General features: G+C 32.4%; 11 protein-coding genes across 19 annotated transcripts; 7 read left to right on the top strand and 4 right to left on the bottom strand.

Moving 5' to 3' along the window:
• The first annotated feature begins 33033 nt into the window (after positions 1-33033).
• LOC143914785 (unconventional myosin-IXa-like) lies at positions 33034-60616 on the top strand. Of its 3 annotated transcripts, none has more exons than XM_077435129.1 (30): positions 33054-33218; positions 36150-36376; positions 36448-36591; positions 36873-36985; positions 37060-37645; positions 37718-38048; positions 38124-38301; positions 38379-38518; positions 38605-38851; positions 50233-50368; positions 50437-50585; positions 50660-50770; positions 52140-52391; positions 53258-53494; positions 53568-53815; positions 53895-54066; positions 54149-54403; positions 54482-54571; positions 54641-54763; positions 54879-55089; positions 55180-55636; positions 55715-55877; positions 55954-56157; positions 56236-56641; positions 57321-57602; positions 57704-57865; positions 57945-58142; positions 58209-58391; positions 58466-58723; positions 58796-60616. In XM_077435129.1, exons 2-30 carry the CDS (start codon positions 36341-36343, stop codon positions 59216-59218), a joined length of 6495 nt encoding a protein of 2164 aa, XP_077291255.1. In that variant the 5' UTR covers positions 33054-33218; positions 36150-36340; the 3' UTR covers positions 59219-60616. The 3 variants fall into 3 exon arrangements, with proteins under 3 accessions (XP_077291257.1, XP_077291255.1, XP_077291256.1); XM_077435130.1 differs by having other exon boundaries at positions 33055-33218; positions 54879-55071; XM_077435131.1 differs by lacking the exon at positions 52140-52391 and having other exon boundaries at positions 33034-33218.
• Positions 60617-64091: 3475 nt separating this feature from the next.
• Positions 64092-67368, bottom strand: LOC143914347 (uncharacterized). The gene is made up of 2 exons (XM_077434535.1): positions 66228-67368; positions 64092-66157 (listed from the first exon to the last, which is right to left on the bottom strand). Exons 1-2 carry the CDS (start codon positions 67295-67297, stop codon positions 65611-65613), a joined length of 1617 nt encoding a protein of 538 aa, XP_077290661.1. The 5' UTR covers positions 67298-67368; the 3' UTR covers positions 64092-65610.
• A 1490-nt stretch (positions 67369-68858) lies between these two features.
• Positions 68859-77301, top strand: Impbeta11 (importin beta11). 7 transcript variants are annotated; one of them, XM_077434990.1, is made up of 16 exons: positions 68859-69130; positions 70404-70557; positions 70625-70845; positions 70925-71084; positions 71581-71827; positions 71900-72181; positions 72255-72433; positions 72503-72688; positions 73660-73759; positions 73839-74071; positions 74140-74509; positions 74629-74878; positions 74952-75169; positions 75244-75373; positions 76650-76809; positions 76887-77301. In XM_077434990.1, the coding sequence occupies exons 2-16, from the start codon at positions 70420-70422 to the stop codon at positions 76989-76991; spliced, it is 2979 nt and encodes a 992-aa protein (XP_077291116.1). In that variant the 5' UTR covers positions 68859-69130; positions 70404-70419; the 3' UTR covers positions 76992-77301. The 7 variants fall into 7 exon arrangements, with proteins under 7 accessions (XP_077291116.1, XP_077291113.1, XP_077291114.1 ...); XM_077434987.1 differs by having other exon boundaries at positions 72252-72433; XM_077434988.1 differs by having other exon boundaries at positions 74626-74878; positions 76887-77236.
• A 92-nt stretch (positions 77302-77393) lies between these two features.
• Positions 77394-78948, bottom strand: LOC143914048 (uncharacterized). The gene is made up of 6 exons (XM_077434138.1): positions 78926-78948; positions 78763-78859; positions 78567-78695; positions 78428-78501; positions 77611-77718; positions 77394-77529 (listed from the first exon to the last, which is right to left on the bottom strand). Exons 1-6 carry the CDS (start codon positions 78946-78948, stop codon positions 77394-77396), a joined length of 567 nt encoding a protein of 188 aa, XP_077290264.1.
• A 2840-nt stretch (positions 78949-81788) lies between these two features.
• On the bottom strand, positions 81789-82751 carry LOC143914046 (uncharacterized). The gene is made up of 5 exons (XM_077434137.1): positions 82668-82751; positions 82474-82596; positions 82286-82392; positions 82032-82139; positions 81789-81933 (listed from the first exon to the last, which is right to left on the bottom strand). Exons 1-5 carry the CDS (start codon positions 82749-82751, stop codon positions 81789-81791), a joined length of 567 nt encoding a protein of 188 aa, XP_077290263.1.
• An 11220-nt stretch (positions 82752-93971) lies between these two features.
• LOC143914045 (uncharacterized) lies at positions 93972-97555 on the top strand. The gene is made up of 4 exons (XM_077434136.1): positions 93972-94064; positions 96687-97120; positions 97198-97308; positions 97387-97555. Exons 1-4 carry the CDS (start codon positions 93972-93974, stop codon positions 97553-97555), a joined length of 807 nt encoding a protein of 268 aa, XP_077290262.1.
• Positions 97556-111382: 13827 nt separating this feature from the next.
• On the top strand, positions 111383-115807 carry LOC143914044 (HDC15381). Its single transcript, XM_077434135.1, has 5 exons — positions 111383-111480; positions 113264-113414; positions 115173-115399; positions 115472-115579; positions 115660-115807. The coding sequence occupies exons 1-5, from the start codon at positions 111473-111475 to the stop codon at positions 115805-115807; spliced, it is 642 nt and encodes a 213-aa protein (XP_077290261.1). The 5' UTR covers positions 111383-111472.
• A 963-nt stretch (positions 115808-116770) lies between these two features.
• Positions 116771-118157, bottom strand: LOC143914043 (uncharacterized). Its single transcript, XM_077434134.1, has 4 exons — positions 118119-118157; positions 117146-117306; positions 116962-117069; positions 116771-116888 (listed from the first exon to the last, which is right to left on the bottom strand). Exons 1-4 carry the CDS (start codon positions 118155-118157, stop codon positions 116771-116773), a joined length of 426 nt encoding a protein of 141 aa, XP_077290260.1.
• Positions 118158-120841: 2684 nt separating this feature from the next.
• LOC143914042 (uncharacterized) lies at positions 120842-124995 on the top strand. The gene is made up of 4 exons (XM_077434133.1): positions 120842-120923; positions 121008-121227; positions 124677-124796; positions 124881-124995. Exons 1-4 carry the CDS (start codon positions 120842-120844, stop codon positions 124993-124995), a joined length of 537 nt encoding a protein of 178 aa, XP_077290259.1.
• A 1668-nt stretch (positions 124996-126663) lies between these two features.
• LOC143914041 (uncharacterized) lies at positions 126664-130893 on the top strand. The gene is made up of 4 exons (XM_077434132.1): positions 126664-126924; positions 127026-127213; positions 127291-127401; positions 130755-130893. The coding sequence occupies exons 1-4, from the start codon at positions 126664-126666 to the stop codon at positions 130888-130890; spliced, it is 696 nt and encodes a 231-aa protein (XP_077290258.1). The 3' UTR covers positions 130891-130893.
• Positions 130894-138392: 7499 nt separating this feature from the next.
• LOC143914040 (uncharacterized) lies at positions 138393-139441 on the top strand. The gene is made up of 4 exons (XM_077434131.1): positions 138393-138554; positions 138724-138929; positions 139016-139126; positions 139258-139441. Exons 1-4 carry the CDS (start codon positions 138393-138395, stop codon positions 139439-139441), a joined length of 663 nt encoding a protein of 220 aa, XP_077290257.1.
• The last annotated feature ends 4738 nt before the right edge of the window (positions 139442-144179 follow it).

Raw genomic sequence — 144179 nt, 5'->3', positions numbered from 1 at the left:
TAAGACACGGACAACTTATTAGAAGACATAATTCAAAGGGGATTGGTGTAAATCGTGCATACAAGAGGCGCCAGTGGACCACACGTTCGCCGCATAATTGATGTTGTACTTCGCGCCCCATAAATCACAGAGTGTGATCAGTTTCTAGAGAAGGTGTCGAGATCACACCAAGGTCGACAGACACCTAAAAAAGTGCACGCAATAAACCTTTTGCCGCCGCATCATCACTATTATCAATAAATTATATTATATGTATGTGTATATCAGTCTGGAAGCGAGAGGAGAGGGACCCCGAGTGTCTCTTGGCCACCGTCCGAAATTATTATAAGACTTTTAACGAAAATTATAATAAAAATGAAAGCTGTCATACGAGCACAAGTTGAACGTATATCAGACAGACTAGACTCTGGCAAAAGCGTCTCGTCGCGATCAAAGAAGTCGGCACTTTTAACTCATTGTACTATATTTGTTGTGGTGGGGAATTTTCGATATCATCGCAGACGAGAATTCGGTTTAAAAGTCTCGATCGGTTCAAAATTGGCAACTCCCATTGAATTGGAAATAAAGCGAATTATTAAACAACATTGATATATGAACATGTCTACATATGTATGTTTACGGTTGACTGTGTATTTACCTGTTGGGCAAACACATCTGTGTTCTAAATTATACTTCTTTTTATAAAAAAAGACTAGCTGAACCTGGCATGCGTTGCATTGCCACAATAACGCGTTCAATTCCCGTTCCCGAACACATTCGAGTGAGAGGTAGGCGCGGCGCAATTATTGTCACTCTCGCGGCGTGATGCGTTTTTAAATGCTTTTTATTATTACTAAATTATGTTCACAATACATCTTATATCTATTTTAATAGCTACTGATCTACTGATCATTTTCTATTTTACAATTTTAATTAAATTTTGTTAGTAATCATAGTATTATATTATTCTAATGTTAATATACTGCATAATAGGAAAAAGTGCTCAAAAACCAATTTACAATTCTTATAAATGCTCATGATACATCTAATACATAATATAAATTAAAGACTTTCTAAAGTCGATGACCTAAAGAAGATTGTGTTTAGGTAATCTGCGTGATGCGTTGAAGGCAGGAGGATAGCTTTACTTTCGCGTCTACGCACGCAATTCAGCACACATACAATTAACCCTTTTAAACGAAAACAAAAAATAGTGTGGCCAGAACACTATCCCAATAAATATCTTTCAATAGAAAATACTCAATATAAAATAGTATTAACAGTGGGAAAAAATCCCAAGTGAAAATACTTACTTTTGACTTTTGATTTGAACCGGACGACTACTTATAGAGATTTGAAAGCTAAAAAGTACTAAAAATGAAAGATAAAATACCCGACTATTAATTCCAATATTCATTTTGAACAGGAAATTGACAGATTTTGAACATCAACCTAACAACACTGAGATATAGAAAAATCGCACGATCTAAAAAACACATATATCTCCGAATCTCAAGCCAATCAACATTTTTATTACCAGATTCGTGTTTACTGGGCATATAGATCTATAAGAAAAGTCATATCTCTTCTCTTAACCATTTTTTGTGTCGAACAGTGAAATCTTTCAAATTTTGATGCAAAAAATTCAAGTCTATTCAAGTCTGATTATATATGTAGGTATTTAAACTTAAAGCTTTGACTTCATAAACTTTCGTTTTAATGGATATACATACACATTAAATAATCATAAAAAACTCATGTTCATTCTACCTACAGATCGAAAGATCATATTCTATGAAACTTTCTCCAAGAGACTTATACTTATTGAAAAACCAAAATATGTGAAGTTTTCAATAAAATGAGAACCATGCTAATTTTCATCATATATTATTGCAGCTAAAACATAACAGAAAGCCGGGTAAAAGTTGAAAGAAAAAAAACTGGACTTTATCATAAAATTTTGTAAATTTTTTTTTGTATGTACATACATACATACATACATAGACCAGACTTTATCTTCTAATTTTGTAGATTTTGCAGAAAGCGATTTTGAATAAGAAATTATACATGACCTTCATAACGTACGAGTAATCAACCATTTTCATCAAAATAGTAGATATATGTATAATATAAGCATTTTTTCATTTAACTGCTTACTATAAAACAATTGATTGCTGCACGTATTTTCATTTGTTGATACACATTTCTTTGATTTTAAAATCTATATAACCTAAATTATATAGATAATTGCAATCGTTCTTAAATTAAAACTCCATGCTACTAAATGAAATTGTATCTAATCCGTAGTAATCTTTCAGATGATTATTTTCTCGTTGTGTGTGTATCACTTTAGATTATTTAAAAGACGACACACTCGGCATTCCGGGATCAAGTCGCCAATTCAAAGAACGGCCATAACTCTCGTCTTCGTCCTTTGCCAACAAATTAATGCGTCCTTAATCAGTCGAATGCCAAGTGAAATTAACGATTTGCTAATGGCGACAATTTGCGCTCGTTCGTTTCGCCACATTTTCGCAATTGAGCGAAACGTCCGACGACACCTCCTACTACAAAAAAAAAAACACGTAGTGGATTTAAAATTTACGCGAATTTCACCTAAGCATTAAATACGTTGAAAAATGCTTCAAAGACGACCGAGAGAATGCGAGGCGTTTGTCAATTTGTCACAGTGGCAGAGCCAATTAGCCGGAACATCTTTTAAAATTCCTCCTCACAACTGTTGCAATTTGTTCTTTTGCGATCAAAGCGCACGCTTGAAATATTTGAAATCCTTTCATTCATGAATTTTTACTATGTTTTGTGAGGAAGGTTGATTAAACGCAAGCTTTTTATCAACATCTTAACTTGCAAAGCTTATGTTGTAACATAAGACACGTAACAGACCACTTCATCTTATAACTGATGCCTGTTTTATGAAACACCCACGTTGTTTTCGATTGCATTAATACAGAAAAATCTTATTGTGTTGTTTAGGAAAATTATGTTAAGTATTGTCTGCACTTTGTACATATTATGAGCAGCGCGCAACACAATTTGAATATCGCTTATTTTGAAACCAATTACTTTCTGGCAATCTGCTCGTCGACATATTTACAGTGCAACAATGTAGTCATTTCATACAGCTTGCCAAAATGTGGGCTGCTCGTACTGATTGAACCCCACTTGCCATGACAAATTTTCGACAGATGATCTAATTTTATTTCGCATTACGTTAATCGTTACGTGTGTGTAACTTTTCAAATTCAAATAAAGACCCACGAAATCGTCCGTCGACCGGAGAAATATCCAAAGCGGAATAGAGACTGAATAAACTCGATTTCGTGAGCGAATTCTTAAAATATCAATTTGTAAAACGCATTAGGTATATCTTGTTATGAAATCATCTCGGATCTAAATTAAACTTCAAAGGAAATCTTCTGAAAACTAGCGTGCAATCAGCTTTGTACGGGCGAAACTGATGTTGTGAGTGTTTGTTGGGCTGCGCGAGTTGAAAATAATGCACTACTGAATGAAATCCATTGATGATGATAATAATTGAAGAGGTCGTTGCTTAAAAAATTCAACCGGAAATTTGTAGTATTTTTTTCGGCTCGAAGTTTGACTCTATCCAGTTGGAAGTTCGACGTGTAAATAACGAACAGCAGAGTTGTAACTCATGTAAATAGTCAATATAAAAAATACCCTTTTCTTTGGTTTGAACAGTAACAGATTAATGTACTGAACGATGAAGAAGGTCGGGAACTGACGTATTACTTTGAATTCATATTACTTAGATCAGTGTTTCTTAATAGATAAATAACTACGTACATACATATTATACATCTGTATATCTATGCATGAGAAATACATATATTATGAGTTCCATTTGAAGGTCTTCGACCTTTTTTTACAAACGCACAAATGTTTATACATTTAAGTAGATAATATGTATTTATTATTAAAATAATTAGGCAAATTTTAAATCTAATTTCCTTATGCTGTTATTATTAAGTTTGGACCATTGTGGCATTACAGGAATTTCTAATGTGCCAACATTAATTCAATATATATGTAACAAAGAAAAACTATATAATTATACAGAAAAAAAAATTTCAATAACAATGTCTCCTTCGTTCATGAGCATCCTAGTTTGTTCATACGCGAACCAATCTGGCTAGTTAGAGTGTACACAAAAGAACAAATTGACAAAAGAACTAGTTTGTTCATGCACAAACTATTAGGCGCAAGTTTTAGTATTATTAATCGTTTGTCGCATCTTCTGCGTATACATATATGTACGTATGCTAACCAAAGATGCATTTTTTTTTTAAATATATGGAGAATTATAGAAACGTTCTAATGTTGTTCCATAGGATTTCCCTTTTAAACCGTAATGTTGTTCCATAGGCGTTTTGACATCTCAAAAATTTTGACAGCTCAAAAGTTGCGTTAGCTAATAGTTTCATGCAACATTTGGTCTATTTAAAGTCTATTTGAAGATTTTGACTGTTAGCACTTAAACTAAAACCAATATTTTGTATATACATAAATAAACTAGTATGTTCACGAACGAACCGGAGTAAGCACTTGGACTGTAACGTGTCATACACTGCTTTTTAAATCTAGCATAAAATATTCATATTTCAATTAGACCTATAGCTTTCTCAATCATAACACTTACAAATTTTGAACTATTTTAAATAAAAATTAATTTCTATTAATATATAAATATAACAAAGTTCATGCAAAACCATTTTTATGGTTTTTTTTTTCAATTCAAATACATTTGTATATTTTTTTAAAGATCCAATTCTAGTTGCTAAAAACTCGACAAAACACTTTCATTTTTATCACACTTTAATGGATGTGGCATGAAATTTAGTCACGTTGATTCGTTCGAATATTTAGAAATCCATTAGTTAATTAATTCCACTTTATCAATAAATCGTTGTTTCTTATTTTATGCAATATGTTAGGTAACAACCAGAACCATAGTTTTTCATATAAGTGCATATGTACCTATATACATACATACATATATATACATATGTTTATGTACATACATGTTTAGGTATTCGTAATAAACTGTTGTGTTCCAACGAATTGAATGATTTCCAATCTCAGAGTTAAGTATTAGGATTAATTTTAACCATCAGAATGATCTGAATATTAAATAAAATATTTTTAACTTTATTTTTACATATGAGCTGTTATATAATATTATATAATTGAATGTGATGTATGCGTGGAATTTTGATCTTCTCTCTTTCATTTGGCCTCGTAGGGATGTTTTGTCATATATATGTAATTAATAGTATAAATTTTATTTTATTATTTTCCTTGTGTTCATTTTTATGTACTATTTTTGTTTTTTCATCGTATTTTTTTTTGCTTTTTCCTTTTGTTTCTTTTTATTACAAGCCTCATAATCAGCTTGCTTTCGCTTTTTCGTCTGACAAAATTTGGGTTTGATATCCACACTCTTCCGATCATTTTCAAACTTTGCCATTTTTTTATTTTATCTTTTATTATTATTATTTGTTTCTCTCTTGTTTTTATGTAGGCGATTGTGGTGCATTAGGTTCTTCCTGTAATGCCACAATGGTCCAAAACTATAAATAAATAAATATTTGAAAGTGGCAAAAGTCGACTTTTCTTCATTTCGAGAAATATTTCGCAAAATATTAAATATAATGTTTTGCGTTTAAGAATATTACAAAATACAAGTGGCCTATAATACGTTAATTTTGCTTTTCCGAGATTCTGGACATACCGAATTAAAATAAGTGATAGAAATTTGTGAATTAAGTCAAATAGAAAGTGTTTTTGGAACTGAAAATCGGATTTCTGCCACTTTCAAAAGGCTCTTATATATGTATGTATATTTCATTTTAATTATTGTATAATTACATACATAGATGTTTCTGAACTGGTCTGTGCAAACTGATGAGATTTTATTAAAAATAAAATACTAAACTCAAAAGGCTTCAAGATGCTTTGGTTTTAGCTACAGCTTAATAAAAAGATTTCACGGAAACTATGGAAACCGTTGTATAAATCAAACTTCAGTTTATTCCGGGTGGGCATGATTGACGAAAAACCGTTATATACTAATATGGAAATCGAAAAAAATATCTAAAATTTGTCTACTTCTGGCAAACCTTTCGAATTCGGAGAACCGAACAGCAAAAGTTGAGCGTTCTTTTAATTTGAATTCACACATGAAATTGGCACGTTTTGAAGTGCCGGCCCGGACAGAAGGGCCGTCGGCAACCAAACCCAGTATTTACACGTCACTTTAACATCAATTTGCACACCGCTTAACTCACCTCTTCTCAGTGTTTTTGCTTTTATTTTGGCACTTTTTGTTCTCTCATACATGCATATATTGTATCTGCGACTGGATCGGCGCGTTTCGTGCCAAGACCACCACCTCGTCTGAGCCCTTATCCAGAACCTCAACAAAGGTCAACATATGGACCCATCACTTCCGCAGCTACACTGCAGACTGTATAATATATGTATGTATATGTACATGCTAAAGCAAAAACAATGCGATTATTAGCAACCTGAAAATTAAAACCTTAATTTGAAGCTGAATAAAAGGAATCAACGTATATGTATATATAGTTATGTATGGAGGATAATGCCATGCCACTTTATTTGATATTTATTAGATATTACAAAGTGAGCTCAGCACGATGTGTAATACTGTTCATCACTTTCCTTAGCATAATCCCTGAAATTCCAGTAATTTTCACTCGAATATTAAGGTGCAAACACACAGAGTGGAACGCAGCACACTTTTTTTATACATGCAAAAAAAACGTTAAACTTCACTTAATCGTCACAAGCCTCGTCAAATATATACTTCACTTAATAGTCACAAGCCTCGCTTCCTGGAGTGTTTACGGTGATATTGTATTCTTGTATTGACAGTGATCGATAACGGTGAGTCCTATATTTTAAGAAATGTAAGGAGAACTTGTCAAAACAATAATATGCTTATCACGAAGACACGCCTATCATAGCTGGAGTCTACCAAGGCGTGTAGACTCCAGACTCCAAAAACACTTAAAGGAATGGTACGACATGTCTTCGTAGCTTCCAGTAAAAGAAAGGCGTTCCCAGTTCATTGTTAATTCGTATGATCTTATATATTTCGACAAGTTTCTCCTACATTTCTCAAAATATGGAATTCACCTTTACCGATCGCTGTCAAGCCTATGTCAACACAAGTACAAAATATCACCGAAAATACTCCGGAGGTGATTTTTGGGAATGCGTGCCTCAGGTATGGCTAGGTGTACTTGGGCTTTTTTTTTTGCATGTTCAAAAATATCTAAAAAAAAAAAACACGCACCACGTGGCCCTCGGTGTGTTTTCGCTCTTATTCTTCAATTCCTGGATATTTCAAAGCCAGTAAGCATACACTTTCGGTTTCAAACAGCCTAACAAGAATAAATCCAAGGAATAGACATACGAACCGCTATATTTGAAATTGGCGGTTCAATAGATTTTAAAGCCCAATTTTGAGTTCCAACAACACTATTTCAGTTTTATTTAATTCATAAATTGTTATCACTACTTTTAATTTGATATGTCCAGAATCTTGGAAAGGAAGAATACATTTATTACAAGCCACCAGTATTTTTAAATATTTTAAAACGCAAAACATTATTTTTAATGTTCTACGAGCTATATCTCGAAATGAAGGAAATTGGACTTACGCCCTTACAAATATAACTGCTCATATATTTCATTTCACACCTGTATATACATATGTACATACATACATGGTAAGAAGAAAAACAAGATAAGATGTTCTTACCAATAAGAATCGCATATTTTGAGGTTTATAATAAAAGTTTTCGAACAATAGAAATAGAAACTTTAAAAAAAAATTGACTACTGCAAATACTACTGAAATTTAATATATCAACGTCTCTAAAACAAGACGTAACAGTTGCTAAATCATTTTTCGGAGACTGGAATGGGATTTTGTGTATTTTAAATCAAGCCAGTTGGGTCTCATCCTAATGGAATCAAATCGTTTCAGAATTTTAGATGTTTCAAAAAAATATAGAGTTTATGCTGAGGAAAATGATGACTTATGTCTGGCTTATTTCCTAAATGTCCAGTAGAGCTCAACTGAATGGTATTATTTTCAAGAAATGAGTTGCTTTCGTCCCACTCTGTATAGGTATATGGCATTATATTATTATACTTCTAAGAGTCGGGTATGCGAAATATAGATATCTGTCGTGGAAAAATTAAGTCACCCAGCTATTCGGTACAAGGGCGTTCGAGTCGATCGATCAATTAGTCGGCGAACACTTGTTGCAGCTTGCGAATGCAGTTTGCCCTGCTGAATTTTCATGCCGGACACGCACTTGCACCTCGGATCCTGTCTACCAGCATTAATCTGGAGTTTACAATCGGAATAGTGAAGAATGGTGCATTCCTGGTCACGTATTGGCGACGCGTGTCCTCTCTGGGTGTTATATGTGTGTCGCTGAAAACAAAAACGAACATCTTCACTGGAATGACTCGTTCAACGACACTTTCTTTCTTAGGAATTTATTCCATCAGTCGACATTTTGGTCATTCAAATCTTGAACTCCTCAATCGAATACGTGCATTGATTGATTATTCTATCATACCAAATAAGTCGTTCAAAAATATTGAGCATTTTCAAAGTATAGTTTACTAGCTGTATTACCCAGCTTCGCTCGATATTTGTAATATAAACCGCTTAAGAATGACTAATCTAATAGTAAACATTTTATTAAATTTATTTGAATAGTTTTATTTTATATAAATTTATTTGAATACTCATTTGTTTTTATTATTAAATTGACTGTCACAAACAAACAGACATGTATAGTAAGAATCTTATAAAAAATTATATGTATACCATAATCCGGCGCCTGCGCTCCCTAGGGCTTCGCCCCCAGCATCTGCGTCCCTAGGGCTTCGTCCTCGGTGCCGACACCCCCGGGAACTTTGAATCCTTTGAATCGGAAAAAAGCGAATTATTTATTCGATGATGTCACGGATTTCTACGACCCAACGAACGAAGCATATGTACATACATACATATGTACATACAAAGTCTCTTTCCAAATTATATATTAAATATCTATACAAAGTACTTTTTTATAAACCTCATTATTGATAAACCAGATTCAAAGGCAAATACGGTGAAATGACTTTTTACGTTCATTTGAGGGGCTCACAGATGGAGCAATAATCTTCCCGGTTTATCGATCGTAATGGTCTCTATTTACGATGTTTGTATCGTTCTAAAAATATATATTTTCAGTCAAAACAATATTTTTCTAAAATTAAGAGAAAAACAGGACTAGAGTTGATAAAAGATTTTAAACTGACTAAAAAACTGTTTTGGAAATATTATAACGAAGCAATGATCTCTTTTTACAATATTTTTATCGTTCTAGCGATTTTAATGTGACAAATCGGTCAACTTTGGTAGTGTAAAGAATTTTGCAGAATATTTTGCTAGTCAAAAAATTGTTTTGCCAAAGTTGAAATCAACTTGGTCAAAGTTAATAAACGATTTTAAATTGACTAACAATCTATTTGGGCAATATTACAGCGATGGAATCCTTATTTATGATATTTGTATCATTTTAGCGATCTTACTGCGATAAATCGCCGAATTTTAGTTGTACAATTAATTGCGGAGATTAAAGTATTGGTCAAACAGCTAAACTAGAGTTAATAAACGATTTAATTTTACTAACAAAGCTTTTAGGAAATATTACAACATGGAATCTTTATTTACGATATTTGTAACATTTTAGCAATTTCACTGCGACAAATCGACAAATTTTAGCTGTGCAAATAATTGAAGAGAATCAATTGTCGGTTGAAAATTGAAAACAGCTAGACTATACAAAACGATTTAAATCAAGCAATAAACCGTTTAGGAAATATTACAACAATGGAATGATCTTTAATAACAATATTTGTATAATTATAGAGATTTTACTGCGACAAATTTCCGAACTTTTCGAATCATTTTTTTTTTCAAAAATTGAAAACAACTTCATAGATTAGGTTGATAAAAGATTTGAAATTCACTAGCATACAAAATTAACTAACAAATTGGTAAAATCGATCAGTTTTCTTTTGGGTTTCAATCATGTCATAAAGCTAGAGGTTTTATCATTAAAATCACATGAAATCTTTCATTTATTCAATCATGAAAAAATAATCGATTTATTGAATTAAACTGGAGTGTTTAATTCAATAAATTTGAATTAAACACTCCAGTTTATCAATTTGAAAAATTCTAAAAACTTACCATCAATCATAAATGTATACAGATATCTAAACATTAAAATCAAATATAACAAAACGTTACGCAAATAAGTTTGATCATCTTTTTTTTTATTTTTGAACAAAGGGCGAAGACCATTCTATAATTGAATCACACGCCACCGCTTCGGTAATGCGCTCTAATACTACCATTAACAAAAAATCAATTCGTAAGACAAACAATTGCCAACGTAAGCAAGACATCAAAACATTTAAATACACGTTTGGCTATCGAATTTATGATCTTTTCATATGCAAACGTATATATACACCTACATACCTTTCGTTACGTTCGTAAGCGAACACTTTTAATTAAAAGCTCGAACGCGTTCGCGGATAAATATTCCTGATTTTCGCATAAAATCGTCATAAATCTTCGCGGGTTAATACACGGTGCGTTTAAACGCCGCATTACAATCCCATAACGTGTCTTTTCATTCGCACTAAATTCATACATATTGTGACAGGTCATCGCGGGGAAAAATTCACAATCGATTTAACAACACGATTTCCAACACAGTTACTTCGAATGGGAAAAGCCGCATTCGACATATTCGATATATTCGATTAATTTGACGTCGTTAATTCACGTGTCGCAACCTAAACGGTTAACTTCTTCAACGCTAATAGGCACCGTGTATCGATTCGACGTTGTTAGCACCTTTAATTGAATAACACCTATTTTGCATAACGACTAGGAGTTTCCACAGAATAATTGATACAATTAATAACGTATTTACGAGTTGTTTGCTCTCGGACACGAAAAAAATTCGTGCCTAATCATACCTTTTAGCGAAATCGTTCATCGTCCGAGTTCGACGAGTTGAATAAATTGGTTTCTGTGTACCTAATAGTCTATTGGTTAAGCAGCTTTCATATTTTTTGAAAGTTCTTTAGTACTTTAATAGATTTTCTACGTGGAAGACAATGCTTAATTAAATGGAGTTGAGATTGATGGCCCGATTAGTATTACATGTATTAATTACAATATTACATACATATTATACATATCTCGTCGTACGGAGCGCGTGCTTTGACCATGTAAACCACTGATTCTAAAAGTTTACAGTACGTCAAAATAATATTGTTAAAATTTTAAATATTTGAAAATTTTGATTGATAACATTTAAAAAAGAAATACAAAATTCACTTCAAAACAATTTTTTTAAAGGGTTGTATATTATCCCAAAGCCTGTATTTATTTAATCAGCAACTTAGTTTGATTTGGTCAGTGAATAGATAATCAGTATATTATATTATCTGTCACTGACCGCTGACTATAGTCAAAAAATAACCAATTTACTGACTTTTAATTAAGGATTAATTTTTGTCTGTGTATATAGTACACTATTATTATTTTATTTAATTGTCTGACCATTTATTTAAAAAAAACCTCTAAATACACAGACGCACATACAGACACACACACAGACTCACACAGAGAAACGCACCAGTCACACACAGACACACACACATTTTTGATCAGTGATCACATGAAAAGGTAATCAATGATCTATTCTGAGTTCGAATCAGTCAAAATCTCGAGTTAGAATTTTCGAATGATCACAAAACTTCATCTATTACGTACATACATACATACATACATACATATGTAGATAAAGTAAAAAAAATGACCGTTTATTGTTGTTAATTGTTGTCTTTTTTTCGTATTCTTTCTTCTTATTTTTTAAATTAAATTTGATTCATTGAAAAGTAAAAATTTTTTAGTCTTAAAATGTGTATTTATAGAAGAAAGGCAATTGCTATTTCATGTTTTTTTTATAAAATATACAAGCGGGTATTGTAGTTAAATTTCATTGATTTTGATTTTTAAATGCTTCTTATTGTTCATGTTATCTTCACATATGAACATTAATTCTATTCAATATAATAGCTAATGATCAAGCTAATAGCCAATGATCCGGTGATCGTTATCTATTTTACACATTATTTTTTTTAGGATGTATACATAATAATCTTGTTTTAATAATTCTTACAAATATTCATATATAAATTTTATACATATGTACATACATATAAATTATTTTTAACAAAAGACTTTTAAAGTCGAAGATGGAGAGAAAATTGTGCTTAGGTCATCTGTATATAAAATTTTATGAGTTTTTTATACTGCACTAAAAAGACGAATTGATTACATGAAGGTTATATCGATATATTAAATGTCCAATATCTCAAAATTTACAAATCTATACGACTTCCAAGTTCCTTGGCCGCAAAAAAACGGTATAATGTGGGAAAACCGTCGAAATTTCCATTTAATCGCAATATTATATTACTATATATTTAAATATATGTACATCTCATTTAATATTTTTGACAGATTTGTACATTGATTCCTGGCCGAATTTCTAAGATTTACTCCATATTCTTGAACCATTTTTAACATAAAATAGCGTCACAACATTAAAAGCTTTATAATTTTCACTTTATTTAAAAAAAAGCCTTATCTAAGACACTTGCCTTGTATAAGACAAGCTATGAATTTATTCCGTATAATGAATTAACCATATTACGGTTCGAACTCGCTACTGATAATAAAAATAATAAAATAAAAGTTTGAGAATCTCAACACTTAACCTCAGCCTTCGAAGGAGCTTATTGATTATAACAATTAACATTAACATTATCGAGAGCGTAATTGTTGATACTCCATACGAGATTATATGGAATTAATTGTAAAATTATTCATTAGGGTTGTACGGATACTAAGCCAATTAATAAAATTTATATCGACGAAAAGGTTAACGTTGACTTTTGCTTGAATCCATTAAGATAATGTAATCGACACATAAATATAATGACAAAAACTCTTGTAAATATCCACACATATGTAGATATATTCAATTAGGTGAAAAAATTACATGCATATTGTACGTGCATGAACATACAGTCGAAAATTGTAACGTAACTGGGTTAGTGTCCGGAAAATTGACGACGGTGTTTTCCCGGCGTCCCAGACAGTGTTCGACCTTCCCGTGAAAATAACCCAATTTTCCTAGAAATACCGTCGTTACACCCAGAAAGTAACACAGAATGTGGGCACGCGAATTACGATCACACTCCAAAATACACAAAAGAATACCCCTATCCGACGACATATTTACACCGCTATCGGGGGAAAATAATCGCACGAAGTTCAATGAGAAAAAATTCGAGATTAAATCGGCCAGTTTGAACGGACGAAAAGGTGACAGATATACGACGACGCGTCCGCATCGTTTCAATGTAAGTAAAGGTGGCCATTGACGAGGCGATTTTTCGGCAAACTTTGTTTTGTCACTAGCTATGACTAGTCGCCGGAGCCTGAGGGGGCCGTGTATTGTTCAAAGGTTGTAAATGCATTGTTAAAGGTTTGCCGAACAATGGATAGCACTGTGACTATCCTACCTCTAGCTATGACACTTGTCGTAACTAGAACCGCTACGACAAACATATCGGGAAACGATCTCAACTTGGCGTCAGATTATTTTGTGAAATGCAATTTTGAGATCATATTGGCAAAAATTCTGAACTTCATCGTTACATATGTATGATCAACTTTTTATTTTTTATAATTTCACAATAGTGACATTACAGATTAGCTCCAGGTCGTCACTATGGCTAATTTATTATAAGACATTGAAAACTCATAATTAACGAGACATCAATAAATATTACATACACATACAAATCGAAACAATACCTGACATCTATGGTCAGATATTACAAACATCGTATAAATACGATTAATAACATTTTTCATGTTCGATAAACAACCACAGATACATCTATGGTGAAAAATCTGGCGAAACCTGAGATATAACAATAACTCAAGGTTTGCAACAGAAAATTGGGAAGGAAAAGCCAATTTTACAGAAACTGTTTCAATGAAAATCAGAAAAATTGGCAAATTCTGATAAGAAACGATCGACCTCGACAAACCAAGGTCTGGCCAACAATGAGACTCTTAGTGGGAATCGAACCCGTGACATCAAACACGAAAGAATTCAATACTCACCAACAAGATTATCCCAGTTAAATTGAGCAAATTTTTTTTTCGAAAAAGCTCACTGCTAATAAATAGTGTTTTTGTTATACATATTTCAAAAGTTTATACTAAGAAGTTTAGATTTATATTATTGCGATATTGGAAGTTAAACTAATTTAATTGCACAAAGTTTAACATTAAATAAAATGGAAAAATAAATCAATTAATATGTTAATATTCAAAATACTCGATAATTTAGGCTAATGCTCAGTTTTAATGAACGATTTTTAAACAATATAAAAAAACATATCAATACATTTATTTTTTCGAGGTATTTTATATTTTCCCAAACTTTTAATTCCGTGGACTAAATTTGGTTCATTGAAAAGTAAATGAATTTGAAAAAATATTCAGATAATTATGATTATGTATATTATACTGTCGGATGACATTGGATCATGTACCGTTAATAAATTATTGGTCGTCTATACTTTTCATCTTAATACTTTAGATGTCACTTTTGGAAATATCATTATGTAGTTATCATTGCAATTAGCTGATAAGACATATTTTATAAATAAAAGCAATATTTTGAAAGACAAGCACAACTAGAATCACCCAATGTATTGTTATAAACAAAAGCCTTATATTTTAGCAGACAAGTAGGTTTTCTCCGATCAAGCATTACAGCAGATAAGCTACGTAGGTATAATTCTCGAGACCAATCTACCAATTTGTCTCTAGCAAGTTTCCGCGTGAATGGCCGCCTTTACGTACGAGTGGCGAGATAAATCAAAATGTTTTACAGTCGATAGCCGCTAAGTCAACACGCCACTGAAAAACGCGACAATAAATCTGATGGCACTCGGTGATGACTCGTTAACACCGGCGACCGAATAAAAAGAGTGTATAATCGAAGAAAAAATATTTTATACGTATAATATAATATAATGGAGGCGGTCGAAAACACATGTTTGAAAGCGGCGTCAATTTATGGCCGCCATCAAAACTTTGATCTGCGCGCTCGTATTTTATTAAAATACGCTTATTAACCCCTTCGGTTCGGTGCTGTAATTGGATTTTTATAGCCGTTTTAATATATTGTCGGCAAACAGATCCATTTTTTAGTTGCCATTGTTACTGACGTGTTTATTCGATGCGGCTTAACGCGCCACCTTGTTCAAACTCTCTCCGGTTAAAGTGTTTAATTACGTTTATAAAATATGTATTTTATACTATTAAAATTTAATTACTACCACTTAGTGACAATAAAACAGTAAGCCGTTCAAAGCAAAGGGAAACTCGGGTGATTATATATTTTAATAATGGAATTATATGGCTTAGTTATAAAAGAGTATAACAATCTAAGTACATATGTATATAGTATAACCCATTTACTTTTAATATGACACTATGACAATGATTTATGTAAGCTTCTTCTCGTTTATGAGATACTAGTGGTTTTACTTCGCTCGGTATTTGTAATATAAACTGCTTAAACATGACTAATCTAACAATAAATATTTTATTAAATTTATTTGAATAGTTTTATTTTATATAAATTTATTTGAATACTCATTAGTTTTTTTATTAAATTGACCGTCACGAACAAACAAACATATATACTAAGTCTCTTTCGAAATTATATGTATACCAGAATCCGGTGCCCCCCCCCCTGGCGCGAAGGCGCCTTCACTCCCGGGGACTTCGAATCCTTTGAATCGAAAAAAATCGAATCGGCGCCTATGAATCGAAAAAAAAAATCGAATGTGTTGTCTACGAACCAGCCAACGAAGGTTACATACATATATACAAAGTCTCTTTCGAAATTATATATTACATATAGATAAGCGTTTAAAAAATGCACAATTTTTAGAGATTTTTGGCTTTTCCAGTCTTTAACTCGAAATCTATTATTAGTTTGCCAAATGTAAATATTATAATCTATAGTCAGATGTTTTTTCTATTGGTTGTGTTTTTTATTTGGACTGCAAAAGCTAAAAATCTATTAAAAAAAAGTACTTTTTTTATACGCTTACATCTCATAAACCGAGATGAAGCCAATAAAAATCAAAAAGCCAACACTAGATCCATCATAGGAAATCCATAATTTTGAATTTTTGTTTCGGGCAATTTTATGCAATTTTTATCAATTTTATCGAAAACATACGGCAGCTAAAATCTCGCTATTATCATACAGATCAAAAAAATAGACGCTAATTATGTATACATATGTACATATGTACATATAGGGTTTCTGGATTTGACTCGACCCGGCCGGGTAATGACTTATGTAAAATCCGGGTTCGGGATCCGGGCTTCAAAACCCTCCGGATCCGGATCATTCAAAATGATTTTCAATCGATACATTGCAAATATCCAAATATGTTTGTGTTATTTATAGATTCTGCGTGTATATGATTCATATATGGCCTTTTGTTTGATATGTACATAGATTTAGAGTAGGTTTTTAAGAATCTATATTAATCGAAAATAATGACAATGGAGGAGGAATTAAATTTAATTCTAAAAAACGCATAAAATCCTAATACAAATAAAATTTATCATTTCGGAAATTTAAATCAAGGGTTTTCTCGTTTTAAAAACACACAAAAGCGTACCGTCAATCTTGATAAACTTTATAATGCTTTTTGCACCGTCAAACCTACATCTACGGATAACGAGAGAACATTTTCGGTATCGAAAATTTTTTGCACTGAACTGAGATCAGCATTGGGGGGACAAGTCTCTCAATGCTTTAGTGTTTCTAATGTATTATTATATTATATTAAAATTAGGAAAAGAAAATAAAAATTTTAATTTATTGTAATTTTGCCTATATTTTTGCATTATGATATACTGTATTATATTTTTATTTGTATTTGTTTATTATATGTTTTTTATTATCTTCCATAATACTTTTTTAGAATTGTATAATGAAAAAAAATAAAAAATAAATAAAATTTGAATTTAAAATATGGAATTTCTTGATTTTGATTTTGGACCCGGATCCGTCGGGTTTTCAAAATATTGGACTCGGATCCGTCGGGTTTTGAAAACCCGGGTTTTCAGAAACCCTAGATGTATACAACAGATGAGATCAACATTACTCTAATATGGGTTTTAATATCAATAACACGATATATATGAATAACCCACTCTAATATGAATAGCACGATCTCATATTTCATGAGCCTGCTTAAATTTAATATCTATGTAAGTTATGTTTTCAAGCAACGTTTTATGCGGTAACATTCCACAAAGGAAAATTAACTTTTTAATTTACAACCTACATTGATGTTATATATTATTCGACCAGAAAAGATTTACATCTCAGACGAATTTCCCGTGACATTGAGATCATCGCCAAGGTCACAATTTTCATCGGATATTGGATTTTTATATGTAACCAAGGGTAATTTTATTTAACGGCTATGGCGTGATCAAAGCTCACAGTTTTCCAAGCCGGAAAATGTAACAGGCGAATCAGAGAAACTTTTCCGAAAAGGCCATAATAAAAAATATACAACGCGATTATACGGCGTGCGAGTAATTTCGACGGGTTCTATTATTTCAAAATGAAAACTTGGTTATCAATCAATATAATGGTACTGTTATACTTTTTCTCTTTTTTTTTGATAAAAGAAGAAAGTTCGCCGACTATTCTACAAAAATTTCAACCGTCAAAAACGTTCGAAGTGGCAACTGTAAAATTATGCAAATTGCATCCTAGTACATTTCATTTACATATCAATAGTATACAACGAAAAAGTTTCCAAGGGGAAAGTTTCACTTTATATCCAGTAATATTAATTTAAAGTTTACCGTAAATCAAACAATTTAATATCAACAATAAACGCAACTCTCCATAAATCTTAATGTTAAAATAAAAGTTAGGTTTTTACTATCAATAAAAATAACATCTCAAACGAAACGTGTTTTGAGACTGCATACATATTTAGATTTGCATGATAAAGTACGATCACAATTTTTACTTTATCTATGTACGTAGTAACAATAGATGAAGTTTTTTTACTTGTATTAAAGCATCGTGTGCAGTGCGGCATAATAATCAGACATCGGTAAAATAATTATTTAATTTAAATCATATTGAATATTTATATATATATATATATATATATATATATATATATATATATATATATATATATATATATATATATATATATATATATATATATATATATATATATATATATATATATATATATATATATATATATATATATATATATATATAAATAAATAAAATAGACGCTGTTACAATTATTCAAATGACGTTTTTAAAATATTTTTTTTATATTTATTAAAAAAAATCACAATTCTTAATCAGATTAAAGAACGATGTACATTTTCAGACAGTGATAAAATATTGATTTAATTTTGGATTATATTAAAAACTAGCTGAACCCGGCATGCGTTGCAATGCCACAATAACGCATGCAATTCCCGTTCCCGTTCCCATTCCCATTCCCATTCCCGTTCTCGTTCCCGTTTCCGTTCCCGTTCCCGTTCCAAATCCGCAGTATAGGAAGTAAAGGAGTGGTACGTAATGTATTTGTACGTTGGCATGCGTGCGCGCAAGTCGGTTACCAACGTAAACATTTCCTTGACTACACACTGGCGCTTCATACTTTCGCGTCGATAAAATCATAACTACAAATATTATTATTAAGAGGTTTTATCCCGTTTTTTTTTCACAGTAATCATCCCGGACATGCATACAACAAATCCTGAAAGTTCCATCGTAATCGGTTCAGTGGTTTAGGAGCCTATTCGAGACAGACAGACAGACATTGATTTTTATATATATTGATATATAGATTTATTTTATATTAGGTATAATGAACAAACAAAACATAGCTGAAAAATAAAATAAGTTAACAAAACCTTCCTGGGAAAGGATCATTAAAATAAAAAGAAAATAATAAAAGCCAGCAGTATGGCTCGGTAGTTGCGTTGATACTTAACACTAAGAGGTCGCTGGGTTTGATCCCGTGAGCAGACCGCGATTGAACAGAATTTATTCCGAGTATAATATTTAATGCTGCTGGTCAGACTTATTTTTGTGACTCCAAATCGATCATTTCCTATCAGAGTTTGCCAATTTATCTGATTTCATTCTTGATGCGATTGTTGTTGAATAAAATTGGCAAAAACCATCCTACCCAATATGTCACCACTATTTGAATATAATTTCAAGAATTTATTATCTATATCATAGATGTCTTTTTCTTATATATATATACATAGTATTTGTTTTATGCTTATACATACATATGTCAGGTCACAGTGACGAGTTAGATCATTCTGTAATGTCACTGTGGCTATTATGTAAATAAATAAAATAAAATATGCTTTTACAGATGTTGAAATAATTTTATTTACAAAAATATAAATATAAACCATTTTTTTATGTTAAAAAATCCGGCAATCCGTAGACTTCCTTTAAAGTTTAAAGAATATAAAACCACAAACATGCGGGTTAAACTTTCAACATAACAATCAAAAGAAACTTCCACGCAACTTTTAGACACATAAAATTGCATAATTTTCACACGTTATTGCAAAAAGTCGTTTTCGTTCCGAGTTCACTGACTTGGAAGTTTGCGATCGGGGCAGTAAGAATTGTCGTTCCACTTATTATACATGTACATATATATGTACATATATATTATATACTCATATTCGGTCTTTACGACCGTCCAGGTGTTGTGGCCCTCACACGGAGCTGAAGTCTAGCCTGAGGTCACACTTGCAGTAAAATGCAACGTTAAAGACTATATTTACGAATGCCAATGACTCATATGCACTTCATCCACGCAAGAATCGATTTTGAACGCCACCGCACTTCCGAACTGGACCGAAACGACACTCGCAAAACTATCCCAGGTCTATGTATGTAAATACGAATAAAAACTAATGGTCAACAGTACAATGTTGCCGACTTTCGAGAAATATTTTCATTACTTTATATAAGCGGGATGCTACTCTTAGTTTACGACGACTTTCGCACTATAAACCTCATGCACTTCAAATTAAGATTGCATCTATCATAAAGTGTTTATTATAGCGTAATTTTATCAAATAGTGGGTAGATGACAGCAAGAGTTGCTACAAATAAATGACTAGGATGTGTTACAAAATATAAGATTTAATACAGTGCTAATTTCTAATACTGATACTAAATGCATTTGATAAAACTTCAAGTCGCTGTAACATGCTCAAATGCTTAGTATTTCATACGGATATATGTGTACACATGTAGATACTATTGTATTTAGGAAAATGGCAATCTCAGTAACACTCTTTTTCATGTATGTACGTACGTATGTCCATCTTGAGTTGGGTTACGTCCCGTTTACAATACGTCCCGTTTTGGACGGGACAATCCCGTTTTTATTACATATGTACATACCTCCTTTACGTTTCACTTACGATTACAATTCAGGAAAAAGTTCGTTTTCATACTTTGCCATATTGCTCATTTTGGTCATCAATATAAGTAAATGGATCATCCGCCATTACGATGGTGCAAATATATCGTATAAGATGCGTTTGATATCTGCCCGGCTTCATACTCGTTGACGTTTATCCATCGTTTGTTTATTAGTTTTAAACATAGATGGCGGTAGTAAAATAAAATTATTGTTTTTATTCAAAATAATAATTTTATATACAAATTATAAAAGAGGTGTTTTTAAAAAAACTTTTTTTTTTCCTGCTTTGCGTTCGTCTCGTCGTTTTCGGAAATTGGTTTGATTTGTTCCGTTTAGTCCGTCCACTGATGTACAGAATATGTAATAGATACATGCCTAGTTGCCACACAAAATCCAATACGCTCAAAGAAGTATGGAACGTTGTTTGATTGGCATAACGAGGAAAGACAGGAAACGGAATACATAGGTGAGATGTATGACAAGGGTGGATATAGTGGATAGAGTCAAGAGATTGAAATTGAAACGTGGCTAGAAGAATGAACAAAAGGTAAACAAAAGAAATGCTAGAATGTTACCCGAGAGAATGCAAAAGGTTAAAAGGAAGACCACAAGGAAACAAGGGTAGACGAAATTTGGAAAATGTGTGGAGTGAAATTGATGAGAGTTGCGCAAAACAGAGACGAGTGAAAGCGTGTTGGAGAGGCCTTCATCCAGCAGTGGATGGCGTATGGCTGTAGATGATGATGATGATATTTTCAAATTTTTCTAGTTTTTCCAAATCAATTTGTTTCCCAAAGATAAATATTATTATATAAATATACAAATGTATACAATTTATTCATTTTAAAGTGATATTTAAATATTTTATTACATGATTCACTTTATATGTTTTTGTTTGCAATTAAAAATAACCGAGAATATCTTTTTGGAAAATTTGTTGTTACTTTATTACACGTTTCTGAAAAAAAATCGGCGTGCGGCGCATGAACATCAAGTATTATATATTTTTTTAATTTCTATTTTATAAGAATTGTACATTCTGAAAAAAATATATAATTCCTTGATAATATTAATGGTTTTTTGCAGAGATCTGGAGCGGAGTGTGGAACAGGAGCACGAAGCAGTGGAACAACGAGCTTTTAACGAGTGATCAAATTATATTCTTGATTATTTTCTCTATTCTTGCTACTATGGTAGTTTGGGACAACCTTTTACGCACCATGTAGTAGTTATATTATTTGTATTTAATATGTATCTATGTACGTATGTATTTTCGTGATTTATTTTAAATATTAAACATTTTATTAATAAATAAATTGTCTATAAATAAACTTTTATAATTTTTTTATCACATATACGTATATAAAAATAAAATTGATTGATAATATGATTCATATTAAAACTATTTGGAGCACGGGGCGGAGCTGGAGCGGAGTTGGAGCAAGTACAAGTAAGTTTCGGAGCGGAGCTTTTGAGATCTGAAAAATATGGTCACCCTGGTCTTGAGTCAACATCTACATAAATAAAAAGACCTGTCACTGTGAGAAGGTTTTATGAAGCTTTATCTTTAGGTGGGTTCAATAACTTTTTCAGGACCATTTTAATCCCAGGTGTCAAATCAGATGCTAGCACACTTTGTCATTAAATGTGAAAATCGTTCAACTAGTCCAATGTATTTACATATATAGATGAGAATTTTTTAAACTTGGTATGAAGAGAAGAGGCTGAAAGCGAAACGTATAAGAGAAAATTTTTGTACAATTTGCACATACCGAATATGGAGAATATTTTGTTTTCGAAATTTTAAAATTAACTTCCCCCCACACCTGAGTAAAGTAAATAAACTACTGAGAGAGCAATGTTAGAGATAATATTTACTTTTTATGACTTTTAAATGACTAGTACACCTTTCACTCGACATTTAACTTCACATATGTACATAGATACGGTTAGTCGGAAATCTGTGGATTTTATGACTAGATAGCATGATGCATCTCCGGCACTTTCGAATAATGAAATGATGATCGATCACAATAGCACTATTACCATCTCGGATTGATTTATGATCCAGACACCCGCATGTCAATTATTATTTATTGTGTCCCCGCCCCGGTAGCGAGCGCATTATGCATTTGAACAATGCTATTGCAATAAACATTTATTCGCAATGAGGACTTCGCTAGTCATTCTCTTTGAACACCTTTTGTACTGATCCCTTCGGATTCACATATTTGTTTACCCCAAATCCAGAAAAAAATTCAAAAGCACTAAACGCCCCATATAATCGAGCTCTGTAAGCAAGCGAGCTACATATTACATGTTCACGTACATTCAGTAGATGCATTCAAAATGGCATTGAATGAAAGTCGCATGTTAGTCACTTTGTTGAATGAATAATAAAATATTTAACGCTATTCAATGAAACCACTTTTGTATTAATAGTTGTTATATATTATCTATGTATATACCTATGTATATACAGTGGTGTAGTGCTAAATAAAAAAGAACCAGGTCGGTGTTTAAATTTATGACCCCCTCACCCCCGCTTTTTACTAAAAAAAAGTTGTATCCTAATATTTATAACAAAAAATCAAATAATAATTAGCAAATATTCTTACTTGTTGAAATTATGATGTATTTTTTTTTATATTTTATAAAAACTTCCATAATGCACCCTCTTCAACATCTTTGATTTTGCAAAACCCGTGTTTGTGTGTCAACAGCAACATTTGCTTTTAGCAATGGTAAAACCATGTACATATGTATGTATATGTACTTATAGATATACATATGTACATACGTATGTCAAAAAACTATCAAATGATTCCTTTTATTATACATATGTAGGCTTGTGTAGACAGTGATTCCTATATTTGAAGGCCTCAGGGCAAGATAGTGTCAACCCTCATTTTGGTAGTTTTGAGATAAATCAATTTTAAACACGTACTTTTTTTAATACTTTTTTATTTTTATTTGCTTTAATGATATATCCTTAATAATACCTGTAACAAAAAAATATCAAAACATTAATAAATTAAACATAAAATGAAAAAATAAAATGGTGCATATCAAAAATTGTGGATTGACACTATATTCCAAACCTAACCTCACAAATCTTTTGTTTAAATATTGGAGAATATAGTGTCAAGCTACATACCTCATTTTCACTTCCTGAAGAGTTACAAGAGATCGGAACATAATCTGGATCAAGTACATAATCATTAGAATCCTCAGCAATACTGATGTTATCACAATCAAGTCTTCTTTCGGCACCGTCAAACATTTTGGCACTTACTTATTGAGGTTGACACTATGTTGTCACAAGTTATTCATAAAACATTCATTCCGTAAAAAAATGCATAAGGGCTATAAAGTCATCTATTGGTCAAAAATGGAATGTGTTTGGATCAAAATATAGCTTATGATTAATTTACATGGATGGCATACTCAGTTCAATTTTGACCAAAATGAGGGTTGGCACTCTCTTGCCCCGAGGCCTTCATTTGAAGAAATGTAGGAGAAACTTGTCGAAATAATAAGATCATACGAATTAGCAATGACATAAGACCATTCACATATTTATTTATTTAATTTTTTATTACATTTTATGCCAGGAAGGCCTAACAGGTAAACCCCAATGCGCCTTCCTGGCCAATTAAAAACGATGCAGCATTTTTAATACAAAAGTCGCTGAATTACGAGACACTGAAAACTCGCAAATTAACGAGACATCTATGAATTGTACATAAATTTCATTGTACATTAATCATACTCAAATAGTGGTGACATAGTAGGTAGGAAGATTTTTAGCCAATTTTAATCGAGAACCGTTTCAACAATGAAATCAGAAAAATTAGCAAACTCTGATAGGAAACGATCGACCTGGAGTCACAAATATCCAAGTCTGACCAGCAGCACTACAGATAAACTCAGAAAAAATCTTTTCAATCGAGGTCAACTCATGGGATCGAACCCGGCGCCTCTCGGTGTTAGGCAGAAGCTTAACAATCGAACTACATACATATGTGCTGCTGGTATCTATGTACATATGTAGATGCATTTTGTACGATTCTGTGTGTCTGCGCCTTAAACAGTATTCTGCCATCTCATTCATAGATGCAGACGATATTCTTAAGATCGATCACAACGGACCGGTATGAGACCAAAGGAGAAAGGGTGACCACCCCTTGTCCCCTTGTACATACATATTATAGAATATTAGTCACCCACTAGGAGGATCGAAAAAGTTGTGAAGGGATGAAAGTAAGGGTGTAATAAATTCCCATCGATTTCATTTTCTATGATGCCTATTTGGCACTGTGCACACAATAACATGGACGTTCTGGACGGGGCTGCCCTGTCCGTTTTTTACTTTTCTTTATTGTTTTTTATCCTCGATTTTATTTTGGACGAGTCTGTGCACATCAGTGAGTTTAGTTATTTACGCGCAACGCGGCTTGTCGAGTCGGCGCAAAATAACGGCTAGGGTGACCGTGCGGTCGACTCGCCTAAGCTGAATAATTGAATTGTTATTCTCGGCGAGTTCACCCCGGGATATAATTCAATCTTCGACTCGCTTCAAGTTCAAATACTTCAACCGGAAAACCGTAAAGAAACCAACAGAGAAAGCGACGAGGGAATGCTGCATAAGTAGTCGTCCTGATTTATGATTTTTAAATGTCGCGTGGTTTTGTTTTGTTTATTTTGCTTCGTACTTTTTTTAATGTGACTCACTGTACAGCAAGACGGGCTTTCTTGCAATCTAAAGGAGAATGTAATGTGATAATACTCACTGTTCCCAACCAAAATCGGCTTATAGAATAATTGGTACTTTTACAGAGAGTGAAATCAGTGCAGTGTACCATAAAAATTAGATTTTTTTATATAAAAAAATATATATTTACCAGAACTAACACTAATTCTGCTCTGAAATATACCAATATTTTTTTTACGTCCTTACTTCAAATATTTTTCATAGAAAATTTCACTATTATTAAATGATTTGAAATGGAGTTGGATAGATTATTATGATTAAATTCTGATTTGAAAGTGTTCCGAAAAATATGGATAATATTAAAAAAATATCCATAATTATCCAAGTTGGGAACTTCATCAACAAAACAAAGTTTCTATGACGACAATTCAATTGGTTGAATATTATATTTTATTCGATTCAAATAAATTTAATAAAAAAACAAATATTTACTATTAGATTCGCCATGTTTAAGCTGTTTATATTACAAACTGAGCGAAGCCGGGTAAAACAACTAGTAATGTATAATTTAACAAATTAAAACAAAAAACAATTTATTTATTTATATATTTAATCGTTTTTAATACTTCAACATAATTTTTAAAAGTCTATTGGAAGTATGTATATGTAGTCAATACTTTTAAAGGAATTCTCAGTGGCAGATTTTTGGTGGTTTTGCATTTATTATTTCACTGTGGAATTTGCCACATTCAATTTTGATCATTTTGGCGCACTAGGCTGCCTCCCCCCCCCCTCCACCCTTTCTTCCTTTGCACTTATATGATTATACGTATTTGTATTCACCAATTTTATTTGTATTTATATTCACCTGCTGTCACCAATTCTCGTCAAATGAACTCTTCGTTTCTATACTTGAATATAATTTATCATCAATTTTGAATAAGATTAATAATTTTATGTTTATCACAGTTACATGCATATATCTACGCAATGAAACCAAAAACCATAATTATTTTATTTAAAATAATTAATTTGCATTTAGTAGATATTGAATTAAAAGTTGGGATAAGTTGTAACACAGTAGAGATACTGGAATATGTTTCTGGAATGATTACTTCGATGATCCTATTACCAAGCCGACGAGACAAGTATAGAAACGGAGAGTTCATTTAACGAGAATTGATGTTTTGCAGTAAACCTATTTGAATTATATGATAAAATTTACCTATTATATGCGTATTTATAAAATATGATCATGAAAATTCATCTTAAAGTGAAACTAATACAAACTGCCGCATTTGAAGTCTGAGTGTTTGGTGACATAACGATAAATATGAAATGAAGGTTTTATCTGAAGAATTTTGTTATGTCTACATGCCACTGATCAAATATTAATAAAAATGAATGGGTCTGCTAAATTACCAACGTTGCGAAAAAATCTCACTAAGTACATACATACATACATATGTATATATAGCATTTGAAAATAACACACATTTTTATTTGAACAAAGCTCAAGAAGATAAAACATAATGCATACATATCCAATCACCGTGATAAGTTCAACTTGTATGTAGTATTATCAGTGTTTTCTTATATGTATGTAATATACAGTTTTACCGAAAACTTTCACGCTCACATAAATAACGATCAACGATCTATTTGAATAAGATTCGCGTTGCATTTAATGGCTGTCGAAGTGCATTTACGAATCAATCCATCGTCGAAAGCATGTTTTACACAGCGATAAATTTTCAACTATGTTGAAAGGTGATGTCAACTGTGCGAATCGCATAAAGATTGATTAACTCCTCGTGTCGAGATTATTTTAATGTTTGTCTAGGTATTTATAAAGCGTTGTTCTTAAATTTTCATTGAAAGCACTTCCTATCTATCTGAGGTAAAATCAATAATAAATACATTTTACATATTCATAGTATTAGGATTAGAGTTCGTAAAAGAGCTTACGTTACGTCACGTATCATTGTTTTACTACTGTAGACGTAAAAAGTTCGAAATATGAACGTGAAACGTAAATATATTTGTTATCGTTGATAAATGGGCCATAGTTTTTCATATACTTTTTTATTGTCCCCCTTTTCCCAATAATAGTATTTTGATTCGATAAAAATTGTAGTGATCTCGCGTAAGGTTATACAACTTTTATCATTAGATATAATTCATTCTGAAGATTGCCGTAGAACAAGGAAATATTTTCGCAAATTTTATTGCTTTTATTTCTTTATTATCATCATTGCCCGGTTGTTTAGATTTGATAATACTTCCGGCTGAAAAAAATAGGGAGACTTTATCATACAAGATAAATTATATTTCTTTTGAATATCTTTAGCGCAACTATGTACACTACCGATTAAATATGCACATTTAAACCGCATTTCGCCTGTAAATTCTTAGGTGTGGAGTAACTAGCCGGCATCACCTCATTAAGTACATGCTTATTACATAAATTTTATTTTGTCAGGTGCTTTTTTTTCTTGACAACTATTATAATATGAAATTTAATATTATAACACAGTATCTTCTTATTTATAAAACCGAAACGGCGTCTGTAATTCGTTTCTGATTGGCTGTCGTCAAAGTAGTTTCTGATTGGCTGGATTGGTGAAAGTCGTTTGTGATTGGTCGGTCGTTAAATAATATAATTTTTTTTCGATTCAAATAAATTTAAATAAAAAACAAATGAAAATTTTTTACATGGTATTTATTCTCATTACTAGACAGCATTTCCATTTCAAGCTACTTTTATTATACCCGTGCTAAAACGGAAGAGATCGTTAAAAGTGGAACCGAACGAAGCCGTGTAGCAACAGTAGTTACCTATAAAATTACATGGATTAGCTTTTATGGCATATAAGTTTATCTAATTATTCAAAAATTTGCAAAATCGAATTACTACTGTTGCGTAGGGGTGGGTGGAGGATCCAAGTAAAAGGCCAAAGTCGTGTCACAGCATTTATTGGTGATTAAGGAGATACCCGCACTGGCAGTACTCCGTCCAGAATGTATTGATATCGCCTAAGTACCGACTTATAAGGGGCAGGTCTCTCAAGGCATCTTCGACGTTCGATTTGTTTACCTATTGTTATGGTCACGTACTAGATGTGCCACGGAAGTGTCCCACGCTACCGCTGTGGTTTCTGAGAACTCTAAGGGAATGTGACCGAGTTACCGCTACCCCCGCTAAGTGCATTCGGGGGAGATAATCCTCGAAACCAATTATAACGGTCACACAATCTCTGGGATCCTACTCGGCCTAATCAGATTGCACTTACTCGGCCTAATCCGAGTGTACGTAGCACTCCTATTATACAAATATGCACGTCTATATTATATTTTTGTGTTTGATTTTTAAATGCCTGCTTATATATAGATTGTGCTCGCAATACATCTTAGGTATATTCTAATAAATAGCTACTGATTAAGTGATCATTTTATATTTTACAATTTTTTTGTGAGTATTGTAGCGTGAACGTGAAGAAGTGTTTGCAAGATCGCTAAAACGCAGTGAGTAGTAGTAGAGATAGTTTATTGTTGTGGATCCCCCGAACAGCCAGCTCTGAATGAAGCACAACAAATCCGCCGAGTATTTATACACAGAGTGTACTCTCAGAGAGATTATTGGTCGGTAAGTCGCGAGACCTTATTGGCTGTTGTATACAGCTTGCTAATACGCCAAGGCCTTTATGGTGCGAACGCACGATCAAGTGATTTAAAATGGTAGACCAGTGGTCGTCTTTACGTTACAGTATTTATAGTATTGTCACGTGAACTTAAAGATGGGTTTCCAGGATCGGAGAGAAAGAAGCAGCTAATGTAGTTAGAAAGACGCAGGTAATAATGTTCTTTGTTGGTCTGCACCCGTCGGCCCGCCAGCTTCAAATGACCCACAGTACAAAAGCGCCCAATATTTATTCCCATTGGGCACTCTCCGTACAGGAAGATTATTGGTCGATGGGTCACGAGACCCCATTGGCTGTTGAACACGGCTCCTCTATTCGCCGAGGCCCTTTTTGGCGCGAACGCGAGATCAGGTGATTAGCGCTGGTAAACCATCGATCCACCCAATCTCTACGTTACAGTATAATCTAATTTGTATATTAGCTTGAAGAAAAAGATTTTGATCAATGTGTTTTACCGGTGATGACGTACGGATGTGAAACTTGCTCATTGAACCCCGAAATACTACACATAGTCTAATGCACTCAAAGAAGTATGTAACGCTGTATGCTCGGCATAACGAGTCGAATACGTAGGTGAGAAGTATGACAAGACTAATTGATATAGTGGAAAGAATGAAGAGATTGAAATCGCAATAGGCGGGTAATGTGACTAGAAGGATGGAGGAAAGGTGGACAAAATAAGTGCTAGAAAAGTACCCGAGATAATGTAAACGGGTAAAGGAAAGCTACCAGGAAGATGGGTGGATGAAATCAGAAAAATGTGAGGGGTGAGATGGATGAGAGTTGCGCAAAACAGAAGCGAGAGGAAGCGTGTTGGAGAGACCTTCATCTTTTTGACAACAAAAGTAAGTATACATATGTACATACACCAGGAGATATTTCAATGTGAATGCATTTAATATTTTCAATGCATCTTCCCTACAGTCGTGAAGTTTTATGACTAATTTTATAGCAACGAAAGTATGCATATTGTTTTTTAGTTAAGAGTGGAATCAATTTTCAACGTTAACGTTAATATTTGAACGACAAACGTTAAACACATATTTGAACGACTTGGCTAAGCTCGGAACGGAATATTCATACTATCTAATTGAATTGCAAGTGAAAATTCAATCAAATCAAGCCATTCACAACGAAGAAGGCTATGAATGCTTCGCGATGGATTTTCCTCCGCCAACACTGTTATTATTATTGTAAACATTCTTCAATCGACAGACCATGGTGTGTGGTGCACCACCGCACACAGAGTGTGAACAAAATCCTCATTAATTCACGAACATGAATATTTCGCCAGACGTCCATCTGTAAAGAAGCGAGTGATGGATTGCATTTTTTCGTGCTGTTTTCCGACTCCATGGAAAATAATTCAATCCCGGTTCTTTTCACAATTTGCTTTATTCTTACATTTTTATATTGTGTCGACGCACTGTCACTGCCATTACATTGTGGACGATTTTAAATATATGTAAATAACTTTTGTGTGCTATTTAAATATATTGCTTTCAGAGATGGAACAAAAATCATTGTTCATCGTGTTTACAATCCGAAAGCTTAATATTTTATTTTTTTTAAATTCATTTACATGTAAGTAATGGTGTTACCCAATTTCCATTACAACGGATTTTTGATAAAAAATAATCCAATACATAGTATGTAGTTTTTAAATGCTATATAAATACATACATATAAATGCAATCGTATATAATTATTGTCGAATGCGTGTCCACGTGCGTGTGGAGTGCGTGCGAATGTTCGTTAACATGCCCGTCTCTCTTTCTCCCCTTAGACTCGTATATTTTATTTTATTTTATTTTAAAAAGAAAGGAAAGGAACCAACTGTCTTAAATCAAAACAGAACAAATAATAAAATACATTACAAAAGACCAATTATATCGTGGAAAGAGAAAGAGCATGGTGAGTGTGCACAAAGTACTTGCTCACCATACTCCGTCTCTCTTTCTCCCGTTGGAATCGTATATCGTGGAAAGAGACGCGGTATATCACTTCGTTCATATGATCTGCCGACAAAAACAAAAGAATCTTTTTTCAAAAAAAATAATTAAATTTTAAATTATTTATTCCGTTAATCCGAATTCCGATATTTTACATAGTGCACAATTACATATATGTGCGCAAGCAGGCTACTAGTAAATTATAATATAATATCATTACTCTTGAACTATTCTTAAAAATTGGTAGCAAGCGAAAGTTTATTTCTAAAGATATTTAGTAACAAGTATCCATTTATTTTTAATATAGAGATATTATAAATCCGCTGGATAATGATATTGTCTGTAAGTATCAAATAAGCTTCTAGCGCTAATCTTATCGGAATTTTGCAAATAAATGAATGTATATGATTGATGTTTTTGAATTTGTATACAATCGAAAGCAAAATAGAAAAAAAATGATTTAATTTAATCAATAAATTATCAGACGTACATATATTATTCGTCAAAATTACACATAAATATGTAAAATCAATTAAATATATGCGCGATGTTTTCGTGGTGTATTACAACGACGTCTTTCGTATTGTCTGAAAATGTCTAAGAAACAAAAATGCACAACAAGAAAGGAAAAATAAAACAATCAACAACAAGTTATTTATTGTTTCAAGCGGCGACTTTCACTACTCGAGGCCGATGACAGTTCTAAATAAAACCAACTTTGGTCTTAGTTCCTCGTAATGCAAGCATGTGCGATAGGCATAACATGTCACAAATTCGGTCAACATCAAGAAGCGATATTATGCATGCTTGCTATTTACGTTAGCCGAGCAGCGACGAAATATTGCACCTTGCTCTCACACACTCAACCGAGTTTTCGTTAGTGTGATAGTTATCGTTAGTATGATGGACTTTTCGGCTGCCAGATGTTCCATTATAGATATATTAGTGACTTTTGGGGGAGCGCTTTGTGACCATTGATCACCGAAACTCCCCAACAGACAGTTGAACAATCGAAAATTCTACACGCATGATAGGAAAGATACAAACATTACAAAATAAAGCCATGAGAGGTATTTTGAATTGTATGCTAGATGAATTGGAATGGATGAGAATTAGAATTAGTTTAAATCTTAGTACATTGTCTTTTGTTTATAAGTTAGATCATAAGTTATTACCTAAGTACTTTAAGGATTATACTATAAGGAATAGAGGTATACATAGTTTTTATACTAGAAATAAGGACAAACTAGTTGTAAGTAGAGTAAGAAAAAAAAAGAAGACAGCTGGGGGTGTTTTTCAAAGGGGTGTCCTCATGTACAATGCCCTCCCTGAGTGCATCAGGTATTCTAAGACCGTGGATGCATTCTTGCGAGGTGCGAGGAGACACCTCTGTGAGGGACAGTACATATAAGTTAAACATAAAATTTTACAGTTAAATAATTAAGAATGTATTTTTAAATTAGCTAAATAGCTAAAATTATATAAATAAATGAAAGTTTTCAGGGGCGCGATTTGGCAGAACTCGTAGCTTTGAGTACGTGTAAAGGTCTGTTCATACCTATCCAGCACGACCCGTATCCTGCAGGTGTCCTGCAAGTGCGGATAGTATTCTTTGATACATTATATGGACGTATGTATTCATACTTCATTCGCGCATACGCATTTACGCATTCATTCATGCGCGTCCATATAATGTACCAAAGAATACTGTCCGCACTTGCAGGACACCTGCAGGATACAGGTCGTGCTGAATAGGTATGAACAGACCTTCAATCGTATATACATATGTACATACGCGCGTTTTGAAATCGAGATCTATTGTCGATTGCACGAGGGTGAATCACCAATGCGTTCCGAGGCGAAGAGTAGAGTGGCGAGTGGCGAGTGGAGAGTTGAGTTTTTGCAGGGAGTGTTTATACGCGACGGGCGCGTTTCGGTGTCTAGTGTCTGGTGGCAGCGCTGACAGCGGCCGCCACAGGTGCGGTGGCGACGGGAGAGGCACTCCACACACCCCGCACTCCGCACCCCGCGCCAACCCTTCGCCCCCACACTCGGCGCCCCCGCCCTTCGCTACGCCAGGTTCGAGCCCACCCCGCCCCACCCCACACCCACGCCCTCACCCCCGCCCTCGCCCTTCATCCGCGGCGACACCCGACAGACGACAGTCACCCCGCACGGCCCCTCCCCTCCCCCTTCCCTCCCTTGAGAGCTTCCTGTCACACCGGAACTGGACTCGAAAAAGTCCCCGGCTGTGACGTTTCCGGCCGCGGCCTTCCGCTGTCGACCTGACGCACGACCACATCCTCGCGATCGTCTGGACCGCTCACACTCACTCACACACCTAACGTCGCGCCGACAACATTTGCACAATCACTGCTGCCATACGCTTTTCTACTCATTTTTTGACATTTCTGCCATCCATATCCATTCGTATAGCGCTCTCTCTTTCTGACAGGTGTGTGTGCCAAACAGAGACAAAAAACTATACTAAATTGCGAATAAACAGGGTTGACGATTTTTTTATATCAACTCCTTCATTCGCTAGGAAATTTTCAAATTATTAAACACCAGTACTGCTACCCGGCTTTGCTTGGTAAATGAAAGAGAAATGAAAACCACGAAAAAAATCTTCATTTGTTTTTTTTATTTAATTTATTTGAATCGAAAAATTTAATGTTTAACGACCGACCAATCACAAACGCCTTTGGCCAATCCGGCCAATCGGAAACGACTTCGACGATAGGCGATCAGAAACGTATTACAAACACCGTTTCAGTTTTATAGAAGAAGATTAAGCTAGACTAGTTGTAAATATAGTGAATGAATCTTGATTACCAATTACACACTTATTGAATCGGTGAGTGTTTTATTTTATTTTATTTTATTTTACAAAATCAATTAATCAAGCACACTCGTCTAACAGATTGCTCCAAAGCGACGAGTGTGCTAAAAAGATTAAGAAGTACAAAAGGAAAAAATAAAAGTTAAATAAACAAATTATATATACAAATATACAAATTAAATAAAGAAAAGATAACTAAATAAAACATGAAATCATAATTAAAAACACTAACTTAACCTTTCTAAATGATCGCGACCTCCATAACTTAGGAAGTGGTGCAGAGAATGAAGAGAGACGTGACAAATGTCAATGGCACCATCCAGTGAATTTAAGAAACGGAGGCCGCGAGGAATGGGAGAATAACTAAATGCCACAGTTCTAGCCAAAGGAGTGTGAAAAAGGGGACGATGGCGGGTCCATATCACACTCTCTGGAGCATGAAGGCCCAACTCAGCCAGGATAGACGGACATGAGATACAGCCTCTAAATATGGAAAACAAGAACTTGATGAGGGCAACACTCCTCCTGTGGTCAAGAGAAGTGTAGCCGACCATACCCATGACGAATTTTGAAGGAAATATGTATGGGTAAATCCCATATTGCTCCTTATAAAGCAGTCTGAGAAATCGTCTTTGGACAAGTTCAAGCTTCACAGATAGAGACTTAGTGTAAGGATTCCAGATCATAGAGGCGTATTCCAAGATACTCCTAACTAGAGCATTGTACAGCAATCTCAAAACAGCGGGATTATGGTAGTGTCGAGATTAACGAAAGACAAATCCAAGCATTCGTGAGGCAGAGCAACACACAGAGTCGATATGAACAGAGAAATTTAGTTCACTCTGGAATGCAACCCCAAGATCAACAGTTGAATCGATCCAGTTCAATTTTAATTCCATACACACAGCTTAGCATTGATTATCCATTATGCGAATTTGTATGATATCCGAAGATGTCGACTTAAAGCGCAAATTTGTGACGAATTCTCTAATTAAACTGCAGTCAGTTTCTAGTCCTTTATTTTAATCTATGTACATAGTAACGATAGATGAAGTTTTGTGATCATGCGAAATTTTGACTAGTTTGTACTCAAATCACACGCATTCATGTGTGTCTCGAGTATTTGGAGATAATTCCAATACCGTTAATTAACGCACTGCAATGATAACATTGATAAAGCCATGAATTAGTCACCTATAAAGTATTTCTCTTGATTATTGGAATTTTTCTATTGCATAAAACATCTCAATACCGTATCATCTGGATAATTGATATCTAATTGTGAAAAATAAAATAGTACTTTTCAATTCTATGCTGAAAAAACAGTATAAAATAAGGTCACATTCTTGTATAGTTTGATCTATTTAGTATGTTTTTAATACAAAAAAAAATAATAAGTTTGTTGTCTTTATCATATTGAAAGCTGTTTGATTAACTGATCTAAATTTTTCTTAAATGCAATTTGTTGTCTTTAAATATCTACATTTTTTTTTTCAATTGTTCCGGTTGTGTAAAAATGAACTGTATAAAATAGATAAAAAAAAAGATAAAGATAGTTAAAACTAATAAAGGAAATAATCTATCCAATCTGTTCTTCGGCACTCATTAACTTCTTTCTCAGAATTCTGGACTAACCATTACTTATGTTGATATGACCATCTTGTGGTCCTGTTTGAATCACATACTTGGAACTCTGCTATAAATAGAAAATTTTATATTATACGAAATATTATACGAAAGTGTTTGCGGGCGTCTCCTTTATCAAGTTATATCAATCAAAATACTTATTCCTTATCTGTTAATGTATCAAAGATTTGTTATAATAAGATAAAAGGCCTAATTTCACTTGAAAACGATAAAAGTTATGGATAATTTTAGATTTTGATACTATCATAAAATTATGCCTGATAGAATTTATTCACATCATAAAATTTTTGACTTGAATAATTAATTAATGAATCTTTGTGAATTTTATTATACTGAAGAGATTCGTAATGTTATTGAATATTTACACTCATGATATTTGTCATTTGTATGTTAACCTTCTAAATGTTTCATTTTAGTTTGGATGTATCATATCAATTTTAATCTTATCTCACTTATTCCATGCGAGACATGAATTTCGTACTATTTTGTTATTTTCAACGCTCACTCTTTGCTCTTTACAGTGCTGATCGACGCTAACAGTGAAACGTAAATAGACTCGACGAAAGGTATCTTCCCATCGGGTGTGTGCGTGGTCCAGTGATAAATATACATACGAACTTGAATAATGGTTCGAATAGTGTTGAACATAGTGAATCACGTAGTTGTAATTTATCCGAAAAAACGTTACCTCAGTGAATGAGTATGCCGGAGAATGGCACTGGTGGAGAACAACAGATACATAGTACAGGTACGTTGTCGAATTACATATGTTCTTCATTCGAAGGTTGTGCACCGTTTTGATCGACGGTGTCGTTTCAGGTTTTCGTCGGTGCGTTGTCTGCCCAATATGAAGCTCTCTCGGTGGAGGCTTCCAAACAGACCAGCTCCGAGGAGATTGTTTCGTGCATCGCCGACAAACTCAACCTTACAGATGCATCGGGCGGAACATACGAGTTGGCAGAGGTAAATATGAAAGTAATTTGGTTTTTACGGAGTGGGACGGAAGTATCGGTTTCATTCGTGGCTTTAAAACTATTCAATGATGACAAACATATCCATATTTTAAGTAACTAATGTCTTATATTTTCGTATAAAATGTCCGGATAATTATCTTGTAAAATAAAAACCTTGTAGAAATGAAACGAATGCTTCCGATGTACATATATTTAATTTTAGCATGACATTTGTATGAGTAATTTTGATTAATATAAATTTGTCATACTACATATGATCTTCCTGATTAGGTTGTGGGTGATGTGGTGGGAGGAGAGTGCAAAGAGAGACGACTCGGGGCCAGCGAATCCCCCGTGGCGGTCATGCTGTTGTGGCCGCATACCACGTCTGGTCAATACTACAGGTAGAAAAACTTCCATCAAGTTTTTTTCGCTTATAATATTATGTTAATAATTTCTCAATTTGTATCGTCTTCAGATTTTACCTCAGAGAGAAAATGACAATGGACGTTCTGTGGATGAAGAATTTTTCCATGGACCCACAACTTATCAAAGACTATTTTCAGAGATTTTTATACCAGCCGAAAGATAGAGAATATCCCGATTTATGCCAATTGCCAGATCTTAATGAACAAACACTATTAGATAATTTAAGGGCTCGTTTTTCTGCCGGATACATTTACACATACGTTGGCTCGATTTTGATAGCCGTCAATCCGTTTAAATTCCATCCCATCTATAATCCTAAGTATGTCAAGTTATACCAGAATAAAAGAATTGGCTCGAGCTTGCCACCGCACATATTCGCCGTGGCCGACACGGCATACCATTGTATGCTTAAAGAGAAGACTAATCAGTGCATCGTGATCAGCGGCGAGAGCGGCTCCGGCAAAACGGAGAGCACGAATTTCTTGCTGCATCATTTGACGGCTCTGAGCCAGAAGGGATCGCACGGAAGTGGGGTTGAGCAGACTATTTTGAGTGCCGGACCCGTTTTGGAGGCTTTCGGCAATGCAAAAACTGCACACAATAATAACTCCAGTCGTTTCGGAAAATTTATACAGGTATTTTCACACCTCGAATATTTCCTATCGACAAGTGGATGTCAAATTGTTATGTCATCTTTTGTGTTTTAGGTTAATTATAAAGAAAATGGAATGGTGCATGGAGCTGTTGTTCAAAAGTACCTGCTAGAAAAATCGAGAATTTGTAGTCAAGGACGGAATGAAAGAAACTATCATGTTTTTTATTATCTTCTGGCCGGCGCTTCCGAACAAGAGAAGCAGCAGTTGCATCTTTTGGTTCCAGAAAAATATAATTATCTGTCGAGGAGCGGATGTTGTGTTTTGCAAAACATTGACGAGAAGCACGAGTTTTCCAGATTAAAACAGTCGATGGAAATGGTTGGTTTTATGCCTGATAAGCAAAGGAGATTATTCGGTGTGTTGTCAGCCGTTTTATTACTGGGTAATATTTTATATTCCAGCTTATTTAAATTTAAATTATAACCTTTCAATGAAATGTTCATATGAATTGCAATAGGAAATGTCGAGTTTCAACCTAGAAAATCTTACCATCACGATGAAGCTGTCGGAGTAAAGAATCCGGAAGTAGTCGGGTTGATTTCTGAATTACTTAGAGTAAAACAAGAGACGTTGATGGCGGCGCTAACAGCTAAAAGAGCCAGAGTTTCAGGAGAAACTCTGATCATCAACTATAGGTAAATTTATTGAATGAAACAAAAATTTTAGTTTCACATCAAAGTTCTCTATATATTATTATTTTTTTAATATCAAGACTACCGGAAGCTGTTGCTGCACGCGATGCAATGGCCAAATGTCTGTATGGAGCGTTATTCGATTGGATAGTCATGCAAGTGAATCATGCACTTTTATCGAAAAAGGATACTCTGCGTGAACACCAAGGGCACAGTATAGGTATATAAAAAAAAAACATCCTGCTGTAAATATTTTATGTTGCTAAAGCGATTCATACATAACTGATTCATTACATATCGTTTTAGGAGTTTTAGACATATTCGGCTTTGAGGATTTCGGTCCATTCAACAGTTTCGAACAACTTTGTATCAATTACGCAAATGAACACCTACAATACTATTTCAATCAACACGTGTTCAAATACGAACAAGAGGAGTATAGACGTGAGGGAATTCGTTGGACCGATATTGGATTTTTGGACAACACCGGTTGCCTTCAACTAATTGAGGGAAAGCCTGGAGGATTATTATGCGTACTCGACGACCAGTGCAAGTAAGATTAATCAAAAGTTTATTCTAAATAAATATTGGACTATATAATACTATTGCGATCATTGCAATAGTTCCTATTGCGGCCAGGTTTCTGACGAATAGCCTACTCATTCTGGCGTACCTCAAGGTTCCAATTTGGGGACGCGACAATTGGTGCAAGGCCAAAATGTTCAACGACAAAATGTACCCGAAAATTAGTGCACTGACAAAATGTACCCGCGACAAAATGTTCAAAAATGTTCAAAATGTTCAAAAATCCTAAATTATCCTATTTTAATGGCAAAAGTAACTTTTTATTGTATTATATTTATCGATGTATATGGTACTTTTTATCGTATAGATCGCGGATGTTATTAAATTATTATAAATTAAAGGTGTTCTCAACCGTACCAACATATACTTATTTAAATTGAACAATTACATTTTAAGCGAATGTCATTGTGACTCATTGAATATCATTTTAAGATGTCATTGAATTAGTATAAATGTCAGGGGTTCTCAACCGTATCCAATATTTACGTATTTAAATTGAAAAAAAAAACTTTCCGAGCGTATGAACTGCAGATTACATTGCATTAGTTTATATGGCAGGGCTTCTCAACCGTCTCCAAAATTTACTTTATTTCAAATGAATTATTTACTTTTTATCGTACACATCGCGGGCGTTATTAAATTAGTATAAATGACAGGGGTTCTCAACCGTATCCAATATTTACGTATTTAAATTGAAAAAAAAAACTTTCCGAGTGTATGAACTGCAGATTACATTGCATTAGTTTATATGGCAGGGCTTCTCAACCGTCTCCAAAATTTACTTTATTTCAAATGAATAATTTACTTTTTATCGTACACATCGCGGGCGTTATTAAATTAGTATAAATGACAGGGGTTCTCAACCGTATCCAATATTTACGTATTTAAATTGAAAAAAAAAACTTTCCGAGTGTATGAACTGCAGATTACATTGCATTAGTTTATATGGCAGGGCTTCTCAACCGTCTCCAAAATTTACTTTATTTCAAATGAATAATTTACTTTTTATCGTACACATCGCGGGCGTTATTAAATTAGTATAAATGACAGGGGTTCTCAACCGTATCCAATATTTACGTATTTAAATTGAAAAAAAAAACTTTCCGAGCGTATGAACTGCAGATTACATTGCATTAGTTTATATGGCAGGGCTTCTCAACCGTCTCCAAAATTTTCTTTATTTCAAATGAATAATTTACTTTTTATCGTACACATCGCGGGCGTTATTAAATTAGTATAAATGACAGGGGTTCTCAACCGTATCCAATATTTACGTATTTAAATTGAAAAAAAAAACTTTCCGAGCGTATGAACTGCAGATTACATTGCATTAGTTTATATGGCAGGGCTTCTCAACCGTCTCCAAAATTTTCTTTATTTCAAATGAATAATTTACTTTTTATCGTACACATCGCGGGCGTTATTAAATTAGTATAAATGACAGGGGCTCTCAACCGTATCCAATATTTACGTATTTAAATTGAAAAAAAAAACTTTCCGAGCGTATGAACTGCAGATTACATTGCATTAGTTTATATGGCAGGGCTTCTCAACCGTCTCCAAAATTTTCTTTATTTCAAATGAATAATTTACTTTTTATCGTACACATCGCGGGCGTTATTAAATTAGTATAAATGACAGGGGTTCTCAACCGTATCCAATATTTACGTATTTAAATTGAAAAAAAAAACTTTCCGAGCGTATGAACTGCAGATTACATTGCATTAGTTTATATGGCAGGGCTTCTCAACCGTCTCCAAAATTTTCTTTATTTCAAATGAATAATTTACTTTTTATCGTACACATCGCGGGCGTTATTAAATTAGTATAAATGACAGGGGTTCTCAACCGTATCCAATATTTACGTATTTAAATTGAAAAAAAAAACTTTCCGAGCGTATGAACTGCAGATTACATTGCATTAGTTTATATGGCAGGGCTTCTCAACCGTCTCCAAAATTTTCTTTATTTCAAATGAATAATTTACTTTTTATCGTACACATCGCGGGCGTTATTAAATTAGTATAAATGACAGGGGTTCTCAACCGTATCCAATATTTACGTATTTAAATTGAAAAAAAAAACTTTCCGAGCGTATGAACTGCAGATTACATTGCATTAGTTTATATGGCAGGGCTTCTCAACCGTCTCCAAAATTTTCTTTATTTCAAATGAATAATTTACTTTTTATCGTACACATCGCGGGCGTTATTAAATTAGTATAAATGACAGGGGTTCTCAACCGTATCCAATATTTACGTATTTAAATTGAAAAAAAAAACTTTCCGAGCGTATGAACTGCAGATTACATTGCATTAGTTTATATGGCAGGGCTTCTCAACCGTCTCCAAAATTTTCTTTATTTCAAATGAATAATTTACTTTTTATCGTACACATCGCGGGCGTTATTAAATTAGTATAAATGACAGGGGTTCTCAACCGTATCCAATATTTACGTATTTAAATTGAAAAAAAAAACTTTCCGAGCGTATGAACTGCAGATTACATTGCATTAGTTTATATGGCAGGGCTTCTCAACCGTCTCCAAAATTTTCTTTATTTCAAATGAATAATTTACTTTTTATCGTACACATCGCGGGCGTTATTAAATTAGTATAAATGACAGGGGTTCTCAACCGTATCCAATATTTACGTATTTAAATTGAAAAAAAAAACTTTCCGAGCGTATGAACTGCAGATTACATTGCATTAGTTTATATGGCAGGGCTTATCAACCGTAATATAAAATCTTATAATGAAAATAAATAAATAAAAGCCAAAATTACAAATCTTTTCTTCATATGAAATAAGTTGTATTCAGTTGAAAACAAAACAAAAATCATTTAAACATAATATGAGCATACAAAATAGATAAAGAAAAAAGATCATCATTTGACATGTATTTTTAAAATCATTTTTAAATTTATTACTTAATTTTGTAATAATATTTATTTTAATAAATAAACAATATTCAATTAAAATAATACATCATTAATTGTAAGATTAAAAGTGATCTGCTCTCAAATAATGGAATCATCATAGTTCGAACTGTTGAAATGCACATGTCATTAAATTTAAAACATTAAAACACAAAATTTATCAATTTTCAGATTAAAACAATAATTGTTAAATTAAAAATTTAAAATACCTAACATCAGTGACAAATTTAGTTATAATATAATTGCTTATCAACAGCTACCGCTGCATAAAAAATATTGATGTCATTTAAAAAATTTGAGTATATTATGACTTAATTTATACATTCTTAAATAATAAGAAATAAATAAGCAAAAAGTTGTGCATTTGATGGAATATCGATAATAAGAGGAAGCTTTTATAAAAAAAAGATACAAAAAATGTACTAAAAGGAAATAAAAATATTGTATATAATATTAAAAAATCCATAATTATTAAGATTAAAAAATGGTATGACAGTATTTAAATAATGTAGATACATACATACATATGTACATTAAAAGGAATTTAATATTTTTCATATTAAATAAGTTTAGTTTAGTTTTAAAATACAAGGATTTAAAATTAATAACTAAATATAATATACATAAGTATGTGACTAGATATATAAACTAGAACCCTGTTCGCCCTTGACTTGACTGCTGCGAGAAAAATATCCTGTGTACGCACCTGAAAATGAATGTTATATATTATTTTATATACAAAATTTTAACGAAATAATATTTTAGAATAAAAACTAACGTGTTTAAAAATTATACGATATTCCTCTTAGGTATGTCTCCAAACTTTGTCGATTAGCCCAATTGGCTGTGACGTTTTTTATCCTCTCTGCCAATTGTACGTATTTCGGCCGCTGTTGTCTTCCCATAACTCCGGAGTTTAGTTCTTCTACTAACTTCTCGGTCTCGGCTTGGAGACCTTGAAGGGCTTTCAAAAATTTCCAGAGGTTTGGAAATTGGGCTCCAATTGTATAGCCAACTTTCATATGGAAGCCTTCCACTTCGTTATCTGTTTTTCCATAATTATGTATTATTCGGTCTCGAACATTCCATATGTCTATGGAAGCTACCCGAGGTTCACGCCTTACATTCGCTATGATTTTCCCAATATAATTTACCTCAAAATAAATGAGAAAATCATCGACCTTTTGTTGGATTTCTCGCTCTTGTTCCAATAGCCAAGGGTTGAGAATTTGGAGGAGTTCCTCCCAGCTTTCGACTACATTTTCTGGAGGAACGAATGCTAAAGCCAACACCATTTTAAATTTAATTGCATTTTCCTGATTATCATAAAATTCCGTTAATCCCAATTCCTGGATTTTTCTATAGATACTTTGGGACAGATGGAAAAAGCAACCCGTTACTTGCGCATTTGGCCATTGGTTTTGAACGGCATTGATGGCTGCCCTCCCGAAATCCATCATTACCCTATTAGGTTCCCAATCTTGAATATACATTTTTAATTGACTAAAGAGTCTATTGTATGTGGTTCCACTTTTATCTGGAAGCAGACAAAATATTAAGGGAACCGCCTTCCCCGGCTTTTGGTCAGTGCCCTCCAGTCGCGTGCCATGTATAGAATATAGCTGCGTGAATAGTGGTGGAGCAGTTTTGAATGTACCGTCCATTAGTATGCTCTGGCAACTTTTTAAAAATTCTAAATTCTTTCTCGTTGTGAACATTAAAATTCTTTCTTCAGAACCAGAGCCTGAATCCCAAAATAAAAATTGCTCCGGTGTAGTTGTGCTACCTGTTATTTGATACTCTGTAGGTACATCTATGTCGCTCCTTGTTATTGGCAGAGGAAGTGGTACTTGTACTTTATTCCTCTGCCTTTGTACATTTCTCTTCAAATGATTTATCGAAGGCAATCTTGCCTTGGCTACATCAGTCGCTGCCATTAACGATCTTTGCACTATGCTAGTGGTGGTGCTGGCACCGATAGCGTTCGATGCCGCTTGCTGCATAAAGCCTTGAATTTGGCGTATCTCACGCCTTAGCCTATCGGGCAAGTGGCTGTGCTCCTTAGTTTGCCGAAACTCGCGTCTGTTAGATTTTGTGATTGCACGTCCATTGCATATTTTTCGGTTTTCGCAAACCCAATACTCCGTTTCAGTATCTATACCCGATCGATGACGCGTGTAGCAGAATCCATCGCATATTAATAAAACTCCATTCTTTTGCGTCCTTTCAAATGTCATATCCTGCATCTGTATAAAGAAATAAATAAATTATAAATAATTTTACTAACTAGAGAAATTATAATATAATTATTATTTCACTTTAAGGCCGATCGAGCCCATTTTTGGCAAATATCGCGCGCGCCTACGAGTTGCGCTATTTTATTATTTTTTCCCTCGTAGATAATCTACAATAATAACCAAGATTTTTGACAAAATGAAAAATAGATATCCTTCTTATTGTTTTTTTTTTAGGTTTTAAAAATGAATCTATAATTGAAATAATGAACGCTAAACATAACTTAAATTTATAAGTTTGGCTTTAGTTAAATTAGGCTTTACTGTGAAGCTATTTACGAGTTCGTCGATCTGTAACATCTCGCTGATAGTGGAGTGGTTAACATTGACCATGTTTACATATGTATACATATGTATATGTACAATGATACGCCGTTTCAGACACAAGTGAAAAAGAACAACATCGCCTTTGAATAATTTTTCACCAAAAAACGATGTGATAAAATGAGCTGCTTGGTTTTTGCTCGAACTTTTGCTTAATGTGTGAACTATAAAATAAATTTAATTAAAGCATAATTAAAATTATTTGTGACATTACAAAAAAATACGTTGTCACGTCAAAAGTTAATTAGATTTTTGATCAAGTTTTATTTAACATGGCTGGTGGAAATTTGGAGATTTTCGAATGGCTCAATCTGGAAGTCATCGAAATGCAATTCCAATCGAGTTCGATATGGAAATAAAAATTTGTTGATTTGAGAAATGATTTGGAAATAATTGAAAGTGATCGATTAACGAACATGATTAATAAAAATGCAGAAGAAGAAATAATGAGAACTTGGAACGCCGTTCCAGAAATCTTTAGCGATTTAAAAAAACTAGCGAGGGCAATATTATTAATTTTCTTTTCTACATATGCTTGTGAGTCATTTTTTTCAGAAATGAATTTCAAAAAATGTAGTTTAAGAAATAGGATGACCGATGAAATAATATTTGATGATATTTAGCACGCGGACCCAAAAATGTTCGTCATCCCTGATCTATTCTATGAGTACGGAATTATGCGTACGAAAAAATTTTTTTTTATATAATTTTCATACAAAGTCATAGATTTCTTAATACATGAGCCATTTACATATGTACATACATATATGCCGTTGTGAGCCGTTAGTGTCGTAAAAATCCATTTCAATTGATATTTTGGGAAAGGAAAGTAATAAATGTAGAATTCAAATGAAGTTAAATATAAAAATAACATTTTATAATTGGTGGGAAAATTAAAAAAGGCCACACGGACTTGAATTTGAAATCTTTGATAAGAAATAATCTAAAAGCAATCAAAATATACGCATCAAATATACTAAATTACTAAATGATTTTGCATAAATATAAAACTAATTAATAACTTTTTTATAAATAATGACAAAAAATTTAAATGGTGTTGAAACTTAAAAATTTATATTCATACAGTTTTTTCTTTCTAAGAGCTAGTTTAAGCTTATGTACAATAATATATTTAAATCAATTTACATACCTTTCTGTCACTTGAAAACACCACGCGTTAATCAGTAAAACACTGGAAAAATGATTTTGTCCGAAAGAATTCGAAGTCGAGAAACTGTACAAGTTACTCGTTCAACTGCAAAAATGCAACTAAACTCTTTGTACAAATACAAAATTCATTAACCAACCCTAACTACATAAAAAATGTTAAGATTCCTAGAAAAAGATTTGGTCGAAGCATATGCGTTTCAATACTTCGAAGACAATAGGTTATTTTGAGCTGAAAAATAAAATTCGATTTACAATCATTTCATTTTAACCATGCATTTTTTTTCTCAACGTGTGAATTTGATTAGCAAAAAGTTGAATTTGATTTACAAAAGAGTGAATACGTAATAAATAATAAATGTAATTATTTAAAAATTCATCATTATCAGTATATAATAAAAAAGAAGACAGTAGACATTTCCATGTTTTAATATTCATATAAATTATTGATATATTAATTGTCTATTAACATATGCACAGTCCATCCTAAAATGCCGATGTAACACCAAACCGGACTACGGAATGACTTTAAAAACAAAATTAATTATGGTTGAAAATTATAATACATTGCTTGAAAGATAGTCTTCTTGATAAATATTGTGGTTCTAGCTTATTTGCCATAATTTTAAAGCCCATAAAATAATTTTTCGTAAACTGGTCAAGTACGGTTTGCATATTGCAAGATAAGGTTTTTACTATATTCATTGAAGCTCAGGTATTATCAGTGGTGCTGTTAGTGGTAAATTAAAAAGAACCAGGTCGGTGTTTAATTTTTACGACCCCCCCCCTCGCTTTTTTCCTTACTAAAAATAAGTTGTATCCTAATATTGGTAGTTCAAATATTTATTAAAAAAATCAAATAATAATAAATATTCTCACTTGTTGAAATTATGATGTATTCTCTTATATTTTATAAAAACTTCCATAATGCATCCTCTTCAACACCTTGATTTTGCAAAACCCGTGTTCGTGTGTCAACAGCAACATTTCCTTTTAGCAATTCTAAATCCATGTACATATGTATGTCAAAAAACTATCAAATTTTAACATGTGAATTTAGAGATCACTATTCATTTAAGCTGATTTCCCTCATTTTATGTATCCTCAAGTGTGTATGGTCAATGGTTCAAAGAATGTTTTCTTTCGAAGTTTTGGGTGGTTTTAGATAAAAAAGCCAATAAATTTCACTAAACGTCTTTTAAGTTTTGAATGTGCTCAGATTACTATTCGAGTGTTAGAACGAGATTCTGCTCACAATATTTGGAATACAAAATTTTATGTGAAATTTTAGTCAAAATATTTTTTAATTGTACTCGAAAAACAATGTTTATATCAATCAAAGTGCCAGGGTGGCGATTTGATTTAAAAGTTATATTATTAAAATTTCTAGTCATAACAATAAAACAATAACAACAAAATATTTCTTAACAATAACAATAAAACTTGACTCTTTGTTGTTTTCGAGAAAGTTACAACCAACAGCAGCAATATAAGTTTAAGAAATAAATACTCATTTGAAACGACATATGCCATTCATAAATAAACAGACAAAGCTGTTTTTTGCGTAAAGGGCTGTAGTGCACACAATATTGACTGTGACTAATTACTACTTTTTATGTACGTACGTATCTTAGGGTTGCCATAATTGTCCGACCACCGAAGGGGACTTCCCCCCCCCCCAAAAAAAAAACACTCATAGCTTTCATAGCTTTATACACTCGAAATTCATAGCTTTGTTATAAAAAATTGTGCAATCTTTTAAAACAATGCATCTGTACCAAATCTAAAATCAAACAATATAGATTAATAGGCGATTAAATTTAATAAAACCAAATAGAACCTTACCTTAACATTTTAATTCATACGTTCTTCTCTCGCCTTTACTCTTCTTTGAATTGGGCGACTTCATGTTTTCGTTTTTTGGAGCAGCTCTTTTTCCCCTTTTATATAATTATATAGTTCAATGCACGACATTTTATAATACATACACTTTTTTATAACACGCTTTTCACTGTGTCAATATAATGCGAATTGCGCTCATCTGTTCAGTGAGCTTTATGTAATTAATGAGAACACACGTTCAACATAGGCATTTTGCGGTGGGATGGTGAACAAGTATTGTTAACTTGATAACCTTATTAGAACTTTATAATACCAGAGAAATTATAAATTTATTACATAGATATATGTATATTTTTCTATAATAAATGTGATCGAGCTTATCAACTGTGAATAGCTAAAAATTATTATTCTAATGCTACAAACCGAAGTTGAAGAGGACATTGAAGAGATTTCGAACCCACCATTTGCCTATTGTCCTAGGGTTTTACGCAAAGAAAAAAATGCATTCAATAGCCTCTAACATGAGGGTAGTGAAATTTTATAACCCATTTGTCTTTTTACATATTTTCGTCCATTTGTGTAGACAATTCATCTGTCAATCATAGAACTAATTTCAAAATATATTATTGTTTTGCCATCTCTATTCAACGCGCGTGATTTTTTTTACATTTACATTTTAATTGCATTTTACATCAATTGTGTGTCTTTTACATGTCAAAATGAAATTTTGTATGCAACTCTTACGCATAATAGTTAGTTGTAAATGATGCAATATTAATGTGAAACATAAAGGAGGTATGTAAAAATAATTTTAGCTGGGGATTAAGGAACCCGTTGCCCAAAAAAAAAAGGTTGACTATTGTAAATTTCTAATGTCTGCCTTTTTTACATACCTCCTTTTTTCTCCAATACAATGTCCGATTCATACATTTGTTTTTTGTTAAACACTAAGTAAAATCTCTCCATCATAAATCCTAATAGTCGTAATTCGAGACTTGATTGTAAAATAATACATTAAATTTATCTAAATTAATATTTGATATTCTTGCCTTATAATTGTATAATGAAATATTAAGTTTAAAAATACTTTCATTTTACATATAGCTTGCGAATGTACACTAGAAGACTTATTTGCAGAAGAAATAAAATAATTGCATTTTTAAACAAAGTTTTGGAAAAAAATTATGTGAATTTGATTTAGAGACGCCGTAAAGGTCACATTCAATGTTAAAACTCGAAGTACACGTGACCGCTGGCTGGGAACTGTTTTATCAAAATAAAACGTGGCGATCAACGTTTATTTATTTATATATTATCTTAGCTATCAAGCTAATTTTAAAATTACTTAACTCTAAAATTTATAATTATCTTATATGTACTGTCCCTCACAGAGGTCTTCGGTGTTAAACTAATTCAATGACATACGCTTAAAAACTAAATTATTCATTTGAAATAAAGAAAATTTTGGAGACGGTTGAGAAGCCCTGCCATATAAACTAATGCAATGTAATCTGCAGTTCATACGCTCGGAAAGTTTTTTTTTTTCAATTTAAATACGTAAATATTGGATACGGTTGAGAACCCCTGACATTTATACTAATTTAATAACGCCCGCGATGTGTACGATAAAAAGTAAATTATTCATTTGAAATAAAGAAAATTTTGGAGACGGTTGAGAAGCCCTGCCATATAAACTAATGCAATGTAATCTGGAGTTCATACGCTCGGAAAGTTTTTTTTTTTCAATTTAAATACGTAAATATTGGATACGGTTGAACATTTTGAACATTTTTGAACATTTTGTCGCTTAAACATTTTGTCGCGGGTACATTTTGTCAGTGCACTAATTTTCGGGTACATTTTGTCGTTGAACATTTTGGACTTGCACCAATTGTCGTGTAACCTTCCAATTTAGGTCTCCTGCTCTTCATTATATTTATAAATGATATCTTTGAAGTTATTAAGTACTCTGAATTCCTATTGTTTATTGACGATTTCAAATTATTCAAATCTATTGATGCTTTTTGTGATTCAGTTGACCTTCAATCTGAAATGCTATTTTCAATTGTTCAGCTGTAAATATATTGCTGTTTAAAAATGAGAAGTACAGCTGAAAAGTGATAAATACTCTTACCATTTAAATGGCATTAAGTTAAATTCTGTTGTGAGGCGTATCTTATATGATTCGCTAGTGCGAAGTATTCTTGGGTTTTCTTCTGTTATATGGAGCCTTGGTGATGGGGTCCATTGCTTGAGAATCGAGAGAGTACAGAGGAGGTTTCTCAGATATACCTACATGATAGTTTACGGCCGCTATCCTTGGCTCTATCCTAGTGTTTACCTGCTGGTAACACTAGGTTATAATTCCCTTGAGTCACAATGTAGAGTATATTTGGGGAAACATTTCTATAATTACTGGTTGGTTTGGTGAGCAATCCTCAATTTTTTGCAGAATTGAGCTTCAATGCTTCCAGCCAACTCGAGTACATTAGATGCCAGTTTGTTTTCTTCTGGGGCACGTACCGATTTGATGGATTTTTCGCCTGTTGCAAGGGCCATCTAGCTTCTCAACCAGATTTCTGTTAACTTGGATTTGTTCAATCTAAAATACGCTGTTTTGGTTGTGGGGTTGTTTAATTTGAGATCGTAGATGTGTTCTTACATTTGATTTCTTCAAATTTCGTTTTATTTTTGTATCTTTTGACTTGTTTTTTCATGTATATACGCCCTGGAATATATTTGTAATGTCACTCTGGCTTAATTGTAATATATAAATCTTTCAGCTTTCCCGGAGCCACAAATGAAACGTTACTGCAAAAGTTCAATACGGTTCACAAAGAAAACATATTTTATGAGAAACCTCAAAGAAGAGAACCCGCTTTTATAGTCAAACACTACGCTGGAAAAGTTAAATATCAAGTACGTTGAAATGACTCAATTGTAAATTATTTTTATTAAACTTTTCTAATCGGCGCGTTTTATTTTAGGTTACTGAAATGCGTGAAAAGAATTTGGATCTGATGCGACAGGATATAGTGGGAGTTTTGAAGAACTCGTCTCTGGCTTTTGTACGAGAATTGGTAGGGGCTGATCCTGTCGCCGTATTTCGTTGGGCGATAGTGAGGGCGTTCTTTAGGTGCCGTTGGATCAGCTTCAGAGTGGGAATAGTCTGTGGTTTCAGTTTTAATCATGTTTAAATTGTCGTTTCAGAGGATATTTTGCGTTCCAAGAAGCCGGTAGGAAGCATCGTATATGTAGAGCGGATGGAACGAATCGTTCGTCTCGGTCGTCGATACATACTCCAAATGAAATGTTGATAAGGTATTGTTTTGACGTTACTATCACATATCTGTATAGCAAAATCCACAGTATAGAAAAGAAAATCACACTACATTTTTTTCTAAAATTTTAAAGTTAATCTGGTGACATTTCTAATATAATTTATTATATATATATATATATATATATATATATATATATATATATATATATATATATATATATATATATATATATATATATATATATATATATACATATATATATATATATATATATATATATATATATATATATATATATATATATATATATATATATATATATCTTTCACAATATAGATAATTTAGATATGTTGCTTTCGAAAGCACTCGAACATTTAAATGCAATTAAACGCATGCATTATCACTTATGATAGTTTTAACGAATGTCTTATCCAAAAGGCAAGTGTTTTCAAACATTATATACATATGTGTATATTTTTTGGATTTTGTAGAGAATAAGATTATTCGATTTTCACATCAGTAATAATGAAATGATATGCACTCCCACGATTTGATCCTCCCCCCCCCCCCCCCCCAATTAACAATATTACCACATTTAGAGTATTCTAAATTTATTTTTAATGAAATATATTTTTATGTATAAATAATTTTGCAATTTAAATTGCTTACTTTGCTATATGGCATTCTCGTAGTCACCTGGTCACCGTATCAGCGATCAACCTTACAATCAATCGCATTGCGTAAGTCAAAATTATCACGCTACCTTATTGGCAAAATATAATAGTTTTTTATTTAATCTTTCACTCGAATGCTTAGTTATCTTTGTTTAATTTTTCTCACCATTAATCTTCACCACTGATATGGTTCGTTATTCATTTCAAATACATCATATTTTTATTTTTAATACATACATATGTAATTTTCAATGTTCATGCATTTCACTTTTATTGCCTTTAACACGTTTGTGGCTTATTCAACGAATTATGACTTGTTTTTGGCAATACTTATTAATGAAATACTCAAATGAAATTTTGAGCAATAAAAATAGTTTCACTTTTTATAATTTAATCAAATTGAGTCTACATAATTTTATACTTACACATTGTTTATATAAATTTTACAACAGTAAAACTCTTTAAACATTACCAGATTAACTACTATAATATACCAACATAAATCTCTTATTGCATACTATTATTATTTTTTAATTCAATTTATTGAACCATATTGAAGACCGTCTCAATAAAAAGTAATATTTGCATGACATAGGTATAAGTGTGTAGATTTTCTTTTACTCACCGACTCATTCACGTTTTCTAGGCCCATTTTTACACTCCAATGATTTGTTATTATTTACAAGTTTGTGTATTTGTTTTTATTTTTACTTTGAATTGATTTATCATTAGCATGCGAAAGCAAGCATCCAAAGCCGAACATCAACATCTAGCGTCGAATAGGCATTCCGCTACGACGTACAAGGAAAATATAACCCCATCACTACAAGACAGCGATAAAAATTCGTATAGGTCTTGGTCTTCTAGTAACAGAAGTCATCGAGCGCTCCAGAATAAACCCGTAGGTTCTCAGGAAGATAGGCTCGATCGTGTTCTATTTCCTGACGAACAGGAGGTGATGCATCGAGCGAATCAGATTGTTATGTATGTGTTTCCGTTGCATATTATCGAGAGGTGCTGGCAATAAATAATACCTAATGTGTGTGTAGTGGTGGTGGTTTTCAATTTGTATATGTTTACTAGTCTTCTTCTGATGTTGATGGACAATTCGTACATCATACATTTTGATTTAGTTTTATTTTACTTAATATAATTTGTGAATAATTATTTCCTGGTAAATTAGACCATAAATTTTTCCATGTTCGTTGTGAAAATTTTACTTTACTAACATTAATTCATTCTTGAAATTCATATGTACTTTACATAGTTTAAAATTTAGTACGATTATTTTAGTCAGTCTTTTAGTTGTGTTGTATGTATGTATATTTATTAAGCTCTTCAATAGCTTAGATATTTTGCACTAATTTTCACATTTCATTTGAATATATAAAACTCGGACTTTTCCTGTATGTATTTTGAACACATTTTTATTGTTTCTCCATACTTTGATTTAAATCTCACTTGTGCTTTAATTATCATCGTGTAATATATCATATCTCGGCTTTTGAATTTTTTTTACAAATATGGCTGTAGTTAAATCGATGCACATTTTCCATTCTACGTAAGAATAAAAATATGTATATTTTTTACAAATGGAATTCTTAGGAACACTTGTAATTTGCACCTGTAATTTGTTGTAACCGATAATGCTTGTTGAAATAATTTTTATTGTACTGATATGTTTGATGAAATTTTTTTGTATGCCTTAATTTTTCTTTCAGTTAATTTTTAAGTGTTTATACAATCAAATATTTGTGATAGACAGCATATAATATTTATGCTGTCTGTCTTGAAATTAAAGTCGTATTCGTCACATTCGAGAAAAAATTTTTACGATATGATATTTACAGGAAAAACAAATCTTTTCGTCCTCGTGATCGTGGAAAAAAGGGCTTGAAGAACCTGCAAAGTGTCAAAACATTAGCAGGAAGAACTGGAGCAAGTCTCACTTCCGGTACCGGGTCGACAACTTCAACTGGAAGTGGTGGAAAAGCACGGAAACAACCTCTGACTGTTGCCGCTCAATTCCAGCATTCACTTCATTCTCTGATGGATACATTGAATCAAGCAAATCCATTCTTTATAAGGTTGTTATTATTAAAGTAAACATTTAAAATTTAATGTATGTGATAACTCAACCGATAATCTACATATTTGCAGGTGCATTAAATCAAATGGAGAAAAAATTCCCAATGCTTTCGACGATGAAACTGTTCAACGTCAATTGCGATACACAGGAATGCTAGAAACAGTCAGAATAAGGCAAGCCGGTTATAATGTACGGTTGACGTACGAAGAGTTTATTCAATTGTATAGAATTTTATTACCAAAGGGACTGTTGAGTTCGCAGAACGATGTCCGACACTTCTTAGCCACTTTAAATCTGAACAGAGATAACTACCAATTAGGTGTGTAGTTCGCTATAGCTATAATCGTTCGAAATATTTGTGTTTGGTATATGTATATTAAAGTTTGTAATCATTTTAGGTTGTACAAAAATATTTATGCGAGAATCGGAACAGACGAAGTTAGATTTTAGGTTACATCAACAAATTATGGCATCAATTATCACTATTCAGAGATGGTGCAGAGCTATTTTGGAAAGGCGTAGATTTTTAACTCTCAGAAGAGCGACTGTAATTGTGCAGCAATATTGCAGGTAAACACTTTTCTATCTTTGGATAAATAATTCAAAATGTTTATTTTTGATGAATTTGCAATTGACACTGATGCTGTTTTAGAGATTGGATGAGGCTCCGCCAAGATGCTGCTGTTAAAGTTCAAGCTTTCTGGAAAGGAGCGCGTGTAAAAAAATGGTTTCAAAAACTTAAGAATGATGTTGTCGTTATACAGGCATTTTCCAGAGGCTATTTAATTAGAAATAAGATAAAGGCTTTGAGGAAAACAATGCGAAGGGAAGTTACAACAGTGCGTGTACCGGTAATTGAGAAAATCAAAACTACAATTCCAGAGCTAACCGAATTGCCTATTCAAAGGTAAAACATGATGAATTATTAAACCAAAATATGCGTGTGATTTTCAATTTACTTATTTTTATATTTTTTTTACTTTAGAAGTAGTGCTAAAATAGAAATCCAAAAAAATGAAAGTGACGTCGGCAGAGCTTTGAGACCAACTCAATCATTACCTAGTCCTAGACACAGGTATTTATTATTCATAACAAAAATTCAAAGAAGTCATATGAATATGTACTAATTATTTTCGAATTTCAGCCATTCTGATGACCTTTCATATGAAAGTATATCAGATAATTTATCCTCGCAGTCATACTGTAAGAAAAAAGTAACTAAAACACTAAATACTATTGATCTGTCTTCTAAGAACTTAGAAAACCGGTAAATATTCTTGAATTTTTTAATTATATTAAAAACCAAACTGAACAATATACACATGTAGTTATTGAATTGCATTTAAATACATATGTATATATGTATGTAATTTTTATTTTAGACCTAAAAATTTCACTGATACCGATTGGAGCTATCCTGAAAGAATAGACTTTGTTAAGTGTCCTGCACCTCGAAGTCAAAACGATCTCACTAATAGATTCGTCGTTGCAACTAATAAAATAACCGTGGAAGACATGGCAAATGAACTTGTACATCTCCAAATAGATATGTCAAATCTCGGTTCAAATAATGATGTGAGTTCTAAACGAAACGTAAGTTTCATTAAGAATCGGTTTTTGGATATTAATGTATGGCACTGATTATATTTGCTTCGACTTGATTAGAATTTATTTAAATTTCAGTTGACTTCAAAGGAGCCGTCAAGATTGTACAATCCTTTGATTGACCCGTATCAGGAGCAATTACAAAACCAAAGCAATCAGAATATAAGATTAACTGAATCGTTGAGTGCGTCTCATTCGAGTGTTAATACAGCTTCGGACAGTCGAAGTTGGTCAGTCGAGGATTACACGGACAATATTTTTACCGAATGTCTACCGTCGAAAAGATTCAGTGATCAATCTAAAAAGAAGGACAAAGACCGAAGTAGGGAGGAATTTTTGAATTTGGAAGAAGTTCCTATCGGAGACGACGTGGCTCCATCTGGCAAGAAACGTGCTTCACCACAAATGTACCATAGAAGTTTGTCGACCACCGTATTGGACCCGAGCGGAAGAAATCTAGTTAGCTTACCACCTATCAGACGTGATCCACGCACCCAAGATCAAAGTTCCGTTAAGAGGCATTCAACCAATCAAGGTTAGATTGTGATGCGAAAGTTGCTATTTTTTTATGTTTATTTTATGTATATATTGATGTATTTTTCTTTTTGTATAGCTATTATGACAAATGTTACCAAACCAATTCCTATTGAAAATCCAGTGGATCTTTCATATCCTAAAAGTCAAACGAAAGTGCCAGAACCTCCCGTGCGAAATATCCGAAGAAAGAAAGAAATTGTTGAAGAAACCGATTCCTCAAAGGGTGACAAATCATTCAGGTATACATTATAGTCATTTAATTATTATTATTGTTATAAGTATGCATAAAATTTTTTTAACAACTCGCATTTTTAGGTTGTCGTCAGATCAACCTAGTAATATCAAACGTGCTCGCACTACTGGCATTATAGGCACTGAAATCAAGCGACGTAATTCCGACCCTTCTGCATTAGTACCGCCACCGGTATCATTGACACCACAGCCCCCACCGTCGGCCGATCCTAATATGGAATTCATCGGATCTACGGCAAATGGCGTATTCAAGATTGCTGGTCACAGGTAATGTGAAAACAGAATTATCATTTTACAAAATCATCTTTCAAATATACTTCGTTTATAAAATTATTATCATCACAGGTTTAGGAAGTGGACTCGATTTTCCAAAGACGACAGATGTATATATTGTAATAATACGATGGATGCTTTTGTCACGCAAGGGCAAAAATGTATGGATTGTAAACAACTATTTCATACAAAGTGCATTCAGAACAAGGGCGTGTTTAGTATGCCTTGTAAGAGCAGCGGACATGTCAACGCCGGAGTAGGCGGCAGAGGCAAACATAGAAAGACTCAACGTGCATCGAATCAGTCGGGCACTGATACCAAAACTTCTGTAACGTCTAAATTTAGTCTTACGGGAACTTCGGAATTCACCGACCGGACGGATAAAATCATCTCTGACGCAAAGGAGCTACAACGAATGCAAGATTTCATTGCTAAAAAAATATACAAAATGGAAAACGAGGAACGCAAACAATCAGAGGTGCGTTTTTATTATGATTTTGTGTACTATTTTTTATTTAATTTGCCTTTTATGATATTTGTAGGGTGCGATTTAACTGTACATTGAGAAAAATACATTATATATTGCATTAAGCAATTTCGTATTGTGCATCGAATAAAATATTTTGGCATTATAAAGTGACCATTAAAAATATATGAAATGATCATTCGAAAAAACAGATTTTAGCATTAGATACAAAAAGTGACAACGTTGCAGTCTTCCGCTATTGACAATGGTCAACTGTCAAAAGTGTTTACTTTTGTTTACGTATTACGTATGAATATGAATAATGTTGTCAGGTCGTAGAGTCGAAGGCAAGGTTGTAGGTGTCGAAGGTTGCAAGCCTAAGAGTAAAAAAGAAGGAATCCAGTAGAGAGAATCCTTTGTCGTTGTCGGTTCGTATTTTGGTATTCGCGATGTTGCCAATACAGTTCATCGTCATTTTAAATACACATTTCATCCGCTTTTTAAGTAGCAAATATTTTTTTCAGTGATCAAAGTAAAGTTTCTAATGCAATATGTATCCGTCGTTTAGAAATGCACATAATTTTTTTGCAATGTACAGAATCTTTTTTTAATGTACAAAATTATTTTTAAATGCACATTTATTTTATAAAACGGATGTTTAAATTGTTCCCATATTTATATATGTTTCTAGGTGGATAGATTATTCAAGCACGCGCTAATGGAGTTCAAAGACAACCTTCTTGCAACGTATAGCGTTGTCAATAAACAAGGATCGGCGCTTAAATATAAAGATTTGATTGCTAATTTTTTACGTGTCATGGAAACGATCTGTCATAAAGGTGGTCAAGGTGAAACTTTCCCCGTTACGATGGGTGTAAATGCTTTCCGAGGCTTTATGGACGAGTTTATGGTATCGAGACATGAAGTCGACAAAGTCAGTAAGACCAAAAAAAAGAAGGATAAGAAACGAAAGGTGTGTTATTTTGTTTTAGAAATTAAGAAAATAATTATTTAAAAAATAATAATTTGACATACTGATTTGATATGCATGTTAATATGATTTGTATTTTTAAGGTTGACGATCCTATCCTGTATGCTGGTCATACTTTTGTTTTGTCGATGATAAATATTCCGACAGAGTGTGAAATATGCAAAACTTTCTTCATGTGGCCCATTGAACGTTCGCTTATTTGCCAGACTTGTAAATTAACCTCACATAAGAAATGCTATTTGAAGGTAGGTCAAAAAAATTGTTTAATTTTGACATTAATTGGTTTGTTGCATTTATAAAATTTTGTTTTGTTGTGTGTAATAGGTGGCGACACACTGTCGACGAGATAATTCCATGTTGGTCATGGAGAGTGGGGGTGGACGAGTGTTCGGAGTTCCTCTTTTCAAGTTATCTACTGGTGATGGTAAAGTTCCTGTTGTTGTCGATAGATTAGTTACAACTATTGAATTGTACGGTCTCTATACCGAAGGTATATATAGAAAGAGTGGAGTTAGCTCCAAGGTCAGTATCGTTCAAATTTCATTCAAACTATTTTTGTGTGCAATTTTTAACGTTTTATAAATTTAGGTGAAAGAATTAAAAGTGCTTTTGGACGAATCACCCGAAGATACTGTCAATCTACTCGAAGGTTATCCGGTTCATGTGCTTACCTCCGTGCTAAAGGGTTTCTTTCGTGAAATGCCTGAACCTCTGTTGACGTTCGATTTCTATGACGATTTCATATTGGCTGCCAATCTCATCGATCCTCAAGTAACAATAAATCCATTCTAAGTTGTCGTACGAATACGTTGAAAGATTGTATTCATCATATTTCTATACTTTAGGATCGTGTTGCAACTCTGTTTGATATTCTAAAAAAATTACCCAAACCTAACTTCGATCTGATGGAAAGGTTGATCTTCCATTTGGCTCGGGTAGCGTTAAACGAAGAAGCGAACAGAATGGGTCCTGGAGCGTTGGCAATTGTGTTTGCACCGTGTATCCTCCGTACTTGTAAACCACTTCCGGCTCAAGTTAGCTTGCATCACATAACTAATCAGACGACATGTGTGGAAACCATTCTCATAGAGAGACTCAGAACTGTAAGTTGTGGATACTACTTTTTTAAATGATTGTTTTAGTGCAAAATTTAAATTATTTCGTTTGATGTTCAGGTAAGAACCACACTGGCCGATATTGCGACTTTGGAATCGGCTTGTCATACTGCGACTCACCGGTTATCGTCGCTCCGTTGCTCTAAAATTTTTACGCCGGAAGAATTGACTATTCAGCAAGGTTCGACGATTGTTCCGATTTCGGGAGATATTCCGCCACCTCCGCAAAACGAAGAGGAAGCTCTCCTCGTCGATCACATACAAGAAATCAAAAAGGAAAAGGCGATTCTAACCAGCGCTTTGCCATCTCTCACTCGTGCGACGTCCGATGATGATTTACTATCCACCGATCTAGACGGAGAGAGTGGTAGTTTAGATGATCTCAGTCAAACGCCAGGAAAGGGTAGTGCTACGTCATCGGGAGCTAGAATACACAAAGCTCTGCATCGTCAGATGTCGTCTGATGATCCAATCATGGTGTAATGATTGTATAAACTCTACTTGCATTTATTTTTACTATATTCTTAATGTGATATGTGATAAATTTTACTTATTGGAACTTAAATTTTGTATTATTTTGATATTTGACTATTGAAGATTTAACATTCCAACTTTTCATCAAAGTAATGTAACTTCATCATTAACTTCTCTCAAATCGCTTTGTGAGCATTTTATGTTTTAGAAAACCTATAGCATTAAATTTATGTATGGAAGAATGTATAAATATTTGAAAGCATATATAAAAATAAGTTAAATAAAAGTTTACACAGTTCCTACATATCCCAAATTATACATTGAACGTCAACTGTGTAGTTAAATATTCTCGTATACTAATTTGATTCATAAACATTGTATTCAATTTCTTTACCATTGAAGATGTTTTATGCATTTTTTTATTCAAAAATGATTATCCATATCACGTTAACCGTTTGGCTGTTGAAGCGGTTCAAAATGTCTATTTTAGATAAAAAGCTGGATTTATGCTCGATCATTACCTTTTTATTTGTTTTTTTCCAATTTTTAACTTGCTTTTTATTATCAATAAACTCATGAAGTTTCAAGTATCATATAAATTATTTCTTACACAACCAAACCAGTGACGAAGCGTACCTTAAAATGTTTTGTGTAAAATTGATACAAACATATTTTAAAATTCAATAGAATGAAATTTTTTTTAGTTACGAAGGATTGTATAAATGGTTTTTTTTTTTTGCATTATTTGAATTAATTTATATGAAATTTTGTGATGTTTCCAAACGAATAGATATTGCAGTGAGTTTTAATTTGTACACATAATAAATACATGTAATATTGAAAGTATTTATTGATTGACAATCAATTATTTTTTAAATTAATTTTTTTAGAAATAACTAACGCTAAGCTTAAGAAGATATTCTTTTATATGAAAATAATAAAAAAAAAATGATATGTTGAACATTGTCATACTCGCTGATTTTATGTATTCAAAATGTTGTATACTCAATGAAGATAATGTTATAGGAAAATAAGCATTTATTTTATAATATTAATCAGAAGTGATAATACAATGATTCATAGAGCTGTATGTGTTAATGTAATAATGTAAGTGCGGGTACTTGAAACTTGCAAATGTACGCCGATTCTAATGTAAAATTATCGTGTCGGATCACCCTTTTGCTTTTATATATGTATGTGGCCGAAGAGGTTAAATTGTCTTTCAAATTCTTTTGTGTTAGGTTTATTGTATATACAACTTTATGATTCTGTCTTGTTTTATTCCAAAGCTTTTTTCCACAGTCATATTATCTTATATGTTTAACGGTAAGATTGTGTGCTGTTGTCGTCGAATGCTATTACATATATATATATTTTTCAAACGGTGACGTATACTTATATTTGTAGCATATCAAAAAAACAATATCAAAGCACTCTTGATCGCTTTTTATTACATTTAACATTATGCGTGTAATTTTTCTTCGTATTCTTTCGATCGATGATTATTTTTCATATATTTATCGTTAGTGGTATTTATTTATTATTCATTCTCACATCACATTGTCAATATTTTCTTATGAAATACTATTACAAAACTTACTTAAGATTTTTATATATTTTATTTACAAAATATTACTTATGATTACATTTATAAGAATGATATTTATTATTATATTTTATGAAGACGTTTTCATCTGATACTCGACACTTTGAAACTAGCATAGTCTCACAGTCAATCCAAATCGAAGTTTTATATATTGTAACATCAGATTCAGTTTTGGCAAGTTATCAGTTACGAAAATATAGCATATACCGTTTACTATGATAATATTAAGACATTTTCATATTTTAATAATGAATGTATTCAATTGTATATTTATTTTGGTAAGAAAATTTACTCTTTAACGAATTTCTATTTGATCCAATCTTACTGAACAGTACGACAGTCTGCATACTGAACTATCATACATAGATCAACTGGCCGAGTACAGATTAGACTAAAAAGTCAAACTTGCTCTCTCTCTCTCAATATACGTACGTTCAATGCGAATGTATCTTATTTGAAATATTTGTATCACACTAACGAATACCCCGTACGCCTTGACAAACCAATGTTTCGACGCGTTTAAGATGATGATTTTGATGTTTAGAGATTGAATGAAGCTTGCCGTGTGAAGACAGTGAATCAAACCGGATGAATTAATCTTAAATATGAGTCTAATTTGCGTTTTAGATTGATAGACGTATGATTTCGATGCATAGAAATGTAAATTTACGTACCATGTCTCAACGTCAACTCTGCCTTTCTATATATATTTTTCTTCAAAAGAAAATTTCGTGTGCGACTGTTAAATGTTTACCGTCTTTTAAGGGAAACGCTTTAAACAAAAGTGTCTCTGTACTTATTAAAAAAATATATATTTCGCATCGAAAATTATTTATAATAGTCTCATAATTATTCATCTGTGACATTAAGTGATTCTTCACTATATATTTAGAGTATTTAAAAATATTTTTATAATAGTTAATCTATCGGTGTTAACTTCCATTTGTATTATGTGATTGTATTATATGATAAAATTATACGTATGCAAGAAAGAAAGAAAAATTCAGGAAATATTTTTATAGCTTAAAATCAACACACAAGTCCTTTGCTCTTGCCTCAACCGGCTAGAAAATAAGGGCCCATCATAGAAGATAAGGGCCGTGTTCTACATTTGGTACATCTTAAGATATAAAAAAAAAGTATACAGGTACAGAGAAAACTATATATATATACATGTATATTTAAATAAAAATTCTGATTGTTGAAATTGTAAACTTGTTAAAATATTTTCTTGCAATGATTATAATAGTGTTCAAAGTTGATAACCGAAAGTGAGCGAGTATTATCAATATTCAAAATTGACTATGAAAATATTGCATTCTACTTGAGAAAGCCGGTCGTTTGGTTATTCGATTTGAATGTTATTATATAATTTATATATACATATGTGTGTGTGTGTGTGTAATAATTATTTAAATATTCACGGTGTACTTGTGAAATTGAATAGTTAAATGTATCGACGTAAGACTACTACATACATATATTATATACATATGAGAACTTTCTTTTTGTGGTTGCCTATGTTTTTTTTTTTGGAATTTTCAATGGATGTTTAACGATTTAACTTTGCGATTCGTATTTGATATTTATACTGTGGTATGTCTCATTTGTGGGGGCGTGACTATAAAAAGATATAATATGTGATGGGAATTTGTTAAGCGTTTTATTAGTAAACTTAAGTGAACTACTTAGTGAAAGCTTCATTTGAAATGAGCTTGTTTGCAATAAGAGTTGTCCATTCTTAGCGATTATGAAAATTTTTTATCTTAGTGAAAAAAAATGTGCAATCCGTTTATAAAAAAAATACATAAATAAAAATATTCATTGTTTATATAGCGCTATATGATGCTGTTAATTTTGTTAATAGACACGTAAGATTAGCATTTGTGTAAATATACAATATTATTTTTATATGTTTTATCTGTTTGTATAAAATATGTAAATACTAATGATAATACAGCAAATTAATCGAGTTGAATGGGGGAAGAAAAAAAAATTGAACTCACTCGGCTAAGTTGCTGTTTTATGTACGTTTGGACGAGAAGCCGCGTCTGATTTTATTTTTTATTATTAGTTTATGTTATTATTATTGTTTCGATGCAATAAAATGAAGTCCTAGACACTGGCAACGATCGGAAATGTTTATAATTTCAGCCAAATTTCGCATTTTTCTGTGACTATATTTATATACATGCATATAAATAATATATAATTAATTGTAACATGTTTTGTACAGTTTAGTATTAACCGGAGCCGAGCTTACTTTGCTTTGTTATACTCTCAATGAAATGATATTCGTTTTAATTTTATTTTACATTATTAAAGAAAAAAATAGATCTGATCGCTATTTTTATTATTGATTTCCACTGCTCTTTTAAAAATGTCATGCATTCCAATTTCTTTTTAACTGTAAAATTAATATTTTTTTACATTTTATTTCTAATATAAACTCTCCTGAAGATTTTCAGTTACAATAAATACAAATTTATTTTAAACATACTGACGGGGTTTTCATTTTTCTGAACTTTTTTCATCTCCTATTGCGATTCACAATGGCAGACCCAAGTTTAAAAGCGAACATACGATCTTAGGAGGCCATAGGGCTGCCCACGCTGAATCCGTGTCGTAATATTTATATCTCTTCATTCCAAAAGTTTGTGAGAAAGTAATACATATACAATTATTGGTCATAAAACTTTGTTTTCGTATCATCTTTATCATCCACTGCTGAATAAAGGCTTCTCCAACATGCTTCTATTCGTCTCTGCTTTGCGCAACTCCCACAATTTTTTTTTTAAGTTTGTTTACCCACCATCTTTGCGGCCTTCCTTTCATCTTTTTACATTCTCTTGGGTACCATTCCACCACTTCTCTTGTCTATTATTCTACATAGCTACGTGATCCGCTTATAGATATTTCAATCACTTCACTATTTCCACCACCCTTGTCATACTTCTCACCCACGTATTCAGTTTCCTGTCTCCTCATTGGGTGATCGTGAAAAAGTCGAAAATATTCGTTTATCATGCATACATATGAAAAACGGTTAGTATATATATATCAGTGGCGTGCGATAAAAGTATCTCTCGCCCCATGGTACATCCTCACTTAATTTGCGCGAGCAGGATACAACAGGAACAAGAGGAACAGGCTTTTCCTCCCGTATCCTGCGCGCGCACATAAAACAAGGCCGTATGACAAAAAGAGAGATAATTTCACCGCATTGATATATATTATATATACATAGTACCGTTTACCATGCACCCTTTTTTTTTTATCTTTGCCTTTCGATATTTGCTTTTTCGACCTTTTCACTTTCGGTGCCGTGAAGTAGACCCCTCATTATGCTAAGCATACATTGGACTCTGTGTAATATTTTGGCGTTCAGTGTCCAAATTTCAGATCTATACGTCATCAATGGTAAAACACATTGATCCAAGATCTTTTTCGTCCGACAAATTGACATTTTTTTATGTAAACATGGCGCCCATTCGCCTAAATTCACTCTAATTTATTTCGTCTACTCATTATCATCATTTACAGCTATTCACCACTCTAGATGAAGGCCTTTCCAACGCGCTTCCTTTCATCTGTTTTGCGCAACTCTCATCCATCTCACCTCACACATTTTCCTAATTTCGTCTACCCATCTTCCTTTCACCCTTTTACATTCTCTCGGGTACCATTCAAGCACTTGTTTTGTCCACCCTTTCGTTCATTCTTCTAGCTATGTAACCCATCCCTTGCCATTTCAATATCTTCACTCTCTCCACTATATTCACTACCCTTGTCATACTTCTCACCCACGTATTCCATTTCCTATCTCTTCTCATTATGCCGAGCATACGACGTTTCATATTTCTTTTAGTGCATTGGACTTTATCTAACATTTTGGCGTTTAAAGTCCAAGTTTCGCATCCATACATCATCACTAGAGGTAGGACTGGAAGCGTGCCGTTTATTGTTCAATTGTTGTAAATCCTTTGAAAAAAAAGGTTCGGCAAACCTTTAACAATGCATTTACAACATTTGAACAATATACAGCCCCCTCGGGGTCCGGGCTTTAATCATCACCAGCAAAACACATTGATCGAAGATATTCTTCAAACAAAGCGGCATTTTTTATTTAAAAACAGCGTTCATTCGTCCAAAATGTATTCCATCCTAATTTCATGTTTTATATTATAACCAGCGGCGTGGACTAGTGGTTAGCATATTATGCTTTCGAACAGAGTGTCACAGGTTCGATTCCCACTAGAGTCCTGCTGCTGGCCAGACTTTGGTTTGTGACTCGAGGTCGAATTTTTCTTATCAATTTGCCAATTTTTCTGAATTTCATTGAAATGATTCCTGTAAAATTAGCATCTCTCTTGCTAATCTCAAGTTATTTAACGTCATGAGGTTCGCCAATTTGATTATAAAATGCTGCATTAATTTCTCCATAGATGTCACTGTGGATGTTTGTATGAGTTTGCATTGTATAAAATGCTTATATATTGTATTGATTGATTGACTGTATTTATCTGTTTAAAGTGCACTCGTGGCTTTGAAACGATATGTAAAGGCGAGTGTTCATGTTCTGCGAAATAAAATGAAAAAATATACATACATTGCTAATAAAAATCAAAAATTAAAGGCGTTCAATTAACATTATTAATTATTTATTTGCAAAAATAATATATTCTCACGGAAAATTTTAATACAACACATGTACTACAACATAAAGAAATTTTTAACGCATCACTCAAAATTTAAATAGAATATTATATATATTTGTCAATTACAATAATGGTTGCTAGCGAGCATTAAATAGACTGAACGTTTCTGCATTTTGCCAAGGTAGTAAACCTATCGGACATGAGCTCCAATTGTGCTTTCCGGTACTTTTTTGCCATATGGATGGCTTGTTTGGATGCGTCGTACCACCGTGTAATTTATTATCAATGACCATTTCTATATCATTAGTCTCTGGAGAGACATCCATATTCGAGTGGCCGTTAGTTTGAACTCCGGTCACGTCTTCCAGCGTATAGATTCGATCACGCGACGAACTCTGCAGATTCTTCATCGAAATAATATCAACTAAATGCAATAGTTTGTGCTTCGCTCCGTTCAATTTGGGATCGGTCAACTCGATGAATTCTTTTACGTACGTTTCCAAGTACGGATTAACATTCACGACGACCATATGAATGAAATTAGCGTTTGTTAGTTCTGAAGGCACTCCGTGGAGAAGATCTAACGTGAGTCCTAACTTTTGTTTCGGATCGCGATTTACTAATTGACGTAAAAGATTCTGATTTGTATCATCAGTGTTTTCTTTCACACCTGACGTGATATTACTGCAAAAAAGAATAAATTAAATTCAATTCAATTAATAATATACAATAAAGTAATTTGTTAAATACTTACAATTTTTTTATTAATCTACATTTGTTTAATGCGAAGGAGATTTCTTTTAACCATTGAGCTGCCGCTCTTTTCAATTTGGGAGGATCTTCATTATTATTGACTATCTCTATTAGCATGTTAAAAAGAGTTGCTATTATATTTTTCCTGTGGAATAAAGTCAAGATTGGTTCCCACAATTTGATACATCCAAAGCTCAATTCTTTGAACATATTCTCTCCAGATTTGACTACAGCATCGCCAGCCACAAACAAGGAATCATTATCGATCAATAGTTGACAGACTTTCAAGTCCCGATCAGCTACGCTTCCACTTCTATCCAAAAACTTATTCATTATATCGATCACCATATTTTGGGCGAAACTCAAGCGAGTCTTATATTTAATAGGACGTTTTAGGATTTTTTTCATATCTTCCTGTATACCGATTTTGATTTCATTATCTTGTATATCAGAAATTCTAAACTTATTATGAACGGGATACTGAAAAACTACGAAAGAGTTATGGAGATTTAACAAATTTGAAAAGTCGTCTTTGAAAGAATTTATCGGCGATTTGGTTACATAGTTGGATATGTTTTGAAACTCCGGGAACCAATACCGGTCGTGGAGCCAATTTAAAGCAAAGTGCGTGGCGTTCTTGAGGATATCGAGCGATGGTAATTCGTGGCCGTGGGCTGCTTCGTGTCTCAAACTGATGATCCAATCGGGGATGTTCATTTGGGCCGCGGCTTGCAACAGAGTGAGCTTTTTGGATTGAGCGTCGTCCAGAGTGTGATTGATGAACCTCATGAGTACGGAAGAATACATCAGACGCAGCAGTCTATCGGGTACGTCGGAAAGAGAGTCGTCTTTTGGACTCTGTAAGTCTACTTCAAAGAGTCCTAAGGTAGACTCAATGGCCGATGGTAAGTAGGGGTTACGAGCCTTCCATACGAAGAGTATTTGCAGAGCTATTTTCTTGCTCTCTTCGTTGCTCTGAGGGCCGAACATCGATAGGTACGCCTTTTTCCATTCATCTTTTGAGAACCAATGGACTGGACGAAAATTTGAAACCGAACTCCTTGGTTGCATCCTACCGCTGTTGTCGTTGTCAACTTGTCACTAGCACGTGTTGATCATTTGGCTGTAACACTTATATTATACACCATAGCTTTCACACACAAATTATTTTTTGCACTTCAAGGTTATTCGAGTTTGTTCGTATAGAGTAGCAGTTATATCATATATGTTCTTGCTACTTCTATTAACCTGGTTGAATATTATTTTGAAGGAAATAACAAAAGAACACCCAAATTTTCATTACTAATTATTGTTTTTTTAATTTGGATTTTATCCAAATTTTTGCTGCTATATATATAAAAGCAAATTTGCTTTAACCTTTCCCATACGGTGCTAAAAAATTACCCGTGCACCGATTGTGTCGACTCTGTCGACATGTAGAAATTTGTGATTTAAAAAAAATAAAAGGTTTCAAAAGTGAAACTTCAAATTTTACCCTTCCCTCCTTTCTCTCTACAAAATTTTTAAGATTTAAGAGAATTTAGATAACTAATAAAACAAATAAAGCTATAATGACTAGTGATCGTAAGTGAAAGTAAGAAGAGGTTAATAAAAAAATTAGGAGATAATCATTGAAGTAGAATGGATAGAAGCGCCCTTAGCTTACAAAAATGTTGCTACAAAAACTCCGTTCAAACGGAGATTTCGGCTGTTTTGCTCAGTTGATTGTTAATCTCTGTAGCAGTAGGATCTCTTTGAAATAGGCTCTACTAGTGAAATTGTGTGGTAGTATTAGTTCGACAAAGTCCGAACATCTGTATGTGCCCGTGCGTCCCTGAACGTCAACGGACGATAAGGGACGATCTTATAAAAAAACGAAGAAAAACTTATAAAAAAGAGAAGATCTATTTTTATTTTATTTTTATTTTTATTTTATTAATTGAAAAATCAACAGACAGGATGTACAGAGATAGGTATAAAAAAACAAAAAGTAAATAAATAATATATGTAACATCCGAGTCCAATTTCCAAATTGAAATTTACAAATATAAAACAAATGAAAAAGGTAAATACAAAATAAACAAATGAAAAGGAAAAGAATGAAAGAAAGGTTGTAGTCAACGTAGTCAACGAAAAAACTGGTCACACTCAAAAATTAAAAATTGGTTGAATTTTTGGGTGTGACCGGTTTTTCGTGACCAATTTTCGGGTGTGACCAGTTTTCTCGTGACCAGTTTTAGGGTGTGACCAGTTTTCTCGTGACCAGTTTTGTGTGACGGGTGATCACGTGTGACCGATCTAGAGCGACCGGTTGTCCTGTGACTGGTTTACATTTGACTAGTAATCACCGAACCATATTGATATATATTGTCGCATTCACTCAATATATATATATCGAAGAACGGCAACAAAATTAAGGTTTCGGGTGTACAGCCCTCTTAACGTCAAATCAAATAAGATCGAATACTTTCCTACTCCATATTTTTCTTAGTCCCCTCAATTGAAAATTTTTCTTTGGTCATATAATATATATATGTATTTAAATATTTACTAGCAATAAAGCCCACAACGAATTTCAATAAAGACCACCCATTATGATTTTAGCAACTCGAAATGTGAATACAATCGAGTCGAGATATAAATGAATCGAATGCAGTAGGACGTGAGTAGGCTGAGGTTGGGCCGGTATTATCGAGCGCGACGGCCATTATTTTGACGTCTGGCTCCGGTCCGGCCCTGATCAGGTGTAGTCTGACAGTACGCCGAGTGGTCGAGTACTTCGTCTGCTCTGTCCTCTCGTTTCCACCTGACGAGGCGGCCGCGTCGGCTCCGGGCGAGCGAAAACCCATGAAGAGCTGAACCGACTGGCCGGCGACATAACCTCACTTTGTTCCGGCACCTGAGGTAACCTCACCTTGACACCATCACCTTCTCCCCGTGTGCCGAATTCCAACATTGCTCACTTCCTGCACAACGTCGTCGTGAATGTACGACGAACGTGCGAAACATATGATTCGGTATTGTCACTGTCATCCTCGCACTCAATGTGTGCTATATTGGTTCGATTCTTGGCTCTCGAATATATGTACATATTTAGCTTGGCAATTTTGATGTTTAAACAAGTGCAAATTTGATGCTAAATATGTACATACATACATATGCGAATTAGGTTCGTCGGATTAAAATAATCGTGTATTCATTTCTATTGTCTCGGTGCAATGGTCGAGCTTGATATGCCTTATTAGAAACTACGAAAATTGTTCAAGAATTTTGTATCACTGACTTTCATTTCTGAGTTGTGATGTTTATTATGTCTGGAGTCAATTATACATATGTAGGTTATGCTGTTTTATAAATATGTCGATTTGGAATGGATTGTGTATACTTTGACCATAAGAAGAGTAAAGGCGAAAATAAATGGAACTGTCTTACTTTCTTTGTTGAAGTATTGTAATTATGCAGGTTAAATCACAGAAAAATTCTGTCTTAAAATAATTAAAGAACTCTTTATGGTTTATTTTTTTGTTATTCGTAATACTTAATATGTAGCCGTATATATATTGTATAGTAATTTAAACATAATGTTCTATAAAATCATCTATTGATCAATAAAACTATAATTTGTTAATATTTAATTACATTTAATAGTTTTTAAGAAAATCAAACGACGAATGCATTTTCTATACTTTAACCATAGAATCTCAAAACTGAAGGCTAAAATAAATGGAAATATCTTACTTTTTTTGTTGAAGTATTGTAATTATGTAATTTAAATCTTAAATTATTCAAATTCTGTCTTAAAATACTAAATATGTAGCTGAATATATATTTATAGTAATTTAATCATAATATTCCATAAATTATCATTATCATCCATTGATTAATAAAACTATAATTTGTTTATATTTAATTCCTTTTAATAAATTTTTTAGAAGGCAGATTTTCCCGATTATGATGATATTCGGTGATAAAATTTTTGTAAATGAAATTCAATTGAATGTCCATTTGATTGAATTTCGAAATTGAAAAATTCCTTTCAATGTATAGTATGTTGATTTTTATTGCTGAAATTTTCATATTTTAAGTTGACTATTGAACTAAAAGTATATATTGTACAATATTTTTCGCTTAAGGTTTTCTTTTCAAACTATTCCATCGGTCTAATGTATGCATGCAGTTTTCAGGATTGAGCCATGGATCCTAATAACGTCTACGCTGTTGTGCTCGATACGTTACACAGAGCCAGCAACCAAGACGTTGAAATATTAAAACCGGCTGCTAGTAAGTTATCAGAATGGGAAACGGAACGCGGCTTCTATCCAGTGCTGCTCGTGAGTGTCATCTCGTAACAGTTATATGTACAAATTTGAATCCGATATTGATTGGTAATACTTTCAGAGCATATTTTCGAATCATAGTATCGATTCGAACGTTCGATGGCTGGCCGCTGTCACTTTCAAAAACGGCGTTGATCGCTACTGGAGAAAAAATGCTCCAAACGGTATAACCGAAGACGAGAAGCGGAAGCTAAGGCAAGACTTGTTGTCTCCTTCGTTGTTGATCGAACCTGTAAGTCAAATCGCATCTCAGTTGGCTGTGTTGGTCGCTAAAATTGCTAGGTACATATATATATATTACTATTGATACAGATTTGTTTTCGTTGTGTTGTATGGATATTGACTGTTCTATTTGATGTAGGTATGATTGTCCAACTGAGTGGCCGGATCTTGTACCGGGTCTGTTGAATGCAATGAAGACGTCTACCCCTTTGGAACAACATCGAGCTCTGCTCATGTTTCATCATATCGTTAAGGCTCTCTCGACCAAAAGACTTCTCTCTGATAAGAGAATATTCCAGGTATTGATTAATCCGGTTAACTAATTAACCTCATGGGATGGAATGTGAAATGCACGAAAAACCTAATATCGGAAGGCAAAGATCGAAAATCGAAAGATCTTAAGTCGCAAGATCAAAAAAAAAGGTTGCATGGTAAACTGTACATACTCACGTACATACTCACTTAATTCGCGTGAGCAGGATGCAACAGGAACAAGAGGAACAGACTTTTCCTCCCGTATTCTGCGCGCGCACATTAATACGGAAGGAAAAGCCTGTTCCTCTTGTTCCTGTTGTATCCTGCTCGCGCAAATTAAGTAAGTATGTACCGTTTACTATGCACCCTTTTTTTTTTGATCTTTCGACTTAAGATCTTTCGATTTTCGATCTTTGCCTTCCGATATTTGGTTTTTCGTGCATTTTACATTCGACCCCGCGGGGTAGACCCTGATTAATCATATATAAATGAGATATTTTGTTGAATTGTAAACTAAAATGATGTTTTAAACTTTGATAGGAACTTACAACGACTGTATTCTCATATATTTTATCTATATGGGATAAATACACACAAATATTTCTGCAGCAAATACACGAAGGCGCAGACACGATTACCATCACGGAAAATCTTGAAAAAGCTCTGTACTCGTTGAAAATTTTAAAAAGGTTGATCATAAACGGCTTTAAAAAACCTCACGAAAGTCACGATGCTTTAGCGTTTTTAAATATGATTTTCGATAGAGCTAAAAGTAGTTTAGAATGTAGTAAGTAATGAATTAGCTATGTTGAATGTTTTTGTTATGTCGTATTAATATTTAATAACACGTCGTTTACAGGAAAACTGCTGAAAGGACGAGGCATATATCTGTTAGAATTGTGCGAAAAATATATAATTCATTTAACCAAAGTTGCTTTAGGAACGCTTGAAATATATCCTCTGTCATATGTATCTCTCGTGGCTCCGTCGCTAGAGTTTACGGCGTACTATTGTTTTACCGAACAAGGTATGCATTTAGCTTTTGAAAGATTTACCGTACAGTGCCTGAATTTGTTGAAAGCCATATTATTATGTTCGGAATATAAAATAGATAAGATGTCGGATCAATCCAAAGACCCAGGTATTTTTTCGGCGTTTGTTTCGGTCACGCACGAATAGGCGAATCAATGATCAAAGTGTTTTTTTTTCAGCAGCTGTACGAGCTCGTGATATTAAGCAAGGCATATTGACTGACCAGACGGTTTGTCACATGTGTCGAACACTCGTAACCCACTTTCTTCTATTGACGTCTGATGATTTGGCGCTTTGGGACGCTGACGCCGAGAGCTTCGCCACGGACGCCACGTGGGGCACGTGGAAGTGCAATTTGAGAGTGGGTTGTTGTTGATGTTGTCGATTTTAACGCAGATGCAATTTTATCTAAATCAAAATTCGATTTTAGCCTTGCAGCGAATCTGTATTTCTGACGCTTTTCCACGAGTTTACTGATATAGTAATTAATGAATTGATTTCGCTGTTGAAAATGATTAGGCAAGAACCGGTGAATCCGAATAATTTACCCATGATACTTCGCAAAGATGCAATCTATAATGCAGTTGGATTGGTGGCAACTGATTTGTTCGATGAGGTATGCTTTTTTTTTATTTATCCAAAAAAGGATCTAACCTATATGTGTTAATATTATTTTAGCAATAATCTGTTTGTAACTCTTATCACATTCAATCATTGCTTTTAACCAGCGACATGTAAGTTTTTCACTCCAAATTCAATAATTTACAAATCAAGTTCAATATTTTTCATTTCAAATTAAATATGGTTGTGGCTATTTGCAGGTACTATATCTGCGAATTATTGTACTTATAATCCGATTATAATTTCTTACATTTAATGTATGCTAGACTTGTTTAATCAATCGTTCATTATACACGAGGCAAATAAATTTCGCACGTTATTATTAGAGTACGGACCCAAAACGCGCTGCTCATTGTTAAATTGTTGTGAATGCTTTGTAAAAAAGGTTCGGAAAACCTTAAACAATGCATTTACAACATTTGAACAGTGAACGGCACCCTGGTTATCCGGGCTTTGTAGGTATTATATAGGTGTACCTATATGTAGGTATTATACGTTGTATATGATAATAATTATAGTAACTAATTTGGATTATATTTTTTACTCTACGTCACTTTACGAGTTCGAATTAAATTTTAAGAGGTTTAAAACAAAATTTTAACAGTAAACACGCTGACAGTGACAGTTCACGCGCATGCGCAGAAGGCTTTGCGCCTGTCACAGATATAGTACCTGCAAATAGCTAATAATTCGCAGATATAGTACCTGCAAATAGCCAATAATTTTCAGATATAGTACCTGCAAATAGCCACAACCATTAAAAATATTTCAAAAATTGGATAATTTTTTAATAAATTTATTTTCATATTTAAACGAAAATAATCATAATATTCAAATTCAGTGGGTCAAATTTAGTAATAATTGATTTGTCTCCACTCTAGTAACTCAAACATAATTTTTTAGTGTATGTAATTTATGTATTAGATTTTGTATGAATTGGTTTTTTATAACATTTTGTTTTATTAGGTGGATTTCGACGAATGGTTTTCAACGCAGCTAATAGCCGAGTTGAAGATAAAGGATGGAAACTATAGAATAATTAGACGTAGGACTGCTTGGTTAATAGGTATTGTAAATATAAATGGGAAATGCATATTTTCAGTATTTAATCTTTGTTAAAAACCCTTAAATTATTATTGGCATAGGAACATGGTCACGAGTTAAAGTATCATTGGAGCTGCGACCGATCTTATACCAATCTTTACTAGAACTCTTATCCGACACCGAAGACGTCGCCGTAAGATTAGCCGCTTGTGATGCTTTGAGCATGACCATAGACGATTTTAATTTCAGCGCTGATCAATTTGCGCCTTTTGTGCAATCTGTGTTTGTGTTGCTTTTTGCATTGCTTAAAGAAGCAGACGAGTGCGATACTAAGGTACTAATAATACTATTTTTTTCATATATATTGAATATATTTGGTATTTATTTCTGTGTATGGTTTAGATGCACATATTGACTGTGCTTTCCCTCATCGCTGAACGTAACGGCGAGGCTGTCTCTCACCACACTAGCGAACTGCTGTCATATCTTCCGTTGCTGTGGGATCATGCTGATCAGCATAACATGTTGAGGTGTGCCATCGTGTCTACTTTGGTCCAACTCGTGAAAGCTTTGGGCTATTGGTCCACACCGGAAATGCAGCCGTTGGTTTTGGGTGTGCTGGACGAAGCCACCAATCCGAAGCGGCCGGCTCATGTTTACCTCTTGGAAGACGGATTGGAGCTGTGGAAAGCCGTGCTCGAAGCTACTCCCATTCCAATTATATGCGCTGATCAATTGTTGCATCTCGCTGGAAATTTACCGTCTCTTTTAGGTATGTTTCTCACGCTTCCGTTACGTAAGTTCTGTAGACAACGGTAGTATTTCATTAAAAAAAATTCTGATATTGATTTTGAATTGTGCTATTTATTTAATCATCACTTTTCATAGAAGAAACGACAGAATACCTTCGACTCGGAATTGATATAACAAATGCTTATTTGTTGTTAATGCCCGTCGAATTTTTACTCGGACCGGGGGATGAATTTTTCAAGAAGTTAGACGACATGCTAAGCGACATGCAAATGGAGGGGGTAGTAGAAATTTTCAAACTTGCTGAAATATGCTTAAAAGTACAAATGCCGGAGCCGAATGAATTATTAGGAATCAAAGTAATCTGGCCGATGTTTCGCAAGATTATTCTGTTAGTATATTGCTTGTATTGTGTATGTATGTTGTGATTTATATGTATGTATTTATCGTGGAAATTTTTGCAGTGGGTTTGAAAACGGCCACCCGAATCCTAGTTTAATATCGTTGCGGTTAAGTTTAATATCTCGGTTGCTGCTGAGATCCATGCCATTGTTTTTGGAGGCCATTAAAGAAACCAGCGTCAGTTGCAACTGTGATCCGAACGAAATATTGATGGGATTATTAGACGAGTCGTGTGATAGGATAAGTTTGGTCGTACAACCGGAGAGACGTAAAATAATAGGTATGCATTTTTGTTTGTTTGAAATGGGTGTGTTTTATGTTGGAGTTTGTTTATTTATTTTAATGTTGTTGCAGGATTGGGATTGAGCGTTTTGTTGACGAGTCAAATTCCATGTGTTTTGGGCAGATTTCCTGCCATTATGCAGAATATTACCGAAATTCTCAACGATATTATGAAGTCTGAAGATAACGGAGCATACGTAGAGTGAGTTCTTTGTAATTCGATATAAAATTTCGGAATTCTACATTATAGTCACAGCATAGTGCACTGGTAAAGCTATTGCATACCAGTAGAGAAGTCGTGGTTTCAGGTCCTGGCCAAATACACTACTGGCGATATCTTGTGGTTATTAAAACCAGTGACGTATATACAGAAAGATATATACAGAAAGCTGTATATATACAGAAAGCTGTATATATACAGAAAGTTGTATAAATGCAGAAAGCTGTATATATACAGAAAGCTGTATATATACAGAAAGCTGTATATATACAGAAAGCTGTATATATACAGAAAGCTGTATATATATACAGAAAGCTGTATATACACAGAAAGCTGTATATATACAGAAAGCTGTATATATATACAGAAAGCTGTATATATACAGAAAGCTGTATATATACAGAAAGCTGTATATATACAGAAAGTTGTATATATACAGAAAGCTGTATACCTATATATACAGAATTTGCAATGAGCTGTGTAGCCGCTCGAGGACCGTCATACAACAAATATGTCGAATTAGCGTTTTTCAATTTGAACAATTTGGTGTCACCCGGTGCTGACCGCACTGTCCGTACGAGCCTGGCGACACTACTGTTAAAATACATATCGATTGTCCTCTGTTAGATTTTCCTAGCTTAATTGTTGTGATAGATCTAATAAATCGATATTTTCCCACTCGGTTTCTCGTACATTCGAGTTATTAGCATCTTGAATTTTTTTTAATCTTATAAAAATATACTACATATGTACATAATGTATTTTTATTATTACAAGGCTCTTTTATATTTCACTTTACTAACGATTCAGGTGAAATTTCTACATTCTTCTGATCGTTTTGCAACTTTGCCATTTTGCTCGGTTTGGTCACCGATAGAAATTTAAATCGATTCCGCCAGTACGATGGTGAAAAATAATCGTAATAGACACGTTTAAAAATGCAAAATTTTTAAAGACGTTGACGTTTGATAGTTAGTAGCCTTATACGTTTGACTTTCCGCCACCCACTCGTGTTGTCCGATTTTAATTGTTTAAACGTCCATAACTTTATCTTAAACTTATTAAATTTGTATTATAGGCTCTCAATATCTCTCTATATGTATATATATTTTTTTGCTTCACTAATAGTTTGGAAAATTGTTAGTACTTTTTTTCAAAAATAATCTAACCATATGTCGCTTTGGGGATAATTCCTGTCATGGCACATATGTTGTATTAAAATATTGTTTAAAAATACTTACAATCGGTTTCATTCTAGCGGATTGATACAAGACACCGTAGTTCCCTCGTCTCCGTCCGATTCGTGGAATCGGTTTTGTCCAGATACTGTAGAATCTCAACATGACATACGAGCTAGACAATTGACAATGATGGATGTGATACATAACGTTGACATTAGAACGTTTTTGACAAATCAGGTTATTGATATATTTTTTTCAACTGTGGTGTTTGCAATTTAAAATTTTTATATTTTATTAATATAGCCGTTTTCCAGATCGTCCAATTGCGAAATCAAGCCGGACAGGAAGCATTCGATAAATTGGTGAAGAGTATTCATCCGACTTCACTGGAACAACTCCGTGAATATGTACAGATATAAGAAAAGAAAAAAAACTTGTTTTTATCTAGTATTTTAATAAAGCCATGTTTTTTATAACATGTCATGATATTTAATAAATGAAAACATTTCCGACAGCAATGTTGCATGATTTTATTACACTAAAATTAAATTACTGTGGTAACTTTTAGAATTTCATTTATATTGTTGGTCTACTATATGTACATGCGATAAACTATTTGAAATTTACAGGCTATTAATAGATGAATACTATTATTTATGTATATATATATTTTTTTTATTGTAATTCATTTGTTATTTTCACGAAAATAATAAATTTTCTTTATTTTTTTATTATTCTACTCTTATATAGTATAAATTTTTTTAACAATTTGATTTTATCAAACATTACACTTGGTATTTAAAATTTTATTTTAACATAAATTAAATTACATTTGAAATTCTATCGAGGAAACTTTCAGGACACCGCTTTTCGTATTGTGTACAGTTGCCATTTTTACCTCGTCTTTCAGCTGTGTAAAATTTCAACGGTAGTTGTTCGTCTTCCGACGAAGACGGTCTGCAATTTGGGGCATTTTAATTAAATACACTGATGATAAATGTACTTGTGTTTACATATATTGATGAAAATATCCCTCACGTTAAAATGATGTGCAATATATCACCCAAAACTCCATTATTGTGTAATGGCATTTGTGAAGCTTCGCATATTGTTCGTAACAAGCAAAATCCACCTGGAAATCCTGCCCTATAAAAGACATTATTTACACATTAACCCTTTGAATGCTGATCGGCGTTTTGCCTACAAGTCCATGGCCCTGAAAACGCCGATAGGCTTTGCATATTGAACATGTACAAAATAAACAAGAATACTACCTGCTAAGCCTTTCCAGGTAGCAGTGAAAACAAAAATGCATTGAACATGGGTCGTGTAATCCGTGCATTTGTTTTGTCTACTTTTATAAAGACACGTTTATAATTGAACGAAAGCAGAATTACCCGATGGAAATCCGCAACTGCTGAGTATTTTAGATTGTGTCTTGGTCTGAGTATTCTAGATTGTTGATTGAACCGAATAGGTGATTATTGGAAGCAGCATCACTTATTTAATATACCGGCATTTTCCCAATACAAGTGACGCGATCGATTTTTATTAATTTTATTTAGAATTAAATTTTAACAACAATGAAGAAGATGGAACTAGTTTTAGAAAAATACATTCATTAATAGAATATATTGTTGCAAGATATATTAGAGAGTCTAAACACACCTTTACAATACTCGAAATCCTCGGCGGTAGTTATATAGGGTAGTGATCTAGGGTTTGTTTTGATTAGCTACAATTTTTATACCTGTTTTCTATTGGATTTGTAAATGATTCTAGTTGGAAATGACATCAGCACTCAAAGGGTTAAAGAATTTCAATGAATTTATAGGCGAAAGTAGTGTAATTATACCTTGATAATCTATCCTCAAGAATATCATAAGTGGTTTGCCTGTTTAGCTGTCGTTTTTTTCTGATTTCAGTAATCTGTTAATGTTAAGTTATTAAAATCGATAATAAAATGTGTAATAATAAATGTAATTTGAACTAACCGGTGCAAGAAAATCCATATCACCTAATTCAGACGTGTTGAATGGAAGATAATAGTTTCCTTCGAAATTGTACGATACGAATACATTTTTATCCGGAATATCAATCGGCAAGGCGACTGCCAAAAACAGCTGAAATTCTTATATATTATTTATAAATACTATACATTTTGATTTATTCAACACGATAAATACTTACGCCGTATAAACTCCTCAACGGAAATACGACCGATCTACCGTGGCGGATCTTCTGATCATTTGCCAAACTCGAGCAAATTATAATGTGAAAGTAAAACCTATAAATTTGCAAGGATGTTAGTTTAAAATGGGTACAAAATATGTACACGATTAAAATGACGTACCAAATTAACAAAAGCTTTTTCATTTCTGTTGAACTGGGATTTTCAACGTTTACAGATGCGTATCTTGCGAATGTTAATTTGCAACAGGGACCTTCCGTAGTCAGTGTTTGCAGGTATACTGTTAACAATCAACAAGAATAGCTCCAGTTTCTCGATGGGCGACAAATAATTAGTTCGTGCACTACTATTTGTTGAAATGCATGCGGGTAAACAGCCTAATTGGTACTAAGCATCGTAAATTATCCACTTAAGAGTGTCTCACATGCAAGTTTGTGCATGTGCATATAAAATGGAATATACATATGTGCTATACATGGGTAGGTAAGTGTAATTAAGTGCTTTTATTTCTACTAAATATTTTATTTTTATATAATTCATACTGCAATCTACAACCGGGCCTGGCCCGAGGGTATATGGTGCCCCTAGGCAGACAGTTTTCAGCGCCCCCACCCCTTGAATTTTTAAACAATAAATTTAATGTTGAAGAAAAATATATTAAGACAAAAACATTGAATTAAATTTAAAATTTTTATTCAAAATAAGCACGTTTTATGTATAAAAATGAATTAAAATACGGATAGCTATGAATAAATTCGGTATTGAAGACATTAATTTATATTCAACAATGAATTGAACAATTTTATTTGTAGACTGACATTTATTTCTTCTTTCGAATATGATTGGTTGAGATATTTAATTTGGTAAACGGACTATTCCGCAAAAAGCGATCTCGTGCAAATCACTAAAATCTCGATCACGGAACATATGGCACTCGAGTTCTCGTTAGTACAATATTTTGCGTGGGTACCTTTCGATTGGTGGAGTTTTTGGGTGCCAGATGTTCCGTGTTCGAGATTTTAGTGATTTGCGCGAGATCGCTTTTTGCGGAATAATCACCGAACCATTTAATATCGTGAAGCAAATCCATCCCTGATATATATTTATATGGGTTTGGTGCATCCGCTCTAAAATCGCCAGATTAACAGAACGGCAGCTTTAAACGTAATTCTCGTTTTCTCGAATGATAGATTGCACATCAGATGACGAGTAACCTTTCGATGTGCACAGATGCAATTATTAAAATTGAGTTGGATCTTTCTGGCGAGTTTAATAAGGCAAGATTCGGAACTTATCGAATCTTGCCTTATTAAACTCGCCTGAAAGATCCAACTCAATTTTAATAATTATCATTTTAATAATTGCATCTGTGCACATCGAAAGGTTACCCGTCATCTGATGTGCAATCTATCATTCGAGAAGATGAGAATTGCATTTTAAGCAGCCGTCCGTTAATCTGTCGTTCAATTTGTCTGGCGATTTTAGAGCGGATGCACCGCATCCATTTATATATATACATACAAACATACATATGTTTCAGCGGTACTTTATATAAATGACGATTCCAAATTACCATTTGTACCAATGACAGTTTGTTGTTTTACCGACGACAGTTTATGTTTTAAGGTCTGTTCATACCTATCCAGCACGACCCGTATCCTGCAGGTGTCCTGCAATTGCGGATAGTATTCTTTGGTACATTATATGGACTTATTCATACTCCATTCGCGTATGCGCATTTACGCATTCATGCGCGTCCATATTTTATTTTATTTTATTGTTACAATCAATATACACTCGTCATTACAGATCGGTCAACGGTCAGAAATACAATAATACATATACAATCAGAATATATAGCATATAACAGTTAATCAGTACAGAAATAATAATCATAGAGACATCTATGAATTATTTTTAGATTTTTGTGTACAATTATTATTACAATTTTTATACATATAATAAACACGAAATTATAGAGATGTCTATAGAGATATCTATAGATTTCAGATTACTGTGTATATTTTTTACAAATTATACACACAGATTTTGTGACAACAGGAAATGATCTAATACCAATTTTCAAGAACCGTTTCAACAATGATCAGATAAAATTGGCAAACTCTGATAGAGAAACGATCGATTTGGAGTCACAAAACCCCCAAACCTAACCAGCAGTTTGACGAGGACTCGAACCTTCGACCTCAGTGGTGCTAAATATATACGCTACCATTAAGCCAAATATAGAATGTACTAAAGAATACTGTCCGTACTTGCAGTATACTTGCAGGATTCGGGTCGTGCTGGATAGGTATGAACAGACCTTTATTCGTGAATCGTTGATATTTGACAGTAAGCTTCTTGCGTTCTTCGTGAATTATAATATTTAATAATTAGTATTGTTACTTCGAGTAGAGAAATTAAGTTGAATATAAAATGTTTTGTAAGTTCAAAGAAAGCCAAATATATATTTTTTATTTTTTCAATTTAATAATCAAAAAAAGAAAAATGAGGGCGCCTCGTTGCGCCCCTTTTCTATGGCACCCCCAGGCACGTGCCTAGTTTGCTGCACCTTTGACCCAGCTCAGTCTACAACCAGGGGCGTCATTTCAGCTTTTCCCAGGGGGGGAGGGCAAAATTTTTTACCAGTAAGGAATGACTTTATAGGGGGGGGGGGGTGTATTATATTAAAAAATGAGTATATAAAGTACAAAATAATCTCCTGAAAATTTTCCTTGAAAATATATTTGGGAATTAACTTTTCCTTCGTTATAATAATTTACAAGTAAATTAAGCACACTTCACACCGTCTAAAAAGCAAATACCTTTTTCCTTTCATTAAAAAAGTATGTATATAATTTCTAAACAATGAAAATGTAAATATTTAAATACTTAAAAATGTATGTATATAATTTCTAAACAATGAAAATGTAAATATTTAAATACTTAAAAATCTAATTGCACTTTTTGTATATTAATAAATACATTTGATATTATCAACACCAAACTAAAAATTTTTGCGTTGCTATGGAGCTTTGGCAAAAATGGAGAATGTATTTATCAAACTGGTCGGACACGTTGATTCATATTCTTCGCAATTTTGCATTGTTCCGTCCATTTCAGCTTTGTAAAATACTGCAGGAAGCTGTTCATCTTTTGAAGACGACGGTCTAAAATTTTATTGAACATTGTTTTAATATTGGTATGTATGTATGTATGTAATTTATACGATTCAATTTATGAATTGAATAGTTTGAGCATAGCTTACGTGAAGACGATGTATAAAATATCACCCAATACTCCGTTGAAATGCAGCGGTGAAGATGAATGTTCGCAGATAGCTCGAAGAAGACACTCTCGGCCAGGAAGATTTTGTCTTATTTTGGAAAAAAATAAAAATGGAGACAGTTTAACAATAAAGTTACAGAGAATGTTGTCAATTTGTTGTATAATATAACCGGTCGAAATGCCCGGAGTTGTTCAGGAAAGTAAAATTTAATTAAATGTACATATCTATCGTACCTTTCAATGTTATTCTCAAGAATTACATAAGCAAATCGTCGGGTGAAACTGTTAAAAAGCGATTCTTCCCCGATGCTTCTTTCGTTTCTTCCTCTGGCAGATATCAACTGTAAGAATATTATTATAAATTTATAATATTTATTAAGGAGTCAATGCTGATTGTTACAAATATTATATGATTATCTTACTGGTCCTTCGAAATCACCTCTTAACCAAGTGGAATTTTCCAGGGTATAGTGATTGGCTTCAAAAAAGTATGCAACTGATACCTTACTCATATTTTCTAAAGGTATTGATATTGTTGAAAAGAGCTAAAAAAAATGAAATGTTTATTTATATATCTGCAAAAAAAGTAGAATATTAAATTTCAGCTTTGACTCACTCCCATTTGGGTCCCCGTTGGTTCCAAAAGGTACCTTTTCCGTCTCGACCGGTTGTCAGATTCTCGTCCTTCATTTCCGCCCATCATAATTAATATCCTGAAAATGTTATTTTTCGTTGTTTCACTTTTATCAGTTCCAATTTAATTATGTAGGAATGTATATACAGTTCAAAGCAAAGGAAATAAACAAGTACAATATTTTGATCAATTTATTCGAACGGTATGTATATTGGGTTGATTGATAGAGACTTTTTCCAAGTTATCTATGTAGATAAAATGACTCGGAGTGAAAAATAAGTATCGAAAAATACATTTGAAAACTTGATTTTCAAAGTAGAAGGAAAAATTTCAAGAAAGTAGTGCAGATAATAACAATCCAACAATGAAAATTGATAATATGATATTAAACGTGTGGGATTCTTTGCAGACAATTAATCAATGAAAAATCTTGCAACTGTTTTTTCAACGATGTTTGGATCCACATATTCATGTGAAAAACTTCATAAAATCTACACGAAGAAATAGATTTGGGAATGAATTAACTGCAATATGCGTTAAGCTGATGAATACGGAATATTAAGAAACTATCTGAAAATAAGCAACAACAGATTTCACATTATATATGTATACTTTTATCAATTTAATTATATATGTACATACACCCAGGGATTTTTTTTCCCATGTAAGCGGGGGAACGGCGTTCCGGCAACTCTTTTCCCGGCATTTTTTATGCTTCAAACGAATATTCTATATAATATAATTTGAATATAATATTTTCAAATAAAAAACTTGACAAGAAGTGAATTCCGGTACCTTTTTTTTTTCCAAAAAGAAGCCCTCCATACATATGTACACTTATCTATAATTTATATACATATAGTTTGATCAGCTTGATTTATATTATAACAGTTACATTTATTTGATATCAGAGACATTTACATATTAATTGTATTAAAAAATTAGGAACGACAGTCGAGAAGAGGGAGGTTTGAAACCGAAATGAACGTGGCACGTTATAACATTAGTCGGTTGCAAAAGTTTTGAAGCGAATTTGCAAATAATAACTATATATTTGAAAAGCGTGTTTGGCTGTTTAAAAGCCAACACCGGAAAAGTTGCGGTTGGCGATTTAATGCGAATTTGAAAATGCACATGAAAAATTCACTATCGAATTACACACGAACGTTCGGAAGAGTTGTGGAAATTTTCGCTTTTGAGCTTTTTCGCAATGCTCATGCACGCTGACTTACAGGCTGACCAATATCCTGTTGATTATCATGGTGTTCAATGGCAGTGGCTGTGGCTGCAGGCCGTCGACGAGGATATCTTGGGAGAGCTCGAGCACTTGGACGACATAGCGTCTCCACCCGCACCGAAATGACGTGGAAAAAAGCACCGAAAATGACGCCGAAAGATCATTGCACTTGGTGGCAGGTTTTAGCGGGTATCAAAGCGGTATTTACCGAACAAATCGTGCCGTAACAGCCCGCCATTGTTTGCACAAGCCATTATGGCGGCGTGGTCATCAGGGGTCGTAAAGAAAGCCAGCTCGTTCAAACACACTTGAAACCCGAAAGCAAAGAAAGCATAGTCACTGCCGTGATGATGTGATCGTTAGTAAGGTATATACCATTTAAATCCCTTGCCACATGTTATGTTCTGTCGGGTACATTATGTCAGTGAGCATTTATTTATTTATTTATACAGGTAAAAACCCATTTAAGTAAATTACATAATAAAAACATATAATGAAATCTTTTAATATAAAATTAACTATAAAAGAAAAAAGAATTAAGGAAACTTAAATTAAAATTAAGGAAACACAATATTCTGAATGGATCCTATAAAGGTCTGTTCATACCTAGTCAGCATGTACCGACTTCAGGTCTGTTCATACTTAACAGCACTGCACGGCTTCAGCACTGCACGACTCTGTTTCAAATATGTCATTTTATTACATTTCTATTCATATCTACCTACACGTCGCTGTCACGTCACGTTTACAGCAATTTGGCCGAGTGCAAGGCAAAATCGGCTTACTTATACATTAGAGGCCATGTCGATACGGCGCAATATTGCTTACATCGTATTGCCGAGTACTTGCAATATGAATGCATACACGTGCATTCGTAGCTACGCGTCAGAATACAAGTCAGCAAAAATGTTTCGACGTTTATCGAACGAAAAATTATGTATAATCGCGCTGTTGTTGGAAGAAGAAGCTCAAGAAGGCAACAAAAAAGCACGGAGGTGTTTTGATGTGCATCCCATGTTAAAAAATAGAAAAACCAAAGGAGAGTTTTGGACACAGTATAAGAAGCTTGTGGATGATGGACAATTTTTTTTTAAATATTTCCGTAAGAAATTTAAATTTTTTTTAAATATTTGTGCCAAAACCATGTCGAAAGATTGAACAGCTGTCAACTGTCACTATCGATAATTGGTCCAAAACAGCAAAGCGGCAGACTCATGGCACGTAATTCGCGTGTATATTTCCACGATGGCCAAAAAAACGGATACGATACGTTGACGGATGTTGCTGTAAGGTATGAATAGGAAATGTCGGATACTGCTGTAAGCCTGCCGTGGCGTAAACGTGACGGTTGGTATGAATATACCAATACAAAATGTACCAAATAATATTTTTCGTACGGCCGGATACCTGCTGAAGTCGGTACGTGCTGACTAGGTATGAACAGACCTTTCATCAGGTATCCGGCCGTACGAAAAGTATTCTTTGGTACATTTTGTATGGGTATATTCGTACCAACCGTCACGTTTACGCCACGGCAGGCTTACAGTAGTACCCGACATTTACAGCAACATCCGTCAACGTATCGTATCCGTTTTTTTGGCCATCGTGGAAATATATACGTGCCATGAGTATGCCGCTTTGCTGTTTTGGACCAATTATCGATAGTGACAGTTGACAGCTGTTCAATCTTTCAACACGGTTTTGGCACAAATATTTAAAAAATATTAAAAAAAAAATTGTCCATCATCCACAAGCTCCTTATACAGTGTCCAAAACTCTCCTTCGGTTTTTCTATTTTTTAACATGGGATGCACATCAAAACGCCTCCGTGCTTTTTTATTGCCTTCTCGAGCTTCTTCTTCCAACAACAACGCGATTATACATAATTTTTCGTTAGATAAACGCCGAAACATTTTTGCTGACTTGTATTCTGACGCGTAGCTACGAATGCACGTGTATGCATTCATATTGTAAGTACTCGACAATACGACGTAAGCAATATTGCGCCGTATCGTCATGGCCTGTAATGTATAAGTAAGCTGATTTTGCCTTGCACTCGGCCAAAGTGCTGTGAACGTGACGTGACCGCGACGTGTAGGTAGATATGAATAGAAATGTAATAAAATGACATATTTGAAACGGAGTCGTGCAGTGCTGAAGCCGTGCAGTGCTGTTAAGTATGAACAGACCTTAAACCGACCAAAAGCAACACTAAATATGTTGTGGCGGCTCGCTATACGACATGGTCGAGTTTGGTCACCTTCCTGCGAGTGGGGACCAACTCGATTGTGTTTTGAGTTAGCTACCTCACTCTGCCTTCAGCTGTCATAAATAAAACACGTGCATTAACATGCCAGTCGTCTCATTCGTCCATCCCCTATAATGTCAATGACTGTCTGATCAGCCAAATGGATAAAAAGGCATATGGCTGTGCATATTGGAGTATTTAAAATAATGTAAGTTTTCGCTATAATTGGCGAAAACAGAACACGTTTGCATATTCTAAAATAATTTTCTGATGCATATAAAGTGAATTGGTGGATTATATATATTTCGATGCGGTGCAAACGATCGACAAGCGCCAGACAGACTGAACCACAGATTAACAACACGTGTACCTTATGCGTGCGCACTGCTCGCACTTACACTAAGCGAAAGTCCCGACATACCTACCCTGTATACGTTCTGTGCCTCTAATACTTTAGTTCCGAATTTTGGTTTATTAAACTCGCCAGAAAGATCCAACTCAATTTTAATAATTGCATTTAATAATTTTAATAATTGCATCTGTGCATATCGAAAGGTTACTCGTCATCTGATGTGCAATATATCATTCGCGGAGTCGAGAATTCCGTTTAAAGCAGCCATCCAGTTAATCTGTGGTTCAGTCTGTCTGGCGCTTGTCGATCGTTTGCACCAAACCCAAATATTTCCACGAAGAACAAGGAACATGTATCGTAATAATAAAATATGACGACGAGATTCAAGACTGACTAAGCCCGTCATTCCCAAAATAAATTTGCTTGGATATAACCACTGTATGTGAGTATGTACCGTTTACCATGCACCCTTTTTTTTTGATCTTTCGACTTAAGATCTTTCGATTTTCGATCTTTGCCTTCCAATATTTGCGTTTTCGGGCGTTTCACATTCGGGCCCGTCACAGAGACCGGATTTATACAAATGCTGATAAAAATAAAGAGCAGCCGATTTAAGTTTGCACACAGGCGGCCGAACTAGAGCAGGTCCTCACCAGGCGATTTGCAAGTGACTTGGTCGGCGACTTAGTTGCCGAAGCGTAGTTGCTCGTGATCGTTCTTGGTCTCTCAACTCTGGCAACCAAAAGTGACCAAGAATCCGCTCACATACCTATAAGAGTTTTCAATATGTGACAGTACAGCAAAGCGTGTTTATAGGTTTTTCACTACACAGTCGCCGGAGACTACAACGCTATACATTTTGAGATATCGTGCTGATCACTCAAGCAATATAATCACTGAGGTCAGATCGAAAGCCAGCAACTGATCTCGCTGGTCGTCCGATTTTATTGCTTGGGCAACCAGTGAATTGCTCACTGTGTCATGCTCCACACAACTGCATACATTTGATCTGATCGCACAACTAATTCATCGACCTATGTGGTTGCTCGCGAGGTGCCCGGTGTGGCCAGGCTCTTATTACATATACATATTTATAGAAATATGACAAAAGCCTCATTCTAACAATAGAGCCGTATCTTCGTATAACTTATTTGGGCTTCTTTAATATTCCTTTCAAGCTTCTCTATGCTATGAAAGCTATCAGAGAATGAGAATACGGATTTAGAAAATCCACATAGAAATTGACGTTAGGAACGTTTAGCTAAAGGATTACATTGCTTTTCATAATAAAATATTTGGTATTTAAATTCTGATATGTATTTCAGAGTTTCACATATTCGAAGAATAAAATGCTTCGTACCCCTGATTGGTATGACGAACGGAAGAAATTAACAAGTTGATATGAATGTCGGTATCAAAAATACATTTTTTTTTGCTTTTTACATTCATATGTACTTGCCATGTGTGTTTGCTCAGCGAAATTGATGTCTAACTCGAAAAGTGACATGTTAATGGAACGTTTTTCGGAAAAACGTAAATGGAACGTTTTATGTAACGATTTAAATCGTGCACAAATAAACCGTTAATATTTTAAAAATTGTAGCAGACGATATATAGAAAAACAAACAGGTACAAAAAATGCTGCATTTATATTCTAATATTTAATTTATTCATTTGCAGTTGATACATATGATGTTTACAATATACATACATACATACGTACCAGCAATACAAAAAATAAGTATTGAAAATTTATTTATAATTTTGTTATATACATATTATTCAAACTGACACACGATAAAATGCACTGCATTAGAATTCACTTCTTGGTCAATGTAACTGTTGCTTAACAATTAGCATAATTCACTTATATTAACCACATATATTTGATTGTATTGTATTTTTCCCGTTATATTTTATATACATAGGGTTTACAAAAGGTTCGAAATCATAATAATAATAATATTTTAACATTATGATTAAATGCATTTAAACCATTATGAACACTATAATGTGCATAACGTTTATAATGTGCATATGAACATACATACATATATTTGAAACCTACATACATATATGACAATATTAATTTTCACTTTTGAGTTTTCGATAATAAAAGGCTTAGTAATCATCATTAAGAGGGCTGGACAGCAGCGCATTGTCCATACAAACGTACTATACTTCTCCCTACCTCAATTATGGCACTAGATAAATTATTTTTTAATATGCTATGGATATCCACCACTGGGGTGCATCTATCGTTTTATTTTTTTGATTAATTATTTTTTATAGGAGCTAGGAGCCGCCAAACATCTATAAGATCGCCTCTTTTTTACACCCACGAAAAGAGTCTAGCGTGGTTATTTAACCGTCGATTTTAAAAAAAATACGCCGATAGATGCACAGAAAATATCTTTCTCATACCGATGATGAAATTTTTTTAAAAATCGGTCCAGTTTTCGAGGAGAAAATAGGAGAATACAAAACCTCGATTTTGTCAATTTAAAATACGTTTTATCTGGTCGAAGCGCAACTGTCGCATTCACTCATTATATATATTGATATATATTGTCGCATTCACTCAATATATACATACACTCAATATATATATATATCAAAGAAAGGAACGGTAACAAAATTAAGATTTTGGGTGTACAGACCTCTTAATTTATTTTATTTTATTTTTTTATTTTACATATATACCAGGAAGGCCTTACAGGTAAATCCCAATGCGCCTTCCTGGCCAATTACAAATACAAATACAGCATTTTTATTATAAGTCGTTGAATTGCGAGACACTGAAAAAACTCGAGACATCTATGAATTGTACATAAATTTTTATTGTACATCATTCAAATTTTTCAAATAGTGGTGACATAGTAGGTAGGAAGGATTTTTAGCCAATTTTTTTTCCGGGAACCGTTTCAACAATGAAATCAGAGAAAATTGGCAAACTCTGATAGGAAACGATCAACCTGGAGTCACAAATCCAGGTCTGACCAACAGCATACTCTGAAAAATTCATTTTCATTCAGGGATAGAACCCGGCACCTTCTTGACGGTAAGCAGAAGCTTAACGTCCGAGCTAATAATTATTAAAAAATTAGTTTGTCGAACCAATAAAATTAGAAACACTTTAAATGCAAATTTAAGTAAGTCTTTGGGCTTTAAATTTTACATGAGTATACAATTTACATTAAATTTTACGTTTATAAAATTGCTTTAATATTTTATGCATAACATTATATATGATATATATTACATTATGTATCATTCAAAGAAGTATGGAACGCTTTATGGTTGGCATAGCGAGGAGAGATAGGGTGGAGACACACTGAGTGGTACGCGAACGTTAAGATAGCACATGTAAAGGAAACGCTAGCAAGCTTGATCTATGCCAAGCCAAAACTCACTTCATGAAGTGTTTTTGGTGATATATTTTCCTTGTATTGACATAGGTGTGAAAGTGATCGATAACAGTAATCCCCATATTTGAAGAAATGCAGGAGGAACTTGTCGAAATAATAAGATCGTACGAAATAACACTGGTATAAAACACGCCAATTCACAGCTGGAGTCTACCTAAGCTTGCCGTGCCGTACTATTGTGTCTGCGCCTATAGGAAACGGAATATGTCGGTGAGAAATATTATAAAGGTAGTGGATTTAGTGGAGAGAGTGAAACTTGAACATTGAACGCCAAAATGTTACACAAAGTCCGATGCACTAAAAGAAATATGAAACGTTGTATGCTCAGCATAATGAGAAGAGATAGGAAACGGAATACGTGGGTGAGAAGTATGACAAGGATAGTGAATATAGTGGAGAGAGTGAAGAGATTAAAATGGCAATGGTCGGGTCACGTAGTTAGAAAAATGGACGAAAGATGGACAAATAAGTGCTAGAATGATACCCGAGAGAATGTAAAAGGGTGAAAGTACGGCTGCAAGGTAAGACGAAATTAGAAAAATGGGTGGAGTGACATGGATGAGAGTTGCGAAAAACAGATACGAATAAAAGCTCACCATCCAACTGTGGATGGTGAGTGGCTGTATATGAAAAAAAAGGTTCGGCAAACCTTTAACAATGCATTTACAACCTTTGAACAATACGCGGCACCTTCTGGGTCCGGTGACTAATGATGATGATAACATTATCTATGTTATATATGTAGATTTTCTGATTTTAATATTAACTAGCTGAACCCGGCATGCGTTGCAATGCCACAATAACGCATGCAATTCCCGTTCGCGTTCAATTGTTTGTTTATTTTACCCTAACAACGCATGTCACGACGCGAAAACATTTGAAATTATTGCGTTGCAATGCCACTCATTCCCGTTTTTGGGTTATTTTTTTTCACAGTAATCTTCCCGGACATGCATACAACTAATCGTCAAAGTTTCATCGTAATGGCTTCAGTGGCTTAGGAGCCTATTCGAGACACACACAGACATTCATTTATATATATATATATATATATATATATATATATATATATATATATATATATATATATACATATATATATATATATATATATATATATATATATATATATATATATATATATATATATATATATATATATATATATATATATATATATATATATATCTTTTCAGCAAATGCATCCAGAACCAAGCTATACCAGAAGGATGGAATAACGCAACTATCATTTTAATACACAAAAAAGGCGACAAAAGCGATATCAAGAACTACCGACCCATTAGTTTACTTTCAGCGGTCTACAAGCTCTTCACGAAGGTTATTACAGAAAGGCTGAAGAATATCCTCGACGAGAACCAACCTATAGAGCAGGCAGGGTTTAGGGCAAATTTCAGCACAATGGACCACCTCCAAGTAGTTGGCGAACTAATCGAGCGCGCCAACGAATATCAACGGCCATTGTGCCTAGGTTTCGTCGATTATGAGAAAGCCTTCGATACAGTTAGTCATAATGCAGTACTTAACGCTCTACAAACACAGGGAGTGCCGGAACCCTATGTGGGACTGTTAGCTGCAATATATAAGAATGCCACAACTTCGGTTAAAATTTTTTCAGGTACAGATAGATTTAGCATAGGAAAAGGAGTAAGACAAGGAGATACAATCTCGCCCAAGTTATTCAATGCGGTGCTTGAGGGAGTTTTCAGGAACTTGGATTGGGATACAGCCGGAGTAAGCATCAATGGTCGCTTTTTGAGTCACCTTCGGTTCGCAGACGATATAGTTTTAGTAGCTCGTGATTCAGCTGACCTACTTATCAGACTAACACAGCTGGACAGGGAAAGTAGAAAAGTAGGATTAAAAATTAACGTAGATAAGACTAAACTAATGTTCAATAGTTATTGCATGCCTGATAGCATCCCCTTAGATGATAAACCAGTAGAAGTAGTAAATAATTATTTATATTTAGGTCAAATAATTGACATGTCTGGTAGTAAAAATGAAGAGATAAAGAGACGTATGAAATTAGGATGGAGTGCATTTGGACGGATGAATGCTGTTTTTAAATCAAAAATGCCACTCTGCCTGAAGAAAAGGATCTTTGATCAATGCGTTTTGCCAGTGATGACGTATGGATGTGAAACTTGGACACTGAACGCCAAGATGCTAAATAAAATCCAATGCACTCAAAGAAGTATGGAACGCTGTATGCTTGGCATAACGAGGAAAGACAGAAAGCGGAACACGTGGGTGAGAAATATGACAAGGGTAGTGGACATAGTGGATATAGTGAAGAGATTGAAATGGCAATGGGCGGGTCACGTAGCTAGGAGGATGGACGAAAGGTGGACAAAAGAAGTGCTTGAATGGTACCCGAGAGAAGGCAAAAGAGTAAAAGGAAGACCGCAAGGAAGATGGGTGAACGAAATTAGGAAAATGTGTGGAATGAGATGGATGAGTGTTGCGCAAATCAGAGACGAGTGGAAGCGTGTTGGAGAGGCCTTCATCCAGCAGTGGATGGAGAATGGCTGTAAATGATGATGATGATGATGATATATATATATATATATATATATATATATATATATATATATATATATATATATATATATATATATATATATATATATATATATGTATATATATATATGTATATATATATATATATATATATATATATATATATATATATATATAAAATATATATATATATATATAAGAAAATATATATATATATATATATATATATATATATATAAGAAAATATATATATATATATATATATATATATATATATATATATATATATATATATATATATCATCATTTACAGCCATTCGCCATCCACTGCTGGATGAAGGCCTCTCCAACACGCTTCCACTCGTCTCTGTTTTGCGCAACACTCATCCATCTCATTCCGCACATTTTCCTAATTTCGTTCACCCATCTTCCTTGCGGTCTTCCTTTTACTCTTTTGCCTTCTCTCGGGTACCATTCAAGCACTTCTTTTGTCCACCTTTCGTCCATCCTCCTAGCTACGTGACCCGCCCATTGCCATTTCAATCTCTTCACTCTATCCACTATGTCCACTACCCTTGTCATATTTCTCACCCACGTGTTCCGCTTCCTGTCTTTCCTCGTTATGCCAAGCATACAGCGTTCCATACTTCTTTGAGTGCATTGGATTTTATTTTGCATCTTGGCGTTCAGTGTCCAAGTTTCTATATATATATATATATATATATATATATATATATATATATATATATACATATATATATATATATATATATATATATATATATATATATATATATATATATATATATATATATATATATATATATATATATATATATATATATATATATATATATATATATATATATATATATATATATATATATATATATATATATATATATATATATATATATATATATATATATATATATATATATATATATATATATATATATATATATATATATATATATATATATATATATATATATATATATATATATATATATATATATATATATATATATATATATATATATATATATATATATATATATAGATTTAAGGATTAACGTATAAAAATTTATTTGAATCTTGAACCGGAATATGATTGCAGAGTGTAAAACAAAAATGAAGTAAAAGTCATTGATTCAAAATAAAGTGTGGTGTATTTCGATGATTCAATATATGTATGTATGTTTGTCAAAGAAGACGATTCAGTTGCGACTACCCTGTAGTCGTTGTTGTTCAGAGGTGAAAATTCGTGACGGCTCAAACGCTGTTCACATTGACATGAGTGCACTTTTCGTTGCGCTCACATTTGACATTAGCTATTTTTAATTCATAAAAAAATACTTTATCTATCTACGTTTCGTGTGTTGATAGATAAGGTAAATATACAAGTAGATTAATAAAAAATTACCCTCTCGCTCGCAGTATGGGGTGGTTCGAAGTGTCGGTGTGTGTGATGGTGGCCATGGGGTGTTGGGGGGCGGAGCACCCGGGGGTGACTCTCACCCGCCACAGGCGATACCTCACTTACCCCAACGGTGACCCGGCCAGGGTGCAGGTAACACACACAACCCCCTGATAAATTATTAAGGCTTTCACTCTCTTAACCCCCTATCAGCCAGGTCCGTATATCCCGACCTGAAAAAAAAAATATATATATATACTCCCACGGAAGTGTTGGTGTTTTTCTTCATTTTCTTTTTTTTTTTTGATATATGGATAGAGATTTTGCTATAAAGTGTTTCGGATTTTTCCGCAATGTATTTTGTTTTGCGTTGGATATTATAAATGGGAGCTGATTATTTGGTCAGAAACTAAATGCATAAACGGTCAATAATCAATGGTGAGTTAAATTAAATTAAAAAAAAATAACCTCAAGATCAAATTTTCTAAATATCGCAAAGCAATTGTTGCTACGAACATACATAAAGTAATAATGAAGGGTAAGTAAATTATTAAATAATATATTGAAAACAGTTTGAAGCTCTAATATGTAATTATAACTATATATATTTTATAAAAAATGTTGCCATAAAATAGTTAATTAATTTAATTTAATATATTTATTATTAAATAGAAAATTGCTGATGAATTATTTCACAATTGACAGTTTTAAACTAAAACTAACAACTATAATATAACATAGTTAACAAAATTAACAAAACTATAACCCTAAATAATATAATATAATTCCAAACATAGCATTTTATTAAACTCACATATATAGTTACGTCATCTTCCACAGAGGTATCCATTAACAACCGTCAAGAAAGCACCAATGTTACCTCTAAAGTACCTCTAATGCTCTCAGGTACTTTAGAGGTAACATATACAGGACATTGTATTTGTATATTTGAACACCTCTGTGGAAAACAACTCCTGCAGTTTTTGCTTTCTTAACTCTACCTATAATTAATTTATTCCTATTTCTAGTTTTATAATTATGTATATCTCTATTCCTAACTAATTAAGAAAGGCTTTTGAATTTTATTTCCTATTAATCATCATTCGTCACCATCTTTGAGCAACTCTCAACTTTCACCATTTGAGTAACTCTCATATATCTTATCCTGCATATTTATCTAATTTCATCCAATCATCTCCCGTGTGGCCTTTTAAGTTCTCTTGGGTACCATTCGAGCACTTCTTTCTTCCAACTATCGTCCATTCTTCTAGCTACTTTTATTCTACATATATTATGCCTCAAAAATACAGGTTAAAAATAAGGCAACAATTTAAATGGTCTGTTTTTTTAATAATTGGTCAGTAACTTTTATGAAAATTTATTGATTATACTGAAAATTTATTGATTATACTAAAAATTATCTATCAGTAAATTATTTATTATTAAGTATTTTTTTGTTAATAGACAATAATCAAGCAGGTAATGACTAATAATATAGCTTACTGACCATCCATTTACAGACCAAATCAAATAAGTTATTGACCAAAAGCTTTCAAAAGTTAGTTATAAGTACACATGTACATATACATATATTAAAGGGGTTTCAAAAAACCGCCCAAAAGAAAAAGCCGGTTTTCGGTTTTTTTACAGGCTTTCACCGGTTTCAGAAAATTAAGATTTTTTTTAAGGATTCAATTTTATATCGAATAAAATTGTAAATATATATATATATATATATATATATATATATATATATATATATATATATATATATATATATTATGCAAAAAATAATTGCTTATAAATTAAATTGGGTTATAAACATTATGAATTTTCACAAGATCATTATATTATATATTATTATTACAAATAATAAAATTTGTATTATACATATATCACAGCCGTAAAATGATAGATCCTGAATATGCACAAATAATAAAACGATTTAAATAAGTTACTATAAAGAATATATTAAAAAAATAATGTCTTACCTCGTAGAAAAACTGTAATCGTGGAATCGTGAATAAGAACAATGCTGAGATGAATAAGTATGATCGTTTAAATTTAGCGTGTTCGTTTTTTAGCCTTTTTCGTAAATCGTAAAATGAGTTGCATTCTGTGAATTTTGTCTAGAGTTGAAACACCGTATGTATTTATGCGGAAAATTCTTTGAAAAATAAATACTTACTCTTTTACATTGTGTTTTACTTGAGAAGAATGAATAAACTAAGCGTTTCGTTCTTGAACGCTTTAAACAATGTGAATTGAAAGAAATGAGTTGGATAACTTTCGCACAAGATAAACTTTCGTCTCACTTTCTTGCATTTTATTTGCGCTGTAAAGTTACTATAAATTTTAGATTAATATACTGCATTATAGAATGTTTTTACATATATTGTATTTAAGATTATATTTTAATATTTGTTTTATTATGAAAGTCACATCCTTTCAATTTTATATGTACTAACCGCATAACATACAAATCATACATACAGATATACATAAATTCGTTGAAAACATATCTAACGCTTAAAAATTCTTGCACTTTTGTGCTTTAAAGCTCCTTGAGATTGTGTGACTTTCTTATAGGTTTTAAAACCATGAATTCTCCCAAGTTTGATATCAAAAAAATACTGCTGAACTTATATAAAGTATGCTTGAAAAATGGGGCTTTGAAAACATAGCCTTTACTTTAATATCTCTATAGCTACATACGGTCATATAACGTATGAGAAGAATTTGAAAGATTTTCATGTTGTTTATTTTAAATTTCAGCTGATTATAGGTATGGGTTTGCCTCTAGATTTGGAGGACGAGTCAGTAACCGTAGGATATGTAATAAAAATGCTATACCACGTACCCCAGAACAGTACAGATTATACGGTGCACTTTTACGAAGGGGCTGCAAACGCGAGATCGCAGAGGATGCTGCGACCCAGAAGTATTTCGAACCCATCCACAGTGACCGGAAATGAGAATTCGAGAGAGGAGGCAACCGATGAAAAGTTTAGCGGTGAAAAATTGAGAAAAACCCACAACGAGTTGGCGTATTCCGAAGGGGGTAAAATAAATGCGACTGGCGAGGATAGCAAAGTCGGTGAGCAGCGTTTATGGGAATTAATGGAAGACGAGAGGCTGGAAAGGTTGAAGAACAGACCGAAGACCAGCCGTTGGGATATTTACAAAGTTTTAGAACATATGGTTGAAAAGTAATATAATAATTGAGGTTCAAAGCGTATATAATAATTGAAGTATCATGTAATAATCTATTTAATATTGCTTTAAGGAATGGATTCAGTGGTAGAGCTTGCATCTTGAGAACTATCTGCGAAGCTGCAGACACTCCTTTCACCTATCATAACGGTATTTTGGGCGAATTGGCCCATATAATCCTCACGTGAGTAATATTCAAGCTGAAAATATTGCATTGAAGTGTATTTGATGTTATGAATGTGGTTTCTTATTGTATCATCAGACCGTCTTCAAGTAACGATGCTTTGTCTCAACACTCTGATAATGAATATCACGCTGCTGAACGACTGGGTTTGGAATCTGAATCTAATTGCGAATTCCTATTTCCGGAATGTAAGCAGTCTATTTTGGAAATGTTTTCCGAGGTTGGATTTGCTTCACTATTTGGTTGAAACGATGATTGTTTGTATTCATGTAAAATGTAATAAAATAAATGAAAAGATACCACTTGTACATGTAAGGAAATTAAACAAATTTTAACACGCCTAAAATGTATGTTTCATTTGATAAAAACTAGTGATAGACCGGCTGAAAATTTCATCCGGTGTATTATAAATAAAAATTTCTACCTACCTATGTACATATAAACAATATAAAACAGCAATAGAAAAATTTATTTATTAATTAAATTTATTTTCAGTAGATGGCGGTATTGTGGCACTATTTTACAAGAGGAAATATTGATAGCAAACAATCTAATATATAATTTCGAAAGATAATAATAAGATATGTATACAAGTAACATTGGTTAGGAATTTGTAAACAACACATTCGATTTTTTTTTTCGATTCATATGCGCCGATTCGATTTTTTTTCGATTCAAAGGGCCCGGGGGCGAAGGAACCGGTGGGGGGGGGGGGGGGGGCGCCGGATTCTGGTATACATATAATTTCGAAAGAGACTTAGTATATTTTTTGTGTGTTCGTGACAGTCAATTTCAAATAAATGTATATAAAATAAAACTACTCAAATAAATTTAATAAAATGTTTACTATTAGATTAGTCATTAGTCAAATACCGAGTGAAGCCGGGTAAAATCACTAGTATACATATATACCTACAGGTTTTTTTTTATTCTACCACCCAAACTTTACATACTTACATAAAAGTCTCTTTCGAAATTATGTATATATTAGACTAGTGTTGTATCTGATAAAATATCATCGCATGGGTGTTGGCATATTAAGTTTTTAAATAAGAAAAAATTAAAAGAAATGTGCCGGCCCTGTGTTTGATCCGTACGCTGTCGATTTTTTTTTCAAATACCTTTTAAATAAATTAAATTTAATATTTGCATTTAATTATTTTATATGAAAAAAACAGCATATCTACCTACATGTAAACAATATAAGAACCAATAGAAAAATTAATTCATTAAATACATTTTCAATATATGGCGGTAAATGCTCAGAGACTTTGGAAAAATTGGTAGCAAATAGTATATAGAAGTTTTTTTCTTTTGTTTGTTATCATATTCGTGCGTTTTTTTGGCATTGTTTGAGCTGTTACGTACATATGTATGTATGTATACGGGTCTACCTCACGGGCCGGAATGTGAAATGCCGGAAAACGCAAATATCGGAAGGCAAAGATCGAAAGTTGAAAGATCAAAAAAAAAGGGTGCATGGTAAACGGTACATACTCACTTAATTTGCGCGAGCAGGATACAACAGGAACAAGAGGAACAGGCTTTTCCTCCCGTATTAATGTGCGCGCGCAGAATACGAGAGGAAAAGCCTGTCCCTCTTGTTCCTGTTGTATCCTGCTCGCGAAAATTAAGTGAGTATGTACCGTTTACCATGCACCCTTTTTTTTGATCTTTCGACTTAAGATCTTTCGATTTTTGATCTTTGCCATCCGATATTTGCGTTTTCCGGCATTTCACATTCCGGCCCGTCACGGATACCGGTATGTATACATATACATACATATGTCCAATCGAAACGACTATTATAGTACGGTGATCGTTATCTCAGATCCACAGACAGACACACAGAATAGCGATATTATATATGTATATGATATGATGTATATAAAAATACATACATAATAGAATTATTACATTCTGACATGTTTTATATAATATTTATTGAGCTACACAAACAACTCATTAAACATCGTTGCTTTTGGAAAGTTATTTTAGAATATATGTATGTAACATATAGGTAGTTTTAAATATTGTACATATGTCTATAAGTATATAAAAATAATTACACTATTTAAATTAAGTCTCAATTATTAGTTATATCAAATATAAGTGTATTACTTACGCTTATAGGAAAATATGTTATATTTTAAATTGATTTATACATATAATTACATACATGTAAGTCTGTAATTTATTATGAAATTGGGTTTTTTATTCCATTTAAAAGATTTTTTAATAAATATACAGATGTATGTATAATACTGTAATTTTCTTTAAAATTCTCTAAATTATATTAGAGTAGTCTCTTTTTGTAGGGGAAATTAAATTTTGTCGGAATTACAATACAATTTTGGTTACAATTTTTTTCAGGTTTTTAAAATAACGCAACGTAATAAGACCATAAAATATAAAAATTCTAATAATAATTTGAATACTTATTAATTTGAATACTTAACTATATTACATAACAATGAAAATACTTCTTGTATATATAATATTTTAAAATATTTATTGAATTTATGTACATAATGCATGACAACATATACGAAATATTAAAATGATAGTTGAAATAATTTTGTCTGTCAAAATGTCATTATCATAAATAAAACACTTTTTTTGTATAATTGCTGACTATTAAAATCCCATGATTATATCAACTATGCATGGGAATATGGGTATTAAATAAGGGCTAACGTTTTGATTATACAATAATTTTATTGAAGAAGGCAAGACAAGTTCATTATTAAAATTAGTTAACAATTTTCATGTAAAACATAATCAAATTGGTTTTTGAATGATTCTACAATTCACAGTAACCCAAATGTTAAATGTTGTTTTTTTTTGCCATAATGATGACTTGAAACTACTCTGTAATATCAATATGGCAAAATGATATTCAGAGTAGAAATAAAACTCACATGTTTTAATGTTTCAAAACAAATTTATACATTCAAATACAATGTATAACAGTATATTATAAAAAAATGGCAAAATTCGGCTTAAAAGTTTTGTTTATAATTTGTAATTTTTAGTGATATGAAAAATAAAATTGTTTCAATTTCATGGAAAATTTGTATGATTTTCACGAGATTAAAACGACACGTTTTCTATTAGTTAAGTATGAAATCAATCCAGAAAAAGTGTAAAATGAATTGAATTCTGATAATATGATAATTTTAATATTAAAATTATAAATCAAGTGCATTTAATTATATTTGAATAGTGTCTATAATTAATGTTCAATATTGAACCAGTTTTTCTTCAGACCAATCAAATAAAGTTTAAAAAACACGAGAATTTTGACTAAATTCAAAAATTAATATAACGATTTTTTCATAATAAATTAATGATAATAATAAAAATATTCGGCGACGTTGATGACACATCAATCATCTAAATCATTATCATTTTCGTATACGAGTTCTGAAAATTTTTCTAATGGTGACGTCGTACAAAATTTATACAATTCATCGCAGTTTTTATCAGATTTTCCAGCATTTTCCGCTTCCAAATAGTCATTAAATTTATGTGTAACTTGAGGCAATTTTCTAGAGTACTTATTGCCAAACAATCGATCAGTATTCGTATCGTTTCTTGTCACAGCAACCTCATCGTGTTCAGATGGTCTGAAAAAGTAAATGAAAAAATAAAATAAAAACAAAACCAATAGAAAAATTCAATAAGTGTGATGAAATTGCTTACGTCATAATGAAATGTACAATTTCATGTAGAAGATCCTCATTCTTCTGAAACGGAATTTTCGCTAATTGGCAAATGGAATGCAACACGCACTCAGTCCCATTGTATCCATAGCTGAAAAAACAAATAATAAAATTACATGCCAATTGTGTAGCTTCAAAGCATGATTTTGATGTTTTTCCAACATTCAAACAGATAACCGTTGTACATAAAGAGTGGGCGGAAAGGAAGGGGGAAGATTTAAGTACTTCAAAAGAGTGCTGTAGGATAGAAGGATCTTTCAGCAGTTCAAAGGTTAATTAACTAAATAAATATACCTTTCAAGCGCTTTTCCCATAAAAAAGTACATGTTTTCCGAAGTGAATACATCGAGCTCCGCTTCCGGTTCGTGGTTCATTGAGAATTTTCCGGCCATGTTGGAGTTTTCCAAGTTTTCCCTTTTTGTTCTCGATCTGGCTACATCGATAATTGGCGGCACACCCAGAAACGATACCGGCAATTGAGATCGCATATTTGGCAGCATGAAATTCAGCTGAAAGCCTTGATTTAAAAACATGTTGTACCTGGTCAACTGAACTGGTGTCGCCATGAGAAATGAACACTAAAATAAATAATATGCAATTTAATAAAGACTACTATTTATCAAATTGTATCTAAATATAAAAATAAATACCTGTAGAAGTGTAGCAACGGGAAAAAGCAGTTGTCTTTTTTGTCGATTTAGAATGTGGGAATTTTCAAAGCTTTCTTGATCCAATTCGAAAGAACGTCTAGTTATTTCCTCGATGTTTGAATTGTTACATTTCGAAGAAACACAACACATAATACTAAACAAAACAAATACTGTATAATATACACCAGGCATTATGTTGTATATTATAATACAAACTGATTCAAAATCGTTGACATCGAAACCCGTAGAGCACTGATTTTATTTCGAAATCACTATAATATATTCGATTTTCTAACGATCTATATAACTAGACACTCGAGTTGCTCTAATTCATTTTCGGAAAATTTTAAGGAAATGTTCGCTAACGGAACACAACATTGTGTGACTGTTTGTGAGTAAAATATGAAAATGAAATATGTACGTCGTCGGGTTATTTGGATATTCAATATTTTGTGGACGTCGACGGATAACGGTAGTCGTGAAACCCGTTTATAAGGCGATTCGAATAAGATAAAAAATTAAAACTAACTCGCACGAATTGTGAAAATTTTCATGGTTTCAGGGAATCGTGTCAATTTCAATAGTGACCGCATACAGATCAAATGGTCGCCACACGATTCTCTTAGCTCAACGAAAAAAAAATAACGGAACACTTGTAGATATAGGAATGTGTCAATTATAACGTAGCTGATTGATGAGATCAAGTCCACGTGAGGAGATCCTAACCAAATAAATCTATAGACAGTAAATGTGTAGTAAAATATACTAATGAATCACAAGTAGATGCGTGCTAAGATTTTTTTATACTATAATTATGTATATACATAACCAGCAACATAGCTCAGTGAATGACGTGTAATGCTTTCAACTGAGTTGTCATGAATTCATTCGCTGGCCCGGTATTGCTGGCCAGACTCTGGATATATGTATCTATGTGATTCCAGGTCGATCGTTTCCTATCAGAGTTTGTCCTATTTATGTGATTTCAATGAAACATAATAGTATCTTGAATTCTCTAATATTATGTATATGTAAATATGATACCCACTCCGTAAAATGTATGTATTTGTCGAAATATTAGTTATATCAAATTTTTCCATAGATGTCTCTATAATACTGTATAAAAATAATTGTTAGATAGGCCTTCCTGGTTTATATGTATGTATAAAACAATATAAATATATATGTAGAAGCTGACACGTACATATACTGCTGGGTCAAACTATTCATCAATATTAAGTCAGAATTTTAATAAGTATAATCAACAACTCAGTTTCGATTGCCTGGATTAGCGTTTCTTAAACTTTTTAGAAATGTGGCATTGAAGTTATGTCACTCATGTTTCTATGCCCCTCCCCTTCCCTGTAATAGTTGATAGAAAAATCAATGAAAAATTACAAAATATATTTCTCATGTATTTATGTACAATAGCACGATAAAAATTTTTCATCAATCTTATTTCTTTGTTTTTATTTTGTGTACATATTTATAACTTGATTTTTATAATTTTTTTATGATGTTTTTTTTTTATTTATGATTTTTATTATTTTTTTATTTATGATTTTTATTATTTTTTTATGATGTTTTTTTTATAGTTTTTATTATTTGTATTATAATCACATTGACGCTTTGGGGCAACCTGTCAAGTCTCTGTGGTATTGATTTTTTTAAAATAAATAAAATAAAATAAAATACGTAATTATATAATCTAATGTATAATTTTGAAAGAGACTTTGTATGTAAGGTTTGGTAGAATCCGTGACGTTAGATTTAATGAAAAAACAAATGAATATTCAAATAAATTTAAATGAAATAAAACTATTCAAATAAATTTAATAAAATATTTACTAGATAAAACCACTTGTATATAAGGTACTAGTGGTTTTACCCGGCTTCGCTCGGTATTTGTAATATAAACCGCTTAAACATGACTAATCTAATAGTAAACATTTTATTAAATTTATTTGAATACTCATTTGTATTTTTTTATTAAATTGACTTTCATGAACAAAAAAACATAAATGTATACTAAGTCTCTTTCAAAATTATATGTATACCAGAAGCCGGCGGCCCCCCCGGCGCCTTCACCCTCGGCGCCATCACCCCCGGTGCCCCCCGGAGCCTTCGCCCCGGAGCCCTCCCCCCCCGGGGCTTTCGTCCTCGACGCCTTCGCCCCCGGGGACTTCGAATCCTTTGAATCGAAAAGAAGCGAATCGGCGCCTACGAATAAAAAAAAAAAAAATGGAATGTGTTGTTTTTGAACCAAAGAACGAAGGTTATATTATGCAAAGTCTCTTTCGAAATTATATATTAGATTAATATAATCTTTGTGCCTAATGCAAATTTATTTATGTCTAGTTTCAATATTGTCAGCAACAAGTGAAGATCACCTCTATTGACAATATCACGACGGCTACGAACTTTTGAAAGAAGATAAACAACTAGACTAAATCCAGGTCCAACGAGATAAGGTGTGAGAAATGCAATGAAATATAAACTTTAGTATAAAATTTACTCACCATTCAAATCCGGTAAATCAGCAATCTATGTTAGGAAACGATTGACCTGGAGATACAAACCGAGTTCTGGCCAGCAGCAACTCGGGATTCGAGCCCGTGACAACTGTGTTCGAAAGCGTTATAGTCCACGCTGCTGCTTGTGCTTTCTTTGAAATGATCTGGGGCTCCAAGAAGGTCACGTGGATCCCGATTGAGAAACGCTAGTTTGGAATATTGGATGTAATTATCATGAGTACATTTTTTATATCCGTGATGACATAAATCGATTTTGTATACGAGCGTGTTATACAAGATAATAAAATTGCTTAAAGTTAATTTTCTTTCAGGTTTCTTTTATTGAATTGATTGAGGGCTGACGTACGTATACAATCAACTAATGATTTTATATAATTCAATTCACCCACATCAGATTACATTTTTTCTACTATTAAAAGGTATGCGAACATACATATATTATATATTATACATACATATAAGTAATATTTTTTGTAGTGTCGAATTTCTTGCTTGTCCTCGATCGGCTCTTTCATCTTGTCCGCTTTCGAATTCGTGCTTTTTCCGTTTTGGGATTTCATTTTCGCCATCTCTTTTTTTCCGACTCGGCGCCCATTATTCGGCATCGTCGTGCGGGATCCCAAATTAAATCCCTGGAGTCAGTAACAATTTGTCAGGACTTGAAAAACTTTAGCCCTGTCACAGTAGGCATGTACAGCGGTAAACACAACGTGACAGCCATAAACTCGAGTCCGAGTACATTTTGCTCATACCGAACCCCCACCCTCATTCATTTCTGACAAAGATTTCAATGGACTTATAGACGGGGGTGGGGAGGGGTGGAAAATTTGCAAATCTCAACCCTGGCAACAAGCGCGGACTTTTAAAGGACGTTCCGATTGCGAGGTGGATGAAACGCGTCCTGATTACAAATTTGAACTCGTTAGTGAAATTATAACGATTACAATACTTCATTGTAAATATTTATCCATTTCATTGTCAGTGTATGGGCTTTGTATTGTTAACGAGTATTACATTCTGGTTTCTCAACTTGATTTTTAAATGCTTTTTATTATTACGAAATTATGTTCACAATACATCTTATATCTATTTTAATAGCTACTGATCTGCTGATCATTTTCAATTTTACAATTTTAATTTAATTTTGTTAGTAATCATAGTATTATATTATTCTAATGTAATGTACAGCATAATAGGAAAAATAGCTCAAAAACCTATTTAAAATTCTTAAAAATGCTCATAATACATCTAATACATAATATTAATTAAAGACTCTCTAAAGTTAATGACCTAAAGCAGATTTTGTTTATTTAATCTGTGTTTATACCTGAAGGGTATAGACATTTTGTTATAACCACCGAGACCCTTCACAAGTGTGTTAGTATGGTTATTAGTGATTCTATCATAGAATCTACTGGTTAATTTGTTAGTAATGTCTGTAACAAACGGATTATTATATATGGCATGCAGTTTTTTCAAGTTAGTATATATGGGTGTATTATAAATTATTTGTAGGGATTTATTTTGTATTACTTGGAGCTTGGAAAGGTTAGTGTTCGAGGCTTTATTCCATACAGATAAAGCATGGGTTAATAATGGTAATATGAACGCGCGATATAATTTTATTTGATTAGGTTTCTTAACTTGTTTTTATACAAAGACTCATTTTGAACTGTATATTATACACCTATTGTATCGTTTTTGTAAACATTTGTGAAATACGGAAATTTTTGGTTGAACATGTATTTTTTTGTTGCTCTTTGTAATTAATAAAGTAGTTTCATTCGAATTTTAGCTTCGTCCCGGGATTACAGTAAAATTTAAATTAATAAATGACAAATTCATGGTACTAAAATTATGGATGGTTTTGAAAAGGTTAGTTCTTTTACTATGAAAAGAGTAATGTTGTTCGTATCAAAAATCAATAAACGTCTGTAATAAGACGCCAAGCCACGAGACATTTTCAATTACACGTCTACTGTGGGAACGTAATTTTCAAAATGAAGGGGATTTCAAACCGTGTCCTCGTATTAAATATTTATAATAGAAGACGTATGAGAAAATTGTGGAAGCTCGGGAAAATAAATACACACTCGAATATATTTGAGCGTATTGCAGTCGGAAAAATTCTTTTGTACGATTCAAAATAGAAACGCTACATATCTAGGACCATTTTGCACACACAGTTTGCGCAGACTGTGTACACATACTTTAATTGAAATGAATCGTGAATGAAAATACGAAAACAAAAGTGTGTCTCGACAAAGAACATTTACACTGCGAAACACACAGACAATTTTAATTAAAGTGTCTCCCTTTTTAAAAGCGAAATATTGAATATTCCTGAACAACTTTTCCAGTGCTCAGTACTTACGGACAATATTTCTTAATAATCTTGAAAAGTGTCGCGAGAGCTTTTTCTCTCTTTTTTTAATACAGATAAGACCTTTTTGCCGTTGTAAGTTTTGTAAAGGGATCGTTCGTTTAAAGTTTGGTGATACATAAATGGTTTTTTATTTCGTTTATTTTTCGGCATAAGGACCTCTTCAAGGTATATGTAGTTCTTATCCTCTATTCTAGCTTAATGATGATCACCAAAAAAGCGATGAAACTACAAATCGTCGAAATATAACAAAAACCCATCAACTTATTGTTATAAGATTTTTACAACTAGAGATGACTTTTTTGGGAATTAAAATATAAAGCATTTTTTTTCTATTTAGAACAATATTTAATGGGGTTTTATGTATGTAACAGTTAGAGTGTAATGCTCGAATCAGTATACACTGACTAGTAAGTGTATGCAACATCTACCCTAGACAATGGCCCATTTATTTCGTTAATGAGTCCATGAATGGGGACCAATATTTAAATGTGCTAAAGACACATCTGGTGCCTCACATAAAGCCTGGTAGTATCCTTGATCCTGACAGCATTTTTATGCAAGACAGCGCTCCTTTTCATCGAGCTTGGGTGAAAAATATTGCAAAAGTGGTAAAAATTATTTTGATTTTTGAAATTATTATGCCGGGTCGCGTACCGGTGCCGATAAAAGGTGGCGGGGCGCCATCACAGTGATTAATCACGGTCGTACCGGATAAAATATCATCGAAGACATTCCAGGGGGTGAGGATTGTAAAGGAACGTGGCGGTACAGAATTGACGTACCGGAGTACGTCCAGCGTTTTTTTAATGTTCAAAACTATCTAAAAAAGCACGTACTACGCAACTCTTTGTAAATATATTTGCCTTAAAAGGTCTCAAAATAATATTGTTACGTAGGCCGCGGATTAAGCGAATAGAATCCCAGAGACTATGTGACCGTTCAAGGGTTATCTGTTAACGGATTAACTAAGTGCTTGCACTTAGACCAACGGATATCTGTTAACGGATTAACTAAGTGCTTGCACTTACTTCCAGGATTATATCTGGACTCTAAGTGCATTTAGGCTAAACAATGACCGTTATTAGTCCTTTCTCAGATTCGGTACGGGGAGACCCAATGTCGTAGAAATACATTTCCGAATACGTGACTATACAACAGGTAAACAGATTAGACGTCCTGAGAGATCTACCCTTTATAAGGCGGTACGTAGGCGATATCAGGTCATTCTGGACTGAGCACTGCCAGTGCGTGTATCTCCTTAATCATCAATAAATGCTGTGAAACGACTGTTGGCCTTTTACTTGAATCCTCCACCCACCCCTACGTATCAATATTATACATATATAATATAAAAGTTCTTTATATAATATCATATAAAGTTTCACAGAAAGGATAATGTTTCAATAAGTGACCGCTAAATACATACTGCTACTTCTGAAGGGGAACAAACTGGTATAATTTTTTAGCGGAATCATCTACATATATTATACTTGTACAAATGCTCAAATAACTCGTACAAGGAGGCAAATTTTGAAAGTAAACTGCTGGTTTGAATTAAATAAAATTCGAAAAGTTCCAGTGGCTACAGAAGAATACACATAGAAGAAGAAAAGGAAAACTTTGACGAGTTTTGAGTTTGCAAAATTACGCCCCTCTATTTACATATGTACATACATACATATGTATGTGTATATTAAAAAAGTTTGCAAAGCCATGGTACTGTATAGGTACATACACGGCTAGATGAGAGCTCTTGTATAAAAATAAATCGCATAATACCGTTTTATGTGCGTCTAGCTTTATAGAATGCAGCATCGACGATAGGCGGGAACGTCGAGACGTTTAATATATAGCGAGTTATTTCGCGAGGACTCCTCTCCCATTTCTTATCCTTCGTCCTCTTTAATCCCGAGGGCTCCCGGGTCTGTCACGTAAATAAAACTAAGCTCAACCCTTCATTTTTCTTCTGACCGCTCAAGAACCGCGTGGGGTTGGGCGGGCGGGTGGTTGCGAATAAATAGGCTTGCATACATTCATTACGCCTCCATAAACATACCCTTACGCCCCTCGCCCCGCCACCGAAATGGATATTGTTGTAGCATCCGCAGGACGCGCACATCCTCGAATAAGAACAAAGGACGTATCCTTGGACCTCATGCTCAAGGGGTGAGGTTTTTGACCTCAGGCAACGTACACACTTATATGTATATTCATACGGCAATAATTAAATAACAATCTTCATCCTCAAAGGAGCAAATGAAAAATGTTAATATATCTGTCGCGGCGCCGTCACAAAACCGCGCGGGGCAAAATTGCGGGGACAAAACCACCCAAACCAAAATAGCATAATATAAACAAGAAAATAAATATAAATAAGAAAATATACATAATAAAATAAATATTAAAAACAGGTCAAATGTGTAAGAAAAATCCGATAGAACACAGTAATTAAATTAAATTAATATTAAGTAATTTTTACTTTATCTATGTACGTAGTAACAATAGATGATGTTTTGTGATCATGCGAAAATTCGAACTCGAGATTTTGACTGATTCGAACTCAGAATCGATTACTGATCACGTTTTCATGATCTAGAAAAAATGTGTGTGTGTGTGTGTCTGTGTGTGCGTATGTGTCTGTGTGTTTTGGGGATTTTTTGAACACCGTTAGTCCTATCGAACCAAAACTTGGTATCGGGTACTAAAATTCTTATATACATGACGAACATTTTTTTCAAATTTTTAAGTTGACCGGAAATGGTACCTCCCCTTATAGGTGTCCTCTTTTTTTTAAGTTTTTGAATTCAATTATCTCCCAAACCGCTGACTGAATCGGATTAAATTTTTTTTACATGTAATAGAAATAATAATATCTGTAATCTTATATTTTTCAAATATTTATATCTGAACCGGAAGTAGTAGTTTTACTCTAGAGAATCGATGTTTTTTATGTTTTTCTCAGAAACCTTTTGGTTTATTGAACTGAAATTTTATATCTAGTTTTTTATTATAACCAGGAAGGCTTGACAGGAAGACCCCAATGCGCCTTCCTGGACAATTAATTATAAATAATGCAGCATTTTATTATTACATAAATCACTGTATTTTTATTAATATGTATTAATTAATTATGTATATGTATTAATTAATCGGCAAACGATTTTAAATTCAGTCCAAAAATGCGGTTGTTCATGACTGTTACATGATGCAAGAGCGAGATGAAGAATGAAGAGCGCATCACTCCATCTCACTTGCTCACTCTGCTTACAAGCGATAAGTGCCTCGCCTAGAACATTTCATAATGTAATTTAAAATCATTTACTGTTCAACTAGTACGTTCAGATAAAATAAAAAATATTGAGATTGAAAACCAACCCTTGTAAACGTAAGTCTATACAAGTTGTCTAATAAAGGCATGATAGCTCGAGATGTGTAAAAATAAAATATATGTTTGACTTTTAAAATTCGTAAGATAGTCAATTATTTATTTTATTTTATTTTATTTATTGAAAAATCAACAGACAACAGGATGTAGATATGTATAAAAAACAAATAGTAAATATATAATATATGTAACATCCGAGTCCAATAACAGATTTTTACAAAGATTATAAAAAATATGAAAAAGATAAATACAAAATAAGCAAATGAAAAGGAAAATAATGAAAGCTATAACATGATTAAATAGCACAATACATAACTAAACTAAAGTATAAAAATATTGGAAATATTGGAAAAAGGTTATAAAATAGAATATAAGAAGAAATTGAAATTTACAAATATAAAACAAATGAAAAAGGTAAATACAAAATAAACAAATGAAAAGGAAAAGAATGAAAGCTATAACATGATTAAATAGCACATTACATAACTAAACTAAAGTATAAAAATATTGGAAATATTGGAAAAAGGTTATAAAATAGAATATACATATTTTATTGCAATAAAAATCACAATCAATAGAAAAACACATGATGGTTGATTCTAATACTCAATTATAGCACAACAATACTAAAATTTCAGTTAAACACTGCAAAAGCCAAAAATTTATAAAAATTTCGCATATTTTTAAACGCTCATCTAATATATAATTTCCAATGAGTCTTTGTGTATGTAAGTATGTATATATCTTTGTTTGGGAATTTTGTAAACAAGTCAAAATTTCTATGACGATGAGTCGATTTTTTTTTCGATTTAAATAAATTTAATAAAAAAACAAATTAATATTTACTATTAGATTCGCCATGTTTACGCTGTTTATATTACAAATGCTGAGCGAAGCCAGGTAAAACAACTAGTATATCATAAATGAGAAAAAATCAACCAACACCTTTGTCATATTTTAATTTAGTGAGTCAAACTCAGTACAGATTGATTAGTCTCTGCTTCGGTGGGTACAAAACGTGATTTTTTGTTGCTCAGTGTTATTTAAACAATATTTCTGTCCATATGTATTTATGTTTGAACATGCACACATATGATATTCTACATAATTTAAAGATATATCTTACATATTGCGTAGTTGCAGTTGAAATGTCGTTCCTCTCAGCACTACTTAGTGATCCTGGACAGTCCTGGAGAGGACTTCGTAGGACGCATTGAATGGAAGAGTAGGAGGGGATTAGTGGACAAAAAGGTTGCACGAAAGCAGCATCAGGAATGGACAAGACCATTATTCAAACCAACAGATGGAAGCACATACGAAATATTTATTTGTCCAATTAGAGCACCCGTTTCGACGGTCATGACTACAACATTTTATCCATACTCGACATCGACCACGCTCTGTGTCAACAACTGACTACTATATTACATATAAACAATATAAGACGACTTCCCTTCTTGCCAACTTCAAGATAAGGATCAAGGATGATGTGGTTAGTAATTGCTTTTGGTTAATAATTACAATTTTATAAAAATGATCGATTTCACTTATTACACATACATACATATATCGCAATGACGTGATTGTTACTCAAGCTAACAATATTGTAAATTTTTATACTAGTTTATTTTATACTAGTGTTTTGGAACTAATTATAACTAATAAACCTTCATATAGTTTACTTTTTGTTTTATGATTTTGAAACTCCATAGAACCAACATATGTATTATTACTCCTAATACAACAATTGTCTATAATATTGAAGTACACATATTCCTCTTATGAAATACTTTATTATATTTAGCATATAAATAAAAACCAGCATACGCTCTTTCAGAGTATTACTAATATTCATCACATTCAATTTTTTATTGGTACATGTTTTTACATCTAAAATATTCCTCATGGCTCTATTTTGTAATTGTTGTAGCCTATCTTTTGTTTATGTATTTATTTAATATATTTGGGGGGGGGGGGGCGGCAAAGCCGATAGACCCAAGGGGTTAGATCATACATAAAAAACAATTTATACATATTTGCAAATTAAATGAGAAAAATAAAATATATTAAAAAATGACAAAAAAATAACAAAAATAAATTAAAAATAAAAATAAGAGAGAAAAAAAAGTAAACATAAAAAATAACAGAAATATGATTTTGGGAAAGAAGAATTGCGGAAATCCTTTAGTTTTAAAAAAATTATCAAGCTTATTCTTAAAAATATTAACGTTATCAGAGTTAACCATATCATTGGGAAGACTATTTCAACCACCACTGTTTGAAAAGAAGGAATCTCTGATCAATTCATTAGATTTTTCTTTTTGGAGTCTAAGTGAGTGACCTCTGAGGTGAGTGTTTTCGTGGAATATAATAAGATTAGACATATGACATTTATAATGATTATTTAGTATTTTAAAGACTTCGATTAAGTCGCCTCTTATTCTTCTCGTCTTCAGTGTACCGAGATTCATTCTTTTCAATATTTCGTTGTAAGAAAGTGATTTAAGTTCTGAAGGAATCTTTATCTTCGTAAATTTACAAACAGATCCATAATATATAAAATGTGATCGGACAATTGTATTATTCATATATTAAGTATTGGAAAAACAAAAAAAATAATGCTTATTTTGAAAAGTCAGCAGTGTACATTGATAGAATACAAAAACAGTAACAAACTGCAATATTAACTCTTTTACTTTACTATATAATAGTAACTCTTTGTGTACTTATGTTATTTAAATTTAATATATTTTTTAATGTAATAGACTGATTCTAATTGAAGTTTAATTACCGCGAAGTTCAATCAATAAATTTATACAAATATTCCTCAATGCAAAACAAGGCTTTTTCATAAACGTATTGATCATTATGTATGACTCTTAGATAAGTGGAATATGTTTAGATAAATGTGTAAAATGAATCATTGAAAAATATCAAAATATCCGTTGTAAATTTGATGGTTTTATATTGAAGTAATATTAATATTGTTTGGCAAAATCAATTGTCTTAGTTTATTCGATAAGACATTGATTCAAAGATGTGATTTTGTTTGGTATTTTTTATTTGGCGATCTTCATTAAATTACAACAACCGTTATGCATAGTCGAATTCAAATAATTTCATTAGCATTCCTTCTATAAAATCAGTACGAATACGATACATCGTGATATAAGCATTATCTATTTAGAATTCCAAACATTGATGAATCATAATCCGAAATATACGCTTCCAGAATGAATTACATATAATAAAAAATCATTTTATATTATTTTCAGGCAAACTTCTGTCATCGTTGGTGTTTTGTCAACGTATTGGCTCTTGTGTAGGTATTGTTCGGACGCAAATGATTTTTCGGGAATCGACGACTTACACCACCGAGAGAAGAGGAATTTACCATTGGTTTTTCCACTAGGTGGAACTTTCAAGGTTCGTTTGAATTTTCATAACTGACATGCGGATGTGAAAAATGCCGCTGATAAAATTGCGCTTAATTACTTTGAAAAGCCATTAAAACTCAACCTCAGATACAATGGATTGCGAAACGGAACGAAAAAAAAGACGTATGAATAGCCGGCAACTTCAGCCTCCTCTATTTCGAGATAAATAGCCTCTAAATATAATTAAACTTCTAAAGAGCTCTTATCGGCTCTTAGGGATAAGCTGAAGGATCAGTAGTTCACCGTTGCGTCGTATATCGCCCTTCAAGTGGTGCTCGTATTAAGGATCCCATTCATTTGAATTCTTTACACAATTAAAAATTAGATTTTTGTTTAACGATCCATAACACTAGTTTGATCCATAGCATTAGTTTGAAAATAGAAGATGAGGGGTTGAAGCTTTTATATTTGAAATAATATTAAATATCAAAAAATTTTAATCCATATAAGGCTCACCCATTGGAGTATCAAAAATGTAATATCATATACATATATGTATGTACATAGCCAGCAGCATTATATCATATATGTACATATACATATTACATTTAGCCAGCAGCATAGCTCGGTCTTTAAGCTTAGAGGCGCCGGGTTCGATCCCATGAGCTGACCTCGATTGAAAATAATTTTTCTGAGTATATCTGTAATGCTGCTGGTCAGACCTGGATATTTATGACTCTTGGTCGATCGTTTTCTATCAGAGTTTACCAATTTTCTCTGATTTCATTGTTGAAACGGTTCCCGATTAAAAATTGGCTAAAAATCCTTCCTATCTATGTATGTACTGTGTCACCACTATTCGAGTACGATTAATTTACAGTAAAAAAATGATGTACAATTCACAGATGTCTCGTTAAATTGCGAGTTTAAGTCAGTGTCTCGTTATTCAGTGAATTGTATAATAAATAAAAATGCTGTATTGCTTGTAATTGGCCAGGAAGGCGCATTGGAGTTCACCTGTAAGGCCTTCCTGGTAGAAAATGTAAAATAAATAAATAAATATACATATAATAGCGATATTCTGTGCGTGTGTCTGTGTGCGATAGCGCTCGCCGTACGATAATAGTCACTTTGATTCGACATACATATGTTTGTATGTACGTCACAGCTAAAACACTGTCAACAAAATGTAGAAATATAATAACAAATCAAGAAAAAACTTCTATATATATACTGTTTGCTACCAATTTTTCCTCTAGGAAAATTTATTTAATTAATTAATTGATTAATCTTTCGATTGCTGTTTAAATTCAACCTTTCTTTCCCAACCTTCAAGTTCCCAACCTTTTTGACTTGCGTCAAAAAGGTTGGGAACAACATATGTATGTATACACATGTATATACATATGTATGTAGGTAGGTAGGTAGGTAGATTTTACTTATAATACACCCGATTAAATTTTCATCGGGTCTATCAGTGTATTACTGGTCTGTTACAGGTTAAAAATTGCTTATGGCACGCCATATAAAAAATACATAACGGAAATTTGATTTAGCGCGGTCTTGAACCATTTTTTTTTTCATATTATACAATCAAATATAAATACTAAATTAATTATATTTAAAAGGTATTTGAAAATAATATGACCGCGATACGGATCGAACACAGGAACGACATATTTATTTAAATTTTTTTTATTTAAAAACTTAATATGCCATAGCTAATGCGATGATATTTTATCGAGCATAAAACTAGTAGATATGTACATATTAATGTTCAAATTCTTAATTGACTTTAATATTTCAGTTGCTGTTAGGTTGGGCAATTCCGATAAAAAACCCAGCTAATGTCAGTTTAGTGTTCGGTTTTAACTTTCAATTCCAATATCCAGTGCCACCAAACATAACTTTTTTCGATAAATATTTCCCTTACGTGAATGTCGCTAGAAGAAAGAGGGATGTGGAAACCGATTTAGTACAATACGAACAGGAGAGACGTGTTCTTTATCATTCGTTGGAAAATTCAATGAACCAGTGAGAAAATTATACTACTGTTTTATTATTATAAATATTTTATTTTTAATTGAATTTTACTTTATATTATAGTATGGGAATTAACGGTACTCAATGTATGTTGAGGACAATATGCGAAGCATCAGAAGCTCCCATTCATCACGATGGCTATTTCGGTGAACTGCTACATCATATTTTATCGTAAGTAAATTTGAATTTATATTTTAAAACGAATAATTATATTATTTACATTTTTAACTGAAATTGAATGGATGTTTCAGACCGAGATATGATGAATTTTCCGATAACAGCCTGATTGATTATGGAGCAGCAAGAAAAGCCGGGGAAAATTTTTACGACTGTAAAAGATTATATCCACACTGTCCCAATGGCCACGGATTGTTTGATTTAATATCTGTATTAGAATAACTAACTTATGAATATGTTAATATTAAAGTAATAAATTATTTATTAAATTTACTATGGACTTTAAGTTTAAATTTAAGAAATAAATAACGAATAATCCACCGTCTATTTTTTTAAATTGACTGAGCAGTACACACCGCAATTTAATTAAAAATAAATAATACACTTAATACATTCAGTTATATCAGCAGCATACATATACATATGTATGTATGTACTAGTGCTTAGCATATAATTCTTTATCAAATGTAGTCCATTGTGGCGCATTCGGTTCTTCCTGTAATGCCACAATGGTCCAAAACGTACTATAAATAAATAAATAAATAATGCCTTCGAACAAAGTGGTCGTGGGTTCAATCCCACCAGTCGCTGCTAGCCAGATCTTGGATATGTGATTGCAGGTCGATCGTTTTCTATCAGAGTTTGACAATTTATCTGATTTTCATTGAAACTTTTTTCCATTTTCTCGCAAGATTTAGTGTTTTTTCAGCACCTTGAATTTCGCTGATTTGTATAAATACTGCAAATTTGTCTATGGATGTCTAAATTTATCTAAATTTGTCTAAATTTGTCTAGAGATATATGTAGGAAGATCGGTTTCTTTAATGTTTTTAAAGTTTTAAATGTATGAATATTTTTTGACATATATATGTAATAACAGTTACAAAATTTTCATTGAAAATTGTGATATAAAAAATTTTTTATGTTAATAATTAAGAGTAAAAATATATTAATATAAGATTCCTTGTCGTTAATATGTGCATACAATTTAAATATAATGGAATCAAAATGTAGAAAATTGTAATAGGTTTATTTTTAAATATAACACAAATATATTACAGTAGACAGATTTATATTTTTTTATAATTATAATAAATAATATAATAAATAAAAACGACATGGGTGATACATATAAATACATTACATAAATATTTCTTTTATATAATATTTTGATCTTATATTAAATTATGAATCATCTGTGAATCTCGATAGTTGAAGTAATGATATTGGACAATGAGTATCTAGTTCTTCACATTTTTCGGATGCTAAATATGGATAGTTTTGATCATCGCCTTCAGGAATCCTGAAATTTCAATTATATAAAAGTGAAAATGATAATTATAAATAATATTGAATATCTTGATGAAATTACTAACGTGAAAATTTTCTTGTATAACTTCAACAATATATTTGACTGTGGTGTAACAACTTTAGAAGCTTCGCAAAGTGATTTGAGAACGCAGGCTCGACCATCGTAACCGTGACTTTGTATTAAAGTAATACAATAATTATTAAATGTATGTTAAATTGTATTTAATTTAATATCGGGTGCTCACTTACTGCATAATGAGTTCTTCTAAACTTTGATAAACGTCGCGTCTGTGTATTCTGTGCCTTTTGTGAAATGTCCCTTTGGGAACTGGGAAGTTTACTCGAAAGCCCGTTCCTTGTGCATATATCCTGGTTCCCGCCACCATATTATGTTTGCTGTTGAGTCGAACCTTCAAATGACATTTAACTTAAATAAAGAATTAAATTGAATATAGTAATTAATTTCATTTTCATTAGTATTAATACACTTTCACTTACAAAGACGACAGAACTTTGGAAAAAACTAAGGTATCTTTTGACTCTCGATTTTGGTTGTTGATCAGCAAAAACACATACAACTACCAATGCTAAAATCAAGCTAAACGTCCACACTTTACGAATCATTATTTAAAAATGAAGTTTTCAGCAAAAACACATACAATTTTTACGAATTTCCCGGCGCCACCGTGCGCCAATGAAAATTCCGTTGTTACGAATTGACCACGTATGTTCAACTAACATCACCTTGTGAGATTAAATCAGTGCGATACAGTTCAAACTGGAAACGGAAATGTGGAACAAATCAGTGAAAATTTCTAACTAACGGTTCCCAAATTGTGTTAAACAAATGACCAAACAGCTCACGGAATATTATTTGTAAACGTTTTATTTTATATATTAGTGTTATCAACCTTCAAAACTGAAGTATGTATAGATATAGTACTGATGTTTCTGTGAGGGTTGTATTATGTTGAATGTAAATAAGTTTTGCGATCCTATGCAAATATTATCGCGACAGGGCTCTTATCCGGTTTACTCGGAATATAAGTTTACACATCACTCTTTTTAGAGGGGAATATAATAATAATATGAAAATAAAATTTATCTGCATACAATTTTTATTTTTAGAACTGAATAAATAGGTTGAATGTAAGACTATTATATGTATATTATACTAGCTTAATTTGTTATCGTATGCATCCAATTGATTTGGCAAGAGTACAGAACGGTAATCTGCACGTGAAGCGATGGAAATCGGCATGATTTGGGGCTCAAAGCCCTTGGGGTTCACAGCCCTGGTAAAGCTCAGAAGTCGGTCAATAGGGATGGCCGCAAATTTATCGGGTAGTTTAGTTGTTAACCGGGATGGTTTGGGAAGGGGCTAAGTTTAACTTTGTCGCCGGTGTAACCGGTGTAGCGTACAGCCCCGCTAATATAAATGACCAGCGGACTAGGAGCGTTACTCAAACATTAAACTCGTATAACGCAACTATTAACTGGTATGATATCTCTCGCAACGGATGGTCACCCTCGTCCGAATTAACCTGAAAATTTCCGCAGAAGCACGCGTCCCTAAGTTGAGGAGATAAATCACGCACTAAAAGACGTACTATGTATGTAGTTTATTTTTCATACAGGTTCATATTACATACATAGACCTATACATATGTACATAATATGGGAAATTAAATATTAATTATTATATTATGATGTTAAGATACTTTATATTGTACATCTTCTAATATATAATTTGGAAAGATACTTTGTATGTATGTATATATGTAATCTTCGTTCGTAGTTCGTAGTTCGTAGACAAATTCGATTTTTTTTCCATTCATTCGCGCCGAATCGATTTTTTTCGATTCAAAGGATTTGAAGACCCCGGGGCGAAGCCCTAGGGGTCATAGGCAGGGGCGAAGGCTCCGGGGGCGCAGGCTCCGGGGGCGCAGGCTCCGGGGACGCAGGCTCCGGGGACGCAGGCTCTGGTATATATATATATAATTTCGAAAGAGACAGTTACATACAGTGACAGTCAATTTAATAAAAAAACAAATGAGTATTCAAATAAATTTATATAAAATAAAACTATTCAAATAAATTTAATAAAATGTTTACTATTACATAGATTAGTCATGTTTAAGCGAAGCCGGGTAAAACTACTAGTAAACTACATTTTACCTTTGAAAATGTGGCTTATTATTTACATGCGTATTTATGTATACGTATGTAGGGCTTCCAAGCCGGTTTAAACCGAAACCGAAAAGCTGGCTTTTTGACCATTTATCAAAAAAACCGAAAACCGGCTCTTTGGTTTGATCAACCGGCTTTTTAAGGTTTTCTTTAATTAATGTTTTTTTCCTCAAAATTAACAATTATGAATTTCAAATTATGTATAAACTCTCTTAGGTAATAGGCGTATATTTCTTTGAACAAAAAAAAGGTACACACTTTCTTTCTTGAGCGGTTTCTTTGAGATTTAGTAATGGACGAAGACCAATAAATTATTATTGAAAGTATGTAATTTCAATGACCTACCCAACTTTAGGTATATAAAAAAAATGTTACTATCGCAAATCCTTGTACATACTTGTCAACAACAAAACAGTAGTCTAAACTTAAATGATTTATGGCAAAATGCATAGGAATTTCCGATATATAATTGATTGTTCTTCGAAGGAATTGGAAGGCCACATACCTACTTTTATTGTGGATTTAAAATGAATTTTTTTCCGACATTTGCAACGGTTTGTTTTTGGATTTTTAAGCTAAAACAGATGCGTAAAAACAGCTTCGAAATGTCTTTATCTTTGATATCTCTTTATCTATATCTTTGAATCTCGGCAGTTCTTAATATTTATTCACGATTCCATAATTATAGTTTTTTTGCGAGGTTACACATTATTTTTTTAATAACATATTCTTGATAGTAGCTTATTTAAATCATTTAATTATTTGTGCGTATTTAGGATCTGCCATTTTACGGCTGTGATATATTATACAAATTGTATTTATTGTAATATTTGTAATAATAATATAAAATAATGATCTTATGAAAGTTCATAATGTTTATAACTCAATTTAATTCATAAAAAACTATTTACATTTTTTTTCTATATAAAAATTTTAAACTTTAAAAAAAATCTTAATTTTCTAAAACCGGTGAAAACCGGCCAACCGGCTTTTTATTTGAAAACCGAAAATCGGTTTTTATTTCGGGCGGTTTTTTGGAACGCCTAGCCCGTATGTATGTATGTCTAATATCATGTTCATATTTTTATATCATACAATGTAAAAAGATCCTTTGACATAAAAGATTTTGAAATGTCTTAAAGACAAATTTAAAACCCACAGCTACTTAATAATATTTATTTATAATAATTGAATAGGTCCACATTTAAATATGCAAATAGATACAATACGTATTTGCCACATCCACTACTCTGAATAGACAAGAAATTCACTACCATTGAACCGTTACAAAAATCTGTTACGTCTAACTGTATTATTCCGCTAAGGCTGTTAATATGAGAGTAACGTTTCGTATTTTTTTATCTTTGTCACACGAGCTAAAGTTACGATATATCGTCAGTTCAGTGCGCACAACTGTCAAATTTACTGTCAAAACTGAATGGAACCGTGACAATTTCCACTTTTACTATCGTTAATGATAAATAATCGGCGTTAATTCACCACAGTGAACCACTGATAATAATATACATTTAGAGCTTGAATCAACAGTAATTAGAAGTGATTTTGTTTGGGCAAATGTGCGTGGCAATTTAACGCGTTCGGAAAGAGTAATCAATTTCAGAAATGTTGCATATGGGCGTGTATAGTTTTTTGCAGATATTTCTCCTCGTGCATGTATTTGTTATCGGACGATGTCAAGTCGTTTTGCACAATTCCAATTTGACGTTACAAGAAGCGATTCAGAGACAAGAAGAAATGTACGAACCCGGAATGAAAAACGCACTCTCGAGGCGGAAACGTTATCTCGTTTTTCCGGAAGGCAGTTCGCTGCAACTTGGTATGAGAACACACCCACTTTATACATTATATTATGTAAAAATGTATCCATTGTCTATTGAAGTCGTATATTTGTTGTTTTCAGTGTTTTGTTTGACGTATTCGACGAATATACAAATCGCTGATATTTTTTATATGGGAGCAACGGCATCGTTGGCCTGGCAACTGCCTCAAGACCCATATTCCCCCTTTAATCATCACGCAGACGCTTTACATAGAAACGACAAAGGGCAAATTACTTATATAGACACAAAAGACGGAGAGAAGTATCCGAAACCGCCGGTGAAAAACGTATTGATTAATCGGTAAGACATGAAATTTTATCCACAATGAAAATTTGTACGAGATCTGTTTATCCGATTCTTCGACAAATTTCCGTTATTTTTGCTGTTGAATATTTATCTGCGATAAAAACAGATGACATACATATGTACATAGGTCAAAGACTTAGATTTTAACTCTGTCTGGATGATAAGTATGACCATAATAAAAAAAACCGATGCCGTGTGTGTGACTAATATCAAATAACTAGTGTTGTGCCCGTTGAAATTTTAACGGGTGGTTTCGGAAACTAATTGAAATATGATTTAAAATAAAGTTACAATACGTATAGTAATAATTAATCAGAATTGGAACTGAAACAGCAATCTGGATCTGGAACCGAAGCAAAAAATGGGAACCGGCAAAAGTCGGGAACCGCCCCTAGTGCCTCTAGCGCCCCCGGCGCCCTTACGGCCACCACCCCCCAGGTTGCCGCCTTCGATATCAAAATCGAAATCAGAATAGAAATCGCACTCGAAATCGATTATATTATAATAACACTGAGCAACAAAAAAAAAAAAAAAATACCAGAGTGGAGACTAGCCAATCTTTACTAAATTTGAGCCACTGAATTCGAATATGATATTGATTTTTGTTGGTGGGTGACCGTTTACGAGATATGAGCATTTAAAAAAATCCGCGATTTTTACAGTTTTTTGGCTTTTGCGGTCTTTAACTCAAAATTTAGGATTGTTACGCTCAGACTGAGTATTGTAATCAATAGTCAGATATTTTTCCTATTAATTGTTATATTTCATTGCTTTAAAATACTTCTAATCAATTGTCTAGCGAATTTTAAAAGTCAAAAATATATTTTTTTTTACGGATTTTTTTTCCGTGCTATTTTTCATTTATTTAGCAAATTTTTTATTTCACCACGTTTATAAGGATTGGTTTTCTAACTCAATATTTTTTTTTATGTAAACGTACTAACTCAAGCGGTAATTGCAATTTAAATGCTTTCGTTGTATATATGGTTGTATCGCGTAATATGTTAGGTGCAAGCGAGATGGCATATAATCCACCTCACAGAGTACAGCGGTCGGACTGGTGAAATAAAAAATTTGCCAAATAAATGAAAAATAGCACGGAAAAAAATCCGTAAAAAAAAATATATTTTTGACTTTTAAAATTCGCTAGACAATTAATGAGAAGTATTTTAAAGCAATGAAATATAACAATTAATAGAAAAAATATCTGACTATTGATTACAATACTCAGTCTGAGCGTAACAATCTTAAATTTTGAGTTAAAGACCGCAAAAGCCAAAAAACTGTAAAAATCGCGGATTTTCTTAAACGCTCATATCTCGTAAACGGTCGCCCACCAACAAAAATCAATATCATATTCGAATTCAGTGGGTTAAACTTAGTAAAGATTGGCTAGTCTCCGCTCTGGTAACTCAAAAACGTGATTTTTTGTTGCTCAGTGTAATTAATAATACATGTACATATATACAAACGTACATTGCGTACGTTTTTATATCTCGTTTTTATATCGACGTATTTATTCGCGCGACGCGGAGCTCAACATTTAATTTATGCATGCGCATATAACAAAAACAATATATCTAAAAATGGGTTTTTTAAACGCGCCCTATTGGTCAAGATGGGCGCTAGTATTGCTACAATTTCGGACACAACCTCACTTATTAATTAAATTATATTAATTAAATTTTATACCATTATTATAATTATCATACGCTTTGGGTTGCAACGTCACTCATATACATTAATTAAATTTTACAATATTATCTCTACGCACAACATTTGCTCCTGGTATCGAAAATTTGGTTTTTCGATATCCAAGTTTTTCTATATATGTATATACATACATACATATTTACATCGCGTCTCTTTTTATATATATTATATTCATTAAATTGATTAAGGCACAGTTTTCTTGTGTTTTTTAAACATTTTATATATATATAAAAATAAATAGTTATAGGCTTCAAGTAATTAAAATCTGACAAAGATAGATAACGGCGAAAAGAAATATTCACCAAGAAAACGCCAAAGCGATCGCAGTAGGCGAACAATGGTACCAAACATTTTGGGCGATTAACGTCAGACACATCTTCGTGGGAGAATTTTCAAACGCGTCTAATACGATATTTTTTCACCATCGTGATGGCGGATGATACCTTTACTTATATTGATGACCAAAATGATCAATATGGCAAAGTATAAAAACGATCGGATAATAGGCAATTTTTTTTCTTAGTAGTAATAGTAAGTGAAACATAAAAGAGGTATGTAATAAAAAGGAAGAGACGATGATTTATGTAGATGGAAAGTTGAAATTTTTATTCACTCTTCAGTCTCATAAATATGTTATGTGACTAATTCTATTGCTTGATTTTTTTATTTATTTTATGAATTGTATGTATAATATGTATTAATTTATATATAGCTATTATTTTTTTTCCTTTCTGTTATATTTTTGACCATTGTGGCGCATTAGGAATTCCGTTAATGCCACAATGGTCCAAGCTTTAAAAGATAAATAAAAAGTAATTGAAGTCAATAAAATAGATAAAATAGTATCGAATGTAAGATGAAACTTTAAAATGAGGTAAAGCTTTGAGAAAGATGAATGAAATCGTATAAATTTTTCAAACTTGATTTTACGTTTTTGTGATTCTTTATGTTTATTTCCGATAATTTTGTTTTCATAAAAGATATACGGGAGAGCCAATCCAACCAAATGCCAAAAAGCAGTTTGCAAAAAAGTACGATATGAGCTATAAGAAGTATTGGAAGAATCGTCAAGAGCATCTTAGACGTAGGAAAATCATTATAAATCCAGCATTGGCTAAAAGAAGTGTCGATGAATTGCATAAAAAATCTAAAAGGGCTTCCGTGACTGCAGTCGATAGGAAAATGATGCACACAATACATGAAGATCGAGACTATTTAAAATCGAAAAATATGAATTGGAAGAGTGTCGAATTTCACAGGGTTAGTAGGAGTGCTCTGTATGAAAAAATTGAGAGACTACTTAGGGGGTGAGTGAATTTATTTTATTTTATGTGTAATGTTATCGCTTTGATTTGGTTGAAATTTTCCAGGAAGTAGTTTTTATCTAGTTTCCCGTTTGCCTTCTCAAATGGAACTAATATGGATTGACTTTGATTTGGCAATGCAAAATTTGTCTTCGTAATCTCTGTCAGATAAAATCGGCATACTGGTAGTAAACAGTTGAATAGTTATTCGCACATTTTTATCAAAGATGGATATATTTCATATTTATGAGCAATATTTCAACCTTTCAATTGATAAACAAATGCTTACCAAAGAGCTAAGACAAATTTCGACGCATTAAATAATTTGTGAAATTATAATTCAATATGCGGAATTTTTGCCGAAAATTATGTAAATATTATATAACAAGGGAATTTTTAATTCGGGTAAGTCAAATGGTAATTTATTTATTGCAGGATGGGTCACGACGGAAGACACTGTGTCCTCAAAGCGCTCTGCGAGACGGGACAGGATAATGAAAAAGAACAAGGTTCTTTCCTCGATGAAATAATGAGGGCAATCTTTACGTAAGCTACTTAATTTATTAAATTATAAAAATATATGGGTATATTAAAATTCCAAATTCTCTTTCATATTTCTTTATTTTTTAGATTACACAGCGGCAAGGACTTCGAATCGATGCATCACAAGGCGTACGACAAAGCACACCTGTCTCGGGAAAATTGCGGTGAACTTTATCCGAAATGCAATTCATCAATGGAGTGAAAGTGGCTTTGGAAAGATTTTGTATTATAATATATTTTTTAGAAAACTTTTTGAAAGATTCAGCTGACAATGTTATATATTGTTTCGCTGTTTCATCTGTATTGTATTTTATAAAAAAAATAACTCTGCAAAAGCTGTCGTAGATTGAAAAATGAACTTATGTTGTCTTGTGTATTAAAAAAAGAGATGAATATTTATATTTTTAAATTATAATACAATATTTCGTCGGTACAATGCCAGAAAGCTTGAAGTCAAAAATATTTTTTTTCTTTGTACGGTACCTTTTCGGAATGATTCAAATAAAATACAATAAAAGTGATGTTGTGTTTTCATTGTTAGACTAATATTTTTATATATAGTAAATGGGCATTTCGTCAATGTTATTCTAGTGGTTCGTTGATTTATTTATTTAGTAGCAAATTTCTAATGAATATGTAACAAATAACAAAAGAAACAACTAAAATTATAACTATAATTATAACAAAATTATATAAAATAATTGTTTTTAATAGCTGTTAAAATAAAATAATTGTTTTTAATAGAAAATAATTGTTTATTTTAAGTGCTCATTTATTTCGATTATATTATATCTTTGGTATACTGGCAAGTGTAAGTCAAAAATCCTTGCTATGATAAAATCGATTTTTTCAAAAATCAAGAAGTTTGAAGATCTCTATTTTGTGACCACAATTCATTTTTGAATAGTGAATAGTGAGTTCATCTATGAAATCACTATTCATTTTTTGACTTAGCAAATTAAAAAAATGAAATTAAAAAAAATGAAATTGAAAGCATCCAATTTTTGACATAAAATTTTTGCCAGTATATCGACGACTTATTTGTACGTTTTTGGGATTTTTAGATTTTGTATAAACTATGTACATGTTGAATTATAAATAAAAAGATCTTATCAATAAAATAAAAAATACATTTTTTAATTTATTAACTATTATTTCTTGTTGTAATACTATGTACATTAAGTTGAAGTATTAATTTTGTTTGTTAGCTTTTAGTTTGCAAACACATATTTACATACAAATATATACGAAATTAATTAAATATTTTGATGCGTAAAACAATAAAAAAAAAAAAAAAAATCAGTTGTCTTTTACACATTGTAATAAAGTACCAAAACAATACGGTAAATTTTATAGTTTCCGTGTTTGGTTTTAAATTTGAGTAATTTTACACGTTACACTCTATATTATACTAAATGAATAATCCACTTAAATTGTACGTATCTAAATGCATATAAATAGTGTCAAAATAAATGAAAAATTGAATATCCACGCATTTTAAATTGTGTAAACAATCTTTGGTCATAACGGTAAAGTTCAGTGTTACGTGCGTCAGTTCATTTTCGTCTTCGATACAAACGGTTCTAATCTTCTTATAATAAAAATCAAAAGGAAAATATAAATCTACAAACTGTATCCACACTGCAAGAGCACATCTATTGAATACATCGTAGTACGTAGTAGTAAAAACTTTCCGTATCTAATTGATTCTACCAACAGTAAAATTCGAATAAACCAGCAACGAGCTCGACAAATTTGAACGCGTTCGAATTTTCATTGAATTTATTTATTGAGATAGTTTATTTATTTCTCCTTTTGTGTGTATGTTGCAGAAATTGCATATCGATATAAAGTGGAATTTGGCACCGAAATGAAACTCGACGTTGGACTATTGGTGTTGTTGATCAGATTTCTCAGTTTGTCGTCTCCGTGCCAAGGAGAGACTGGGAATTGTGAATATAATAACTCTTGCACAAACAAAGACATTGGGGCCAACGGCGTATCGTTCGTGTTGCCGAACCAAAGTAATTTAGGCGAAATTGAAACGAAGTGTCCCAATGTTAAAAGTTCTGGGGTGCTCTTGTCGAGGAGGAGGAGAGCTCTGAGCTTTCCCGAAGGCAGTAATTTTGTTGCAAGTATACTTTCGTTAAAAAATATTTAAACCCCCCCTCGATGACTGATTGCTCGTCGCGAAATTGAAACTTTAAATTTGATTAATGTCATTTCAAACAGATTACAATCTCGCTCGTCAAAGCTCTGCTAATCGGAATCCCACTTGGATGGAACATCGCTCTGGAGAATGATGTCCTTTTCAAAAGTCCCGGACTTCGAGAACTCTTGCGTTACAAACATCCACGACTCGGTTTGCACCATAAGCAGAGAAGGGAACTATGGAGAGGCATCGAAGGGGCATTTGAAGTGTAATTAAAGTCGTATAATATTTAACTATAATATAACATGAAGGTTGAGATTCATCTGTGATTGTTTCAATTTTCAGACATGGATTCAATGGAGAAAGCTGCGTATTGAGAGCGCTATGTGAAGTAAAATATTTGTTAGCTCCAAAGGACGCTAGTTTCATTGAAGACATAGTTAGAATTTTACTATTGTAAGTATTCATGGTATATAAATGTATTAATACTCATAAGCCAAGTTTGGAAGAAACGTTGGTTTATTTAAAGTGCAATTGTTCTTATTTTTTTACTTTATCTATGTACGTAGTAACAATACATAGATTAAGTTTTGTGATCATGCGAAAAATCGAACTAAATACTTTTGACTGATCGAACTGATTGGTGAAAAATTTATCTCAAGATTTTGACTGATTTTAAAAAATCAAACTCAGAATTGACTACTGATTACGTTATCATGATCTAGAAAAAATGTGTGTATTAGTATGTGTGTCAGTGAATTTCTGGGATGTTTTGAACACTGTTTGTCATATCAAACTGAAACATAGTATCAGTAACTGAAATGCTAATCTATACAACGTAAATTTCTTTTAATTTTTTTAATTGATCGGAAATGGTACATTCCGTTTGTATATACATACATACATATGTGGATGTCCTCTTTTTTAATTTTTTGGATTCAATTATCTCCCAAACCACTCAACGGATCAGACAGAAGTTTTTCTATGAGTAATAGAAATTATAAATTTTATACCCTAATATATTTTTAAATATTTTTACCATAACCGGAATTAGTACTTTCACTCTACAGAATTGAGGTTTTTTGTGTTTTTCTCAAAAACATTTCGTTGTATTAAACTAAAATTTCATATCTACATTAAGTTTAATACATTAATACCAAGTTATATATATATATATATATATATATATATATATATATATATATATATATATATATATATATATATATACATACATACATATACATATATAAAATATGGTGAACATCCACTAACCGGAATTGGCTGTTGACCCTTTGAATATGTGTGATCTTCGCGAGAAAAATTAAGGCATAATTCTTGTATCAATATGATGTATCAATATGATAAAAAAAAATTTAATTAACCGGAAGTGGGACTTTTTCTTCTCGGAGAAGTCAAAAATGTTGTGACCACATGATTTTTTCCATACCACTGAATATATCAAAATGAAAAATTATATATACATATGTATATATATATATATATACATTTTGAACAAAATCCGAAAACCGAAAGAAGAACTTTTGTCTTGTGTGAGTTTCCCTATATTAGCGTTCAAAATCGTATCGAAAGTACTCTCATAGCCAGTATGTGTGAATGGATATGTAGATATGTTTCAGTATCGAACTTTTTTTTATACTTCTTATATTCCTCAATTAAATATTTAGATAAAGTCGTGGATTAGTCATATCCGAATTTTTTGGTTTGGTTTAATAAGAATATGAATTTCTAGATTTAATATTAAACTACCCGACTTTAAATGTGCTTTAATGCAATTATAATTATGTATATCAGTACGTAAAAGTTTAACTTATCATTTTTATTTTTATTGTATTCTTTATTATTATGTAATATTTTATTTTACCAAAAGCGTGCTACGGTGTTAGTTTACTATTCCATTGAGTGTTCAGCATCTCTCGCGTTCACGGTAAGATTTGAATTCACACACAAAAAAGTGTCATAAAGTCGTCACGTGTTGTGACAAATACGGTGAGATTTTCCTTTCGTCTCCACTTACTGTTAGCGTCGGGTGGTTTTTCCGGGGATCTCTGGGTTAACACACCAGCTGCTTCCGGTGGGATAATCCGCAAAGACGGGAAGCTATGACTAATTAACCCCGAGGACTGAGAAGCGTCTTGTTTGATTAAATACGAAATTTTCCGACGACGAAATTTTCGCCTTTTTTCACGACATCAAAAAACAGGGGCGTTTCCCAAATTTATCGCTCATTTGCAAAGCTCAATAATAATCTTAATTGTAATGTTAGTCTGTGCGCTGTAATTGAAACATACGATTGTTTCTAAACAGACATTATAGCTCGCACGAGCGAGGGGACAATCTTGAAAGTAATAAATTTTAAACTTCAACACAATTAACACGAGTTTGAACCGCCGACTACATATTAGAGTCAACGGGAAATTTCTGTCTTAATTCCTTAAATACGGATTTATTTTTAAATGTACATATTACGTCTAATGTCGATTCCAACGTATTTAAGCATGTTTATTTATATTTCGTACGGATCGTAACCGTGGATTATATTTCATTTCGGCCCATTTGAGTTCTGGAATGGGCTATTTTTACCCTTTGGCTCTCAACGACCCCATTTGAGGGGTGGCTTCGGACTCTGAATACCAGTCACATACTGCGGGATCAAACGATAAAGTTTCGTTTCACTCACGCTTTCAAAGTCTGTAGCTTTTATTCGGCATTGAAGATGTGTTATTTATTTTGAAATATATATTATTATATAGTAGATAGTACGATTTTTATTAAAAAAAAAACAATTTATTCGATTAAAATAATGTAATCAATAGAATGTTTCAATTAAATATTGCGTTTTTAAAACGATTGTTGATATAATTGTTCAGGGAAATGTTTTGAAGATAAGTAAATCAGTATGATCGAATATAAAAATGATAATCATTTAAAATTCAATCTAGTTTAGTGTTTCAAGTTTCTATAGATTTTATTTCCCAATCGTATTTTTCACATTTAGGATTTAATGGGTGGTTTTGAAAAGGAACTGATACGTGATTTGAAATTATAGCCAACTATTCTACATTGTATTATTTTTGAAACTTGGCATTTTAATCTGATTGAATTTGAGAACAATAACAAAATTCAACTTAAATTTTATTTAAAAATTGGAAACAATAACAAAATTTCATTGATATATCAATTTATTCAAACCTCAAACTCAAAGAACGTGATATGATATTTGAAAGTAGAGGAAGTCAAATTTTCAGTTCTAATAACACTATTTATGTTTGACTTAATTAACAAATTGTTATCATTTATTTTGAAACTCGGAAAAGCAGAATAAACGTACTACAGGCCAATATTTTTAAATATTGTTAAGCGCAAAACATTATATTTAATGTTTTGTGAAATATTTCTCGAAATGAAGAAAAGTAGACTTATACCACTTTTAAACAAAGGCTCATATATTATTTGTAATATAAAAATCAAAATATTTTTTAAACACCAATTTTATTTCTTTAAGCAAATGTACATACATATATTAAATATGTATGTAAATACATATTTTGTAGATACACATTAAATATTTAATATATTGTTCATATTATACAAAAAGTTCTACATATATATGCTCATATAATATAAAATTATTATTACGACCCTTCCGTTGCATTGGAACAAAAAAAAAACATTGTTAAAGATTCGAGACGGAAAAGGGAGGAAAACGTAGAAAGTTTCGTTTCGAAAGAAAACCCGTAGGTACCGAGTGCGGGAAATCTTTATTGAATTCTGTAATTTTTTTTCAGCGTTCCAGAAAATGGTGGACCTAATGATCGTTATAAAAAAGCGAGCAAAGTAGAGGATTGCAACGAATACAATGGCGAAAAGAAGTGCCCATTCTCCCCGCTAGAACTATTGTTGTCTTCCGCTAGAGTTATTTGAAATTGAAACCCTTTCCAAATGTACTATATATATATATATATATATATATATATATATATATATATATATATATATATATATATATATATATATATATATATATATATATATATATATATATATCATATATGTATATGTGTATTATGTAAACAATTATTTTTTTTGCTTGTGTGTAAATAAACTGACTTGATACACATGTGTGAGCTTGAATAAACACAACACCAAACTCCGATCCCAACAATTCATTCCATTTGTAATAATATTAAAAAAATATATCTAATATATAATTTCGAAAAAGACTTTATAAGGTTGTAAGGTTTGGTTGGGAGCTTCAAAAACAAATCAAAGTTTCTATGACGATGTTTGAATATTATTTATTTTTACATAGATATATACCAGGAAGGCTTGACAGGAAGACCCCAATTCGCCTTCCTGGACAATTAATTACAAACAATGCAGCATTTTATTATTTAATAAATCACTGTATTTTCAGAAGCTGAAGAACACGAAATAACAATTAATTACAGAATTAATCCATTGAGAAATCTATGGATTTAGATTTTGTACATAATTTTTAAAAATTATACACACAATAAATACAGAAGATTTTTGACATCAGGAAAGATGATTTTTTTTGCCAATTTTGAGGAACCATTTCAAGAATGATCAGATAAAATTGGCTACATCTTATAAGAAACGATCGACTTTGAGTCACAAATTCCCCCAAATCTAACCAGCAGTATGGCGGATCGAACCCACTGATCACTTGGTGCTAAACATACACGCTACCATTAAGCCATACTGCTGGCTTGCGAAATGAATGTTTACTATTAGATTAACCATGTTTAAGCGGTTTATATTAAAAATTATATTACAAATACCGAGCGAAGCCGGGTAAAACCACTAGTATTTTATAAAAGAAAACAAAGTTGGTTATATTATATACATATGTATGAACAAATAAAGAAAACTGCCTATAATTGAATTTCTCGGGGTATAGTAATAATAATAGAAAGAAATCGTTCCCAGGGATAAACAAGCGCAGATGCGTTCAATGGAAGCACATTAACTGGAGCCCCCATACACTGCTATTCGATTAACCGGGGTTTGCGTGTGAACCGGTTACCCTACCGGTCTGTCAACAGTCGTGATGTTTGAGGACGTTTCCGTGACCGTTTCCTTAACACCTGGCCATGTTTACGCTTGCTAATTGGAATCCACTGGCACAACTGAAATCCAATATTCGTCGACGTTTCTGTGTACCTACATACATACTCGTATATAGCACATGTAGGACTGAGCATCTCAACAGCCACAAACACCTTCGTTATTTATTTATTTGTACATTTGTAACATATTTTCATTCGGTGGTTCGAATTCTTCGGGTATTTATAGCCACTTAGTATATAAAAAATCAATGCAGTTCTATTATGTAGAAATTTTATACCACATTCCAGACAGTTTCTTTAGTTAACATACATATTAATTAGTAATAAAATGAGTCGTTTTTAGCATTTATCTCAAATTATTTCATATATGGAAATATCTCAAATCTAGTCATATTGTATTTAACCCTCCCTCACCGAAGTGGGGTATGCAAGTGCCCCAATTTTGACGTTTTTCGTAATAAATATGTTGTTTTCAAAGCTATACACCCTATATTTCTTGTATTTATAGAATGAACTACAAGAAATTTTTTTTGTAAGGGGTACATCTTAAAAAAATACATTTATACATTTCTACGTTTCAAACTATGATTTATGGGCGGTAGCGATAAGTCATGTTTTTGACTGTTCGCTTACATATTCTTGTTGATCGATGAATCAATGCGAGAGAAACAGACAGATTTATTTTCGTAAGCTATTGTTTTCGTCGCTTTTGGCGCGTGGCTATTGAGCCATGCAGTCGCCTGTTGGCCTTACCTATGTGCGTTTGCGTGTTGATGCTTGTTGTTATTTTTTAATACAAAGATAGTCAAAAACATGCTATAGGATAAAAACTTTTTTATGGTGATGTATAAAATGATTAATAAGATATATATTGAACCCATTTGTATTGAGAAAAGCTGTATTTTGATTAAAAAATACTGGGGTCTTACTCGGACACTCGTTCGATCTCGACGCTCTGTCCTTCAAAGATTAATAGTAGGTAGTGAGAGAAATCAGCATTGGAATCTACAAAATCATTTTCATAATTTCACGTGCTGATTACTTACGTTACTTATTTACATATTAAGGTTAGAAATAAATCGTGGTACTTAATTTTTTTTGCGAATAAAAATCATTTAATCCGCATTTAATTGAAAAAACTGTCAAGTATTGTGTCATGACAATATATACATACTACCGTCGGCTTAGTGGGCAAAAAACATAGATTGCACCTGTGAAAAAAAAAACATAGTATAGTATTTTTTTATAAATAGAACAATAATTGATGCTATAATTAACGATGTTTAATGATTTTTTTTTTGAAAATCTGGTGAAATGATATAAATAATAATACTGTGAGATTTATATAAATAATAATACTGTATTTGATATTAAACTATTTAACCAAAATAAATTTGAATATTTTTCGGAAAATCTGTGGTGTATTCTTATTTGAAGTTCATTTTAGATTTGTACTATTTGAATTAATAAATTTATTCATTTTTAAAAATAGAAACAATTATTAACAATAAGTATAAAATCCAGTGGTGCATTTACTTCGCTAGGGGCCCGAGATAAATTTTTGGGGATTATATATATATATATATATATATATATATATATATATATATATATATATATATATATAGTAATATAAGAATGTTGGTATTTACATAGATATGGGATAAATGTATAATATGTACATAGATATGGGATAAATGTATAATATGTACATACATACATATATAATACTAAGAATAATGACCAAATAATAATTGAATAAAATACGGAAAAAAAACATTCAAGGAAAAATAAAATAAGCAGGATGCAAATATGAGTGTAATATTTATGAACTTTTAAATATGATATTAAAAATGATTAATTTTAATTGTAAAGAAAATTAGATGAACGCTCATATTTTATAATTGTAGCATCTGATGTCTGTGAGATATAATCCGTCATAAAACATGTTCTGTCTTTTGTCAGAATAATGTTATTATTTTCTGTGATGTTTATATATGGGTAGATCATAAATACATGTATGTATATAAAACCCGAAAGCTTTCGTCATATTTTAATATATTCATATATACTTATTTCAAACTTTTTACGACTGTATTCAGTTGACCCTATGAATTTATAACCATGAAAATTCAAGTGACACACTTTTGTATGGAATGCGTCATGAATTCAATCGTTTATTCAAATAATTTTCAACTTGTGAATTAGATTATATAACACTACTGTTATTTCGAGCTGTAATACGCAACTGGACTAGATCGGCCATTGACCCATCGAAATGTCGGAAAAAGCCAATCAGTTCAGTCAGTACAAAGGACATCTCGAATATCCTTAGTCGCTTCGTTCGCATTTAGTTCGCCTTTGCGGTTCGCTTAATGGAAATTTTCGAAGACAAAAAATAAAATTAAAAGAGTTTTGTTCGTATTTTGCACGTCTTTTCATCCAATTAAAAAAGCTATTCAGAACCGAATTGGGTTTGCGAAAAAAAGGGCCCGAAATAATTTGCGCCTGTAAACTGTTCTAGCACCGCACCGCTGACAGTGCCATCTATCGCTGCCGGTGAGAAAGCTTCCAGAACTGGCTTTTTTTCATTTGTCTACGTCGTTCAAACGGAAGAATACAATATTTAATATACATATAGATCGCATGGTTATTCTTATAAAATAGCCTGGACTTATGTATAGTATATGGACATATAGTGAACTCGCCCCATGTGTTCATAGGTAAAATTAGGTAGGGCCTAGCTTAGGATTTCTTGCCTCAGTTTAAGTATCAGATTTTATGTTTTATATGATATGTAGATTAATTTATTTGATCGTTGTATACTATCGAGATTAACAATAGTTTTATTTATTACGGCCAGTTATGGGGTGTCAGATATTTATCGCAAATCTGCGAAGTGACTTTAAATCAATGAATTTATTGATTACACTGTTCGACAGGAAAAATGGTTCAGAGACGAGATATAACTTTTCTTATAGAATTATGCCCAGTGAACACGAATCTGGTAGTAAAAATGTTGATTGGCTCGAGATTCGGAGATATACATATGTGTTTTATAAATCGCGCGATTTTTCTATATCTTGGTGTTGTTCGGTCGATGTCTCAAAATCTGTCAATTTCCTGTTCAAAATGAATATTGGAATCTATAGTCGGATATTTTATCTTCCATTTGTAGTACTTTTCAGCTTTCAAATCTATCTAAGTAGTCATCCAGTTCAAATTGCGCGATTTATAAAACACATATGTATATCTCCGAATCTCGAGCCAATCAACATTTGTTATTACCAGATTCGTGTTCACTGGGCATAATTCTATAAGAAAAGTCATATTTCGTCTCTGAACCAATAAAAAAGTCGTCATTTGTCGAACAGTGTTATTGAAACCAGTGATTTAAGCATTATTTTAATGCAATAGTGTTGTTCAACGTCAAAAACTAGACTTTATATGTCCTTATTGGATTAACTTCTTCGGTTGTTGATCATATTTTAAATTTCCCGATGCGTTCGTTTGTAGATTCTCTATTTATTTTATGGCGATTTTTATGCATTTCCTTGTCCTCATTTTTGGTAGACAAATATTTTAAACACCTATACTACATAATTGAAACTTTATGCTTTATATTATTTTATAGATGTATGTGAGAATATTTATGAACATATATAATATTTGTTTAAAAAATGATAACTAACTATAAGAACGTGTTTTAGTCAGAAAAATTGTATTACATGCGGTAGATATCAATAACTATTATTGTGTTTTAATTAAAAATATATGTACTAAATATGAAATATTATACTATACTAATATTTTTAGTATTCATTTACCTGTAAATTTAACTTTAAAGACCATTGCTATTTTTTTCTTTTAAATTATAATAATGAGATGAAAGAATGAAAGAATAAGCTGAAGAAGAATTCCTTATAGATGTGATTATCTGTATTTTATTTCAAAATACTTATATATATATCAAATTTTTTATATTTATGTTTTTTAGTGATAATTTTATTTATTAAAATATCAAAAATTAATTTATACCACTTTATTTATAAGAGTGGTTCTTTCATACATTTAAATAAATTTCATGACATACATATATTTTTTTAAAATTAAACACCACATTGACATAACAAACGTCTCGAATGCATAATTGTGGTCAAATACAAAATACAATGTACATGTATACATACTTATTAATGTATTTAAAAAAAAAATTTCATTACACGTTTTGTCCCAAGGCGACACCTACGGCCAAATTCGTAAATACATACATATGTTCATAAGTACTTTGTATAAAGTTATAAAATTATTATTATAAATTTGGTAAATTATATTCAAATAATGGTGAGAATGAAATCGGGTGAAATTTCAACATCGAAATCAAAAAAAAAAATGGACAAACTCTGATATACTTATATTCACATATATCCAAAGTCTGGCCAACAGCACTGGGCCAAGGATTGAACCTATGACCCCTATGTTGATTGAACTATAAGCTAGCCACTGAGCTATGTTGCTGGTTATATGTATGTACATATATGTCACAGTGAAATTATATTTCAAGTGAAAATATATACAAGTGAAATCATAACAGGGTTGGTTTTATTCATTTAAGATTAGATTGTTAGGGTTCGTATTATTTAAGGGTTAGGTTAGGTTACGTTAAGTAAGGATTGGCCCTATTCATTTAAGATTGGGTTGTCAGGGTTAAATTTATAGAGTTAAACGTTGTAAATTCATTGTTTGATACATTATCACTGCTTGAATTGGTGAGAATATATTTTCACTTGAAATATGCTTTCACTCTACATAAAATATATAACATATGATTGTGTTAAATTCTGTATCATTTTTTACTTTTCTTTTTGTTCTATCCATTAATTTTTTTTTTTTTTTGTTTTCTCCCTCTCTTATTTTATTATGTAGGCCGTTGTAGCACATTAGGTTCTTCTTGTAATGCCACAATGATCCAAAACGTTAAATAAATAAATAAATAAAAATCACATAAAACAAAAAAATATTTGATAAATTTGGCATTGGTAACAATTTGTTGGGAAGCTAAAGCAATGAAAAATGATACTACATTTTTAAATCGTTATTAAATTCTTGATTTTTCAGTAATTGCGTATCATTAAAAAAGCCTATTTACCCTTTTTGCTGCTAAATCCTCAATTGAAAGATGTCCAGAGAGTAAAATACTTTATGATTTAAGATTTTTTAAATTAAATAATAAATAACATCACCATTCATTTAAAATTCAAAGTATAAAGTGCGTGGTTCGTTCATTGTGAACAACACAAGCTTGAGTGATATAGCCTGCGATAGTTGACTGACGTTTTCAACAATGTTATCCCGTTGACGGCAGCTCAATCTTTTTAGCCGTTAGCCGCCTCCGCTGAATTTTCCGGAATTTTCCCACTTTTTTGTATATATATATATACATTTACGTACTTGTGTGAGTGTTTTATCTATACGCACGTGTGTATGTGTGTGTGTGAGTGTATTTCGCTGTGTAATTTTACTTTTTTTCCTTCTCGACATCGCCCATCCCCCTGAAGCCGAACACGTTTCGCAGAGTAATGGTGAAAGTGGCCGTTGATAAATGGAATTGTTTAACTCAAACTTCAGCTAGTGTATCCGCGTAATTTTTACTCGGAATATCGTGAGACGCCAAATTCGTGCGAAAATTACTCTGCGAATAATATTAAACCGCCACGCAGCATAAAAGTTTTGTGATTTTTGATCTTCTTCCTAGTGCGAAATAAAGTGAGTATGTGATTACATGAGAAAAATCTTATTTTATTAAAAATACATAACTGTATTAATGTAATAGCGATGAAATTATATTATATTAGATGTATATAATCGCGAACAATTCCTTAACAATGAAGCGAATTTAAATTGTGATTTATTGCGAATGAAGGTTGCTCAGTAATGGTGATGATGTTGATAAGAAATTACATTTATTTTTGACGGTATTTGTTGACACACTTAGCGGTGTGCGGTTTTTGTAAAATGTGTGGTTGATAATATTTTGTACGGAAAAGTTTGACCTTTAAGATTGTGTTTTCGGAAAGGGTTTTGTAGGAATTCAATTTAATATAATGAAGATTTTGAAAACATGTTATTTGAAACTTTGTTATTATAAGTAGGGTTGGGTTAAAATTGTACCCGTTTTTCTGCTTTCGATAAATTCAGTCCGAGTCGAGCCGAATTTTGTTATTCTCGTTGAAATTTCACGGCGACGCGATGATTCGGAGCAAAGTTCCTTAAGTTGATTATGTCTCGACTGTTAAAGTGTTTTCCTTTTTTTGCAGTCTTTAAAAGTTCAGAATGGAATTGACAAAGAAGACGTTCGCGCTGGCAGCGTTTTTGGCGTGTCTTGCTCATTTTCCGGTCGCCTCTGAAGACTCTGAAATAATGGAAAAGGACATTTCCAAAGTGTTGTCGCGAAAAAGGCGATATCTCTCTTTTCCAGAGGGCGCTAGCTTTTCTGTAAGTCCATTATCATTCGTTTGTTCGAGACGAACGAATTTTTAACGGATATATCCTCCACAAAAGGATCTCGTTTTTATTTATTTACTTTTTTTCCACCCTCCCCCGCTCCGTTTTACCAGCTCGTCTCACACTCTCATTGGAAATTTACATACATTTTGCATTACAGATGGCTATTTGTATGACTGTGGGTGTTCTGGGCCAACCTTCGGTCGGTATTTACACTTGGGGCCTGAATTGGGGCATTGCATACGATTTGCCCAATCAGAATTCGACGATAGAAGTTCTCACAAAATTAAATAAAGTCCCACATCCTTTGGTTGCAAGGCGATTCAGAAGGGATTTGTATTCCAAATTGGAATTGATCATGAACGAGTGAGTCGCAAATTCCACTTGTATTGTGAAATCAATTCAATTTTTTGAGAATGACACTCACAGTTGGATTACGTGTTTGATTTCAGTATGGGTTACAGCGGCAGAGAATGCATTTATAGAGCTTTGTGTGAAGCTTCCCAAAGGCTTATGCCTACAGGAGGCTCTCTCGTAGAAGAACTTTTCAAAAAAGTGTTCAGGTAATAATAAGCGTGTCAAAAGAGACGATTTAATTTTAATTTGAGTGAAGCTATTTTCATTACGGTAGATTTAGAAGACTGTGATAATCTAGATAGGTATATATAAATAATTTTTGTCCAATTAATTACAGCTTACCCTCGTCTGAAGTTCTATCTTCGGAGCCCATCGATCATCATTTGTACGATTCAGCTCAAAGGAACGGCAAAGCGAAAATGGATTGTCAGCGAAAGTATCGGATGTGTCCGGTGTCTTTATTGGATTTAGCTTTGGGCTATTATACGCCCTCGTTTGGTACCAAAAAGATAACAAAATAGATGTGTGATAGTTTTTTTTATATTTGATTTTATTCGCAAAGGCCTAGAGGCGTCTGCACTGAGGAAATATCCCTTTTGAGGGTTTGCGATAGAATGAAATAATTCATAAATAAAACATGATGATTTTTTTTTATTATTAACGCATAACATTTAATTCATAGTTTATTTATTTTACAATACATTCTATTATAATTATAATAAACAATAGTGTTAGTGCTTATTCCCTCAAGGTATGAATCAAATATCTATGTAAACTTTTATTACAATCATTATTTTTATTCAATTACACATACATACGTTCGCATACGTACATATGTATATTAATGTATAATACACCAAATGTGCACATGTTAACGCACATGTAAGTATAGTAAATGCACACTTCAAATGTCACAGCTGTTTGTAATTTTTTTCAATAGTTTAATTATATATTTCATATATAAATGAGATATTATTGTTTTTTTTTTATTTTCATTCAATTTGTCCTAATTTACAATACAATGTTAATGACTAGTTTACACACTAATATATTACAATTTTTATATAACATTTTTTATATTAAAGTGGTGTTTGCCAGTGAATATCATTTTCTCTACTGCGGTGAGATTTTTGATACCGAAAAAAATTAAGATTTTTTTTTGTTTGATAGAAATTACAAAATACAAAGTCTGTTCGAATGAAAATCAATTCTTTGAAGAAGGCAAAAATGTATTTACACTCATTGAAAATCAATAATCTTTAATTCAAAAATAAATAAGTATGATTAAACTTCTGAAATATTGATTAATCCATTTTTTTTATTGTTTTTACGAAAAATCGGTATTTTTTTCGTTACCAATCCCTGCTGCCGCTGTAGCTGTAATGATCGTAAAAAACAAAAGTTTTTGTACAATAAAATTAAAAAATAATTATAATAACAATAAGAATAATAATAATGATAATAATCATATATTATTATAACAGTAAGTATAGGTTCAATAGAGGTTTTTTAATTAACAATGATTGAATACTTAATAATTAAGAAATCTATAATATATATATATATATATATATATATATATATATATATATATATATATATATATATATATAAATATATATATACATATATACTTAACAATATATTTTTATGTGGAACATACACATTCAATTTTAAATTCAACAATCTTTCCATAAAGTACCTGAATCGATCGATGTTTTCATTTTTTTTTTACTTTGAATTGATTTAAAATCTCTTCAAATTTAATAAAACAATTATAACTAAAACGAAATCTAATCGAAATATGAAACAATATAACGATATATTTTTTAGAATAGAACTATCAGACTACAAACATCGAAAAAGATACAAAAGACTACAGTGAAAAGTAAAGACTATTAAGTTGAACTCACAAAGAAGTTTGAAAAAGAAATCCGCACGATCATAACGGAATGTTTTTCGTTACAAATATATTTTAAAATACATACAATTTGATTAAGTATATACACCTAAATGTTTTGGAAGCTCAGCTCAAATGATTTTGCTATCTAAGGTGTAGATTGCTTCACTTTCGAACAAATAGAACAACTTTACAACACAATTCGACAGCACGATTATATATATGTGTATATATAATAGTAACGATAAAATTAGTATTATATTATACGGTCACAATGGATTAAAGTATTTTAAAATTTATTTTGTACGAATAGAGAAACGACGTTCCTGGGGAAGTGTTTCATCACGGTTTTGTTTAACTTGTTCGAAAGTTGGGCAATTTGTCACTATTTTAGTGCTCGTCTATTATCGTTGGTGGCATTTGACCGATGATTTGGGCCTAAAAGTCTCAAAAAAAGTAACTCTTGCAGCCCACTTCTTCGGTCATTTACCACAACAAAATAAACTACGAGGGGTGCCCTTACCTAAAGATGTTGATTTTTCATTTGAAATACAATTGTGCGTCGTAAAAAAGTTTTTTTTTCAATCCATGTCGTTGGTAAGCTAGCTTATGGCTACGTTGACTAATATTTTGATTATCTATATGGTGTTTGTTTTATTTTTATTTTTTAAAAATTTAACTTAACTGTCGCGAACGAAACCAATATACGGAAAAATATAACTTTACACAACATCAGATTGAAGAATAGAAGAGGTAATTGAGAACTATTTTTTTATATTGGATGTGAGATTTGAGATCGTTTGTACATATGTAGAAGAGTTTCATACATTGTAACTTTCTCAAATTTGCCATAAGCCATAATATGTAGATATTTCCTTTTGTAAGAAAACATAAATTACATCTGAAAAATTGCGACTGTTGTTTGAATTTAACGCAAATCTAAACATGATTCAGTTGTCGTCACACTTTTTGCAATCGAATTAAATCAAAGACGCCCTAAATCGCAACAAATTTTTAATTTTTACAATATGAATAAGCGTCATTGATTTTTATAAGTACATATTTTAATTTTCATCGTATTTTCAATACACAGATAATTTTATACTCAACATCAGCCGTCTGAATTTTTGATTTATTTATTTAGATATTTTATCATCATCTTCGTCATCATAATTTTTTTTAACAATAAACATTTCATTTTAACAATCTACTTTCAATTACACGGAGGAATATTTATGGAAAGACATTTATTTATTTATTTTATATATATATATGAATATATATTACACTAAACGCAATGGTTACAATGATAAATACATAAAATTATATACAAAAAACAGGTGATCCACGATGGAAAAAGAGTTTGTGTAATTACAAAGTAAATTTGTATAAATTTGAATATGTTTCAATCGTATAAAATGTTCTCGGCTTAAATTAAAATAGTATTGCGTTCAATAAAGTGAAACTTTTGAGCAAAGAAAGAAAATATTAACTTTCTTACAATTAAACATCAGTTACGCTTAAAAGTTAAGCTTATCAAATGGACAGATATTTAACAAGTGTTTTAGTACAATTATAACATTATGGCGAAGATACAATGTGTAAATAATTATTACTTTTTTTAAATATAAAATTTACCTTAGTTTGGAAGTCTAGTTTAAGTAGTAAAAAAAGTACATATTAATAATAAAAAAGTAACAAATCAACGCAAACGACAAACAAGTGGATAATTTTAAGTTTATGTCGAACGTAATGGAAGACATTCGATTTGAAGTAGATGAAATGAAAAATTTGACCCTTTTTCACATTACATACATATTATATAATAAATATTGATTGAATATGTATTGAAAGTATACACGTACACGAGAAACACAGACACGCGCACACAGACGTCCAAACACGAATATATTTAATAAGTACAAACCAAAAGCAAGACCTTTTGTATCAAAGAAGAAATAACGTAGACATAATAATTATAAATTTTGTTTATACATCAATCATGCTAGCTACTCAACTTAATTCGTTGTATGAAAATATTCAAATACGCATACACATTATTAAATATTTAGGCTATCTATACACTTCTTTATTTATTTTTGGATACAATGATTGCTATAATAGTTTTTTTTTTTTGACACATGATTTTATACACAACCCAATTTCAACACCACGTTATTTTGAGGTTTCATTGTTGACAAACAAAAACACAGTGGTTTTTTTGCGTGCTGCGATAGTATAGGAGCTTTTTCGATGATTGATTATTTACTTTTGAATAAAATTAACGCTTTGTCTTATTAAATTACAATTAGTTTGAGCAAATAACTTATAGCGACACGGTTCATATATTCGTACATGGTTCGTCGACTCGATGAGCTTTGTTTTGGCACATCCATTTTTTTTATTTATTATTATTTTTTTCATAATAATAACACACGAGATAAGGGGGTTTAAACGCACACGTAAACGAAAACGGAGACAACTAACGCAAAGGGGTTAAACTTCATTATATAGAACAACCATATTTTCAATGATTTATTAATTTTTTAAATTTAATTCGATTTTTAAATATTTTTTTAATTTCACATAAAAGTACGTCTCTTATCAAGAATACCGTTTTTTCTTCAATATGAAAATCATGCACGCAGCCTTTTGTTACACCCTGTGCCTGCTTCCGACTTAATTTAATATAGATAGTGATTCTAAACAATAACAACGAAACGTTCATACAAATCTAAGCAAACTAAAACTTAAATTTATTCGAAAAAAAAAGAAATAATAATAAAAAAAAACAAATAAAAAAAAAACAACATTTAAATAGCGAACTACCTTTTTTCATTTATTTACGTACATATAAATTTATAAATATATATGTATATACTGGGCGTGTTAATGGCAGTTGCTTGCGTTTTGACGTTAGCTGGTGTGATAATTCTCTTAAAAATAATAATATATTAATTGTATAATATATATATTTTTGCTGTAGGCATATCAGCTTATACGATTATTTGATAAATATATAATGTGAATTTGAGATAATCTCATCGTGGCCGATATAAAATGGCGTCCTATGTGCTGAATACTATTATAATTTTAATTTTGTGGAAAAATATCTTATTATCACTAGTTTACAATATTATTTTATAAATTACATTTATTGTAACAGATTATTATTATTATCAATGACCGGCGTTCCCCGTATGCGTGTAATCATATATATATAGTATTAAATATTCATTGAATATTTTCGTTTGAAAAATTAATACAATATTATTATTAATAAAAAAATGTGCACTAATTATACAATAGAAGACGGCGAGTTTTAGTATGTTTTTTTATTATTATATTTTATTTTGTAA

Source organism: Arctopsyche grandis, chromosome 7, assembly GCF_051622035.1.
Source record: "Arctopsyche grandis isolate Sample6627 chromosome 7, ASM5162203v2, whole genome shotgun sequence".
Lineage (NCBI taxonomy): Eukaryota > Metazoa > Arthropoda > Insecta > Trichoptera > Hydropsychidae > Arctopsyche > Arctopsyche grandis.
This window is presented reverse-complemented; position numbering and strand designations above follow the sequence as displayed.

What these genes read in the sequence shown, in the direction of transcription:
- LOC143914785 (XM_077435129.1), top strand. Translation starts at nt 36,341, where the DNA reads ATGGCACTGGTGGAGAACAACAGATACATAGTACAG. An exon ending in ATAAGAAATGCTATTTGAAG is followed by an intron (nt 57,866 to 57,944) that starts GTAGGTCAAAAA and finishes TGTGTGTAATAG; the next exon opens with GTGGCGACACACTGTCGACG. An exon ending in AGAGTGGAGTTAGCTCCAAG is followed by an intron (nt 58,143 to 58,208) that starts GTCAGTATCGTT and finishes TTATAAATTTAG; the next exon opens with GTGAAAGAATTAAAAGTGCT.
- LOC143914347 (XM_077434535.1), bottom strand. Translation starts at nt 67,297, where the DNA reads ATGCAACCAAGGAGTTCGGTTTCAAATTTTCGTCCAGTCCATTGGTTC. An exon ending in TGTAGATTAATAAAAAAATT is followed by an intron (nt 66,158 to 66,227) that starts GTAAGTATTTAA and finishes TCTTTTTTGCAG; the next exon opens with TAATATCACGTCAGGTGTGA.
- Impbeta11 (XM_077434985.1), top strand. Translation starts at nt 70,420, where the DNA reads ATGGATCCTAATAACGTCTACGCTGTTGTGCTCGATACGTTACACAGA. An exon ending in GCTTCTATCCAGTGCTGCTC is followed by an intron (nt 70,558 to 70,624) that starts GTGAGTGTCATC and finishes TAATACTTTCAG; the next exon opens with AGCATATTTTCGAATCATAG. An exon ending in CGTGGAAGTGCAATTTGAGA is followed by an intron (nt 72,434 to 72,502) that starts GTGGGTTGTTGT and finishes ATTCGATTTTAG; the next exon opens with CCTTGCAGCGAATCTGTATT.
- LOC143914048 (XM_077434138.1), bottom strand. Translation starts at nt 78,948, where the DNA reads ATGAAAAAGCTTTTGTTAATTTG. An exon ending in ATATGGATTTTCTTGCACCG is followed by an intron (nt 78,502 to 78,566) that starts GTTAGTTCAAAT and finishes TAACATTAACAG; the next exon opens with ATTACTGAAATCAGAAAAAA. An exon ending in ATATTGCACATCATTTTAAC is followed by an intron (nt 77,530 to 77,610) that starts GTGAGGGATATT and finishes CCCAAATTGCAG; the next exon opens with ACCGTCTTCGTCGGAAGACG.
- LOC143914046 (XM_077434137.1), bottom strand. Translation starts at nt 82,751, where the DNA reads ATGGGCGGAAATGAAGGACGAGAATCTGACAACCGGTCGAGACGGAAA. An exon ending in GAGGTGATTTCGAAGGACCA is followed by an intron (nt 82,393 to 82,473) that starts GTAAGATAATCA and finishes ATATTCTTACAG; the next exon opens with TTGATATCTGCCAGAGGAAG. An exon ending in ATTTTATACATCGTCTTCAC is followed by an intron (nt 81,934 to 82,031) that starts GTAAGCTATGCT and finishes ATAAAATTTTAG; the next exon opens with ACCGTCGTCTTCAAAAGATG.
- LOC143914045 (XM_077434136.1), top strand. Translation starts at nt 93,972, where the DNA reads ATGGGGTGTTGGGGGGCGGAGCACCCGGGGGTGACTCTCACCCGCCAC. An exon ending in GTGACCCGGCCAGGGTGCAG is followed by an intron (nt 94,065 to 96,686) that starts GTAACACACACA and finishes TTTAAATTTCAG; the next exon opens with CTGATTATAGGTATGGGTTT. An exon ending in TTAGAACATATGGTTGAAAA is followed by an intron (nt 97,121 to 97,197) that starts GTAATATAATAA and finishes TATTGCTTTAAG; the next exon opens with GAATGGATTCAGTGGTAGAG.
- LOC143914044 (XM_077434135.1), top strand. An exon ending in CACTAGGTGGAACTTTCAAG is followed by an intron (nt 113,415 to 115,172) that starts GTTCGTTTGAAT and finishes TTAATATTTCAG; the next exon opens with TTGCTGTTAGGTTGGGCAAT. An exon ending in CTGCTACATCATATTTTATC is followed by an intron (nt 115,580 to 115,659) that starts GTAAGTAAATTT and finishes TGGATGTTTCAG; the next exon opens with ACCGAGATATGATGAATTTT.
- LOC143914043 (XM_077434134.1), bottom strand. Translation starts at nt 118,157, where the DNA reads ATGCCGATTTCCATCGCTTCACGTGCAGATTACCGTTCT. An exon ending in CACGTGCAGATTACCGTTCT is followed by an intron (nt 117,307 to 118,118) that starts GTACTCTTGCCA and finishes TGTCATTTGAAG; the next exon opens with GTTCGACTCAACAGCAAACA. An exon ending in TTAGAAGAACTCATTATGCA is followed by an intron (nt 117,070 to 117,145) that starts GTAAGTGAGCAC and finishes TTTAATACAAAG; the next exon opens with TCACGGTTACGATGGTCGAG.
- LOC143914042 (XM_077434133.1), top strand. Translation starts at nt 120,842, where the DNA reads ATGTACGAACCCGGAATGAAAAACGCACTCTCGAGGCGGAAACGTTAT. An exon ending in AGGCAGTTCGCTGCAACTTG is followed by an intron (nt 120,924 to 121,007) that starts GTATGAGAACAC and finishes TGTTGTTTTCAG; the next exon opens with TGTTTTGTTTGACGTATTCG. An exon ending in ATAATGAGGGCAATCTTTAC is followed by an intron (nt 124,797 to 124,880) that starts GTAAGCTACTTA and finishes TTTATTTTTTAG; the next exon opens with ATTACACAGCGGCAAGGACT.
- LOC143914041 (XM_077434132.1), top strand. Translation starts at nt 126,664, where the DNA reads ATGAAACTCGACGTTGGACTATTGGTGTTGTTGATCAGATTTCTCAGT. An exon ending in CCGAAGGCAGTAATTTTGTT is followed by an intron (nt 126,925 to 127,025) that starts GCAAGTATACTT and finishes CATTTCAAACAG; the next exon opens with ATTACAATCTCGCTCGTCAA. An exon ending in ATAGTTAGAATTTTACTATT is followed by an intron (nt 127,402 to 130,754) that starts GTAAGTATTCAT and finishes ATTTTTTTTCAG; the next exon opens with CGTTCCAGAAAATGGTGGAC.
- LOC143914040 (XM_077434131.1), top strand. Translation starts at nt 138,393, where the DNA reads ATGGAATTGACAAAGAAGACGTTCGCGCTGGCAGCGTTTTTGGCGTGT. An exon ending in CAGAGGGCGCTAGCTTTTCT is followed by an intron (nt 138,555 to 138,723) that starts GTAAGTCCATTA and finishes TTTGCATTACAG; the next exon opens with ATGGCTATTTGTATGACTGT. An exon ending in TTGGAATTGATCATGAACGA is followed by an intron (nt 138,930 to 139,015) that starts GTGAGTCGCAAA and finishes GTTTGATTTCAG; the next exon opens with TATGGGTTACAGCGGCAGAG.